At 39.3% G+C, this 102,773-nt stretch overlaps 1 protein-coding gene across 1 annotated transcript; it reads right to left on the reverse strand.

Moving 5' to 3' along the window:
* Positions 1–17,861: 17,861 nt before the first annotated feature.
* On the reverse strand, positions 17,862–80,663 carry LOC136884713 (zinc finger protein 431). The gene is made up of 4 exons (XM_067156996.2): positions 80,539–80,663; positions 78,498–78,624; positions 41,451–41,533; positions 17,862–20,777 (listed from the first exon to the last, which is right to left on the reverse strand). The coding sequence occupies exons 2-4, from the start codon at positions 78,561–78,563 to the stop codon at positions 19,649–19,651; spliced, it is 1,278 nt and encodes a 425-aa protein (XP_067013097.2). The 5' UTR covers positions 78,564–78,624; positions 80,539–80,663; the 3' UTR covers positions 17,862–19,648.
* Between the last annotated feature and the right edge of the window lie 22,110 nt (positions 80,664–102,773).

Below are 102,773 nucleotides of genomic sequence, written 5' to 3' on the forward strand. Positions count from 1 at the left end.
CGAGAAGTGTTTCAACTGTCCCGAGTTCATTGTGGCAGGAGAAATAAATGTAAAATGACCTCAACGTTAAACTAGGACTATTTGAATATTTTTGACTTAAATTAAGATCAAATGGGACAGTACTTTCGTGGATTCTATTATGTCAGAGTTCATTCCTCAATTATGCGACGTATGGTTGAATTTCGAATGCAATAGAGTCATCTGAAATATTATTGTGCAGTAGCTTCCGCATGTATGATCTTGCGCGGCCAGGGATGATAATAATAATAATAAAAATAAACTAACTTCATTATCGCGTAAAAGAATACCTAAGGTCATGAGCATAATATTATTTATTATAGAATATGGTTGATGTGCGCTCATTTATGTTAATTTAGGCCTGGGAAATGGCAGTATCTGACCGATACAATTTTTATATATTTGTTGTGCTGTGATAATTAGTTGACTGGTAGATGGATATTGAATTCAGCAGATGAGCTATGCATCCATTATTGAGTCAATTTAAGAAGAAAATATGTTACTTGACGTAATTTCTTCGTTGTGAGTGCAGATTAATCGAGAGCTACAATTATGGTGGAGAAGTAAAAATAAATATCGTAGCTCATGAACCGCGTGCGCGGAATGTTAATTCTGACCTGTGTTTGAGCATATTTTGTCGATGATTTTTGGATGACTTTTGTTCGTAAATTTTCTCTGAACATCGTCGTATAACTGAGTTCTTTAATAAAGTGATAATCATTGCTCTATCACATTTCAAGTTGATGAGAGGAGGTTGCCACGATAGTATCATCATGAGAATATTTTTCCTAACTTTGACTAAACATGAAAATTAATAATCAAGGGCTAGCGTTCGTGTAAATATGTATATAATATTTCCGTGTATCTTTGTGTGAGTGTAGTGTGTGTGATTTGTCTGTATTTTGCTTAATGTAATTTTTCAATCCATATTTGTGATGATGCTCTTCGTTGTTTCGTGGAATTTTTGGCCTATTTTATGCCAACTTTAGTGGTTCACCATTTGACTAAATTTAAACCTTTAGTGAATTTTATTCGTTTTTAAGGAAGAATAGGATCTTATCTAACGAATACACATAAATAAGTATAGGCCATGTCAGTGGATTGAACTCACAAAAATCAAAATTGTAAGAGTTACTTAATTATTTCAATTAATGGATAAATGTAGATTGACATGATGTCGAGTTCCAAGCTATTATGTGAAAATCAACTACTAAATAATTATAAAATAGAGTTTATTAATTAATTTAAAGGTCAAGGAAGACGATTTAACCATAATTTCATGGGAGAAAAATTTTATTTAATTTTCAAAGAGGAGTGAAAATGATCATTTTCAAACTTGGTTAAAGTTAAATCCTTGGAGGAAAGAAATTTATTTTCGAGTTATTTAATTATCAATGGGAGAGATCATCTCAAATTAATTATTATTAATTATTTAATTAATTTTCAACTAAAAATATAAATATTATATTTACAGATTCAGGCATTTGCTGTTCCGTTTATCGACGAAGTGTCTATGTGATTACGACATAAAAGAAGACAAATCATATAAAACAAAATCCCTAGATTTGTAAATTCTTGTAAAGTTTGAGAAGAGCAGTAGTTATAATAAATGTGTAAAACCTATTTAGCTTTCTCTCATTTGCCAGTAGTTCATCATCTATCCCTGCACTTTAAAATTTTCGCACAGCCGATAAGCGAACGATCTACCCCCTGGAGATCTTCGCTCACCAGCCGAGCTGAGCCCGGCATGACGGGTGCAATATGGAGAGCGAGTTTTGTTTAAAATTCAATTTATTCATTACTATGAATTGATGTGTAATGTTTCCTTTATTCCTACTCGAAATAACTGTATCGTGAGTAAATTATTAAAGCAAAATATTTCATGAGATGATTGTCATTCGTCTTAATGTTTAAAAACACTTCATCATAAATAACTGTAAATGAATATCTTTCGTTTAGAATTCGAAATTCAAAATCTAGTTATTTCCTACAATCTTTCTAAATAACTTTAACAAACAATATGATTTTCACTTCAAAATAAATATTTCTTCACTCACAAAATTTATGAAGATTTTTCCTACATTCTAAGTATTGATATTTAACACTTTCAAGATAACGCAAAATCAATCTGGTTTATGAAGTTAATCCCTACAGTCTTTCTAAATAATGAAATTTAACCTTTTCAATTTAACGCAAAATTAATCTGATTTCCAATAAGCATTATATTAACTGTGTGTAGAACTGCCAACGAAATCACCGACTTCATCATTCCACTCAAAAGAAAGTTAGTCTGGTGGAATTTTACGCACCTGTTCTGAAAAATGGTTTTAAATGCACATCATATCACCTGTATTCACTGGAACTCAGGACCGGAATGTAGATAGATGGTGGTCAGCGAGCACCAAGTTTATACCATTGGCAGCCGATGTCGTGAAGTCGTCCCCATGGCACCACGTTCCACTTCCCACGTTGAAACCACGTTCCATACCCCTCCTAGACACGCCCCACGTCGACTCGAGATAGCAGCAGGTAGATATGATGATTAAAATACTGCATATAGGCACTCATCAGGACTTCATGCGTCACCGTGTGGTATAGCAAACACGCGAAATTTTAACTGACTAGAATTGCTTAATAGTGTCCTATCAAGAATAACTTGTGTTTGCATATCATAAAATGGGCACGCTGTTTCGTTAAGTTTATTTGTTCACTTTTCTTAATACTGGCAGCAAAATTACGAAAGCTCATTTAATTGGAACCATTGTTCGTGTGGAAAACACAGTTCTAACATAATTACGGCTATTACACACGAAGATAAAGATTTATTCACTACAGAAAAGTGTTCTAAACCGTGAATGTTTATATGTTCCAATGCTTAGAATGTTATGGAACGTCTAATGCGACACTGTCTTACTCACTCGCGATGAGTGTTTTAATGTTATTTAAAGTTAAATAAACTTCAATTTGAATGCGTGCCTTCAAGCACTTTTATGGAGTTATATGTTTTAGTAAACTAAATATTTACGTAGTTCACTAGAAAATTGCGTTAATGTGCACACGCCTCACGAATGTTCCATGTTAAACTAACTCTGATATGAGTACAAGGTCTGACCATTCCCTTCCAATCGAGATGAAATTCAGATTATTATTTCACAATATACGTTAATGTCACACGTCCTCAAAATACTCTTAGAATTACGAGAAGACTAAGTTCGTATCTGAATGGTTGAAAAGTTTGTGTTCAAGAAGTAAGGTAAAAGGACCAGTAGATGACAGTGGACCAGTAGATGGCACTTGCAGATGTTAAACCAATTCTTAAGCTTGTAAGGGAAGTTATAATCGTTTTAAATCAATAGTTCCCTTCTATGATTCCAGAGTGCAGCATATGAAATAAAGTGAAATATATTAGTACCTTCTCCATATTTCCAAGGAGGTTTTATAAAGAGCCGTATGAGCATTAGATGTAAAAATGGCGTCTGCTTAAAGTTAGTGTTAACGAGGAAGTAACAATACAGATATGTTGCTGGGCAGGGTTTTGTTGTACCTTGGTCATTTGATTCATTTTTACCAAATACATTCTTTGGGGAGTGTAATATTAGCATATTCGGAAGTTATAACTACGACTGAAGAAATATATTGTTAGTGTCATCTATTGGTCCCTAATATAGCTAGTGGACTAGTAGTTGGCAGGGTATGCCATCTTCTCAACCCGTCCACAAGACCTCATGGGTCTAGTAGTTGACATGACAGCCTGAATGTGTATACTTCAATGTGATAGCAAATTCTGGTGAATACAGTAGTTCATATCAATCTCTAATTGGTAAATTATATTGTAGGAAGGAAAGGAAAACTTAAAGGTGATGGAATATTACATTAGTGATAAGTAGCAGTCTATGTACGTTATCAAATTTAGGTACATGTGTGTTTAAGTGCATTCCATATATACATTTCTGATAAAGTAATGTTATAGCTCAGTTGCTACAGTTTGTTGAAGGTATGTTCAATTTGCAGGTCATGCTCTGAGCTAAACATTGCTTTTGTTATTAATTTCAGAGTCCTGTATCTATCTTATCATGCCTGCCAGGGGGAAAGGATCACTTTTTAAATACTCCTTGGAGTCAATGCAAAATGCCATCGAAGCAGTTAAGGAGGACGCACCATATACCACTGCAGCTACTTGATTTTGTGTTGCACGTGTAACATTGATGAACATTTGCAAAAAAATGCAAGAGTGAACAAACGCCTTTCAGAAGAAAAATGGACCCACCAAGTGTTCTAAATGAAGAATGACTGGATAGTGAAAATGGGAAAAGCTGGTTTCCCAATAACAAAAAACCGAACGCTTAGTGAGCGTGCAACGATTAGTGCACGAATTAAAGCATGACAATCCATTTACTGATGGTAAACCTAGCAAATCCTGGTACACATCATTCATGAAGAGGCACCAGGAATTAAGCATACGCATCCAAAGCATCCAAACGCCATTGATTTTTCTAAGATTTCTTCCACTGAAGGGAAGGAAGAAGTCTGAGTGTTTCAGCAACCCAGCAGCATGTGGCATGAATACCAAGTAGCCATAGAAGTAATGGAAAAACAAATTGGTGGAAGTAAAATTGAATACTTCAAGCAGAAAAAACACTGTGGCAGCTGGATAGAAGTCATTAAAGAACAGGACAGAAACTTATTTTTATTGTGGAGGAAGTTGGTGGAAATTGTTGAAGTCCACTCATCTCCCATGATGAACAGCCCATTAGTAATCTATAAGGACATACCAGTGCTTGATCCCACACCTACTGTCATGAATCAAGTTACAATTCTGGCAGTTGCAAAGGAAAACACAGCACATATACCTCAAAATGAACTGTCATTGTCAGAGGTTTCTCCTTCCACAACTCAGTCACCAATTCAAGGATCATCATCAGATCTTCAGCCCATCCCCTCAACATCAACACAGAATCTATATCCAACTGAAAATATTTCAATCACTCCAACACTGCAACCTTCACTTGAGGACAATAGGTATCATCATACCAATGCTACTGGTGCAGAATGTTCCACAAGCAATGTCCCTTCTCCCTTCAAACGAGCGTTATTTTACCCTAAAGAACTACCTTCAACAACACCAAAAAGAAAGAAAGAAAAAATTCCAAGTGTTGTGGTATCAAAAGATTGGCAGTTATTCCATGAAAGGAAGCAAAAAGCAAAAGATGAAGCAGAGAGATTGAAAGGAGAAAGGGCAACTATAAAGAAAAAAATGTGCTGAATTAGAAATGAAAAAAGCCAAGCAGGGGCTTAAGTTGACTGAAATTCCAGAAAATGACAGTGAATCAGAAGAACGTGTTTTGACAAGTGCCCCAACGAATTTACGTAAGGGAGCTTACGTGATATGTGATTATGAGGGTGAATATTATTCTGGAATTATTTAGAAGTTAGATACAAATCGGGCATATATCAAAGTAATGGCCGTGGCAGGAATTAATGCATGGAAGTGGCCAAAATCTGACGATGTGTGTTGGTATGATAAGGAAGATATAAAGGAAGTGATTTCAAGCCCCACATTGTACACTAACAGAGGACACTATCGAATATCAGAAATTAATAAATATCGCACATTTTAAGATATCTGGTTCAATGATATAACCTTGTTTCAGTATTGCTTTGTATTCCCTTTATTTAAAGTTTTCTATATATGAATAATGAAAAGTTTGTGGGTTAGTAACTTTTTATAAACAAACTGTCAACAACTGGTGTCATGATGTGTCAACTACTGGCGCAATGGCTAAAGACAGATGCCATCTACTGGTGACTTGTCATACCTGTTTTTCTTGTTCGATTTTATAGTTGGGAAAGAATCCATTTATTACTTTCATTACATTTTTATGTAAAGGGATTACTGAAGTAAACAAATCAATAATAAATTTAATAGTTCACCCTACATGAAATTCAATATGAATATTTGTGTCTGAAATTTCCCTTAAAGTGTCATCTACTGGTCCCATTACCTTAACACTTTAAAATAAGTCTGTTGACGATAAATACGGTAGAGTTCCCGCTTACGAACTTCCTCGCGACGACTAAGTTCGATCCTCGGCGGAGACACTCACGTACGACAACATGTTCTCCCTTCTGTTGAGAGTTGTGAACTGTCTTTACTTGGCAAACCCTTGTCCTTTTATACTCATCAACATTAGTTTTTCTGTATAATTTATTGTCTTGTGTGACCCTCTTATTAAGCATTTTGGGTACTACATCCATTATTACAGCCTTATGGTCACCTATTCCTTCAATTACCTCAGTTTTACCAAAAATTTCTCATGGTTTAACGAAGAATACATCTAGCAAGTTGTTGAGACGAGTCGGTTCTTGTACTACTTGTGTAAATCCTCCCTCCCAAATTAACTTATTTGCCGGTTTCTGTTCATGGGCTTCACTTGCAGCTCCATTCCATTCAACTTCATGCAAGTTTAGATCTACCCCATCCGTGGTTTCCCATTTTCACACCAGGCAAATGCTGGGGCTGTACCTTAATTAAGGCCACGGCCGCTTCCTTCCAACTCCTAGGCCTTTCCTATCCCATCGTCGCCATAAGACCGATCTGTGTCGGTGCGACGTAAAGCCCGTAGCCAAAAAAAAAAAAAAAAGATCTACCCCAATTATTACCATATCCTTATTATTGTTTTTATGAGTATAATCTATTATTTTCTCGAATATTTCCATGTCTCTTTCCTCTCTTCCATTCCTATTTGTTCCTATAATTCCCACCTCCTTCATATTATCACAAACTAATTTTATCCCTAATATTTCATCCATTTCATCGGTAAACCATTCATGTGAACAATAAGTTTCCTTCACCAGAATAAACACCCTCCCACCCTTTTTATCTCCTCGGTCTCTACGATAGACTGTATACCCTTCTGGAAATACTTCTCTATTACCCACCCCTTCTCTCAACCATGATTCTACTCCTATTACCACATCAGCCTCATAAAATTCAGTACATTGATGAAATCCTATTTGTTTATTTACTACACTCTGACAGTTTACCAAGAGCAATCTCAGACCCCCTTCCTCCCTAAAACTTGACTGTTGTAATTGGGTAACATTTGACTCATGAGTTGAGAACGTCCCTGGAACCCAGATCTTTGCACATAGATCTTGATTTAAGGATCTGGTTTTTCTGGCATGTTTCCCTGTATATGCCAATTTGGTGGTATGGGTTTTCTTAAGTGCATATAAGTTTGCAAATCTCTGTTTATAATTGTAGCAATTTGTCTACAGAGAGTTGCTTTTCCATTATCATTCAGATGTAACCCATGCCTAGTGAACATTTGCCTGCCAAGACCTAAAGTATCTACTACATAGACATTTCTAAAACTCTTACTTAATCTCTTGATTTTTATATTTACATCATGTACAGCTTTGTTCACGCACGAGTCTTCTATAAGGTCATACCTGGGTGGCACATTAACTACAATTACTTTTGAGTCAGGTAGTTTCGAAATCTTACCTCTGAGGGTCGTAATTAGTTCCTCACCTTAATTTGCAGCGATGCCCTTTGTACCATTCACAATCACCACGTACCGGTAGTTGTCCTTTAACACAGGATCACAACTTGAAAGGACGTCTTCAGTTTTGGCACCTGGTTTTACTACTCGTAAAACCTCAGTCTCTGGATTATGCAGCTCATCCTTGATGCCTTCTGCCATACCCCGCCCTTGACTGTCTGCGTAGAGATGAATTTTTGGCGATCTTGACTTCCGGTTGGTTTTCTTCTTCTGTAGGTTACTTCCACTGGGTTCAAAATTATTCGGAAAACTTTATGTGTCTTCTTCTGGAACTTGTTGCAATGACTGAAATCTATTTTGGCACTGCAAAGGGTTTTTTCCCCGGTTTTAATTTGTACGTAGTTTCTCCCATATGTTTAACATTAGGCCTAAAATGGCTGCGCGTCACTTCCGTCCACGGTGACCTTTCTTCTCCACTGCCTTCTTTCTCTTCTAGTTTCTTTATTCTGTCCTTTAAGCTTTCATTTTCAAGTTTCAGAGCACATGTCTTCTTGTAGCACTCCTAAAATCTTAAGCATAGATTCGTAAGTCTCTCTTTCTTGTTGTTCTACCTCACTATCAGTTTTTTTTTTACACTCGGGACACAGCCACACACTTTCTTCAATATCAGACCTATTTACAATATTTGCACAACGAAAATGGTACCATTTATCACACTTACGACACAGAATCCCATTTTTAACTACTCTTCTGCATTTGCCACATTTTTCACTGCATCTTACACCACTATCCACCACGGATATCACAGACTCACACACAGTAGTCGCCATCTTGATCCTATTTTATAGTTGATCTTTAATCTTGCTCTTTCGCTTCTCCGTGCGGCGATTGCGTAGGCGTAAAATGTTGTACTCTTCTCCCAGTTGTATTTTTCGTCGGAAAACGTGCTCTTTCTTCTTCTCTGTTGCTGGATATCGCAAATTTTGGCTAATTCCACTTGTTAATTCGTTTCTAGATCCGTATTTTCTCTTCTTTCAGGTTTTATTATAAGATACTTTTATTGCCTGTGCTGAGTTAGGTGTGAACAGTTGGATTGCCGAAAAAAGTACTTGTTCGTTTTTTTTTGCCCGTCTTAACAATCACAAATGTTTTTATGTACTATGCCATCCTGCTAATCTGGATTTCTATGACCTTGCATGCTTATTTACTCTGTTTGATGCCACCGCCGGCCATTGTATTTAATGTGATCTGACTAATATTTATACTTCAGGGATAGCGCCATGGTACAGTACTTTACATGGAACAACTGCTGAAAGGTATAAAATGGCAAGGAGGAATTCAGTTAGGTGGAAGTATAGTAAGCAGTCTGGCCTATGCTGACGACTTGGTCTTAATGGCAGATTGTCCCGAAAGGTGTTATGAGTATGGTATGAAAATTAGCCTTTCGAAGATTAAATTGATGTAGGTAAGACATTCAACAGAATTAAATGTCAGATTGGTGATACAAAGCTAGAACAGGTCCATAATTTCAAGTATTTGGGTTGTGTGTTCTCCCAGGATGGTAATATATTAAGTGAGATTGAATCAAGGTGTAGTAAAGCTAATGCAGTGAGCTCGCAGTTGCGAACAACAGTATTTAGTAAGAAGGAAGTTAGCTCCCAGACGAAACTATCCTTACATCGGTCTGCTTTCAGAACAACTTTGCTTTACGGGAGCGAAAGCTGGGTGGACTCAGGATATCTTATTCATAAGTTAGAAGTAGCAGACACGAAAGTAGCAAGAATGAATGCTGATACAAACAGATGGGAACAATGGCAGGTGAGTACTCGGAATGAGGAGATAAAGGCTAAGTTAGGGATGAACTGGATGAATAAAGCTGTACGCATAATCCGGCTTCGGTGGTGGGGTCATGTGAGGCGGATGGAGGAGGATAGGTTACCTAGGAGAATAATGGACTCTGTTCTGGAGGGTAAGAGAAGTAGAGGAAGACCAAAACGACGATGGTTAGACTCAGTTTCAAACGATTTAAAGATAAGACGTATAGAACTAAATGAGGCCACAGCACTAGTTGCAAATAGAGGATTGTGCCGACTTGTAGTAAATTCACAGTAGCTTGCAGACTGAACGCTGAAAGGTATAACATTCTTTCATGATAATGTATGTAATGTACGTATGGTAATATTGTGCAATTTCTGGCCTGTTCTATATTTATCTGTTTCGCTTTCTTGACGAGCTTTTTGCTTTCTGATAATGACTGAGACGGCTATTATGGCCGCGTTTGACTTTAATTGTTAGCCCAAGAAGATCACATATGTCGCTTGTGTCGTCCTATGATGTTTAAACGTTGTTTCCAGAACTTTTCTGTCTGGCTTTTCCATGGCTCTTCTTGTAAGTTTTTATCTTGGTGAAGGGTTTCTTGAGGATTGTTTTTACAAGCGTTATTTTAAAGGATTTGAGATTTAATCACCATTGGTCTCAGACGTTTCTAAAGTGCTTTATTGCATTTATATCAATGTACTTATTAAAGTAATTAAGCTGCTATTTTAATTGTGGCTTTATATCATAGCGTGGCATTATTTATAATAGCTATCCCATCCTTGGTGTTACAACTGGGCACATTGGTCTGTGTCATACTATCACTGAGTGCCAGTATTGAGTGAATGAGCTCCGTTTCGCCTTGGAAGTGTGTTACGTCGACTTTATTATAAGGTTCATGTTGTTCAGATCTCTATCTTATTATTCATGAACCGATTTGCTGTCCGATGTCCCAGCTATTGTTGTGTATCGGAAAGCAAGTACGTGGTAGGCTGGTGTTGCGTTTGCATTTGAGTTGTATATGAGAGACGCATTGATGATGTGAATTGGGCCTCCGATCTTTGGTGGGTTTGGCCTCGCATACGCCCGTGAGACATTATTTATAAGAGTATAAGAGTATCAGCATAACGAATATAAGACCAAATGTGAGGACTCAGGCATTATAGTATGGTAGTTTGTGGTCCCGCCACTGCAGGCACTGCATGTGATTATATCCAACATGTGCTCCAGCAGATCCGACAAGCCGGGTGTAGAAAAGTACTATGCGTTACTATGCGAGATATTTCAGTGAATAAGTTGAATTTTCTTTTCTTACGGTTCCTAAACTCAGTTCGTTGTGTGTGGTGTGCTTCAAGTATGGATCTTATGTGACAATTGAGCAGCATGCCGTACTATTTTGTGCCTGGCTCTAAGTCATCTTATGTTAGTGTAGCTGATATGCGACTTTTTACAACCGAATTATAGAAATAAATTTGAAAAATGGCAGACTTTAAATGATGGAAATTGCGAACCTAAACGGGAGCTCTTATTGACCTCGTATGTTAGTCAGATGTGTATATTAGCTTAGAATATGGAAATGCATAATAGGACGGTGAAACAATCAGTGGAAACATCCATTCAGCAAACAACTGTGGTTCAAGATGCAGTAAATATGGAAGACTGGGAAAGCTCTCTGCCTGAATTTGATAGCGCAGTTCGAAACTCCTTGACTGAGAAGTATTTAGTGTACATTTTGCGGGGACGTTGTTAATCACCCTTCGAAATATATTAAGTGCTCACCCTGTGTCCATTCTCTACGCGAGAATAATGAAAGTAACTTTCGTTTCTCGCCGAAATGAAAGACTATGGTTAAAGCAACAATGAAGTGATTTAACACGTCATTCGAAAAGTGTATGTAATGTTCTTTTCCAGACCGAGAAAGTAATGCATGGGTAACTGAAGTCAAAATCTATGTAGGGGAAATATTTTTTGACTGTATCGATTCCATAGAAAAAATTAAGATGATCTTGTCTTCAAAATGTTACGGATATAATCCCCAGACTTGTTTATTATTATCTGAAGTGCCGATTTTTCTTCAGAACGAAGGAAATCTGGCGAGATTTACAAACTTTGTCTTAATACGCCGGGATTTATGTGGTGTTTATCTGTATATTTACACTCCCGTAACCTGTGTTTTCCGCAACATTTAATGAAGGCCGTAGCTTTTATTTCCATGCATGATTTTTTTCCATTGCACACTGCCATGGTATTTTAATGTAATCTCCCACCGTTTTTAACCCGCGGTTACTCGCATGGTGAGCGCGGCGCTCACCTTCGTACTAATTGCTTCTTGTTGGAATGTTACAAGACCTTCAACTTTGAAACTCCCTGTACCTTTCTAACAGAATGTTATGAAGGGGATGTGCCAGTCACTTTCATTATCTTTGAAAACAAACACCCGCAATTCATTATTAGGCACGGTAGTGTATGTTTGGTGAGCGGTGCGCTCAGTAGCGAGTAACTGTGCTACTTACATTTCGCGCTTCGTAATAATTCAGCGTTTGTTTCATGCTTGTGTTTAAGTGAAATCTTTATACTGTGACTGTTGTTAGACAATATATACAAGTTATAATGCCATCCACTAATCAGATACTTTCGTGGTTGGCCGAAACGGAGGAAAAAGTGTTCTTGAACAACGAAACTGAAAGTAATGAAACAGATGAGGTTTACGAAAATGATCATAACTGTGTTTCAGAGTGTCTGCAAGTTTTGTGAACGAGAGGAAATTTCGTTTATTGAATTCTGTGAGATCAGTTTAAATGGCTTGTTTTACGGCTAGATGCCCTTCCTGAAGCCAACCTTAGTTGAGGAGCTAATAAAGATGAAATAAATTATGGTGAATGAAGTTGGCTAAATAGGTGAAAAGAATCGGCTGTAGTTTATGAATAGAATCTGCCCCGGCAGAAAACTATTCTCAGGACAGCTAACGGTGGGGATCGAACTCGCGCGTCTCCCAAATGTAGAGCTTGCCTCCATAGCCATTCCACTCGGCCGTGTTCCTAAATAAATAACTATCTCAAATTGACATATTAAAAATACCTCCAACTTTATATGGGCATATTATAGCCTTTAAACGTAAAGGTGAGCCCTCCGCTCACTAGCGAGTAACGACGCACGTAAAGACCTAGCGAGTAGTGCCGGGTTAAAAGACAGTTCCGGAGTAATACGTTTCCCCTGGCATAATTCCTAAGGCCAGTCGGTCGCTACTGTGGAGCTTGTCCAATCTAGCGCTCCCAGGTTTTCCTCACGGGGCTCACTTGAACTCGAAGTGTCCTTGCACTTGTTCTTACATTCGTCACGATATCAGTGTAGCGGCGGCAATAGCGTGTCATGTAAACTAGACATTTTTACAGTTTGCTGTTAACATGAATACTGCATGTGGTTGCATTACACCAGCCTATGTTATTCTTCTCGCATGGCTACGGTAGTGTTAGGCACGAGAACAGAGGAATATAAAACCGGAAAACACAACACAAACACACGCAGAAACATATCGAAAAATAAAAACAAAAAACAGTGGAAGCTCAAATCAACCACAGGTAATTGGTCGATAAACAAATACTTACCTATCATAGTTTGCGCGAACCGGATCGAAAATCACCAGAAACGAAAGTCAAGAACTGAACTCGAGCCTATTAATTCAAAGGGGTAAAATTTAAAAATCTACCCCTCCTACTCGTACAATAACAACACCGAGGAGGAACCGGAGAGTCTATTACATAAACAATGGATCGAAATAATATCAATGGCCACACTAAAATCAGGAAAAATAGAATGAAAGAAAACCGGGCCTGATGGAATCAATACCCATAATATGATCCAGCCAACAGGTTCAACCTGCGTACATAAACATATACAACATGTAGGGAAAGAAATAGTTACCTTAGGAACAAAATAGCCGTGTTGCATAATGCAGACTTCTGCCCAAAGCAGATATATCATTTGATATACATATCAACAGGACGAGTATTTACAGATCGCGACACACTCGAAACAGTGGTTTCTAGCGAACTTCAACGCAAGACAAACATAAAATTGGCCGGACAAGCAATTAAAAGAAAGAGAGTGTCAAGCGCAAATATGGCGCCCGGGATCAGGGATACACAAGGCGTTGCTAAGGGAACACACACACACACACACACACACACACACACATGCAGGTGGCCAAGAAAATGCAAAGAAATGAACAAACAAACGTCTCAACTAGGAGACATGATATGCGTCCCACATATCTCATGTCCGAACTGTCACGCATCAGGAAAAAAGTGGTCCACGGAACACGGGAAAATTATGATGGTGATGCTTATTTAAAGAGGCTTAACATCGAGGTCATCGGCCCCTAATGGTACGAATTGAGACGAAATGGAAAGACAAAGTAAAAGCCCAAAATTCTCCACTGACCCAGAATTCAAAACATGACGAAGAATGCATGGATGGATATGAATTTAAAACAATTAGTGGATACCACCCGCAATACCTTACATTCATAGAAACTGGCGGAAAAACAATAGGATTACTGACCAAGGGACTGCTGCTAGAGCATTATACTGAATCGATGATGCTTGCAGTCTAAAGGGGGACCAAAATCCAAGTTATCGGCCCCTCATAACGGTAATTATCGCTAGGAAAGTAGAACCATGGTATTTGTTCTGTTGCGGTACTAATCGAAAGTAGCAGAGACTCGCGGCATTCCACACATTATGGTACTCACAGGTCATGAAAGTCGACATATAATACAGACCTATGGGTTTTCTCACATCGCGGCGCCATTTACAGGCAACGCAACCCTGTGGTGTTCGTCACGTAAGAGTACTAACCAAAGGGACCTTCCCCTATCCCGTGGTGTTCCTCATATAGTGGGTATTAATCATAGGCAAGGCAGAACCATGGTAGCTATCATCCCATGGTCCTGCTCATATGGTGGTACTAATCACAGGTACTGCAAAAGCCAACCACACGGTGCTCCTGTGTGCTACTAATCACAAACCTATTTCGTACCTAATATAGTGGTACTACACGCAAGTAAAAGCGACCCTTGGTGTTCTCCGCGTGGTGGTACTGATCACAAGAAGTTTCATAGTTCTAATACAATCATCCCTTGGTCGCCCCTTTTAGTCGCCTCTCACGACAGGCAGGGGATACCGTGGGTGTATTATTCGTCTGCCTCCCCCACCCACAGGGGGTAGTGTGTTTGGTCCGCGAGAGGTATTTTATTTCCCTCAAGTCCGCCGGCAAGCCGGTTAGACGGAAAAATGTACAAGTACGGTTCATAAATAACGTCTCACGTCGATGTACGGAGCTATGCTCACACAAGATCAGAGGCCCAATTCACATAATCAGTACTTACCCATATAGGACTCAAATATCAAAGAAGCACAAGCCTCCCATTTACTGGATTTTCTGACACACAACCACATAGCGGGAACATCGGAGAGCAGATTGGTACATGAGTAATAAGATAGAGACCTCCACAACATGAGCCGTAGCATAAAGTCCACGTAACACACATTTAAAGTACAACAGAGTTGTGATACCAAGAAAATCATAGCTAATAAAAATAATGTTACATGAGCAACAACAGAAACAGACAAGAAAAAAATTAAGAAACAGTAGCCAGCCACAATGCCACGTGGTGATATGAAACAAAAATGGTCCACGGGGCCATCTCCAAATAACAGGGAAAAGAAATAGAAACATCAAGAAATAGTAGTTAAATTACCTTAATCAGGCCATTAATATAAGTGCAATCAAGTACATTGGAAACCTCCGAGACCAAAGGTGTTCACATCTTAAAACGTTTGAAATAAAGCTTTTAAAACAAGCATCGAGATGCATTGTGTCGCTCGCCAGTACCCTTTACCAAGAAAAACAGCTTAGATTAAGAGCCATGGAAAAGCCAGATAAACAATATCGGGAACATGACGTCGCAAAATCACACGACGATAATATGACATCTGTCATCTCCTTAGGCTAAGATTGCGTGTACAATTAGAAATCAAAGTTGGTCGTGATACCCATGCCACTGAGTACACATATGTAACAGAAGGCTAGAAGTTCGTCAGAAAGGCAAACCAGATAAGGATAGACGTGGCCAGGTATGGCACACAGTACGGAATAAATAGCTAACTACATCATTGTACTAGCTGTGATTCGAAGCAAAAGAATGTTTTAATATACAGTACTTCGGCTAAATTTTAATTGTCACTGTATCTGTACATCTAAACATACAATGTAAATATTATTGCTGTGGACAAAACCCAATATGGGATACTTTTATCTGTACTATCATATCCTAAAACATCACCCAATCTGTTGCAATTAAATACTTTTTTAATATTTCAGAACTGGAAATTCTCCCCTTGTATAACAATGTTTATAATCTAAGAAACACCGGGCGAGTTGGCCGTGCGCGTAGAGGCGCGCGGCTGTGAGCTTGCATCCGGGAGATAGTAGGTTCGAATCCCACTATCGGCAGCCCTGAAGATGGTTTTCCGTGGTTTCCCATTTTCACACCAGGCAAATGCTGGGGCTGTACCTTAATTAAGGCCACGGCCGATTCCTTCCAACTCCTAGGCCTTTCCTATCCCATCGTCGCCATAAGACCTATCTGTGTCGGTGCGACGTAAAGCCGCTAGCAAAAAAAAAAAAATCTAAGAAACTTCAGTCCAAACCAAACGATGTCATCGCGAGAGTGAACAGCAAACATTTCAGATCATATTGAAATGCACTGCCATTCCTTCTCTTCAACTTCTTGATGAATAAATTGTTATTTCCTTTCAAAATGTTTACTATTTTGAAATATCCAGAACATTCGTCAATGATGGTTTCTCTTTTCTCTTGAACTTTAACGATACCTGACCCAGCAGTTGTTCTACACTTGAACAGCCCTTCTACAAGTTTTATGGTATCATGCATTTGAATAGCAACATTCTCTAAACTCACAAGTTATGCTGGATATCTCAGTGAAGTTGCTTGAAACAATACATTGAGGCCCTGTTTAACACAACTCTCTTGCCTGTCAAAAAGTTTATTATTTCCGTAAGTTCAGTGTCATCTTCAGCAAAATAAATATCTGCAGCTAGCCAGTTGCCGCCCTGCCGATTCAAGATGGACTTGCCGTAACGCTGTCCGCATCCTCATCTCGGCTATGCGAAGGAATCTATGAACCAGACATATCAAATTGAGCATGTTAGAACAGGAATTTTGAAGTGTCTGCAAAGAAGTACACAGTATATCCGTAGACTGTCTGACAATAACAGTGATCCTGTTTTGACCAGTTTTTATGCTTGTACGATTAACATTCGGAAGAACATCCGAATTAAAAACAAGCCTCTCACTAGAATTATCTGCTGAAATTAACTATAAAAAGATGTTCGCAATGTACCAACCAGCAACATTTTCAGCTTCTTCTAGAGAAACACAAAACTTATTTTCAGCTGCACATTGCCTCAGTTTTGATATAAGATCTTCATATTAATTTGTTGATTTAGATTGTAATAAATATCTCCTTTCAGGTATTGCTTGAAATGTGGTAATGTACTTACACACACCAGCATCTTACATAAATTTTGAAGGAACGTTTTGAGTAAGTCCGTGATGCCGAACTTGAACATCCTCATTACTTGCTAATGTAACACCTGCTTAATGCAACCTAGTACTGTGTTTTTATCATGACCATTTAGGCCCAGAAATACATTTCCACTTACATATAAATCAACTGTAAATTATGCTTCAAACGTGCCCGGAAGAGATGCATTCCACATTACGTTTCGTGCTATGGAACACTGTCAAAAGCATACCGCCCACCGCATCGCCACCGAACAATCGTACAGCTCTTAACTATTTGTCAATGTACGACATACAACCCAATAATTGGCTCGAGTCGCTGGGAACTTGTTATATTACTATGGCCCTGTTTCCCAGCACTAATTACCGCTGTCATGCGATATATCTAATATAGGCAATAAAACGCATTTCACAATTGCAACGACATATTTCAACGGAAAATAAAAAAGAACAATGATGAAATTTCAGATGTTTCATGAAGGAAATGAAGAGCACCTCATTAAGGCACGTCCTCAGCAGTGGTCTTGAACGCATCTGTAAATTTTGGCTTTCGTAATGCAGTTTTCCTAACGTCTGCTGAAAACCAAAACATCATAAAGGCGACTTGTCACATAGTTATCTGTGTAGCATTCCTTTAGCTGAAGTGAATGCAGAACCCAAAATCATTTTGAATGAATGGAAAACTGAATGACTGTTTTGAATAATTTGTAATAGGCCTTTGGCTGAGCTTGCTTGTAGGATTTCCGCATCTTACTTTGTCATGGCCTGTTGTAAATTCCTCTTTTATGGACTTACGCAAATATAACAGAAAAATGGAATTTCCCAAACGGGAATAAGATGAGTTGAATGAATGATATAAATGTACATGGAAACTTTTTCATTTTTGTGTGTATATTTTTATCATTGTACATACTGCATTTTAAAACTAAAAAAATAATAGCTTAACAATTTTTGAAATCCATGTGGCAATGGCAGAATCAATGGCAAAATCTCGTACAAGACCTAAATAATTTTCATGATTGTACAGCTCTCACCTGAATTGATTCGATAAATGAAAAGCGGCTAATGACTGCACAAGAAGCAAGTCAACTGCATCAAAATACACATCATTCTATAAAGTTTAGTCCACCTACCCAAGACTATTGTCTGTACATACATTACAATATGTTACCAAGGGTCTGATTTTGACACTATATGGGTCATCATCAGCCTAAGATACACTTATGGTTTTGCCGACATCCTGAGAAAGAATTACATTATGGAAATAAAATTTAGAAGAATGAACTATGTATGTGAAGTCATAATGTATATATAAAATGATGGATTGATGAACTGTTATAGATAAATTAATATTGTACTTACCAGTGACAAATAAAATTTTAGAATTTACGTCAATTACAATTAGACTTTACAAATAGTTATCATACAATTTTAACAACGATGATTAAAATATGCCCTTGTTAGTGAATATTCCAAAATTGCACTTTAAAAACGTAATATGCCAGTTGAATACAAAGTGCAGATGCTTCTATTGAGTTCTAAAATTCCGCGTGCATCTTCAGATAGAGAACTGAAAGTTGAACATTGGCGCAGAGGGGTCTGTCTTACTTGAGGTCCAATATTTCTGATACAGAAACCAAATGTAGATAAAACCATACAACATTCTTATAATTGATTCTTGCTGTAGTGTGCGGAAAACTCCCAATCCAAGTTGGAACCAATAGAACCTCCTCGCAGTGTGAACAACCTGACCGGTAGAGTGTAACAAAGGGAATTTATAACATTGAATGCATCAAAATACTTAGAACTATTGAAATAATTATTATGTAATGACAGATTTTTCAAAGATTTTGCATTAATTAATATCAATAAAATGTATTATCAAATGCTAGGAATGGACTGGAAGTAAATTGAGATCAAGAGAGCTATTACAGATAAACTGTTGAAGTTTTGAGTAATTTTGTTTTTGTATGCTTTAACGGCTAATTTAGAGATCAAATTCACCTGTGAATAACTAAAATTCAAATTCAAATTTTAACATTTCATTTAGAGTTAAAACGTCTGCAGCATTTATTCATAGCTCGAGTTATTTTAATGTTGGATATGTGGACTAGAATGGGTAACAAGTGTAACTTTGCTAAGACAGATTAATGCCCTAGACTGAAGAGCAATTTCTAATAAGGTTTCAATAGTTTTACAAAACTAAATACATCCAGGATTATATCAATTCAATTAAGTTTCTCACAACTGAATCCAACCTCATTTAAGAGTTCATATGTACCTACTGGGAGCATCACTGTCATCACAAGTTCTGCAGCGCACCTTGCATTACAAACTAATGTCCTATAAAATAAACCTTCTAACAGCACCTGGCGTCTGAAACAATCCAGTGTAACAAAATCCGAGTGGATAATTGAAGTGAAATATATGTCACACTCAAAAATTGCTGTATGTTTCACATACGGTACTTTAGATCACACACCAACGGAAAATATCGCTGCATGCATTATAGGATTCTTTTCCAGGCTAGTCCTGAATTATATACCTGTTCTTCATGAGATATGTGTTTTGAGGGTACAGCAAGATAAATTGTAATAGTACATAGGATGGAACAGCAGTATAAATCTCTGTAATATGTAGGATACGAGGTTATGTAGATGAAAAAAAAAAAGTAGTCTTGTGATCGGTTATCTGCATAGCATTCCTTAAGTGTGTGTTAATATATGTGCTTTGAGAAGAGTGCGACGAGCAAACTTCGAGTCACATACATCACAGGTGTAACGCTTAACACCACAATAAGTTGCCATGTGAACACGAAGACTATTTGCATGAGTAAAGTTACGGTTGCATTTGTGACAAAAGTAATTCCTCTCACCAGTGTGTATCTTGACATGTGAAATAAGAGCACCCCGCCTACTAAAAGTAGCTTTGCAATCGTCACAACACAAAGGCCTTTCTCCAGTGTGTATTAACATGTGGCCTCGCAGAGCACAACTCTGAGCGAATTTACGATCACAGTGTTTACATTGGTGGGGCTTTTCTCCCGTATGAGTATACACGTGCGTACGTAGTGAACTTCGATGGTTAAAGGAACAGCTGCATAGTTTACATTGGTATGGTCTATTCTGGGAATGTATTGCCATGTGTGTCCGCACATGAGACTTCTGTGTAAATAACTTCTTGCAATTATCACATTCGTAACGTCGTTCCCCACTGTGAGTTACCATGTGAGCTTTGAGATGACAATGCTGATTAAATGACCTCTTACATACGTCGCAGCAATAAGGCTTACGGCCAGTGTGCTGCAGCATATGAGTTAACAGCGTTTGTCGTAGGGCAAATGTACCCTTGCATTCATCACAGGAGTATGATCTTTCACCAGAATGGATTCTCATATGGATTTGAAGATTCCTTCGCAGTGCAAATGTGCTATTGCATTGCTTACAGGCAAATTTTCTCTCGTTAGAGTGAGTCACCATATGAGTTTGCAAATTACTTCGGTAAGCAAACCTCTTGCTGCATACTTTACAACAAAAGGGCCTCTTTCGGTTGTGAGTCATCACGTGGGCTTTCAAACTATTTGCATGCTTAAATGTTTTGTCACAATCCTCGCATTGATACGGCCTTTCTTCAGAATGACCAATCATGTGCGATTTTAAATGGTCTTTACGAGAGAATGTAGAACTGCAGATAGAACACTTGTACCACTTAACCAGAGAGTGAGTCAACATATGTTTTTTTATACTTGACTTCTCAGAGAACATCATACTGCACACTTCACACCGAAATTCACTTCCTCCAGTATCCATGGTTAATCCTCCAACATTTTCCACACTGAAATACACATAGAATTTATTATAATTACGGAGCAAGAAGATCAAGTTATCATGATCTAGCTTAATTTATCGATTCATTATGATCTAAACTACAAATACAATTTACCTCTTATTACTTAAAATAGAGGAATTAATCTTGTAATGTGCTTCATTTTATCTAGCCTGTTTCTTATCAGATTTAATCACTTATTTCGTTGCAAATTAATTGAGTAAGGATGGATGTAACTAGTGTGACTAGCTACTTATTAGCTAATATTAATTGTGCCTACATTGCCTTTCAAGTCATATGCACCTGCTCAATATATCATATCATCTTACCTTTGGCGAATTTTATTGTAAAACTCAAAATATTATTTAACTTATAATACCTTTGATTAATTACATTACAGATTCTGCTTATTCCTTTAATGTACGAGGAGTGGGGCAAAAGTCATGGCAACTACTTTTTTTGTAGATATGTGAATGGATCACAAACATATATGCAGTGTTCTCTCTAAGACCTTTCTAATGGGCGCACCGCCCTGCCATTTTTTGAGACGGCCCGGCTAATATAAACTAGATATGTGCTAATTTCATAATATTAATAGGTACATATTTGAGTCATTGTGTGCTCGAAATTGACAGGTAAATACTGTAAAACTGTAAATTTAAATTATAAATAATTACTATTAGCATAACTGCATGAATTGTATCGCAGATCAAATGTTTAGCTTGATCACTACGTAGTCGTAAACGGGCGTCTGGATTAGCGTGGATTAGCACGCGAGCCCTCTATTGCGCATGACGTCACAAACCCGTATGGCAGGCAACAGAAAACTAGAAGTTCAAAATACTCTGTTATGTCTTGTACGTGATAATAACACTAAAATAGTTCAATTTTGTAGTTAATGTTTACCTGCCTGATATTTTTGTTATTGCCCTGAGGGGAACGAAGTGAAATTCTTTTCATATTGAAGTTTTACGAAGTATTCCCCGCCCGGCCACCCATTTGTGCCACCCGGCTGACAAAAATTTATGGGGAGAACACTGGTATGTGTGTCGTGTGGAAGTTCTGCAGGCATAGTGTGTATGCAGAACAGGTCGCTCTGTGATAGCTGGTAGTAGCGCAGTGAGGTTTGTGAAATCAGTTTGTTGGTGAGTGTCGTGCGAGATGGAAGTAACCCGTGTACAGCAGCGCGCTCACATCAAAATAACCGTTTTCCGAGGGAGAAATACAATGGAATGTCACTGTGAATTAGCGGAAGCCCTTGCGAATAATGCCGTACCATACTGTACAGTAGCACGGTGTTTCGGATAGTTTCAGCAAGGACGTGTATCAACCAGTGAAGGGCAACGTTGACCGAACAGTACTACGGGGACTTCCTGGTGCAACAGGTACGACGTGGCGTTCGAGAGACACGCCCGGATCTTGTGGAAAATGCAAAAGCACATAAAGCAGAGTGTGTATGGCAGCTACTGCGACGTTGCGGATGGAAAGAATTGGAGCACCCACCGCACTCTCCCGACATTTCACCCTGAGACTTAGGTCTCATTCGAAAGATCAGGGAACCACTACGTGGTAGGCGGTTTGCAAAACGAGAGGACATTGCATAGGCTGCGCAGCAACAGGTGACCCGATTCACACATGGTGCGGCAAATGCTGTGGGAGATGGTATTCAGCGCCTCCCACATCATTGGCAGCGTGTGGTGTCAGTAGCATGGGACTACTTTGAGGGTCTTTAGGCCCAGGTTTGTCATGTCAACTTTATTCGTACTGTGTTGTCATTATTTTGCACCAGGAAGGCCATGTTCCCTGTACACTACCGTCATAAATTAGTTTGTTAAGAAATCTCAGTGCTATTCATTGTCCACACATGTAGGTAACACCTAGTCCTTTCGTCTGTATATGTCACATTTTCCAACCGGACTGGTATCTTCAAGAAAAATAGTTGCCATGACTTTTGCCCCAACCCTCGTATACATATGTTGCTATAAGGTAAGTACGAAAAATGCGATCGAAGTGTATTTACAGAATTAAAACACGTACATAGCAGCAGTGAAAATGTTAAGAACAGGAAACAATAGAGGACGATATTCTTTCGGTTAATACGAATTAAGACTACCAAGAAAAATACAGCAGTTTCTACCTTTCAAATACCTGTATCGTCAGCCGTGATAATAGAATTAACGGGGTTTCCTATTTTCACACCAGGCAAATACTCAGGACTCTACCTTAATTAAGAGTATTAGAGAAAATACTGAACCAACCCGGATGCAAGCTTAGAGTTGCGCGCTCACCCCAAACACACAGCCACACACAATGGCCATTTTAGGCCCAGTTTTACAAGTAGTAGCAGGCTGTAAACTGAAGTCATGTACTATCCGGACACTTGCATTGACGTAACGTGAGAATCTACTTCGCATATAGCTGATATGTCATTCGAACCTAATCTATTTCTTTTTCTTTAAAGTTTATATTACGTTAATAATATAAATCTGTAAATGCTTCTTTTTCCATTGGTGTATTCACTATGTTAATAATACGTAGTCGAATGCGTGTGCTATGTAACGTGTTTAATGTAATTACTAAAATGTGATTAAAGTGTGTGTGCAGGTGTAGAGAATTAAACACGTTTCGCTTCTCTAAATCTTGAGTGTACGGTGTGTTAGGGGAAAAAAGAGGCCAGCGCGCTGCCGCTAGAGCTACAGAGACACATGTCAATGAAAATTAAACTAAATCCTCCTATAACGTAACATTCTTTTTTTACAATATCCGCAGCCCGTTATTCAGGTTTGAGATTTATTTTATCTATGTCATTCAATATATAGGTGTTTTCTATGAAAGAAAGACTTAACGTCGTAACTATTATAGCGTCGAGGTTTTCGGGTTCTGAACACATAGTTATATTTACTAAGTAATGTGAAGATTACAGTAGACAATTAAAAGTCTGTAGTGTTCAAACATATAAGCTCAAAATGTTACAATAAAAAAATTCAGTGTTCTAATTATCTAAAACCTGTTGAAAGAAGCGACTAAAAGGATCCTGTCTGAGTAGCCGCCCGAGCTATTTAACGTAGCAGATTAATTTTTTGTGACTATGTTCCATTAATAGACAGGTCAGAATTTTTCATGGTATGCCTCTCCCTGTAGTAAGTAATGACAAAGGGGTAAAGTTATTTTACTTTTATCTGCAGTAGGGGAAATGACAACATTAAAAGTAATAAACGTACTGTCTCGTGTACACTTATCTGACTAGACTGCATAGCAACAACATACTATCAGTTAGCACATTAATTGGAATTACTAAATTTATGATTTCCTTTTTATTCAATAATTTTTGAACGACTACGTTCGATTCACAACCAGGTAAGAGATTATTTTATAGTATCCCCCTGCCTGTCGTAACTAGCGGTTAAAGGAGAGAAATCATATTATTTTTATAAACAAGGTAAATTAACAACTGACATTATATGAATAAATTTCCAGTCCCTCTCCCCTCCCTCTTGCCACACAGCTGGAAAGAGGATTGAACCAGTTTTTGGAAACAAGAACGTAAGCGTTGTCTGAGAAATTTAGGGTAACAGAGTAAGTATATACCATTCTGTGTGTGTCATGATCAAATATCAAAAAATCCTCTCCCCAGCGAGAGGACGCTGCTCATAGTTATATGTTTGTCGGACGGAAACGTAAAGCCTTAAGCAGATCTTATGAAAACACAGGTGCACAACTAAGTAGAGATACGTTTTAAGTACAGGAAGAGGAGGTGTGATCTTGTTATTTGTGCGTCGGATGGAGATGTAAAGCCTCCAAAATGGTGTCGGGAAGGGGAACAGAGAAGACGACGTCGGGAAGGGCATCTCTTCATAAAACTAGGGCACTTTGTGGTTAGGCTTCTCGAAGATGGTGTTAATGAGGAGAGGTCACGCGTCGAATTGTGACGTAAAGCCTTAGTGACGGTGTAGTTAGGCTTCCTCCAAAACAGTAGAGGGAGGGCCATCTAGCACAAGATAGATAGGAGGGCATCCGTTTGTAAAACTGTGTCAGATAAGCAGAGCGAGGGATAGACATTTAACTGTAAAACTGCGAGGAGGAGGGATTGAGCAGACCTCCGTGTCGTCACGCAATCGGATACAGAGCCTTCCACGGTTTTCCACTTTCACATCAGATAAATAAGATGACGTTCGGATGGGACAACAGGTAAAATGGCGTTGGGAAGGCCATCTCGTTAAACAACTATGCGCTGCAAGGTACACCCCTCCAAGACAACGCCGGGACGGGGAATATGGCCACCCTGTGAGGTTAAGCCCTCCAAAATGGTGTCGCAGAAGGGGGAAACGGCAAGATGTATCGAACAGGGCAGCCAGCCTTCAAACTAAGGTCCTCTGATGTTAGGGCCCTCCAAGATGGTGTCGGTAATGGGTATCCGGCAAGATGGCGTCGAGAAGGGCAGTTAGCTTTAAAACTAGAGACCTCTGAGATTAGGCCACTACAAGATAGTGTCGGGAAAGGAATCTAGCCTTAAAACTAGGACCCTGTGAGGTTACGCCCCTCTAAAATGGTGTCGAGAAGGGGCTCTGACAAGATGGCTTTGGGAAGGGCATCTAGCCTTAAAAGTGTGAGTTTCGGCCCCCAGGTGGATTTAGCAAGATGACGTTGGAAAGGGCATCTAGCCAAAAATGGTTCTGTGTAGTTTGGCCCCCAGTCGTTCTCTTTTCCAAAATTCCGCGCCTGCACGTGGCTAAGTCCCGTCAAGATGACCGCTGTTAGGTAAGGGGATCCTTCATAATTCCGCGCCCAACACGAGCACGTGGTTAGGACCTGTCAAGATGACAGCAGTCAGGTTACCCATGCACACTTTTTCAAAATCCGCGCCAAACAAGTGCACGTGGTTGGGACCCGTCATGATGAGAGCAGTGAGGTTATCCACGTTCACTTGTTCAAATTCCGCGTCCATATGGCCAAAACGTAAGGTTAGAACCTGTCAAGATGGCAGCGGTGAGGTTAGCCGCACCCACATGATCGAGAAGTGAGGTTAGGACCCGTCAATGTGACAGTTGTCAAAACACGAGCACGTACTCCTGTTTGTAACCAATAGCACGTGACCGTGACGTCGTGGGGTCAATGACCTCGTGAGAAAATGCTGAGGCAGCACCCATTGATTTAAAAACCGCCTTGACTTACGACTGTGATGCACGTCATGAAATTCTTCGACGTATTCCAAGAGAGGGGATCCTTCATACGACGGGAGCCCGCAGGTTCTTCAAGAGGAAAATTTGCTGGCGCGGACTCAGACCCTCCTGGTTGAAGGCGTGAGATCCCATTCGTAGGAGATGTGGAAGAACGCCTTGTACGGGCCTTGTAAGGGCGTTCTTTCCCGCCGTCGATTCTTGTTTAGCCCCCTGCGCCGGCTTAGGCGCGGCCTTCGCCGACCTCTTGTAGCAAGGGGACGTTGTCTTCTTCCCTGAAGTGTCGTCGTAGGCTTCTTAGCCGGCACATACTTGTTTGTGGTAAAAGGCTGGGATGAACCCGCTTTCGAGCTTTTTCTCTTTGCGGCATTGCTCACCGGAGCAACTGCCGCCTTGGGGGCAGCGATCTTTTGGGAAAGTGTTGCAGTTGTGAATGGCGAAACTGGGAGAGACTGTGCTATCATGATGAGGTCTAATGTCTTGGCCGGGGCATTCAGAGAACTGAACTTACGGCACCCTTCCTGGTAGAAGAGACCATCCTGGGTCATGATCTCCTGGATCATCTTTTCATTCGGGTATACTGGACAGATCCGATCCCGAGGAGAACGCAGACCAGGGCAGTTAGCGAGCCTATATGCAGTTGTGCACTCTTCCGCGCCATGAGTTCCTCTTCCTCACGTACCACACATAGATGGACTCTAACAACGAGATACCATATGTTGGAATCTGACATTGATAGCACCACATAGCAGGCGGGATGTACAGCCTCACAACGCAACGATAGGTTGGAACCTTGACTTTCTCTGGCAACAGTGACAATTTAAAGGAAACTATGAACGCACCCTTGGCAACATCTTCACCGTTGACTGTGGACGTGATGCGCAGGTGTGTCACGCACGGTGCTTCATATCTTCCGTCAATGTCCAATAACGGACCATTTATATTGGTATTATAATTCATCTTCAGTGTTCAGCAGGTGATCACGGTGGAAGATAACTCCACGAACAAGATTCAAGGTGTTGTGCCCTTCCACTTTGACGGGGATTTCGACGAAGTGGTCGCACTTAAGCAACCAATCTGTTTGCAGGGCAGACCTCGGCTTAAGAAGGAAACCACCACTGGGCATCCTCTTAAGATCCTCAAGTTCGCCAAAGACACCTTTGATGTGTCGATTGGAAAGGATCGATATTACCTGCTTGAAATCTTGTCTACAGGTTCAGGTAGCAAAAGAGGAATCTAGGGAAGCTGGAACCTATATAATTCGCTGCACTTGTTCTCAGGGGGTTGCGGCCCTTAGGGAATCAACTGTTAAAGACTTGGGTAGCGAACTATTCCTGGCAGGCGGAAGCTGTTTAGACGCCATGCCCGAAATCATTCTCCCGGAATGCCACCCACTCTAAACAGGGGGCCCCTAGCCGAAGGGCCTCTGTAGCCGAACCCAGCAGCTAAGGCAATACCCACCTGGCCATAGTCAAAATTGCACAGCATCCGATGTTAGATGATGCCTAATACAGAATGAATGAGGCAATGTGCACTAGTACTCCCTTACTCCAATCACCCACAATAGCATGTACCCCATAGTGTGTAGAGAGTAATAAATATAGAAAAATAATAAGAACAATTAATAACATATGCACTTCTGGCATTTGGCTGTGGGGACCTGTGTTTTCAGCCGGATACTATTGCAGGAGTACATGGCGCTGCCACCTGATGGCCTCTTGGGGTCATGATCGGGCTTTCCAATGTAATCGCACACATAAGACGCGCATCTTTGAGCAGCATGCACATCAAGAATTTTGACTGGATCTACATCTAAAGCTCAAAAATAAAGAGGAGACCAATAGCCACATGACCCTTTTAGATGCCTTTAAAGACAGGCAGGGATTACCTGAGAATGTATTCAGCCCCTCTCATCCACAGGGGTAAAACACGTGAAAGCAAGCCCCAATCAATGTCCGTACCAAGACTGACCCTTTCAGTCGCCTCACCAACAGGCAGGGGATACCGGGAGTGTATTCTATACCTGCGTCCCCCACCCATATGGGTTTTGTTAAGTGAAAACCGTCAATATAGAATGCTTTTAATATCTTGTAATGGAAATGCCATCCAGGCAGGCAAGAGAGCTAACATTTATAGCAATCTATAAATAAAGGGTGTTAAATTAGGGAAAGAGTTTTTTAAAAAAAATGCTTGATCAATAATTTAACCACCAAATTTTTAAAATTCACTAAGAAAACTCATAGGAACACAGCAAAATATCATCCAATTCAAATTAAAAGTGATAAAATTTGGATTAGAGACAAAATCAAATTCCTACATGAAAAGAAAGTTTCCTCCCTTCTTTGCTCCCTCAAATGGAAATCCTTTCAGTCACATGTCCCTAACAAACTTGATTCCATTTTTTCAAAGAAACAGATCACACTTGACAAAAAATGGAATGCGTCTTCAAAAACAACCCATAGAAAACTTAATATCCCAAACGGCATAAAACCAAATAATTTTCACCAACCTGTTGTGAACATAACTAAAATCAATCTCTATGTTGATGATCTCGAAGTGCTGAGCAAGGGACCTAAATATAACTGGGGTAATCCTTCTACCCGTAATTAAATTTCCACCATAGCTGAAGCAGAATTAGCCATTAATAAGCTACCCATAAACATACAAGAAGTAGTCCAAAATGAAGTCCAATGTAAACTATCTTTTATCCTTAACTCTTATACGCTCAGCGAGCCGATCTATCGGCTCGAGTGGTATTGCTTAAAACACTCAGCGTGCCGATCTATTGGCTTTGTGTTCCGATGGCTGTACAAGTACCTTAATGGACTCCCAGATGTCAGGAAAAGACATCAATAGTAGCTTTTGGATTTAGTTTACACTTTTCTCGAGAGATAGAGTCACTAAGCTCACCTGTTTGGAACAAATGAAGTTATCAAACCACGTATGTTCATCACCGCATGGCAAGTTGAAGTGTGTTGCTTGCGAGTACAGTCTCATTTAAGCTTCAAAATACGTGTTTTCCTTCATTTTATTGTTTCCATTTTAATAATAGACTATTCTTTATTATATTTTGATTATATTCTACATTTATCGGTGTTCTCAAGTGAATTTTGGTTTAACATTTCGTGTTATTAGATTTTCATGCCACGAGTAGGCCTATTTTTTTTTACATGGCTGGGCCAAGTACTAGGCTAAATAATTCCAATGTTTTGGATTATTTAGATGCTTTAGACGATTACAGTGACGTTATAGCCAATACTGATTCGTATTTCAGTCAGACTCATTGGCTGAATGATCAGCGTTGAGGCCTTCGGTTCAGAGGGCCAGGGTTTGATTCGCGGCCAGGTCGGGAATTTTAATCGCCACTGATTAATTCTTCTGACCGGGGGCCTCTGTGTTTGTGTTTGTCCCAACACCTTCATATTCAGACAACATACTACACTACAAACTACCACGGTAACACGTGATAGTGATTACCTCCCCACCATATAGGGTTGTGTCAACAAGGGCATCCGGCCATAAAACACGAGCCAAATCCACATATACAACACAGTTCGCACCCGCGACCCCACAGGTGTGGGAAAAGCTGTAGATAAAGGAGAAGAGTGATTCGGATTTTACAGGTACTGATGACAGAATGTTTTCCAAAACACAAATGCTGACTCCAGATGGTACGTGTACAGTTCTTTACGTCAGGTGCTATAACTCATGACTAAATAAGAATACAAAAAACAAAATTATATCATGTTATACAGAATTAAATGCTCTTATTTTCAGAATGACTGAACAACAATATCACTAAAGAACATATTACTTTTTTAGTATATGAAAACAGATTTTTATTTTTTGTAATATATTTTCAAATTTCAAAATTTATTTTGTAGTAAAATATGCCATGAACAATTTTGGGATATTTTTTTCCTAAAATTATATTAAATAATGTTCTACTGTGATTTTTTTTTTCAATTTTGTAACAGGGGATTTCTTTATAAGGCAATTTTTTACATTTTAACATGCATAATCATGAAAAATGGCCTGAGCGTTTTGGGCTTGACTGGTGAAAATAGCCTGAGAGCAAAAGGGTTAAACAACAACAAACGATTAAACCGAACACTGAACACATAGCTAACGCTGATAAACTAAAAACAAAACAAAAATAATTTAATAACAAAAACAAACAAAGGGAACGCTACCATAATCAGTGTTCTCCCTAGGATCTTTTTAACGGGCGTGAGCGTGTAAACAAACAATCGTTTCACAGTTGTGAAAGTTAAACGACAATCGTTGCGTGGATGTGAAAACGTTGATAGACGGGTTAAAGTAATAATGATCGATCAATCAATAATGATCTGCATTTAGGGTTCAGCTGTGTTTTTCGAGGATAGGAGGAGTGAAGGGAGTAGAGAAGGGTAGGTGCTGAGCTGGTGGAGATAGGGGGAGGGAGGAGCGATGTTGATTTGGAGAGATGGAGGTGGGGTTTGTTTTTATTATAGAATATCTGACAAGTGTATGGAATGAACATTTCAAGGAGAATGTTCTCTTTTTCCTTGATTTTATTTAAATTATAACAGGGTTTCCTGAACTGATCTATATCTCTGTGGATGCTCTTGAGAATATTGAGCAAGGTGCTTATTTGCTTATGCAAGATCTTAAGATCTTTATCAGTTGTTGTATACTCATGACTAGAAACTTTATGATGCTCACTCAGCTGAAAAACAATTATATTTGAAAGCACTACGATGTTCAGCATATCTTATTACAAAATGCGGCTGGTTTGACCGACATAGCTGGAGTTACAGGATTGGCATTCTAATTTGTAAACTCTGGAGTTCAAGTACCTATTATTGTTATTGTTGATTGTGTGAGGATTGAAAACAAGTCTGAAGTTGGTTTGCAACTTTCTAAACACTATTTTGAGGTTATGACATCAGAAATTTGGTAAATGCTATTACGATTGAACGTGAATGTAGAAAACTTCTCTTTAGGAGTGGAATCTTTTGCTATGGTAGTCTTAGGTCTGCTCTTATATCTATTGATGATTCCGTTGAAGAAGGTTCTACTGAAGCCGTTGTATTCTGCAATATTGTAAATAGTGTTTATTTCATTTTTGTAAATTTTGTGAGATAAGGGAATAGTCAATACTCTGAGTACCATACTATTGTAAGCAGCTTTCTTTTTTTTTGCTAGGGGCTTTACGTCGCACCGACACAGATAGGTCTTATGGCGACGACGGGATAGGAGAGGCCTAGGAGTTGGAAGGAAGCGGCCGTGGCCTTAATTAAGGTACAGCCCCAGCATTTGCCTGGTGTGAAAATGGGAAACCACGGAAAACCATCTTCAGGGCTGCCGATAGTGGGATTCGAACCTACTATCTCCCGGATGCAAGCTCACAGCCGCGCGCCTCTACGCGCACGGCCAACTCGCCCGGTAAGCAGCTTTCTTATATATGTCTGGGTTGTAATGGATTTTGAAGTGTTATGAGGTACAATTAGAAATAGGAAAGGATTTCCACCTATCAATACTTGTTTATTGCACTTATTATGCTACAGGACCGGTTTCAACCCTTTACATAAGGTCATCCTCAGCTGAACCACGCATACGTATCTATGTGATGAAGCTATGATTAAGATAGTATTGTCAAAGGAATGCCATACGATAATAAACTTTAGGTCTCATCCAAATGGGGCATGTCATAACGTGAACCGGCATATAAGTCACCATGTACAACAATGCATTGTATGTCTAAAATAGTATGTTTAACATCTTAAAATTAGTTGATAAAACATCTCTCACTTAAAACTAACATATATATATATGTATAAGATGAATACAATATATGGGAGCACTTCATGCACATGAACGTTCGTGTCTTGCTTGTTGGCCGACTCCCGTGTTCACGTCTTATTTACACAGTTGTACACTCAGCTGCTGTTCCTGGAGTTTAAATGATATGGTTTGCTTGTAAAATTGTATGAAAAATCCATTTTGTCTTCAAGTATGTACATAGAGTAAAACACTTTCCAATTTTAAAAAGGTGCCAGACTTATAGTTAAAATTAGGCTAAAATATGTTCACCTCTGCTGTGTGTGTTGCCTTATGTTAAAATCAAATCATGTTGTCCTGTGATGTCCATAAAATTTGAGTGAGATTGGGATCAAAGTAGTGGCTCCTTTCCCATTTGTAGCTGTGCAGTGATGTTATATTATTGCTGTTGGTGTGGCTAAGATGTGTTTGATATGCGAGTTTGTTGTGTACTGCTTCGTGTGCTCATACTAGCTGCTCTTGACTGGTTCGTGACGTGCGGACGGTTAGGATAGGATGTGGGCAAGACCATTGATCCGGAGCATAGCCAACAACAGTTACAAGCCAGAGTCATGTAAGCTCGCCCCTACAAAGAGGAATAATCTTGGACTTATGAATCTATCTTGATCACTGTTACAGTTGGTGAGGTTCACTTCATGCAAGGCTACAGCCAAGCTGGGGCAACATCTAAGGTATGCGGCCAAAGTATTTCCACTATCATGTGAACTTACAGTACTTGCAAGCGGCGACGTGAACATATCTGCGTTATCCTCTGACATGTAACAGTCAAGGATGAGTTTTGATTACTTAAATTTTAATGAAGTTTTTCCTTAATATATGAAAGTTTTCAGGCTTTCTTCCAATGGAGTGTAACCATACAAGAGGGTGTCTTGTTAAGCATTAAGGATGTATGGATGTTGGTCCTCGTTTCCCTTGATCACTTTCAGTTTTGGTGACTAAGCTTTTCCATATTGATCATTTTTTCCCTGCATTTGGGTCAATATTTTTCTGTTCCTGTCTTAGGCAAAAATGTAATATGGCTTACACTCTGTGTCATCAGGCCTTCTGATGCACTAGGTATAACTGAAAATCACATCACAGGAATGCTTGTGTGGGTTCTGCAACCCAGTCTACTTTTTAGCCCTTTCTATTTATGTCATTCCTTGACCATATTGTATGGGCTACTGTTCCTATTTCTTCTATATACCACGGATCTGTATGTTGCGTTGCTGCTTCGCTCTGAAATAAGGGCAACAAAATATGTGCTATGGGTCTATAATTACATAACTCTACAAATTTTATGGAACTGACTTCATATTGTCTGATTTATAGTCACTTGGCCATGCTGATTTCGAATATCTCATCCTTTTTCTTCCATCACCCTCAGTTCTTTTGTTAATGTCAAAAGCTTTTCCTAAATATTAGGGGTTACAAAATATATACTTTTTTTACTAAATTTGTATCATCGAAACAAAGTAACATACTCAGAAATAGTACTTAAAAATCCTGCTAAAATATCAGATTCCCATATTGCATATATTCTGAAATAACGGCTCATTAGTGAGGTAGATCTTAATTTTATTACATCACAGGTTTGGTTGGATGTATCTCACTGAATTCAAACAAAATTTGGAAATTTGAAGTTCTTATTCATTTATCATACAAAAATGTACATTACATTCAGAATTTACTAGCACATTATCTTTAGACTCCAGATCCTGAAGCAGTTCGGAAGCTTTTTCTATGAGATTTTCTTTTATGCGACGATGGATCATCCTGCTGAAGAAACCAACAACAGCCATTCGTCATGGAGGGATCCCATCTGCTTCGATATCTGTGTTCCATTTGTATTATATCTTGGTGAAAACATTCCCATTGCTCATCGCTAACTGCATCCAAATTCTCAGGCAAGACGTCTAAGTGTGAATGTAGAAAATACATTTTCAATGACAACCTACAACCTAAGTTTCTGCAGTTCTTTAAAATATATTGATAAGTGTAGCACTATTTTGTACATTTTTGTTACCTAGAAACCCATTGACCACATTTTTGAATGACAACCATTCAGTAAGTTCAACAGGATTCAGGTTAGCATTAAATTGTGAATTCATAAGGAATTGTCTAATCTGAGGACCAAAGAAAATTCCTTCTTTTATCTTGGCTGCACTTATAGTGGGAAACAGTTTTGTCAGGTATTTGAAACCTTCCCCTGTTTTGCCCATTCCCTTAACAAAGTTTTTCAGGAGCCCCAGTTTTATTTATAAAGGTGGAAGATAAACATTTAAAGGGTTCACCAATGGCTTGTGTTTTATATTCTGCCTCCCTGGTTTGAATTCTTCTCTCTTAGTCCACTCTTTGTCTGCGTAGTCCTGTTCAATAGCTCGACTATCCCACAGGCACAGGAAACAACATAATTTTGTGAGTACACTCTGTAATCCTAGGAGAAGTCCAATAACTTCTAAATCACCACAAAATATGCCAGTTACATTCCTTGTATTTAATGGCTTCTAGAATCAGTGACATACTTTCGTGTGTTTCTTTCACACCAACTACATCGGCAACAGGAACAGATGGCAGTTCTTTGTCATTGTGAAGTAGTACAGCCTTCAAACCAATTTTCGAAGAATCTATAAATCAATGCCAAACTTCAATACGTTACACAATGTTTAGCTTTGACATCAAGCCAGTCACATCACAACAAACACAGAGTGAACCATCTCATCTGAAATATGGTAATTGGTTTTGATTTCTATTTTGATAAAAGGAAACTTTCATTTCTTTCCCACTAAATTCCACTCCTGAAGTCTTGAAGCCAAGATTTCAGCACCTTGCTTTGACGGACGTATGTCAAGCACTAAGTCATTAAGTTTGCTTTGAGAAGGAAAATATGGATATCTTCATTCCATAGCACTGTAGGATGACTCCCTATTAGGGTTGGGCACTATGCCACTGTTTCGGCACACTGTGCCGGTGCACAGTTATGTTCCGCTGTTCCAGAACACCGAGTGTCAACTGTTCCGAAACATTCTCAAGCGAGCCGGAGACACTGACTCGCTGTCCCGTCAGAAGCGCCACTATGCACTGCCCTTTGCGTACTAGCTGAACTGTGCAGTAGGCGCACGGGACGCAGGACTGTAACTGCGCAGTGTAGAGAGAACTTCGAGAGGCAACATTACATGCTCCGCGCCAGTGGGTGGGAATGTGCCTGTACGGAACGTGCTGTGTGGTGTGTGCCTGTGTGTAGTTATGGCCATGGTCCAGCATAAAGCTGCAGGGAACATGAACAAACAGTCGGAACATTGAAATTCACGCCCAATAATTACGTTTAAAGGCTGCTTTTAAGTTAAGATTTTTCCGGTCAATATAAAATACAGTACACATAACACGGTTACAATGGCAGTGCAGGTGTTTAAAAGTAACCAATTCAAGAATTGAATGTATTGGCCTGTATTGTGAGTAATTAATATCTCGAAAATTTCCCTCAACAGTTTCTCGGGGATTGACGTTAAAAATTAATTTGGACTTTAAGGAAACTTTTAAGCCCAAGAAAAATATGGTCATTGCTTAGGAATTAAAGATATAACTGGATGAAAAATTGTTGACACTCCAGCACAGGGCGGCACACAGCCGGTATCGACAGGCAGACACAGTGAAGCCCAACTAATCTATCGAGTGCAGCCTTGGCACAGCACGTTCGGTTCAGGCACATTCCAGCTGAAGTGGAGCATGTCCTGTTGCCTCTCGAAGTTCTCTCTAGGATGCAGTTACAGTCCTGTGTCCCGTATCCTGGCACTCTGTACCGAAACACTGCCTCAAGCTCCTAATGTTGCGGAACAAGTGAATGTTCCGGTCTGCCCTACCCTATTCCGTATATCTGATGCTGTTACACCATTGTCTGTTTCACTGTCCTCCGTTTCTGAATGTTGTTGACAATTTAAAGAAGCTACTGGTATTGGTAAGTCATTCCTATGAGGTATTGGTCCGATGGCTGAACGGAACTGGGGATTTGAGATTTTCTGTTTATATTTTAACGAAAACCTTGTTATTTTGATTGTGCTGAAATAACAGTCATTATCGCCATATCATTGGAACTCCACGCAGCATATGCTGTTTCTCCCCGTTTACTCACTGAGTTAGTTTCACATAATATCGGATGCAACTTATATGTGGTGCGAAATGTTCATCTTGGTCAACAAGTGGACTGCCAAAATACAGGTGATATGCAGTTTTCAATAGTTTCGTAATTGGATTCCTTTCTCTGCTAGTTGTGAATTCTCTGCAGATAAACAAAAACAATCCAAGAATTGATACATACACTTCTCTGCTTTGCACTGTTTAAGCACAAGAACAACACAGCAAAGTTTAAAATTTCACACTGTATGAAAGATGTAGAATCTACCACCACATTTTTAACCCGGATACTGACAGAAATCTAAAATCACACTCCAGTAAGTTCTATAAATATAGCTCCAATTATACTTCACATAAAGTCAGCATTTCTAGTCAGATAAGCTTACGCAAGTACGTATGCATCCAGATTCAGATGGGGCGAGATTGCAATGCAGCGAAAAAAATAAACAGCTATAACTTTTTCCCTGATGTGATAGTAATGTTCTCTTTTTGGCAATGTAATCAACACCTTATTTGTAATAAAATCCAGTACTTCCCTTTCTAGTTCCCAAAATCTTGTTGAGTACTGTTACCTCTGTGAGAGGAACCACAAGCTTTGAAAATAGGACAAGCTCCAAAAAATGTTTAGAAATCAGGAAACTTGCTGTACTTAAGAATGAGATTGAACAAGACGTTTTAAAGCTTCACAACTTGCCTGATTTGCATATTAAAGAATGCCTACTGCACCAATACATTTTGTGTGTTTTAGTTTGTGAATAGTATTATTAATTTTTTTTGTAATACATGAATAATCAACAAATATGCAAGTGTAGACAATATTGCAGCCAGCAAATTATGGGTTGCCCATTCAGTAATTCCAGTGTCAACATTTGAAAGACGTCCTAATTTGTACAAAGACATAAAATAATCAAAAAATCTGTCTGAAATATTATTAGTGGGTTAACAGTTCCTTCCCAACATCAAGTACTGACAAAATGATCTATTTGTTGTCTTCTTGCTTCTAACAAAATTCAAAATGGTTTAAAATAGTATTCATGAGTTCCTGCATATGAGTGATATAGTTTTTTATGTTATGAATCTATCAATGTTTTACTTAATTTTCTTATAATTACACCAACAATGTCATGACGGTGTCTTGTTTAAATCTGTACCAGCACCAATACTAAGTTTGTTCAAAGAAACAACTTACTGCCGTGTGAATATTAATAAAATTAAGTTCGCCTCTAGTGAATGCCCTTTAACATTCCATACATAGTAGAAAAATCTGCTTCAAAAATTTAGGTATAAAGTGAAGAAGATATTTTTCTTCTGGCATGAACACTGGAGGGTCTTATTTCAATATGTAATGACAGATAAAGATCAATCTCCAGTAGAACTACATATTCTCTAACAGCAGAATTAAATTTGCAACATTAATAATTAATAAATCTAAACCCATTGAACTGTATTAACAATATTCTTCAAAGAATGCAAGTTTTGCAGCCATTCTATTAGTAAGATTAGACGTGAGACCCCTAAATGATGGATTATTACAACCATAAAATTATGCTACTGAGAATTTAACTAGCTAGAGAATTGAAAAAAATACAAAATGAATCCAAATTCAAATTTGGGGGGGGAACGTTAACACCGAATAATTAATAAACACTATTATGCAGTGCTTAACACAGACAGCTCCACAATTTCACCACCATTATCTCCCCACCCAGTCCCTCAGTCCTATACTCCCTGAATACACTATATTACAATAATTATTTTATTATTATTATTGATATATACAGTCGTATCAGCACACACGTTTTTAAAACATAACCGGTTTTCGGACACTAAGGTCCATCATCAGTGTTAATATTTAAATTTAATTTCACATAAGTGTGTCGTCAAAATGAGTTAAAAATGAGTTTAAATTTGTAGCCCTGTTGACATCAACTGTAAAATGAGAAAAAAGAAACCAAGTGTTAAAATTATGAAATCAATACATGTAAACTTACAATGTTGTTGTAAAAATTATGGACATACCATGTTAAGGCTGGCTTTCCTTCGTGCTCAGGCTGTTGGTTGAGTACTAACGAGCGTTCAGCTTTAACTACGGAACCGCACTGCAAGCACATGATGTTACGTCACCTCAAGGTTACGTAGTGAGCACCTGATGTTTACGTCAACTCAAGATTGTAAACAAGATGTTGCTTGCGGCTGTTTCATTTAAAATTTTATCTGGTTCCCTAGTCTGCGCTAAAAATATCTCAATGTTTTCACGTGTATTTAATTCAAATCCATAATTACCTTTAAAAATTAACTTCATGTCCTTTTCGATCCCTAAAAAGCTATGGTTATTGTTATGTGTTCCGCAAAAGCTGAATACTTGTTGTACTTTATTGCCTTAAAATGTTCTTGATATCTTTGATTTAAGGTTCGCCCGGTTCTACCTATATAAAACTTTTTACAGTCGTTACAAGTGAGCCTGTATACTCCCGAATTAGTATATATATCTTTTTTATTGACACTGTGTGCATTATATATATGTTCTGATATTTTATTTCTGGTTCGGAAAGCTGTTTTTAGTTGAAATTTCTTAAATATATTCGCGATTTTAAAAACTTGACTTCCAAAATATGTAAATGTCACAAATTTATTATGTTCATGGATTTTCTTTCTTTTCTCATGGTTTTTCTTTTTTTCTCCATTTTCTTTCTTACGTATAATATTGTCTATCAATTCTGGGTTGTAGCCATTTGCTTTAGCAATTTGTTTTATTATTCTAATTTCTTTCAGTTTGTTTTCATTACTCAAGGGAAGTTTTAGTAATCTACTAATGTAGCTGTTGTAAGCTGATTGTTTGTGGGTTCCTGGGTGGTTGGAATCTTTATTGATGGTAGTGATGGCCTGTGTGGGTTTCCTAAAAATATCGAAATCTATCCTATTGTTGGTTTTTGTTAATGTGAGGTCCAAGAAATTTAACTTTTTATCGATTTCTTTCTCCATAGTGAATTTAATGTTGCTGTCAAGCAAATTCAAACAACCCAGAAATGTTTCGGGAGTAATGAGGTCTCCATTTAAAAATACCACCGTGTCGTCAACAAAACGGACCCATAATTTTATTTCTTTCTGATATGTGTTCATCTTGTTTACAATCTTGAGTTGACGTAAACATCAGGTGCTCACTACGTAACCTTGAGGTGACGTAACATCATGTGCTTGCAGTGCGGTTCCGTAGTTAAAGCTGAACGCTCGTTAGTACTCGACCAACAGCCTGAGCACGAAGGAAAGCCAGCCTTAACATGGTATGTCCATAATTTTTACAACAACATTGTAAGTTTACATGTATTGATTTCATAATTTTAACACTTGGTTTCTTTTTTCTCATTTTACAGTTGATGTCAACAGGGCTACAAATTTAAACTCATTTTTAACTCATTTTGACGACACACTTATGTGAAATTAAATTTAAATATTAACACTGATGATGGACCTTAGTGTCCGAAAACCGGTTATGTTTTAAAAACGTGTGTGCTGATACGACTGTATATATCAATAATAATAATAAAATAATTATATCAGCACTGTCAAAATGGCTTTGATATTTTATAATGATTATAATTACAATAATTATCAAATAACAGTGTATCTTACACTGAACTATATAGCCATGTCTCAGTCAAAGTATCAAATCATATCCACTTCTGAAAACATTTAAGAAGAAATGATTTGCCTTAGTCTTTACACCCCACATATTATGTTGAACATGTAACCATGCTTGCAATCAATTTGATTACATTATTTAATCATCCATAGATATCATCCAGGTCCTTTTTCTGTAATTTGGTAACACCTGAATTACCTCATCGTGCCTGTTTGAAAACAAGACTTCTTAGAGGTGTCTGCTTATGATGAATGTAAATATTATTACTTGCTACATAACCTAGATACTTAGTATTTCAATCTTGTTTTGTCCTTCTTCTCTGAATAAATTTATCTATATGCAACATACTTTATCATCATACCAGCTCAACAATGTCAATGAAATTCTTTTTCTCATCCCATGGAAGATTTCAATGACCTGTTCATTCAGATTGATTGACCAGCATTAGCTGGTCCAATTTTCTTTACTACTTCATATGGGCCTTCATTGTGCAATTAAGGAGTTTGCCACATCTCCATAATATTTCTCCTGCTGTAAAGATGCATTTCACCTAGTTTTAGGTCTATGTCTTTCAGTTGTTCTTAACGAGATATTTTCACTTTTCATTTCTTCCATTTTGTTTTGGGAGGTTAGAAGTGCTTCATTTTTTTGCTTTATTAATTTGCTGTTTTCATCCAGCGTTTCAACCACTGAATCAACAGAGTTACACTTATATTTTTATTTCTCATCACTATTGCAGTTTATATTAAATATACCTTTCTTAATTCATACAAGTATTGCTGTTAGGATTTCTTCATTTGGAAATATCATATAGTGAATGTTCATTGCAACTCAAGATATTCCTACTTCTCATTACCACTTCTGAGACATTTCATTCTGTTGCTGGTACTACGAGGGTAATCACAAAAATAAGGTCTCTTATTTATTTATATATAGAGAACTCTGTTTATGTGGCTGTTGGTCACAATATTATGAAGAGTATTTCCCACGCTCGCATATAAACATGCGCACGCTGCGCTGAGGCACTCAGTCTTGGCTTGGATGTTTTTGCCAAATGCGAAGTGTACGTAGTTATTCAGTTTTTGAACGCAAAATGACTGAACCAATTGAAATCCATTGCCAACTGATGGTAGTGTATTGTGAGTCATACTTTGCAGCCGAAAAGGACAACCTTTTGGACTCAATTGTCACGGGCGACGAAACCTGAGCTTTCCACTTTACACCTGAGACCAAGCAACAATCCTGCCAGTGGTGGCATCCCTCTTTGCCAAAGATGGGGAAATTCAAGCAAACACAGTCAGAGGGTAAAGACATGACAACTGTGTTTTGGGATCGAAAAGGGGTATTGTTGGTCGACTTTATGAAAGCGAGCTGGTATGACATGGGCATACAAAAAATGTCACAGCATCTACAAAATTGCGTCGAAGGAAATGGTGATTATGTAGAAAAATAGCTAAATGTATGGGCTATAAAATGATGTAAGCCATTGTATAAATAAACAGGTCTATGTATTTATAACAAAATAGAAGACCTTATTTTTGAGATTACCTTCATACATTCAACTCCAGTAATATTCCTCTTATTGACAAGTTTGTTGCAAACTTCATATTTTGTATGTGTTCCATTTAATGTGATGAGCAAAACTTGACTGTGATGAACATTGTGAGATTGCAGCATCATAGCAAGACGTTGCTGTGGTAATAAGCAATAATTCATAGTAATAATATTTGATTAGTATATAATTATCATACACCACTCAATATCAGTAAAGTCAACAAACAATATACTCTTTATCATATAACTGAAGTGACTGGTTGCTATTCAAAATATGTATGACACCCTACCACTGGTCCATAGAGGGAGCTAGTTAACAGATAAACAACAAATTCAATGTTGTGTAGCCTTTGGGCTGTAAAACTAAACTGTACTTGCCTGTTTTCATCTTTGAAGTAGGGAACCAACTGAGCACTTGTACGTTCTTCTGTAAATATTTCATCCTTAATGTCTGCAGCGGACTATAAGTAAAATATAAGAAATTAAATTAAGATAAATGGCACAGCAAAAATAAACATATGTAAAAAAAGAAAAAGAACAGCTGATAAAATAAAAGCCATATTTACACAATAATCAAAATATAATTAATTTTATTGTAGCAACCAAAATATAATGCACCAATAATTAAGAATGGAAAATTGAAAGAAACAAAACTTGGTACACAGAGTGGTAGAAAAAATCCTCAGTACTGATGAGAAGAAAAAATGATGAAATATTATTAGATGACAGATCAGGGATGAATAAATTAAATTCCTGTATAATTAAGCTTGTTAAGTTGTCACAGTTAAAACTCGATCAAGAAACAAATATATTAAACTGATATATATGACCCAGTTTGATATATTTCTTCAACACAAAAATATATACAACCACATTGATTGCAATCCAAATATGCTTTCACAATTTTTTTTATCAATTTTAAAGAAGAATTCCTTAATAGTTTAAGACATTTTAACCTAGTAACTGATGAAGAGCTCAATGCAATGAAAATTAGAAACAGCGTGATCAGTTCGAAACATGGAAAAACTTACCTCACACTGCCAGAGGTGCATCTCATTCCACGGAGTAAGAGATCTAATAGTTGTACATCAATGCACTACCATCTTCTCAATGGACAAACATCCTAAAGATAGAACTACAATGTTGTCGCAGTTCAAAGTGTTCCTGGCCGAAGCCATTGATGTGAGTGCAACAAGAGAGAAACCATTCCTCATATTCTTGGTTTCTACAGAAAAGTGGAGCTCATCAGAAATATAAGACATCAGACTTCGTAGGAGGACACCCAATAACTTTAGAAATGTAAAACAGCTCAGAGTGTATGAGAACGTAATCTGGACATCAGCTGAAGGTTCAATTAAATGAATGGACATGGTAGCAATCTATAGGAAATCCAAATACGGCACCATTATTGATCCAACAGTCAGATTTAAGCTAGGTGCAAAGCAATACAGAGAGGTTTACAGAAAGAGTTCCTATGAGCCTTACTCTTGTAACTTGGGACACAAGTACAAAATTAGCAACTGGTTTGGTGCATGCTCAAGAATCACTAATTCCTCTGTGAAAACTTTCAAATGATTTTGACTCCCTATGAAAGTTTTGCAAGATACTCTATATCATCTGCAATATTAAGAGATCTCCTATGAAAAGTACAAAACCATCTGTATATCTGAAATTCCTAATGAAATAAACAGAACATTCTCTAAATTTCAATAAAAAGTAAGTACTTCACATGTAATTCCATTTCAATTGTCTTCATAGATTCATCAGTAGGCTGAACTTTTGCGGTTTCCTTAGTACTACAGCAGCTATCCAGAATGGATTTCTTCCCTCTAGTCAAAATATACTTATGGAAAAAACATACAAGTATCAAACCAAGTCATCATTATACAGAGAGGAACCAGAAAAGTGGGATCATCACAGGATAACAACAAACTCCACACCTTCACATAAGGCCAACCCTTGTCCTCTCTTCCTCTTCTTTCTTTTTCCTGCACAGTCCTGCCATTACCTTTATGCGATATATGTCTTGACCTGTCACTTGTGTGTTCCTTTCTATTACTTGAGTTGCTAAAGAGAAATTTGATCAGTGAGAAGACATACACTAGTCCTCATCCAACAAAGCTCCCTGGGTTGAAGACTCCCCTAACATAACCAAATTAATCCTAGAAATGGTCAGTTATTCCAAATGTTCTTCAATTCTTTAGAATGAGAAGTCTTTATCAACATCAACTTTAATAAAAATCTACAAAATTTTTACTCCCCTTCAAAAAGACCCTGTTCAGGTAATTTACTTTAAAACTACATTAGCAGTAGACCCAACAAATTTTATAATTTTCATTCACAATGACTTAGCTTTGTATGCATCTCTTGGGTTTATGAAAGATACAAATTGCAGTGAAGCTTTATGTTCTCTTCCTCAGAATTTCTTTTCTTTTACAATTAGTTGTAGTGCTGCACCAACACAATTTGGTTATCTTTTGCTATTTGCTTTACGTCGCACCAACAGAGATAGGTCTTATGGTGACGATGGGATAGTAAAGGCCTAGGAGTGGGAAAAAAGCGGCCATGGCCTTAATTACGGTACAGTCAAAGCATTTGCCTAGTGTTAAAATGGGAAACCACGGAAAACCATCTCCAGGGCTGCCAAAAGTGGGGTTTGAACCCACCATCTCCCAGACGCAATCTCACAGCGATGCGACCCTAAACGCACATCCAACTCGCAATGTACAATTAGGTTTAATGATGACGATGGGATAGGAAAGAGCTAGGACTGAGAAAAAAAGGGCTGTGGCCTCAATGAAACTTTGCTTGGTGTACAAGTGGGGAATCCTGAAGGAATTATGTTCAGGGCTGCTGACAGTTGGGTTCGAACTCGCCATCTCCCGAATGCAAGCTGATAACTACTTGTCTCAAACTGTGCAGCCAATTGCTTGGTTTCAACAGGTTTCCTGATTAACAGGTGCTGCCACATGTTAACAAAATTGTGTCCTTATGGAAGAAAATTGGTTGGATATGAGTGGGGCTGAGTGGAAGAACATGGCAACGAGCTGACTGCCTACTGACTGATGATCGGGTTCACCACAAACACCAGGAAGTTATGGAGGAAATCTCATCTCAGGAGGAGAAAAGGACAGAAAAATCTCTCCCTTCAAATGAGACTGGAGAGATGTGTACACTTTGGGAAACAGTGCAAACATTTTATGAAAAATATCACCCAAATAAATTTGTCCAAGGGATAACTCTGTTTATCGATGTAACATTGCATTTCACAAAATCCTCAAAAGCAGAACAAAGTAATATCCACTGGATAGGATTCTTGTTAAAATCACATGGAGAGAGAAAATTCCAGTGAACCAACATTCCGTTATTTGTTGTGAAAATGGGACTACAAAGTAAACCTTCTCATCTTGTAATCTCTCGTCTCCCTCACACCATTGCAAGAGACTATCCCCATTTTTCCGTATTGAAAGTCTATTAAAAAAGAAACAAAACTTTTTCCCTCACATCAATCAAAATTCAATTATAAAGTGCAAGTTAATTTGTTTTACTAAATGACATTTTAGTTTACATTTTGTATTAATAATTTTGATTTGGCTGTGGATCATACAACCTGTTTTAAATATTTGCTATGGGGAAATTCACTCTGGATTGCAAGTACATTTACAGAATATATTCCTCTTCTTGATGACCACCTCCTTCTTGTGTAACCCCCACCCTTACATCTGAATGGATGATGATTTTACATCTGGATAACCAGGAGCAAGCTATCATCAGTACGTCATTCAATCATAATTGTTATTACAAGGTCTTATTAGCCAATTATCCAGCATGCCAATGTGACATCGAAAGTCTGCAGCCCTCCTTTTCGATGAATAATTCATTAGCCAGGTTTCTCAACAGTCACCAGATATGGCTGTGCTGATGGCTTGGTTACATTTCATATAATATTCCCATTTACTACCTTCCTTCACATCCTTCTAATATAATAATATAATGGCACCAAAATATGTTGTTGAGGAATTGTTACAGTTTTGCAGGAGTTTTTAAGTGGCCTTATTTTTACCACATAACTGGAAGTGATTCCTGCATATCTGACCACATGGTTCACCAGACTATCTGGGTTGGGGTGGTGCCACCTCTTCCCTTTGTACAGCTTACCATGTAAATCCTGGACTGCCACTCATGTCACAGAGCAGTTTGTCAAGTTTCCATCAGTCATTGTGGCCTTGGCATAAAACTCTGTCTCTATCAATGTTCTATTTCTAGCCCTTATCTCCAGTTCATTCTTTACATTTGCTATGGCTGGCAGTAGTTTCCATCTTATGTCCTCTATGGGTAATATCTCCCAGGCTAGCTTGTACACCAATCTGTTGGGTGCATACTTCGACACTGAGAGAACTTTTCTTAAATATCTCCCTTTGACTCATTTTATGTCTACCAGCAGTAAGACATATGTACTGCATGGTTATACTTCAGGTTCAGAGAGTTTCACACTTGATTCTAGTAAAAGATTCCCCATATTCCAGATGTCATTTGTACTTCTTATGGCTGCAGTTATCCTATCAAGACAAATTTGAAACAATCTAGCATTGTCTGAAGTATTAATCATAGGAACAAGAAACAGATGTGCCTTTTCAGGTTTGTCATTTCAGGTTATCAAATGATGTGCCTTTCCAGAAGATAACCAGTTCAGTTGACTGCATGTTTATCTTTAGCTCATTGTCCTGTCCCTACTCTGTTAGTTTGCTCACTGGTGACTGCAGATTAACGTTGTTCTTGGCATTCTTGACACCACATCCTGGACAAAGGCAATGAGAAGGAGTGGACTTAATGGGCCACCTTGGAGGACACCAACCTGTTATTTCCAGGATGAAAATGCTCTTTGGAGAGTGTTATTTCTCAGTTTTGTCATTCATATCCATCCTGTAAGATCAAGTAAGTTTTCCATTAGCAGCCTTGGGTTTATGGTGTCGAATGCTTTACGATAGTCCGACAAGATAGTGTACCCCCCCCCCCACCTGCCCTAACAAACTAATCCGAGTTTTCACTGTTCCTTCATGTACATTCTTCAGTAGGCTCTCTATTGCAATTATTGTGGATCTACCCTTGCAAAAACAGAACATCCAACTTGTCACCCAATATCTCATTTAATTTCCATGTTAATATACTTATTATCTTAAAGGCTCTGGCCTGGTATTAAGATATTAAGATGCCAGGGAGGATTTCCATTTCCTGACAACTAGTGTGACACTAAGGCTGATTCTCCACGAGCAGGTAAAACGCCGCTGTTCGCCCGCCTGACCGCTCAAACTTTTTGCCTACTCTACATGAGCGGTTGAATTGACGCCAGCGACACGCAAAGCCATTCTCCACCAGTGATAAACCTGCCGTACTGTAACGATTGATGTCGTACAAATAGGTTGTGTTGTCGGAGCTGTTCAATTACAGTTATTAGTAAAGTTATTAGCAATATTTAAAAAGAAATCTTGTAAGAAAAAAACGTTGGTGGACTCAGCCTGGTTATCGAATCGGCTCACCACTGGAAAATTTCATTTAACGTTTTGCGAACACAGGAGCTATCCGGAATTTTTTTCCAATATAATACAATGTCAGTTGCTTCATTCGATGAGCTGTTTGAACTTATTAAGGTGCATATTACTAAACGAGTGAAATACTAGGGAAGTCCTGAAATTTAATTCTCAAAATATTATGTTAATAGTGGTCTTATCGATAAATATCACACAACTCAAGTTATATAGAATTAAATTTCCGATCATTTATGTCCCATACATGTTTACTGTACCGGCTATGACAGAGAAATTCATGAATTTGTATTTTTGTTGCTAAGTCCATATCAACGCGGAACCAGGATAAAATGGGTTGACAAAATATAATGAAAATCGGTACATGGAGTCGGGGAATAAGAAACTACAGTCTAAGCTATAAACAATGTTATTCACCCTGTATGAAAGTATAGTTTAGGGGAAAACGCCTAAAATTTAATTTTTAAATACCTATGTTATTAGTCCTATCGAAAAGTAACTTATTACATAACAAAAGTTATAGAGAATACAATTTCCGACCATTTCAGTTTTACCGTACCGACTATGATAAGAGTGGTATTTTAGAGTCTGAAGAAAACTAAAGGGGCCGATGACCTCGATGTTAGGCCCCTTTAAACAACAATCATCATCATCATCAAGAAAACTAAATGTGAGGACTTACAATATTGAAAGCGCACAACATTCATCAACAATAACATTATATTGACCATTGTTTGTTGTGATGTTCTTTGTCTCTTATGCTGCACCTCAACTCCGATAGATGGGATTACTGTTGCGTACGGAGTATAACAGCCTGACTGAATATTGGCGGGAAATATCTGGGGAGCCAGAAAACGTTCTTCTTTAGCATCCCATTCCTCTGGTTCATAGATTTCCTGATACTGCTAGTACGTAATACACTGGTTTTGAATGAGCAGTGTGCACGTTTAAGGCAGAGGCTCATTTAGTAGTAGTAGTAGTAGTAGTAGTAGTAGTAGTATGACCTGGTCTAGAATTACAATTTGCTGGGGCTGTACCTTAATTAAGGTCATGGCCACTTCCTTCCCACTCCTAGCCGTTTCCTGTCCCATCATCGCCATAAGACCTATCTGTGTTGGTGTGACGTACAGCAACTTGCAAAACAAAAGAAACAAAACAAAGAATTTCAATTTAGGCCTACTCCAAATTATAGCACCACAATTAACTAAATTCAAAATGAAACCCTGAAAAGAGCCGGTTCGTAAGAAAAGCTTCTTCCGCTTCACTTTTATTATATCTATATTCGTTTTATTCCAAATTAGCAGTGAAGAGGGGCTTTCTCCTCTGGCTTTGAGGAAGACTTTGCCTCCAAGTCAGACAGTTTTTCCGCCGCCAGTGTAGTGAATTGAGATTTTCCAATTCATTGTGTATTCCTTGGAAACAGACTAGTAAAAGGGCATAGTTTTTCCCTGGGACTCTCCACTATTCGACCCGCCCCCTCCCTGCCGAAAAAAAGACGAAGAGTGTTCACGGATCACGGCTTGGTCATTCCAGCTCTGAAAATTCGGATTGTTTGATCGGAAGCTTAGTACTGTTTGTCAAAAGTGAGAAAATGCATGATTTTTCATTTGATCGAGTATTTCATATGAACACATTGATGTTAATCGTGTCATTCCTACGGACATCATTGTAATGACCTATGTTCATTTCAGTCGAGAAATGACTAAGACAGTCTTTCTGAGGATGTAAAAAGGCAGGTGGAGATTGGTGACTGCCATTGTAATATAAACTCCCTAACCAGCTTGTGACCGATGGTAGGCAAGCGGGCCGACCGTTACAATGAATATTCCCTAACCCAGTCTTCATATGAGAAAAGACGTTTGGTGACTTCCCCGTCGCGTTTCTAAGGTAACGTTAGGAGCTATGGAATTTAATACAATCTTGCCCACAACCTATACACTACCCAACCTAGAATTCTGTATACAATGTAGAATTCCGTAGCGAAGCACTGGTACATCAGCTAGTAAAGAATATACTAAAATTCAGGCAGTTCCTATCGTGCGACAGAGGCGGGTGAACTGCTCACTGACGCCACATGGAGTATGGTTTGCTGTTCTACCGCTGGCGGGAATGACGTCTCTGCCGGCGTTAGACCCGCCTGCCCGCTCGTGGACGCGTCCACCCGCGGCGTGCAATCCGCCCATGTAGACAGCTCAACAGATACCCCATAGTTCTGTTCCCCAAGCGGGTTTGTAGCGGGCGAACAGCGGTGTTTTACCTGCTCGTGGAGAATCAGCCTAAGATGAGTGGGAATGTTTGTGTCCTGACAATACAATATTAATGAAATATTAAGATGTGAGACACATCAAAAAAGCACACTGTCAAATTCCAACCTATTTCTATTCAAGCCATGGACCTCTGTTCCAACTCCTTGGGCAAAAACAGGAAGCATATTATAGCTAAATACATAGAGCCTTAAAAACACCCCTCACACCTGAAGAACTCAACAAAGAATTACAGTATATAAGGAACACAGCCAAGTTTAAGGGACTTAATTTAGATATGGTCAATAGGTTCCAAAGATATATATGAGTGTCAAACTACCTAGTAGACAGCAGGATTGTCTATCTATTGTCAGAGAATCTCTCAGAAATTTGTGTCATTATTGAGCACCTGCAATTTCCTTCTTCATTAAAATGACAGACTAGTGAACTACATTAGCTGAATGCTATCACTGATCCTAATAGCGATAACTTGCATTGACTGCAAGGTTCGAACGTACATTGGCCCGCTACATAAAGGTGATTTTCAAACATTGCAGTATGCATGACCAGATGTCTGCCTGTTGATTCGAACTGAAGTTAAGATTTTCAGTTCCTTCTGATAGGTCATGGCTGTAACTAAGCTGCTGAAGATGAATGAGATGGACTTCACTCTTTTTCGGCAATATTACATTACCCCAGCCATTCCGGAGGTTGGATATTTCTTATTTTCTGCTCTTCAAAGGATAACTGCTCTTTTTAGTTTTACTATTCCTTCAAGGGCAGTTTCGGACTATGAAACTGTGTGTGTAATTGAATGCCACACACAAATTTCATGAAGTTGCTCGTTTCCATTTTTATAAATTATCATCATTGTTTTCTTCCTTTAATGTTTGGATTTTATGTTTATGGGTAACTTGTATTATCGAGGCAATCTTTTATTAACCTGGCACCGGGCACATGGTGAGGGAATCCCTCATTACTTGATCTCATTGTGTCCCACTGTGCAATGTTTCTGCACACATGTCTCCTCTCCTTGTAGGTATACCAGGACCATTATTTTCCACATCATTCTGCAACTGTTGCATGTTGCTCAAGGTTCATTAATTTTACTTGTGGTGCAATGCAGTCATCCTTGCAGATCAGACATATTTTCCCTCACCTTGCACCTTGTTCCAGCATTGTTGAATACTGTAAATGCATTGACCATATTTGTATATATTGAACATATGACAAGAATACACAGAATTTATTACAAAGGATAGATGAAGGGGAAAAGGAGATGAGGAAGAAGTAGCAGGTGATGATGTAGATCATATATAGACAGTTGCGATGAAAAACGTTGAACGAATTGAACAAAATAGCGAAAGTGAGATTTCTGGAATTGAAAGAACCCCTTGCTGCAAATTCTGATCAAGTGGTATGATATAGACCCCTATGCACAGTGAGAAAATGGAGAAGTGGGATGTACACTGCAGAAAGAGGACACCTATGACTACGCACAAGAATCTCATGAGACATCTACCAGGTGCCACAGGACAAGCACGAAATGTAAATTTGGCAATGGAAGCATGGGATCTATTTCTCCCTGAAGACACTATAAAGCAAATTGTCTACTGTACCAATCTCGCATTGGCAGAGACGTGTAAAAGAGTCACATATGAAGGAGATGTCCATGATACTGATTAAACAAGGTAGAATACATTTGTAAATTAAATATTGTAAAGCTATAATAAACATGAAAATAAATAAGGAAAGCTTTACTTTACCAATTAAATCTAAAACTGAACTACATAGATGACTTTCTTAATTTAACTAATGAAATTATATATTAAGCTAATAAATTCCATGTAAAGCTTCTCAGTTGTCCTGATTCCCGATGATTTTCATGTAGTCAGCTAATGCTTTTTTTTTTTATCATATCTGCCCTCCTTCTGTCTGGGGGCTGAACTTATAATGCACCTGTCTTGAAACTGTGATTGCACCCTATCTTCCTTGAGTTTATGAGGATGGTTCACCATTCATTTTTTCAGAAAGGATTGTTAATTGGGACTGATGTGTGTGTGTGTGATGTTGGGCAACAATTTATATCCTTAATTGTGGGAAATGTTGGAAGTTATTTCTGGATTTAGGTTTTGTGAAATTCCCTCATTGATATTAATCAACATATATACATAATCATTAGAGACCGTTATGCATTTCAGCATTCACTCCGCACGCCTCTATGAATGTATGAAACGTTACCACAATCCTTTATTTGCAACCAGTGCTGTGGCCTCATTTACTGTAGTAATATACCTCTTATCTTTAAATTGCTAGAAACTGAGTCTAACCATCATCGTCTTGGTCTACTTCTCTTACCCTCCATAACAGTCCATTATTCTCCTAGGTAACTTATCCTCCTCCATTCCCCGCACATGATTCCACAATGGAAGCCAGTTGTTTATGTGTACAGCTTCATCCATAGAGTTCTTTCCTAAATTAGCCTTTATCTCCTAACTGTAAGTACCCTCCTGCCATTGTTCCCACCTTTTGTATGAGCAAACATTTTGCTACTTTCAAGTCTGTTACTTGTAACTTATAAGATATCCCGATTCCACCCAGCTTTCGCCCCCATAAAGCAAAGTTGGTCTGAAAACAGACAGATGTAAAGAGTTTCGTCTGGGAGCTGACTTCCTTCATACATAATACTGTTGATCGCAACTGCAAGCTCACTGCATTAGCTTTACGAAACTTTGATTCAATCTCACTTACTAAATTAACAAACTGGGAGAACACACAACCTAAATACTTGAAATTATCGACCTGTTCTAGTTTTGTATCACCAACCTGACATTCATTTCTGTTGAATTTCTTATCCACTGACATCAATTTAGTCTTCAAAAGGCTAATTTTCATACCATACCCATTGCACCTATTTTCAAGTTCCAAGATATTAGACTGCAGGCTTTCGGCACAATCTGCCATTAAGACCAAGTCGTCACCATAGGCCAGACTGCTTCCTACATTTCCACCTAACTGAATCCCTCCCTGCCATTTTCTATCTTTCAGCAGATGATCCATGTAATCTACGAACAGCAAAGGTGAAATATTACAGCCTTGCCTAACACCTGTAAGTACCCTGAACCAAGAACTCATTCTGCCATCAATGCTCACTGAAACCCAATTGTCAACATAAATGCCTTTGATTGATTTTAATAATCTACCTTTGATTCCATAGTCCCCCAGTATGGCAAACGTCTTTTCCCTCCGTACCCTGTCATGTGCTTTCACTAGATCTACGAAACATAAACACAACTGCCTATTCCTCTCGTAGCATTTTTCAATTACCTGGCGTATACTGAAAATGTGATCCTGGCAGCCTCTCTGTGGTCTGTAACTACACTGCTTTTCATCCAACTTCCCCTCAACCACTGATCGCACCCTCCCTTCCAAGATGCCAGTGAATACTTTGTCTGGTACACTAATCAATGAGATACATCTATAGTTGTTGCAATCCTTCCTGTTCCCTTGCTTATAGATAGGTGCAATTACTGCTTTTGTCCAATCTGAAGGTACCTTACCAACACTCCATGCTGATCTTACTAATCTATGAAGCCATTTCATCCCTGCCTTCCCAGTATACTACACCACTTCAGGTCTAATTTCATCTATTCCCGCTCCTTTATGACAGTGGAGTTTATTTACCATCCCTTCCACTTCCTCAAGCGTAATTTCACCACAACATCATTTTCCTCCCCCCTATGAGCTTGGCTGTCGCAACACCACCAGGAAGATTTCCTTTTACGTTGAGAAGATGTTCAAAATATTCCCTCCACCTCTCCAGTGATTCCCTGGAATCTACTATGAGTTCACCTGAATTACTCAAAACACTGTTCATTTCCTTTTTCCCTCCCTTCCTAAGATTCTTTGTTACTGTCCAGAAAGGTTTCCCTGCTGCTTGGCCTAGCCTCTCCAGGTTATAACCAAAGTCCTCCCATGACTTTGTTTTGGATTCAACAACTATTTGCTTCGCTCTATTTCATCTACTGTCTGCCTTGGCCCCTTCTAGTAAATATCACAAATTTTTTATTTATATATTTATTTATTTATTTATTTATATGAGCCTTATCAAATCAATCAATCAATCAATCACTACTGACGTGCATTTATGGCAATCACCATGGTGGCAGATTCTGTATCTGTTTGAAAGAAACTGGAAATTTATTGAACATTTCCTTTAGTATGATATTACAATCCCTACCTCCCGTCCTATAAACACATTTTCCCCCATAAATTCCAACTTCATCTTCATATTGTGATCTTCCCTAATTTTAAAGGCACCACTCATTGTCTACTAATACCATTCCGTGTGATCTCTCCACAGCTTGGAACATACCACTTATTACAAGTTATAAACCTCATATTTGGGTCCATATTCAGCAACTTACATTTTTCACTTAAAACTTTCTTAAGAACAGTCCAGCTTTTCAATACAATATTTTGCCCAAATTTTTGGCATCATCGACTGTAGTTCCTGTACTCAATGATCAAAATATTCAGGATCCTAGGTATACATCCTTTCAAAATCTTAGAACAGACATGCTACCTTGGATGTTGTTTCAAAATGTTTTCTTCTAGATATATGATTTATGTAGACATCTGTCTATTTTATTATTCTATTAAATAGTAAGCTTTAATTAAAACAACATTGCTATATTTTATATCCTATTAAAAGAAATTGGTTGGTTTGATTGTGCAGTCCTTACTGTCCGAATTGCATATTATTCCCTGATTGATTGAAGACATAATCTTGAGGTCACAATTCCAGTGCTTCCATTGGAAATATTATCAAACATTGTTGTCACAATGAATAATACATACAATTATTCTGTTAAAATCTACATTTACAGTTGACGAACATTAAATAAAACCAAGTTTCTACATTTATATCTTACTAAAAGACATTGGCGGATTTAATTATGCAGTCATTAATGTCCTAATTAATTCCTAAGATAATTGAAAACGTAATCTTGAATGTCACAATTTTCGTGCTCCCATTTGAAATGTTGTTGAATCTGAATGTCACCTTATGACATTATCTTACTAAGCTTATGTGTGAAATACTATCAGGTCTATTGGAATGTTGCCTGTGTTGCTGAAATTGTGGATTAACTTGCCACTTGTCACTATAGAGGTTTGAATAGGGGACTCTTAAATTTGTTAACGACAATATGTTGGAATCTTGTAGCTTCAATTTGAAGATTGATGTTAGTTGATTGGGAGTTGGCAACAAGAAAAAATGTGTCTTAGTAATGTGTGTGTTAACTGAAGTGTGAATGGGGAATCGAGCTGGCCCTTACTTATCCCCTCGCCTCTTGTGGATGGCTTGCATTGGTGACACTATCGATTTAACTGGCTGCAGCTGACCCTGTGTGCTTTGTATTGTATCAGAGTGTGGTGCATGGAGGGGAATGGGTAGATAAGGGTGGGCGGACAATGTATTGGTTGTTCTAAGAGGAGCTTTTTCTGTGGGTGGAACTTTTGTGTGTGGTGGTTTGTTAAAGTTTTGAAAAGTATTTTCCTTTATTTTTAATATTTTAAATCATTAAGGTATTTAATTGTATAGAGGGTTTTTGTATCTACTGTGTCATTTAAACTGAGGTTTTTATTAAAATAGTGGTCTATAAGAATGTAGATGTTTTTGTATTTGTTCACAAATTTGCACTTTCTTATGATACTTAGAAATGTTAAATCTTGTTCTATGGTCATGTATGTGTGTCCTGTTTCCCTCATATGTACACTCATGGTTGAACATTTGTCATGTTTATTTGCATTATAGTGTTCTAAATATCTTGTTGAGAAACTTCATCCTGTTTTTCCAATGTACGATTCAAACATTAAGAACATGCGAGTTTGTAAATCCCAGAACCTGAGTATTGGTCTTTATTGGAGTTGACAGTTGTGGTTTAGGAACACACTTTGGTTTGTGTTTTGTGCTTTGAACGTGATTTTGAAATCATGTATTTTGAATAGGCTCGATACTTGATATATATTGGGATTATTGTAAATAAATGTTGCGAAAGTGGACATTTTTTGTGTGTGTGTTCTAATTGGGCCATGTAAACATGTGCGAAGACGCCTGAAACTGGATCTTCCATTGATAATCCTTTTTGACAAAATATTTTCTTATTGAACGTGAAGTGAAGAGTACGAAATTTAATATGTTGATAAATTCATCTATTTACATTAAGCTGTGATGATTGTGTTAGGTTAAATTGTCTTTAATGATGGTAACTGTTTCTTTTCTTTTTGCTATTGACTTTACATCACACCGACACAGATATATATCATGGCAACGATGGGATAAGAAAGGCCTAGGAGTTGGAAGGAAGCGGCCGTGGCCTTAAGGTACAGCCCCAGTATTTGCCTGGAGTGAAAATGGGAAACCACGGAAAACCACCTTCAGGGCTACCAACAGTAGGGTTCAAAGCCACTATCTCCTGATTACTGGATACTGGCCGCAGTTAAGTGACTGCAGCTATCGAACTCGGTACTGTACCTTTTGTTGGAATATTTGACTACATACTGGTAATATCGAACGAGTAAATGACGTGATTTAGTTGTACTTTAAATTCTGTAACTTCTTGCAAGAATCCACTGAATTTTTGCAGAGAATTATTATGAAATTTATCATGTTTTTCAAGAAAACTATGCATAAACTGTGATGTCTTGTATGAAGGATTAATTTTACTAATAAAGATTGGTCTTATAGGAATTTCTGTTTTGTGTATTTTTGGTAGTGCTCTAGCTGTAGGTATGTTTAGATTCATGTTTATTAATTTTTGTGATTCCCGTTCATTTAGTAAAATGGATGCATTTTTAAGCAAAGAGGTTGCATTGGACTCGGGCTATGGGATCTTTAACTATCACTGAAAACACTTTGTCAGTGAAAAAGGCTTCAGATTTATTATGTATTCGTGTTCCTTATTGCTGTGGTTCCTCCTTTGCCGGCCTTCACGATGATGACGTCATTCTGTTTTATTTTGTAAATGTTTATTTAGTTTCTGAATGTTAACTGTGGAATTTGTGTTTATTTCATTCACCAAATTGGTGAGTTTCTTCTTAATTTCGTACCTTGTATCATTTTGTTGTTAATTACGAAACTTGGGTATGCAAGATTATACCCAGCTATTCTCGTTATGGCTTTTTCTTTGTGGGAATTAGGCCAATTGAATCTGGGTCCCTTTTTGAGCAAATATAATTGATCCTATGGAGATTGTACATTGGATAGGTTTATGGTAAGTGGAATGTTATTTAATGGTGGTCTGTTTTATTATTTTTGGATTTGCTTTGTTGAAGTGTGAGAGTTTATTGACTGTTGTTTTTTGCTTATTGCTTAAAACGGTTTCTAATTCATTTGAGAAATGCATTGAAATGAGCCCCATTCTATGGGAGCCAGCTGCTGGGAGGTTCATTTTGTCTAAAATTTTTATTTCATTTTTATCCAAATTTTGTTTATTCTATTCTCGGTTTTATTGTGGTTGGATGATGTAATACATTATTTTACCTATTTGATCTTGAGATTAGGAAACTTGTTGGGAATTTTGTTAGCCTGGTCGGCTGTAGTATTACAAGTTATAAACCTCATTTTTTGGTCCGTATTGAGCAACTTATATTGTTCCCTTAAACCTTTATTTCTGAATAGTATATACCTTTTCAATACAATATTGTTTTTATTCAAATAAAAATATTTGCATTATTAATGTTTTCATGGGACATGTTTCGCTTACGTTTTGGGCATCATCAGCCGTAATTCCTATACTGAATGATCAAAAATATCCAGGATCCCAGGTATTTGTACCCTTATAAAATCTTGAAATCTAATATGCTGCATTGGATGTTGTTTAAAAAGTATGTTTTCATATAGTAATATGATTTATGTAGACATATTATACTTTTTTATTATTCTGGCTGGTGGAATATACATTAATAATGATAATAAGTACAATTATACTGTTAAAACATAAGCATTAATTAATACCAAATTACTAAGTTTTATATCTTTTGCTACATTTACTTACAATTATCCCAAAATACATCAAGTTTTGAACCACTTAAAAAACATGATTTCAAAATTGCATTCAAAACACAAAACGTTAATGAAAGTATGTTCCTAAAATAAAACAGGGTCAACTCCAATATACACCAATACTCAGGTTCCAGGATTTACAAACTCACATGTTCTCTAAACACAACCAATTTTCATCCATGAGTGTACATACATGAGAAACAGGACACATACAAAACTATAGAACAAGAATTTACAATTCTTAAATATATAAGAAAGGGCAAATTGATGAAGCTTACCTACAACGCATGTCAAACTGACTGGCCTGTAATTTTCAGCTTTATGTCTATCGCCATTACCTTTATACAAATGGCTACTATAGCAATTCTTTTTCATTTGGTATAGCTCCCTCAAGCAAATTATAATCAAACAAATACTTCAGATATGGTACTATATCCCAACCCACTGCCTTTAGTATATCCCCAGAAATGTTATAATTCCAGCCGCTTTTCTAATTTTCAAACTTTGTATCTTATAGTAAATGTCATTGTTATTGTACGTAAACTTTAATACTCCTTTAGTATTTGTTACCACCTCTGTCTGAACATTATCCTCTCAATCAGCAATCTTTACATACCACTGACTGAATACTTCTGCCTTTTGAAGATCCTTGCATACACACTTCCATTGTTCATCAATGATTACTGGAATGTCCTTCTTGGAACCTGTTTCTGCCCCTATACATACCCTTATGTCTTTCACTAAATGTGTATGACTGCCAATTATGCTTGCCATCCTGTTATCAACTGACTTCTTTGTTTGATTCAATTTCCTAGTAAGTTACTTCAATTTCTCCTTACTTTCACAGCCACTTCTATACATATTTCTTTCCTACCTGCACCTCCTTCTTGGTCTTTTTATTTTTCTGTTATATTAAAGTGGGTCTTTACTATTCCCTACCACCATAACAGTACAAACCTGATTTCACATTCCTCAACAATGCTTTAAACCCATCCCGCAGTCTGTCTGTATTTTTATTTACCCTTTTCCACCAATCAGAGTTACTTTTTAAAAACTCCCTTATGATTGCTTTATCAGCCATGTGGTACTCCCGAATAGTCCTACATTTAAGACCTTCCTTTCTGACATATTTATTTTTAAGTAATAATAATAATAATAACTTAATGTTTCCACCTTTTCAATACAATATATTCACAAAATTACAAAATTATACGGTACTAGTTTCGACCCATCTAGGGGTCATCATCAGCCGTATTGGAGCAAAGATCATTTGTGGCGAAATCCTAAGACATGGACATCCTCGTATTAGCAAACAAGGGCCCTTTACTGAACATAATGGAAAATTACTACATACACCTAGACCAATACTTTAATGCCAGTCACAATCTCAATGAAATCTCTGAGAAACCCAACATACTCTTCGATCTATTTATCACTTTCCTCAGAAACAATAATGCAGCCAACCTAAACTCAATCCTAAATTTAATCAAAAGTACTTTTCCAAGACAATTACACTTTCTCCCGCACCCTTCAGCCCCACCTTAAGCCCTCTTCCTAAGCCATATTTCATTTCAATACAAGAACTTACTGATTTCCATGATTATAATTTTTACAACACCCCATTTATACTTTATTCTTTGTTAAAAACCTCTGATTATGTATATTCCTTGTATTATTAACTATTACCATAACATCTCAATTCACTTGTTATTCTTTAAAATAATATTGTCTTAGGATTTCGCCACAAATGATCTTTGCTCCAATACGGCTGATGATGACCCCTAGATGGGTCGAAACTAGTACCGTATAATTTTGTAATTTTGTGAATATATTGTATTGAAAAGGTGGAAACATTAAGTTATTATTATTATTATTACTTATATATTGTTCAATACGGACCAAAAACATGAAATTCATAACCATCAATATTTATTTTTAAGTAAGACAAAAACAACATCGTAATCACTAATACCATCTATTACTTTGGTCTCTGTATAGAGCTCATCTGGCTTTACCAACACCACATCCAGAATATTCTTCCTTCTAATTGGTTCCATCACTTTCTGAATCAGCTGTCCTTTCCATATTACCTTATTTGCCACTTGTTGGTCATACTTCCTCTCATTCGCATTGTCTCCCTAATAGACATCTGGTAAGTTGAGATCTGCAGCTACAATCACATTCCATTCCGTATAGTTTCCCACACTGCTGATTATCCTATCAAATAATTGTGAATCAGTGTCAGCACTACCCTTACCTAGTCTGTGCACTCATAAGACTTCAAGCTGCCTATTATATTTAGAAATGAGCCTAGATTTTCATATTTGTTATCTTTAACATTTTTGTAGCTTACTAACTTTTTCTCCACCAGAATAAATACTCACCCTCGTACCATTCGTATCCTATTTCTATGATACACACACCACATTAGTCAGAAAATATCTGCATCCATTATATAATTTCTCAACCATTAATCAGCTTCTATTTCAATATCTTGTAAGTTGTTTTTTAACCATCAATTGTGAATTCTGTTGGTGCAGAACTTATTAAAATTAATTTTGTGTTCTTGTTCACACCCTTATTTATTGCTCTCCAGGCAATGAGCCTGTTTTCACCATCAGTTGGGGCAGTCCTGGAGTTTGGTTGCCTTTCAAAAGATAGTTCTGTTATATGATGTTCCTTATACTTGTGATTTTTCTTACTTTTTATGTTTGTCACATGGACATGAATTTCTTATATTTTGATGGGTTCTGTTTTGCTTGTACCATGACAAATAGAATACCAAGTGAGATCACTCAACGAGTTCAAGCGCTCTCCCACAGAGCAGCCTAAGACTAACATTACACGGTCAGCTGATTTAATGGAAATTACACTGATATGAAAATAATCAAATACAATACATGAATAACACTGTCAGAGAGTTATAAATAATATTATCAGTCTGCACAAAGAAATATCTTTGAACTTTAATGAAAGAACACACGAAATAAAATGAAACATTACAAAAAGCGAAAGCAATATTGTGCTTTATATACTTAAAGAATCCTTTTTAAACAGAGCAAATTAAACATACACCAGACTGTAAATAACACGGACACTTTCCTCGAATAAATTAAATGAAGTTAATTACTCACCAAAACTAGTTTGAGGCCACTTTCGATAGTTTACGAGAAGACTTAGCAGATTGTCAAGCTTGCATTTCCTGTGGATTTCTCCCGCTCTGAAGAAGAATCGGCACTAGAGTGGGAGATCAGTTTTGGAATAATGTCCAAAGTGTGTTCAGTACAACAGCCGACTCCTGATGGCCCAACCAAGATCGCCCCAATCTAGTCAAGACACTCGTAAAAAATATCGCCCCACATTAAATTGAATCTCTTCTCTTAGTTTAACCTCATCGAATATAACTATCCTGTACCGTTTATTCTCGTTCATTTCATCCTCAAAATAATCTGTAATAGCACTTAAGCAATGAGGATTTACACCATAGGGACATTTAAGTGTTTTGCCGAGTTTCCTCAAATGGCATTGTGAGGGAAAAGGTAACAAATTATGCCTATATCCTATCTTCTAATTGAAGTTATTCTAAGTAATATACTCTCTAAAAGAAAATCACTACTTTACCTCATACCATTGGTATATTTTACTTGACATTTCTTTAACACAGTGTAATAACGTTTTGCTACTTACTAAGAAATGTACAATCTATAAACTGAAATTCGGTGTTCTTAATCTGCCCCTGTAAGAAATTAATCCAAAGCTTTGGCTGAAGAAATACTGCATTTAGCTTGCATTAAATTATGAGCTGCATTCCTTAGTTGCTTTCCGAGAGATAATATCTTTTCGGCATCAGTAAGAGAACTAGACAGACCCTAAATTTGACTACAACTAAGCTGACCTTGAACTTCACCACCTACTGTTTTCATTGCTTCACTCCATGATTCTTATTCCTTAACCTCTTGATACTGTCCTCAATCCTTTTGCTACTGGGTGCCTTTCATGATTTTACCTTGGTGGATAGGTATTACGGTAAATTTGACAATATATGAGGCACTGCTCCTGGTTTCATTTTCCACCTCACATGAGGAAGTTCAACGTTTTCACCATTCACAATGAAACAGCCCGCCTTTATAATTAAATCTGCCGAAAAATGCAGGTCACATTCTGCTTTTGGCCGACAATTGCTTATCTTTCTGCGGAATAACTCCAGCCCACTTTGCAAACAGATTATTTCCCTTTGGTGGTGTAAAATATTGTCTTCCATCACACTTCCTTCCATAACCCAATTTACAACGAGGAACGAAACAGTACGACATTTTCTCGAAATAATAAAAAAACTAGTTGCTTGCACACACAAAGCACTGCACAGATACTAACACAGACTTTCAGAACATATTAAAACAAACTAACAGGCATTAAAATTATCACCACGACTTCATGCACGCTCGCTAGGCCTTTGCCAGTAATTGGGCACACATGTCGTTGCAGTTGAATCGTTGAGACTGCAGCGCCACACTCCAGCAGGACCATCAAATACAATGTTAAGAGAGCAGAGTGATCACACTTGGTATTCTATTCATCAAGCTTGTACTGTCTTAGGTGGCCTCTAAATATCCTATTCACACACAGAAGCAGTAAGTGGTAACATGGCTGTAAAGCTGGGGTGATTCAAAATAAGCCTTCAGCATAAGGGATGTGCACAACTAATAAATGAAGGAAGACCATGATAAATCAATTATAAATTCTTAACATGAATTAGAAGAAATTAACTACAGCTTTTTTCTTCCTTTACTGCCAAGAAAAAGTTTTGCTCCTAGGTGGTTGTTAGATACAAATATCTTGAGAAAATGTGTCAATGCAACAAAATTTTAAACAACGAAAAGATGTAGTAAATCTACTGACATGAGGCTGACGTACTTCAGCACCTTCAAACATCAGTGTACTGAGCCAGGATCGAACATGCCAAGTTGGGACCAGAAGGCCAGTGCCTCATCCATCTGAGTCACTCAGCCTGGCATGAACAACAGAGCACAAGAAAATTAATAGTAGGAAACTGAATTTCAGCTGCCCAGATGGAAACAGTTTTGTAAAACACAAGGTTTCCGATGTAATAAAGGCACTACACAACAAGTCTGCAGCAGGTTGTACTGATAACAGGATGAAATTCACAAGAAAATCCCAAACTTCTGGATAACGCTGTTGAAAAAAATCTTTACTTCTCGGTTGCTTCCCTATGTTCCTGATTTTTAACCAACTATGTTTTATCCTAATCTTATGATTCTTTCCCTTTTCTTGTATTTATCTGTCTTTCTTTCCCACATCAAGAGTGAAGAAACGTGCAGGTGGCCCCCCCCATTGAGTGTTGAAGCCTGCCCTCCTGTTAAAGCTGCAAAACCAGTTGGAGGCTGAAAAGAGAGCGATATAGAAGTGGGATTGGTGAGGAGAAAGCCTGTGGCAGTGTCCGAAGATGAGGAAATTGTCATCGTCCTTTTGCGTTTTCATGTTTCTCCTCGGCTCCTCTTTCTTCCCACACTAAACTGCGATTATGTTCGTCCTATTATGTGTTCATTTTCTCATGACATTTGTTTGTTCCTCTCTAATACCTATTGCACCTTTTGTGTTTGTCCCATGCTCGTAAGCTTTTTACCTCCTGTGTTTTATCTTTATCTTACATTTCTTCTCTATTTATCTTGCTTCATGCTTCAACAAAATGAACCCGTATGACGAGACATGCCTGCTTGTATGTACATGGCCTACAACTCTGATGACGATGAGGACCTGCGCACTGCCAATACTCTGATATCGGCTTGTAGTACATCCAGTTTGTAACAGATGGCTCATGGGTTAAGGTTTTCGTACACTAGAAGGTTGAGGTGAGGGTACGTCAACGTATCTCCTTGTTTCAACCTCACACCACGTGTAAAAGGTTACTCGAAGATATTTCAAATTCCTCTCAAGCCAGTAGTCAATATGGCAACTAGCAGCATGTGTATTTCTGAACATGAGGAGTCAATGAAGTTAATAGTGTTCTAGATAGTGATGCGGACGACAGGGTAAGCAAGAATATGCAGGAATTAGAAGATGATAACTTTCATGAAGAAGTGTTAAGTGTAAATAGTGTAAATTTGTCAGGAGATGTATATATCACTAACGACTCAGAGAGTGAAGATGAGCAAAATTTTCACACCAGGCCTCCACAACCAAAACGTGCAAAACAGGATGACTGGGTGTGGATAAGTGGAGAAAATAATCCTGTCATTCCCCACTTCCCTGCACAGAGTGGTATTTTAGATTTATTATTTCAGGAATATGCAGCCATACCTCAATCAGAGCTCTCTGTGTTTTTAGACTATATGGAGTATGGAAGTTGAAGGAGAAAAGCATACAAGAAGAATTTCAAAGGGAAATAATACCCTTGGTACCCAGGACAGAGGTGGGGAATGTGGAAGAGGAATGGAAAAGATTTAAGGAAGCACTGGTTGGATGTGCAGAAAAGGTGTGTGGTAGAACATCAGGAAATGTGAAAGACAAAGAAACACACTGCTGGAATGATAGGGTAAAGATTAAAGTGAAGGAAAAGAAAATGGCATGGAAAGCATGGAAAACATCTAAGACTGAAGAAAGTAGAAGAAAATATGTGGAGGCAAAGAATTTGGCCAAGAAAGTAGTGGAGGAAGAAAAGAGGAAAAGATGGGCATTGTTCACACAGAAATTGAGAGATGATATGCAGGGCAGCAAGAAATTACTGTATGGTATCTTAAGAAACAAAAAGAGAGATCAAGTAAACACCAGATTTGTGAAGGATGAAGGTGGCATAATTTTAACAAAGCCAGAAGAAATAAGAAATAGATGGAGAGAGTATTTTCAGAAGCTGCTGAACATAAGAACGGATGACAGTCATTCAATGGACGAGCAGGAAAGGCAATTAGTTGACGAAGAAATGGATAAAGAAATTACAATGAATGAAATTGAAATGGCAGTAAGAAAGATGTAGAATGGAAAAACTGCTGGAATAGATGAAATTTCAGTGGAGATGATAAAGGCAGCAGGAGCTGTAGGCCTGCAGTGGACATATCGGGTTCTCAGGAATGTCTGGGAGAATAAGGAGGTCCCTGAGGATTGGCAAAAAGGAATAATCATCCCAATTTTCAAGAAAGGTGATAAGTTTTGAAGAACTACAGGGGAATTACTCTAATATCCCATGTTGCTAAGATAATGGAAAGGATACTGGAAAGTAGAATAAGGTTGAGGGTTGAGAAGCAGATACAGGAAAATCAGTTTGGTTTCAGAAGTGGAAGGTCAACAATAGAGCCCATTTTCATTATGAGACAACTAATGGAAAAGCACTGGGAGTACGGGAATGATATGGTGATGACATTCATTGATATTGAAAAGGCATATGACAGTGTCCCTAGGACGAAAGTTTGGGACAGTCTGGTGCAAAAAGGAATTGGACAGGGATTAATAAAAATGATCATGGCATTGTATAAGGAATGTTGTAGTTGCGTGCAAACACAAGTTAGCAGGACAAGTTGGTTCAAAATAACTAAAGGGCTGAGACAGGGAAGTGTTCTATCACCAATCCTGTTTACAATATTAATGGATGACATCATGAGAACAGCAAAAACAGCATATGGAGGAAGAGAAATGAACATGTTATTTGCAGATGATATTGTGATTTGGGGAGAAGACGACAGGAAGGTTCAAGAACAGTTGAATGTGGTGAATGGGAAGATTGAAGAATGTGGATTGAAAATAAGTGTAGAAAAGAGTAAAACTCTTGTTATGACTAGAGGGGAGAAAGAAGGGAAAAATCAGATTAGACTTGCAGACAAGCCCCTGGAAGTAGTGGAAACGTTTAAATACCTGGGGAGTGAATTAATGGAGAATGCTCGACTGGATGCTGAGATTAGTAAAATGATTCAAGCTGGAAGTTGTTTCTATCATAGTGTAAGAAATATGTTATGGGACAAAGATGTGCCAATGGAAGCAAAGGATACTATGTACAAGATGTATTACGTACCCATAACTTACAGAGCAGAAACTTGGACAATGACAAAGAAGGATGAGAGTCGAATACAGGCAGACGAAATGAAATTCTTGAGTATGATACAGAAGAGTAGAAGAGACAAAATAAGGAATGAGAAAATCCGGGAAGAAATTGGAGTGGAAAAACTGAATGATAGAATAGAGAAGAGCCGACTAAGATGGTTTGGGCACATAAAGCGAATGAGCGACGAAAGAATGCCAAAAAAAGGTGATGGAAATGCAAATCCAAGGAAGGAGAGGCCGTGGACGACCACGATCGAGATGGAAGGATACCATCCAATGCAGCATTATAGAAAGAAACCTTGACTGGGACACAGTGTTGGAGGAGGAGTGGTGGAAAGACCGAAGAAAGTGGAGAGGAACCATATTTGGCCCTACCCGCCTACAGCTGGATAAAGGGAAACGATGATGATAATGGAGCTATTATTTTTTTGCAATTGCTACAGAGACAAATAATTGTTCTCAGAAGTACCTTACAGATGAGAACAGGAAAAAGTGAAAAAGTTGACAAATGGTTTAACACAATGCAGGACATACAAAGGCGTAGCTTGCTTTAGGTATTCTGATATCCCAGGTTTGAAAACAGGGCATCCACTTATACTGGAGTAAAGATAGGTATACTGAAACTCCTATCTTTTCAGAAACAATGAGCAGGGAAAGATTTCCCCTTATTTCTCATTTCTTACAGATCACGAATGCCTTTTCAACTGATGCTAGTGACAAACTGAGGAATATTATGCTTATAATTTTGCATTTCTTGGACACATTGTATTCATTGTTTGAAATGTCTTAGATGAATCTCCATTGAAATTTTGAGGTAGACTGCCATACGTGCAATGTAATCACCACAAGAGAGCCAGATCTGGCATACCGATATATAAAATATGCAATGCAAATACAGGCTACAGCAACACCTTTTGAATTTATGCACAGAATGATAAGACTGACTCTTCCTTACCTGGGAGCATTAATATTGTTATGAGCACACGTGAACACCTGTTCAACAAAGGTCGCACCCTGTACCTTGACAACTGATACATGTCTCCAGACCTTTGTATTAGGGTTGATGTAAAGCAAACAAAAATTGTAGCAACTGTCAGGCCAAACAGAAAAACATGCCACCTGGTATTTCATCTACAGTACTGCAAAGACGTGAATGTAAATCTAGGTCAACCAAAAATATTTTGTGTGTCAAATGGAAGGACAACAAAGGTGTTAATTTTCCTTCTTCAAAACACACAACAGCAGATATTATACCTATGGGAAATCTCAGGAGAAAGCACAAACAAGTGACAGAGGGAAAAGTAAGGAATCCAAAACTGGCCCTTGAGTACCAAGATTGGATACAGGGAGTAGGTTTAGAAGTCCAGGTCACTGCCTTTTCTCCCAAACATGAGACGAACACACAAAGGGGATAGAAAAACAGTATTTTTATCTTTTATCTTCTAGGCATTTGCCATTTCAATTCCATTGTAGTAAACTGTACTTTCTCACAGTCGGAGTACAGGAAACCCTACTATGCAGACTTCCGCGTGGCCATACCAACACAGTTACATGCGACCGTGCAGTGCCTGATTACAATGTTGGGGGACAACCTCAACCTAATACGTACTAGAAAATACAACAATCCCTCTAAGTGATGTTTTGTGTGCTCAAAACAGAAGAAAAGAAGCGAGACAACATGGCAGTGGAAAAAGTGTGAAATTCATCTACATCTCCCTCACTCCTTTGAAATATATCACACAAGAACAACATTTTAGGTGACTACATGTCACCTATTGACAAAATTTTAGGTTAATATCATGCATAGATCTCTATTTGCAATCTATTTTCCTTTGTGCTGCACACACAGCTCTCCACTGGGATTTAAATCTGAGTCAGTGTGAAACGCAGGGCTATTTCAATGAGAGCCCATTGGGTTAAGACTGAAAATATATCAAGATGGACCCCAAATGACAGTTTATGCCTGCTTTCCTGCTGAAACTGGGAATGAAAAACCTCTCCTATTCTGTGTTTATCTCTATCTTTATTTGACAATAGTGTTTCTTTCCAATGCTTATTCCTCCATTTTTTGATTGCTATAGATTAGATTCAAGACAAACCACCAATTGACCGCTCCCATTATCCATGTAAACTACCACGCAGCCTTAACTACCATCGCAAAGACACAGAATGCATCTGCCTGCTCTTACAATCAGAAATAAAACCATTCATGCAAACAACTTCAATCACATTCACTGGGTCAAAGGACAAGAGAGGCCTTGAGGGAATGAAAGAGCAGACCACATAGACAAAACTGCACCCAGCAATGTTACTGAATGTTACTGAAACAATGAAAATCCACAGACTGTTGCCAGTCATTCAACCGGGTCAGAAATGAAATGAATAAAGCCACAATCTAGCGGCGAGGGTAAGAATTGTGCCAACTGGCAAAGCCTGCTGCACTTCTTTATTGCAATTATTGACTGACAGATGAAATGAAATGATATTGGAGAGTTTTACTGGAATGAAAGACAGGGAAGACCAGAGTACCGAAAGATGAGCCTGTCCAGCCTCTGCTTTGTCCAGTAGCAATTTTACATGGATTTTTTTTTTTGCTACTTGCTTTACGTCGCACCGACACAGATAGGTCTTATGACGACGATGGGATAGGAAAGGGCTAGGAGTGGGAAGGAAGCGGCCGTGGCCTTAAGGTACAGCCCCAGCATTTGCCTGGTGTGAAAATGGGAAACCACGGAAAACCATTTTCAGGGCTGCCGACAGTGGGGTTCGAACCTACTATCTCCCGAATACTGGATACTGGCCGCACTTAAGCGACTGCAGCTATCGAGCTCAGTTTTTACATGGATTAACCAGGATTTGAACCACAGAACCCAGTAATGAGAGGCCAGCTTGCTGCTGCCTAAGCCATGGATGATTTTATTGAAACAATATTACACCAAAATCTGCACGGAAGAATATATCAACTTGCACAATGCTTCTCACACCGAACTATTCTTTCCAAGTATCTCTCATAGACTTTCTGTATAACTTGTGCCTAATTACATCCACATGCAGAGGTGCCAACCTTTGAAGTGAGTTATCAGTAATCCCATTTTTAACCACCACCACCCCCCCCCCCCCCCCCCCCGCCAAAAACTTTTATGAGTTAAATCCAAAGCACCCCGTTTGCCCTGCAGCAATCTATTCTAAAGTATATCATATAACACAATAACATTTGCTCATTACCTGTTAGCTCTGCGATAAAAAATTATTTGTAGCTTTTTTCGCACCCAGCAGCTGCTTTTCGGTGTAGGTTTTCTTGTAACATACTTCCCCCTGAGATGACATTTTTGTCTTCAGAACCATAAGCGATTCCAGTGTAGATGTACTTAGTGAAGGCCTGAATTCTGTCTGATTTTTCCTAACAACACTGAAAACTCTTTCTGTGGGAGAGTTACTATGAGGTACACTTAGTACTGCAAATACAACATTACTTAAGGTTTTATACTTAATCTGTCCACTTTCATTTTTAAGCTCTGCAATCTTGCCCCAATTCACATCAATGTTAGGTCCATGTACAATATATTCCGGGAAAGTATCACACTGGTAAACTGCAAATTCCTCTTCAAGTTTGTCATGTTCACTTTCTTTGACCAAAGTTGGGAATCGTCGAACAAAGTATTCAAGAGATGAATAGGAAACCTTCGTTCTGAGAGAGATGTCTACAACTTTGGTATGATGAAGAAATTCATCATCAAGGGGAAATTTCCTGGTAATGTAACTGCAAGCTGCCATATAAAACTCTCTTACAGAATTATAAAACATCTCTTCATCACAGTCATTATCTTTCAAGTATGCCCTAGCTTTTGCTCCAATTACCAAGTCCTCATTGGCTTTCTGGTATTTCCTCCTCTTGAATTCAACACTCAAAAGGGAGGTAGATTCTGACTGAAGAGAACATGGCTGAACAAATCTGACCAATAGGTCAGTTAAAAGACCAGTAAGTTTCCTCCTAAGAAGATGTATGGCTGGAGCATCTTGTTGCAGAAATATATTCACAGAGTTAAAAACAGGAAGTGTACTCTGAAGAAAGTAGCAAAACAGTTTTGTGTGTGGGTCTTGTATGAAAGATTTCACAGTTTCAAATTGCTTGGTGGTCTCACTTTTATGGTGGGTCTCACTACAAAACATGAGTGTCAAAGCTTCCCACTGCTCAAGAACTCTATCAATAGACTGAAGAAGCGAGAGCCAACGGGTACTAACATATTTCAAAATTTTGTGACCCTCTGTGCCACAAACAGCCTGATAAACTTTGAACGTGTTTTGTCTTTTAGAACTCTTGTCAAGATAGTAATATAACTGAACCAAAAAGTTCTCTACATTGACTGGCAATTGGGCTGATGCCTTTTGCGCACAGATGTGTATGAGATGACATGAACAACCCGGGACATAAACAGAAGAATGCCTGTCCTTCACAAATTTGGCAACACCTTTATTTGCTCCTATCATTGTGTATGCATTGTCAGATGAAAAAGAAATGCAATTTTCCCATGGAATGGCTAAAGAAGACAATTAACTAGTAATTACAGAGAAAATTCCCTCACCAGTATTGTCACTACTGTCTAACAATGACAATAGAAGAGTTGATATTTGACCTCTCTGAGCATTAAAGAGACAACTATAGGATAAAGTTTAACTGCATTTGAATCCGTACTACCATCAGTAGCCAAGGAAAAAGGCGTTATTTGCAAAAGTTCACTTAATTCCTGTTTTGCCTCTGATGCAGTGTATTGAACTAAAGCAGAGGTTTTAGTTCTTGCACAACCATATTTCTGAGATATTTTTGAGTCGGGAAACATTGATCTAAACAAATTTCCAGCGTGGTCTGAAACTGATAGCGGAATATTATGCTCCAAAAGAAATGATGTGGACAATAATTCGGCATTTGTCACCGCAGTTTCATTACTTTTTACGAAGAACGATGAAACAGACTGGTTTCGTAATTTTGATTCACCGTATGTGTGATGTTTCTTGGATTCTATGCGTCTTCTGCAATCATCTCGTCCACCGTGAGCCACAGAGAAATCACACGAACACACACTACAGAACACGTGGTTTTCACTAACACGTGAGGCAAGCAAGCATGGCCATTCCTTTGTGTAACCGTCTCGATATTTCTGTAACACTGCTGTCTTCTTAGAAGAAGATGCAATTTGACAATTGCTCCGCTTCATTTCACAAAACCAATCACTACTTTTCGAATCAACGTCTAGGATACTTAGAATTGACATGCGCTAAATATACGAGTATACCATTCTTTCTACGAACACAACAGAGAGCCGAATGTGCGAACTGGAGAACAGCAAAGCAAGGAGTAATGAGTTGGCAAGGAGTAGGGCCTACCTCACGGCCGACTTGATACGCCACGTCTTTCCCGCGTCATTCTAGCTAAGAGAGCAGCGTATATCTATGTAGCTGGCCGTGATTTCACAACGCTCGCGGGAAACAAAAGGAAGTGACGACCAAATAACTGCCAAATATGTTTGGTAGCCAACGTACAAGCATTGAAACGAGGCGGGTTGACCAGTAATGCTCTAAGAGATTGAACATTTTTTACTTCTTTCCTTTTTTTCGCAGAAATTAATTTTTATCGTGACAAGGTTGCTTTTCCATAATAATTTCCCTTCGACCGTAATGCCGTAATCGCAAAGTGAAATCCGTAATCATTACGGACAATCCGTAATAGTTGGCACCTCTGCACATGTAATTCTTTATAAACCAAGGCTGCTTTAAATCACCCCTCCACAGAATGAACATAATTACTTCACGACTGTGTGACAACCCAAGAGAACAAAACAAATGACTTACCACATCATGAAAGAATGCACCATCTTATGCCATAAGACCTACCTGTGTCACTGGGACATAAAACAAATTGTAACAATGTACCCTCTTTGCAGGGGAATATCCTATTGTACCATAGATACTTCCCCTATTTCAAGAGCGAACATCACATCAGAACTGTCAGCATTTAAAGCTTCACCATATCAATCTCAAGTGAGATTCAAGAATAACATGACTGCATTGTACAGCACTACTCCGTTAACACCCATGGTATATCAACATGTGGTATCCTCTTCATCTGCTAAATTAAGTATTTTTAAAAACGACATAAGTGATGTTTTCCTTCCCCTGACAATATTGAATTATTACAATATTAAACATTTAGCAATATCACATCATTTCTGGAAAAAAAATTCACTGTCAAGTTGTCATTATTTATTCTATGTTGTGGAAGCACTGAGATGACAGAGATTGTTCCCGCAATAGGCTGATGTGTTTGAGCACCTTAAATACCATCAGAGTGATAAAGGATTTAATATGCCAACTAGAAACCAGATGGAAAGCAATCCACTACCTGAGCTACTCAGACTGCCATTTTTCCTGACAAGACCTACAGAATTAAAAGCCAGATACTCACAAAATGTGACTATGCTGAACATGGTAACAAAGCAAAGAGAGATAAAAAGAAACCCACTTCTTACCAAACCAATGAATTCAGCTTTCAGACATCTATGCAAAATAAAAGATGCAAACTTATAATTACATAATTACATGAACAATTTTTAGGCAATTTGTGATTATTATACAAATATATATATATATATACACATGTGCCTTAAAAATAGACAGCAAGATATTCATACATTTCCTGAACAAGAAATATGATGATTGTGATCATGCTTGTTGTTCAAAAGGGCCCAACATCTAGGTCATCAGCCCCTAATGGTACAAGATGGAACAAAATCACATGATAACAGAAATTCCAAAATGCATCCACTGACAAAAATTCAAAACAAATGGTGATGAACGACTGCGAGACCAAAACAATCAGTGGATCCAACTTGCAATGCCCCACACCTCAATAAAATTATAGAAAATACGGGTGACAATGGAACAAGGTCCCACCTGGAAGCACAGAAACATACATAATTCAAGCTAGAAGCCAAAATAACGCATTAAACCACATAAATATGAACAGAAACAGAGTCAATGGGACAAAAGCGCAGGCAACAGAAACACACAAATACAAAGGACACTACTACACACGAGTAAAAAGACCACCATCCCTCACAAAATGGACGACGAGGTCTGCCGACCGACCGCTACCCCGCAGGATGAGGGAGATGGAACTCAGCAGTTTCAGACCACACCGCAGATCGACCAGGTCCACACACTCCAGAAGGACACGCACCATGGCAAGAAAACTGCCCCAAGCACACACCAGAAGGGGCTGCCCCCTCAGCAAACAGGAGCGCACCACCACACTGTGGCCTAGCCAAAAACGACAACACCACTGTCTCCCTCCAAGAAGCCCAAAGGGAAGTCCTCCACACCATCACTACACCCCCGTTGCTCAGAGCTCGTTTGGAAGTGGCGCGGCCCGCCACTCCATCCCCAATGGGAGACGACCAAACGTCTTAGCCGAGAGCGAGGATCACCCACCTGAACCCTGCAGGGTAATGGGGGCAACACAACCGCCTCCTCGGCAGCCCCTTCAGCTAACCCGCCCCTCTCACACCCATGCGGCCCAGGAGCCACACAAACGTGATTCCGGCACCAGTACCCAAACAAAGGACCTGCTGCACCAGAGGGTGCCGAGGAAAACAGGCATCAACAGACTGTAGCAAGCTCAAGGAGTCAGCACACAGCAGAAATCATCAACGCCCACCGGAGAGTGCACACTACAGAGACCCAGCACACACACACACACCAGGCGTCCAGGAGAGCACAATGAAACTCATCATTGCCGACAACGAATGCACAGCCCATTGCGCTCCCGAACCACCCGCGCAAACGACGACCGAACCCGGACACTGGCCAACAACGGACAGGAAGAGCCCCCAACAAATTGAAGGGCCCACGCCCTCCCTCATGCCAGAGTGCAGACCCAGGATTACCTCATGTTGTCGCACTATCCATGAAGGCACCCCACCCGACCGACCAACAAGGCAGGGAACTGAAGGCACATCAAACAATCCATGAGCACCACCCAAGTGTACTCCAACTGGTCTCACCGCCCAAGGATAAGCAACGAACAGCCGACGGCCTCCGCCGCCCAACACAAGGACAGCCCGGGGGAAGTGGCACCCGTAGTAAAATCTGCAGCACACGACTGGAGCACCTGTTAACACCCCAAGTGCAAAGGCGGCACACCCCACTCAGTGTGCAGGCCAACAATGGGACTCTCATGAATAGTTCCGCCGCCAACCCAACCACACCACGGTGGACGCCACTCAGTCTCGCCTTGACTTATCGATCTACATGCCGCACTGGTGCAGCCCAACCAGACAAAACATTTGCCCCACAAAATCGCAGGAGCACCGAGCGGTCAGCCAGCCAACAGCACCGCCAAGAAACTTCAAGACATCCAAATTCCTAGCGAATTGCACCCTCAACCACCACAAACGTGTATCCCATGACAATCTGCCATTAAAGAGGAACCCAAGAAACCTGCAATCACCAAACACGAGAACAGTGACACTTCCCAAACAAAGTCCAGAATGCGTGTGAAGAGTGTGCTGCCAGCAATAGTGCACAACAGAGTTCCCCTCGGGTGAAAGCCAAAAGCCATGCTCCAAGGACCACCGCTCCACTCTCCCAACAGCCCTCTGCAACTGTCGCTCTGTGACAGCCATATTATGCGAGCCACAATGCAGAGCAAAATCGTCCACATGCAGTGACAGTACCACCGCTGAACCAGCAGTAGCGACAACACCGCTCATGGCAACTGCGAACAGAGCAACACCAAGCAATGATCCATGCAGCACTCCTATCGCCTGAACATGGCACTGTGAACATGCCCTCAACCTGGACACAGAATAGACGGAGGGACTAAAAACTCAACACCGGCAAGCCACATCGCAATCCCCACTGATACAGGACCGAAAGGATACCACACAGCCACATGGCGCCACAGCTCCCACCCCAAGCCGAAGAAAACAACCACCAAATGCTGCTTGCAGAGAAACGCATCCTTGATAATGTGGCCAGTGGCCCAGCAGGTGGCCAGAAAACGACACTGATACCCAGACAAAGTCCTTGTCTCTCCAGACTTGCAGAAAAGTCAGTGACCCACCACCCTCTCAAACAGCCCAATCAAACAGCAAGACAGGTCTGCAACCTCCTGCATACCCGGGACCCCTGCTAGGCCTGAGAACAGGAATGACCATGCCCCCTCCGCCACTGAGACAGAAACCCAAACCCCACCCAAAACCAGCTGTACACACGAAGGAGACATTACAGACATAACTCACTCATTAAGGAATTTCAACATCTGGTCATGGACACCGTCCAGTCCAGGAGATGTGCCCCCGCAAAGTGCCAAGGCACTGCAGAGCCCCCACTCTGCAAAGGGCATGCCACAGTCCTCCAAACCCCGAGGGGCAAAACTAAGGTGACGATGCTCCGCCCCCGGCTCAGATCAAGAAAGCCACGATGGCAACCCCCCGAGCAACACACACCCGCAAAACAATGGTCCTGATGGCTAGCAATCGAGAGCGGTTCAGTGATGACACCACCTGCAATGGAAATTCATGGCACAGAAGATGATCCCCTGGATACCCGGAACACATCAAAGCCCAGTCGACACCTGAGATGATGGAGCACGTGACTTCACAGATGACAAATATCTCTCCCACGAAGCCCCTGCACTCTGGTGAATAAGAATTCGTACCCCAGCGCAGAGCTCTCCAAATGCCACCAAGCCAGCCACAGCAGGCCGCCAACGACTGCGCCCGTGAGCGTGACAGCGCTCCCCAATAGCCGTTGCAATTCCTTCATTCCACAAGGAACGTGCCACAAAAAGGAGGGAAAGACCCCTCAGCAGCAGCAAGAGAGACATGTGCTATGCAACTCACTTCGCCGTCCATACTCCACTCGGTTACGCCACTAAAGACAGCAAGTTTCGTGAACCCCGGCCAATCAACATGCCCAAGAATCCATCGAGGAGGAGCCTTAATGGATCCCTGCTAAACAAAGAATAACGGGAAAATGGCCATTGCCACAGAGCCCACAGTGTGCACCCCACCAAAACAGTGGAACCAACGCTTGGCCAGATAGACCTGCGTCTATGCAAGAGCATGAGCCGCAACATACATTCAAACGAGTTGGCCCACCTGTGCTCAAAATACACAAATCCAGCCCTGTTACCAATGAATCCAACACCCCTCCCTGGGGCAAGGCGCCCCAAAGCCCCATATGAGGTGGTGGGTGCCAAAAACGTCCAAGAGAAAGGAAGACTGAAGCTGATACACAAGATCTGTGACATCACCCACGTTTAGAGGCCAGCCAAGCTGTAAACAAAACACCCCATGCTGCCGCCACGACAGGCTGCGGCACCTGCACCGCAACCGCCCCCAGCGGGGCTCACAGAGGAACCCCCTAACCACGAGTATCAGAACAAACGAAAACAACCCATGCTACTAGACACAACATAGCTCCATCGAGCACGGTATGAAACCTCCCGAGACAGCACGACGACCACGTCCGGCGTTTGTCTCAAAAACAGAGACCACACTCACTGCAAACCCACCAACGAGCTGACGTAGCCCAGCAAGATCAACCACAACCGCCACAATGCCACTGCAACAGTGCCACAGCGTTAAAGAGAAGAGAGTGTGTCCAGGCTACGAGCAACAAGTGCTCCCAAACACAAACACCATCAACACCAACATCCACATCTGTAGATGCAGACGACAGCCAGACGTCCACCCTGTCATCGACAGACAGCGGGACACACATCCAGAACCTTGATGCTTTTAAGGAGCGGGATGTCTTCCATGAGGGAGTGCACAGGCCCTGGAGAAGGCGCTCCCACCGGCGAAGACTCACACCCTCCAGATGGAGGACACGATGCTCCCCCCCCCCCCCCCTCGCAAGATAAACATGGGAGCGCCCAATATGGGCGCTCCACTCAGCCCCACTCGTGCCCAGATGTGCACAGGAGACAACACCCCAGCCCCGGTCAACGATGCCGTCCCCGTCGACCTCCCGAGGGAGGGAGACACCCCCCCGCTGTGCTGGCCAAGGGGTCCTAGAAGGCAGAGACCTGTCCATGGCCGAAGGTGGGGTGGTCCTTCCCTTCGAGCCCCACTCCTTGCAGACCTGCTCATGGGAGCAACAGCCGCCTTACGCAATGACGCGGTGAATGACGAACCCGGGAGGCTCCGAGCCACCACGCTGCAGCCCAGTGCAGCAACAGGCATATTCACGGAACCAAACCTACAGCATGCCGCCGGCAGGAAAAACCATCCAGGGTTCCAACCTCCCAGATCCCCTCACCCACAAACGCCGGAAATCCCCAATCTTGAGGAGAATGAAGACCAGGTCAGCCAGCGCACCCGCACAGAGCCGCACACTACCTTCACCACGAGCCGCCTCCGCCACGCACACCACACACAGACCGACTCGAAAAATGACACACCACACGTCCAAATCTCCAGCACCGATAGCACTGCACAGGAAGCGGGATACACGGCCCCACATGGTAAGGACAAGCTGCCACCCTGACACTGTCTGGCAACACCGACAACTCAAAGGAGACAATGAGGGCACCAGTGGCAACGTCTCCACTGCCGACCCAGCGCGCAATGCGTTGGACGTGTGTCACGCCACTGTGCTTCGTGTCTTCCATGAACTCATCTTCAGTGTTCAAAATAAGCTTGCAGTGGAAGATTACTCTACAAACAGATTCAAGGATTTGTGCTCCTCTACTTTTAAGGGGATTTCGCCAAAGTGGTGCACTTAAGCAACTTGTTGGCTTGCAGTGCTGTGCAAGTCTTCAAAAGCAGACTACTGTTGTGCATTTTCTTGAGATTGTCAAGTTCGCTGTAGCAACCAGAAACCTAGAGAAGTTGTATTCAATTCTTTTTTTGTTTTTTTGCTAGTTGCTTAACGTCGTACCGACACAGATAGGTCTTATGGCGACAACGGGACAGAACAGGGCTAGGAGTGGGAAGGAAGCGGCCGTGGCCTTAATTCAGGTACAGCCCCAGCATTTGCATGGTGTGAAAATGGGAAACCACGGATTCCATTCTCTGACGCTGCACATGTTCCCAGTGGGTTGAACCCCTCAAGGAATCAAAAGTTAAAGGCTTCGATGGGGGACCACCTTGGGCAGGTCAAAGATTTTTTGAAACCATGCCCTAAATCATCCTCCATGAATGCCACCCACTCCGATCAGGGGCCTCCCTAGACGAACCAAGCAGCCAAGGCAATGCCCACCAGGTCATAGCCAGTATTGCCCGTGGTCCAATGTTGGATGATGCCTAATACGGAATGACTGAGGCAATGAGCACTAGGACTACATTTCTCCAGTCACCTGCAACAGCATTGCCCCATATGTCGAGAGTACTAAGTATATAGAGGAAAAACTTAAAAAAAAAACAATAATATGTCATTCTGGCATTCGGCTGTGCAGGGACCTGCGATGTCACATGTATACTACTGCACGGGTACATGACACTCCCACCCACAAGATCCCTGGGTGGTCACAGTCGGGCTTTTGGGCGTAATCGCACGCGTAAGATGCCCACCTCCGAGCAGCATGCATATAAAGAATTTTGAATCGGTCTACACCTAATCCTCAAATAACAATAAAATTAAAGAGGGACATGACCCTTTTGCTATTTTGATTAACATCGCACCGACACAGATATGTCTTATGGTGACGATGGGATAGGGATGGTCTAGGAAGTGGAAGGAAGCGGCCGTGGCCTTAATTCAGGTACAGCCCCAGCATTTGCCTGGTGTGAAAATGGGAAACCACGGAAAACCATCTTCAGGGCTGCCGACAGTGGGGCTCGAACCCATTATCTCCCGATTACTGGATAATGGCCGCACTTAAGTGAGTGCAGCTATTGAGCTTGGTACATGACCCTTTTAGACACCTTCTACAAGAGGCAGGGATTACCTGTGAATGTATTCATTCCCATCCACAGGGAGTCCAACAGATTATACCAAACCCCAATCCATGTCCGTGCCTAGATCACCCCTTTAAGTCGCCTCTTATGACAGGGATACCGTTGGTTTATTCTTCGTCTGCATCCCCCACCCAGAGGGGGTGAATAAGAGATACAAATACAGTTATGTAACCAGTCAAACTGAGAAGACTAATAGATTAATTGTAATCAATATATGAAGATAGATAGATAGAGAGAGAGATAGATAGATAGATGGATGGATAGATAGACATCCTTATTGGCATAGTAAAGGTTTACACTCAACCAATTAGTATACATTAGAGTCAAAATTAATACTACCATAATTAATAGTAGATAAAACACAATTTACACATAATCAAAATATAACTGAAATAAAATTCCACCACAGTGCTACATACAACAGCAATAATAATAATAATAATAATAATAATAATAATAATAATAATAATAATTAGTAATGATACTGTAGTAGCATGATCAAAGAAAGATCTGAAATGCACTGTTTATTCGTATCGTGCTGTATGTGGATTGATACTTACACATAAAGTATTTGATGTTTCCTCACAGCAGATTGGTTCCTCTTTGATCTTTACTTCCAAGTCCATTTTAAATAGTGTGTGAAGGTTTAGGTGCTTTTGAGATGAGATTACTTCCACAGACCTTGCACTGAAAAAATGAGAAACACTGTTATTGTTGTTCTGTTGTCAAGCCTGTAGCTTTAGGTGCCTCTTCATATTTTTCTCATAGCCACAGGACCTCCAGTTTTACCTGGAAACTGAACCACAGGGATAAACATATTCACAGAAAGAACATCCCACATCCACAAATTGGATTAATTTGCACAGATCTTGTGAAAAGCCTGTGACTATGCCCACTACACTGCGAGTCTAATGACTGGTTTGATGTAGCTCTCAATACAACCCTATCCTGTGCTATGCTGTAGATGTACTATTAACCTCTTCATTACATTCTATCCAATGTAGCCCAACTTTTTTAATTTTTTTTATTTACTTCACACGGACAGCAGAGAGGTCGTATGGTGTTATGGCTAGGAGTGGGAAGGAAGTGACTGTGGCTTTAAGTAAGGTACTGTCCCAAAATTTGCCTGGTGTGAAAATGGGAAAGCATGGAAAAATGTTTTTAGGGCTGCAATGGACACCTCCTTCCTACTCCTAGCCCTTTCCTATCCCATCATTACCATAAGTCCTATCTGAGTCAGTGCGACAAAGCCAATTGTAAATAAGAAAAAATTCTAGAACCAAACCTTTTAAAAATTCATAACTTGCTCAAATTGCAGCACAAATTATCTGTTTTTAACCACTGTGAAGACATAAAATCACCACCCCGATCCTCCGCTACCTCCACGGGCTATGTACAGTCTGTACTGTCGAATATACACCTCACTGTCTTTACACCAGAGTCCAACAATGATTTAATTATATATTTGAAAGTCACTATTAGGACTGTTCTGATATAGCTCATTCAGTTTTGTTTTCAATCCACAAATATTCAGATAGTAAATGGAGAGCCTAATCTTTTTCACCACACTTACAAATAAAGTAATTCATCCTGAATGTTACTGACAATTGTGTCTAAGCTCTGTGTCTTACGTATGTTAATCCAGTTTCTTACACCGATATAGACATAGTTCTCCTCTCAATACATAGTTCTCACCTGGGCTAGCAGCCCTTTTAAGAGCTGCCATAAAATATGTTGAAATCAGTAGCAATTTAGTCAGATTCATTATTGGTCAAACAAATTGTTTGATAGAGGATAGCCAGGTACACATTGGCAACTTAATCCAAAAAGGTACGATCATTACTAATTATGTTACATTATTTACTGTATGTCTGTTACAACAAACAGTTCAGAACTGAATGTGAACTCATCTGTTACAACGAACAGTTCCAAACTGCTTACGAGCTCCTTCGTTACAACAAACAGTTCCAAATTGGCTATGAACTACTTTGTTACAACAAAGAATTCTGACATGGCTATGTACTCCTTCGTTACAATGAGTTGCGAAGTGGTTATGAACTCGTTCAAAATTAATTAATATTGAGCATACACGAATCAGTATGCTTCCAGAACTGATTTTTAATAATGGTTTGTTGGAATTAGTAAACGGCAATTGTGAACTGTATCATCGCCATCTACGAATTGTTACAAAATGTTTAACAGATGATGAAAGACCTCACTATTCCAATGAGAAATAGGCCTACTGTATGCAGTGGCAACACTTACTGGTCGAATTAAATGTGCACATACAGAACACACAGTACCAGTATTGAATGAGAACTGCTGGCATTGGCTCTGAAATGGTTCTGAATGCAGTCAGAACAGCATGAATTCAGAACTCTCAGTTCAGAATCCGTTGTGAATTTCTGTTGTAACAGCATGTACACGACTGCGCACAAGCAGGCTATTCATAACCTATTCAGTACTGGTACCATGTTGGATCAAACTTGCATGTATTGTCAGGGGTGATATTTAATGCAGATAGCCTACAGTCGGCTGAAAAACAGAATTATATGCCGCTGTTCTTATGTGCTTAAATACGAACTAAACAATAAAGCTTACCTTCTTTCCTATCACGTAACGTACGATATTAAGTTTCTCATGGAGATGTAGAAGACTGAGACTCCAACAGTATTAGCAATACAGTTGAAAGCTCTGGACACAGTGTAAAACGTAAGAAACTGCAATTAACTGATCATGAAAATCTTAAGAGAAAGAGGACAATCCACATGACAAAACCCTTACAAGCTGTTGCAAAATGTCTGAGATTCTGAATACAAATCAAAATTAATACGGTCATTAAATAACAACAATCCAACCAGTTCGAAAGAAACGGAAATAGCGAATACGGCTTCTCACAAATTTAAAACCAGTGCGTTGTTCCTCGACTATATACATACACACCTGGTATAATTCACTTATCTCCAGCTAACTACTGTACATGGCTAGAAGTCGTAAGTCATCTGAGACAACCATGACCATATTACACTCAGACCACAGAATAGGAAATAAATTGCATGCGTACCTGCCGGGAGACGAGAGACTTCTTCTTCTTCTTGGTTAGTTTTTGGACATCGTCGTAAGACGCTACGTCCAGTCACTGGTTTGCGGGATCATTAATATCTGGGAGAGGTACCAACATTAGTAGAAATTAGTACACTACAAGATAGTAGGGTTAGCTATGTAATGAAGCGAATGACAGCCGGTAATAATGAAACTGAGGAAAATACCAATAATATTGAGACTAAACTATCTAGGAGAACACAAAAACACTGGGACACAGGGTTCTAATGCTTCACGTCTGTGTGGTCTACCACGACGTCTTACTACAAACAAACTCGACCGGACCACAAATAAGGGATGGGATACGAAAGTTCGTACCTATAGGGAAGGAAAAGGTTATAATTGGATGTTACAAGTAACTAAAAAATTGAGTATTAAGTCTACAACGCGAAAAGTCGGTGGAAACACTAAACACGAAACATTTAACGGCAGTTGGTAACCCGCATGAGGAAGCTTAGCTATGAAGTCGTGACGGTGATGTTCATATGTCTGACACTGAAAAAAAAATATGAATGACAGTACCCACTGCCCGATCACATGGACAAAAACTTTCGATAAGATTAAGGCGATAGAGATGAGCAGGCGTACACACATGATTTAAGCGGAAACGTATGATTGTAGGAATATGACGCCGAGTGTAGTAACCAACGGCGAACCACGGTTTAGTAAGAATATCAGGCAGAATCGTGAAGAAATGCTTACCTTTCAACGGAGAAGTTCGGCGCCAGTGCCCACCACTGATCGTGGATGACGTGACGACAGTGTTCCCATAAGGCTGTGTGTAAATCTGCGTTATAGTAGACCAATCCAGAACCCTGGGCGGCCTCGTGAGCTAGGATATCCGCTGTGACGTTGCCGTGTTTTCCAGAATGGCCCGGAAGCCATGCGAATAATACTTGAAAATGACGGAGGGACAAGTCTGAACGTAATATACGGAAATGTTGAATGTACCAAATATTGGAATGTTCGGGATTGTCTAAAGCCATCAAGGTGCTTTAGTAATTAGTACAAATGAGAGCTGGGAATATTCCAGAATAGTGTAGGATGTTGCTTATGTAATATGTACCTATAATTCCATTACAGTAAGACGAGAGACAAATGGGCAGGGATCATGTAAAAGATACAGACCCGTCATTCCTGTATGATGAGAGAAAATTAGTCATGGATACTATAAAAGGTATACTGTTCTCTGCCAACATAAGGAAATAAATACCACGATAGTACCTCGTAATAAACTGGATAATGGCAATTATTACTATGTTAAATGTTTAATTACAATAGAAAGAATGATTCTGTTTCGATAGGAAAGCAGCTTAATATGTTACTCCTGTGTCTTTTATTTGAAAAATATGCATTTCAATTATTTGTATGTTGGCATTCCCTTTATTACACTAGCCTGCATCGTCGTTTCAGCAATCGCATTATAATTTAAATTTACATGTGTTGAATAAGGTCACTGATTACTGAAAATGTTAATGCAATTCATGTAAGAGACTAAAACGCTCATACGTACCTAATTCACTACCTAGGTAACCTCACTCTCTCGTTCAGCCCCTCCCACCACTTTTATATCTGAGAATGGAAAGTGGAAAGAAAGTAGTAAAACCGTTGCCTACGTTATAATACAACTAAGGCTCTATAAGATGGGTATGCTTAGCCTCCATTTTGGTTCATACATGCGCAATGGGCAATGTGATCAAACTCTAGTTTCTCCTACAAGCGCTCGCTTCGTCACATTGAATGTATCGCTTCAATCACCGCGTGCATGGGCAGAATAGTGCTGTATTTGTATGGATATTTATTACAAAATGGTGGGTTGTTCTGCACCTAATTGTACTACCTACTGCGGGATACAGGTTGTTTAGATTCCCTTCTGATCTGCGTTATTGGTATGCCTCCACTGCCTCTGCTACACTGCTACACCTTCTACTTCAACTGCTGACTTAATCCTGCATCCATCTCCCACTGACGTTACTACTGAGTATTCTAAGTTCCCTGACTACACCCCTTACACTGATTATTCAATATTCAGTTCTGCCCCCAAAGTCCGGCAACAGATGTTCAACATCCAAACACGACAGTTACAATATTTGTCAAAACTAACTTCATATGACAGAAATAATTTGTTTAACATTGGTGGTAGTACAACAAATGCATTATTGCAAACCAAGATCTGTGGTAGGTCTATATGCAAACAGGTTTTAAATCATGAGCTTTCTAACTCAAGCTTTGAAACATTGATACTTTTTTTCTAAATTTGGGTGGTTTAAAGAAACCAAATAATGAAGTTATGAAAATAATTTGCAAGTGTGAGGTCTTCTTTAGGAACTATAAGCATTACATAATGCAAATTTGATAATGGAGAAAATTTTGAATGATAAATGTACAAGTAGTACATGTTCTTCAACGTGCTGTAATTTAAAAGAAAAAATTGTTAGACACTTCTTCAGAATTCGATCCTATTCTGTTGTGGACTTTAACAAGAATGTACGGAAACGAGGTAAAATATATGGGAGTGCTTCGGAAAAGAAGAGAAAAATATAAACAAGGAATGCTATTGTTTTGTAAATACTGTAATAAAAGGAGACAGTAAATTTGTAAAATATTCCTTAAATATCATATATTTTTTTAAATGTGCTGCCTCAGCAAGTTAACCAATGTTACAACCCTTTGAAGTTTAATAAGGTGAGTTGTGTTGAGAAATCATACTACTTCTTAAACCAGAGGAATATCTGTAAAAAAAAAAAGTACCGTTAACTTTGCCAAAGTCAAATATTTTCAATATTCTCCACAGCTCGTGGGTCACTCGCATTACAAGTCACTGGTAACTGATTGTCAGTGCAATACTTCAGGTTGGGAGAGAAGATTTATATATAGAAGTACCGGTAGTTACTCTATTCCTATTTTCTTCCTGAATGCAATTTATAATAACATAACATTTGTTTTATGAATGTTCGTTTGAATAAACTAAAATCTTCTGTTCATTACAATTTCATAAGCTGATGACTTGATGAGATTCATAACACTCACCAAAATTTAAGTTTACTTTGGACATAGAACGCATTTTTTAAAATACTGGTAAACAAGAAAAGGGACTACATTTTAGAATAAATAAATAAACTTAAAGAATCCCAGTTACCTGGGTGACTTCGTCTTCGTACATCATATTTCAGCGTTATTTTTGTTCGAAGAAAATGTTCTTATTACTTTCACAACTCTGAAAATAGCGCTGAATCAGTTTTACGCAAGTATGAAATACCGATCATCCTCTTTGGTGTAGTGGTTAGTGTGATTAGCTGCCACCTCCGGAGGCCCGGGTTCGATTCCTGGCTCTGCCACGAAATTTGAAAACTGGCACGAGGGCTGGAACGGGGTCCACTCAGCCTCGGGAGGTCAACTGAGTAGAGGTGGGTTCGATTCCCACCTCAGCCATCCTAGAAGTGGTTTTCCGTGGTTTCCCACTTCTCATCCAGGCAAATGCCGGAATGGTACCTAACTTAAGGCCACGGTCGCTTCCTTCCCTCTTCCTTGTCTATCCCTTCCAATCTTCCCATCCCCCCGCAAGGTCCCTGTTCAGCATAGCAGGTGAGGCCGCCTCGGCGAGGTACTGGTCATACTCACCGGTTGTATCCCCGACCCAATGTCTTACGCTCCAGGACACTGCCCTTTAGGCGGTAGAGGTGGGATCCCTCGCTGAGACCGAGGGAAAAACCAACCCTGGAGGGTAAGCAGATTAAGAAAAAAAGAAAGATGAAATACCGACTGAGATCAAATGGTACCAAAATCTTCTATCACAATTTATATATCTTCGACACTGACCGATTTCCACGTCAAATTCCACGATTTAAGAAAGACAGTAGCCTACATCAATACCACGATGACCAGTTATTTCATTTGACGGTACCGCGGCGCATAGCTTACGAACAACCTATTCTACTTATCAGTAATATAATAATAATAAGCCGATTTATTAGAAGGCCTAAGCTCTTTTTTCTGAAATTTTTCCAGTGAGAGTAGATGCCTAGTTCGTTTGTTTGTTAAAAGGCAAACTATCAACGACCTTGCTTTTACAATCACCGTCTCGAGTGAAAATTACACAATAATGTACGAAATATACTAATGTTTATGTTGAGTAACCGTTTGAGTAATACTGAGAATGAGTATTTTTACAGTATGTTAGTTTAGCATTATTTTGTAGCGTGGAGAACAGTAAACAAAGAGGGATGTACAAGGCTGGGGCGGTCAACTGCCCACCAACGTAGCGCTGGAATGAACCATAATGGCGGGCGAGCATACCTAGTCTTTAGAGAGCCCTAATACAAGGTCTTGAAATAAGAGCCCGTAAGACGCTATCAAAGTGGTCACACTGAAGTTCAATGCCGGGCCGCTAGGATTGCTTTCTGCACCCCCCCCCCCCCCGCGTCTAACAGGTTCGGGCCTTTAAACGTGTTTATTGAGTTGGTTGTGAATGTATGTATTTGTCTGATGTTAAGGATTCGCACTTCCAGTCATGATTTATTCACGAGAAATCAAAGGTAGTGGAATTTCGTTTCACAATGTTCAAAACATTATGCCCAGGAAATATTACGCATGAGATATGACTTCCAGCTGATGAAATTATTCCTCTGTTCCTAAGTTTTGATCCGAGTTAGGGCCTACTTCATAAGAATCATGCGATCCCAAAAATTGTCACTGGACTTTTTGTAAACAATGCTACCATGACCGGCAATCATTTGAGAGGCCTCTTCAAACTCAGAAATCTTAAATTAGACAACCAACTAGAAAAATAATTTGCCCAACAAATTTAGAGAAAATGAATGTAGCAAGAGCTAAAGATATTGTATTTCCCCCTGAAACAATCTCTGGTTTGAAAAGTATGGACGTAGTTTGTCCTGAGAGCATTAAATACAGTTTAAAATAAACCATCTGTTTTATGGGGCACTTTGTGAAATTGTTCGATGCACATGACGTCTGCAACCCTCACATGGGACATATTCCAGGAATGAGAACAAACGAGCATCTTTTAGTACCGGTACCGAAGATAAACGCCTCAGTGGGTTAATTCATGATTTTCTGTCATATATTAAGAAAATTCAAATGCATTCAGAGAAAGCAAAAAGACTCGTGAGGGAAATGTATCTGGCATAGACCTTGACTACCCAATCCACTGTGGCCTGCGTAGAATACCTCATAAGTATACATATTCATTATGCACTGACGAGGAACCTAACAAGTGATGACATCGAGCTCTTCTTCAGCTACCTAAGACGCCATGCGGAATACAGTGATGTTATGGTTCGTGTGGCTGAAGAACAAACAGACTGTAAAGGCTGTTTAGAACATACCTCTTCTCCAGCTACACAAAGTCCAACATTGTGTCTTATTCGTTTTCAAGATCGAGGAGCCCGCAGGTACCGGAAATCATCGTCTGTGGCACTTCTGCAGTGAACGGCGGAATTTGTCACCTCTGCTGTGCAGTACTTGCACCGAAGAGAGTTACTGAAAGGAGTACTTTTCTTTTTTCGAAAGACATGTTCATCAGTGAAATTAAGTGTAGAAAGTGTAAAGACGATAAACCACCTCTTTTTATACTATGAAAATTTTTGAGACCTCTATTAGACAACATTGCTTCGAGCCACTCAAGTAGAAGAGAGAAAGTTTTGAAACTTGATAAGAACCGGAACCCCTCAAAAGGAAAGTTTTGAAACTTCAGTGACATATCCAAGACAATGAACCACCGCTCTATAAATAAAGTACTGTCAATACTCGCAAAAGCATTCAGTTCTTTTTATTTAGGATATAATTTACTAATTGACATATACGACCATGCGAATAAAAGGGGGGCAAGAACGCGATCCTAGTGGCTGAATGGTGAACTAGAATGCTACCAGTTTCCTTGAGTGCATTTCAAGGCCTTGTAGTATAGCGTAGGCAACGAGTAAAACCACTGCCTGCTCGATCTGCATCCGATGGCTGCTTATACTGCCTGCTCATTACAACATTTTAACATGGCACTAAATGAAACACGCCGTTTACAAATACCCACAGCAGGTGGCAGCACCAACTGGCTCCTGAACTGTCGGAATGAAACAACGGGAAATAGGGTAGTACTGTATTTGTTTACAGTGGAAATGGTGTACTGCTGCGTGCCTTTCTACAAATCAAAGAAAGGGAAACCAGAATGCCGTGGTTTTTAACTCCATGACACGGGCTTTTTCAGGAGATCCAGTTAAAGCCATGTTTAGTTCTATAAGAATGGCAGAAGGGTGCAATGACATGACTGCTCCCGGGCTACTCAGAACTCCATAAAGAGAATTCTGGAATCCGGTATTTTAATGTCCACCGATGGTGCTAACGTTATCCACAAGCAAAATTCAAAATGTTTTGCCTCAGTATCCTCTCCCGGACTTGACGAAACAGAACCAATGATGCCCGCTGAGTATCCTACTTGATTTACAGGAAGATGTTCGTGAGCCCCCTGAGTCAGTGTGTGCCACTTTCGAAACTGCTTCCCATGCATTAGTGTGTGGTTATTTAGTGCGTGTAATCGAAGAAAACACAATGCACCACGTGCTTGAGTAACGTTTCCACCTCAGTTAATGCATCCCCATTGATGAACTTAATCAGACAGTCTGATAGAGGAGACCTGCGCTATCCCCAGCAACGATTTATTGGCCTAATTATGGGGCTACAGACATTTGTTGAGGCAGCTCTACCGTACTGCAAGAAATCTGCAAGTCTGCTCCAGACTATAAAAAACTATGTTCTACCCTCTTTGCGCCACTGTAAGATTTTAAAGTGTTTTAGTAACAATAAGCATCAGAAACTGTGGTGGCCAAATTCGTGAAACCTCTACTTAGTAATGTAGGGAAGTACCATACAGACAAAGTTTGCATGTTTTCTTGTTCGTCGAAATCTCTTTCTCGAAAAGTCCTGAAGCTATCACTCTCTAGAGCACAACTTTATGCGAACAATTCTTTAATTTTTCTGTTACGTTCAGATTTCAAATTTTACTTGTATGCTTATCTAGCTGTATTTACGCGATAACTGGGTACGTCCGGTGCTGCGATCTAGCGGCAGACTGTTTGTAAGTCGTGTTACACATTTGAATATGGAATGAGCAGGCAGTATAAGCAGCCATCGGATGCAGATCGAGCAGGCAGTGAGTAAAACACACCACAATATAGTGATGGTTGCGACTGGAATCGCGAAAAGTCGATTCCATATGCCAAGGAACCACTAGCACCATCTGTGATGCAGATACGTAAACACGTGCAGCACGAATGTGTTCTGCAATGTAAATTCGTGTTGGTTTATAACCAGGTTACGTTACAAGCCATGCCTGCTCCATTCTACAGCCCTGGAACAATACACTCTAATGCGACTGTAATTTGATCAGAACATATGATTCTCTGTTTGAAACTAATCAAATTGTATGGATTGTAAACAAATGAAAACTTGTACGGGGATTATGACATTATATAACACTACTCTTTGAACGAAATACAATTGTATTAAAGAGTCAACCTTAACTAATGTTAAGCTGTGATGAAAACAAAAATAGTAATTCTGACAGTTTCTCATGATAATATTTAGCAGTAGTATGAAAGTTCTTCTTCTTCCGATTCTTCGTTTTCTACCACTTTTCCCACATCTGTGGGGTCGCGGGTGCGAACTGTATCGCACATGTTGATTTGGCCCGGTTTTGCAACCGGATGCCCTTCCTGGCGACAACCCTGTATGGAGGGATGTAATCATTGTTGCGTGCTCCTGGGTTGGTTGGTAGTGTAGTGTGTTGTCTGAATATGATAAGGAAAATATCGGGACAAACATAAACACCCAGTCCTCGGGCTAAAAGAACTAATCAGTGACGATTAAAATCCTGCACCCGGAATGGGAAACGAACTCGGGACCCTTTGAACCGAAGGCCTCAACGCTGACCATCCAGCCAATGAGCCGGACAGTAGCACGAAATGTCCATTGCAAATTAAATGTAACGGAAGACAGGTATGCTACGAAACAAGTTGTGTACTTATTAAAAATGTTACTTATTTCCACAGATTAATACGTGTATATTAGCGATATTTGAGAACCACGTTAGAAAAATACAGTATAAGCATAAATAACAATGTCCATTGCTACACACAGTGTCGAAATGTATAATCTGATTTCCAGACTACCAGGATAAATTGTTATTTAATTATTATGTGGCATAATTCATTCGTGACAACCAATAAGACATTTCACTGTATACAAAAGAAATAGTAAATATTGCACGTTCGAATTTGCCCCACTTATATACGGAAGACTCACGCTAGTGGGTGCGCCCAGCACACTCTGATGAAGTCATCGGGAACCGATTCCTCGCATACGACATTAAGTGCGACCGCGGAGTCATAGGAATCGATTCTCGCGATTCCAGGCGTCATTCGCGCAAATCACTACCATAATGTACATAGCTTATATTTTGATTTGTGTTACATTTATTCATTCAAAACAACAGGTAAAACACACGTAAATACTAGTTCAATAAGGGAGAAGTTTATGATCATAATACTATTGCTTTATATTAAGAATGCGTATAATTCTGATTTCACTTCATACTCTCAAAAAACTGAAAACTGCAATGAAAGAAGCTTATCTTGCACAACCATCACGTAGGCTACTCAGATCACGCCATAAAATCACAAAATCCAGTCATTCGTAATTTATGCAAAATATATAATAAAATAGCACCAAGACCAAATGCTTGCACTCTACCAACTAGAATGTCGGCCTACACAAACGGGATCAATGTAATCATACTTCGAAACTGAAAATATTTAGTACCGGTACCTAACATCAAATAACTGATCGCACACTAATATCTGGTTTTTTTTGAGAATATTATATGGCATTTTAATTACTGTGTGAAATTATGTAAAGAGGGTGGTTCAATTAATTCCTAAACATCATGTCAATCTCCACTGTGCCATGTAGGCCTAGAGGAGTTACCACTAGAGACCAGATGATTGTTGTCATAAGGTTGTACACAACAGATATAATTTTATTTCTATTTCAACATATTATGCCTATAAATGCCTACTTGCCCCCCTTTTAACAAAATTAATATCGCACTGAAAACAACTATTGGCTTCTTCTAGTTTGCAAAATTATGCAACACACTCTCACTGCTAAAAGGAGACCACACTCTTTTTGAAGGGTCAGTTGCATCCTTGCATCGTTACTTTTTGGAGCAGTCATGCCAAGCTCATAAGCTGACTGATAACTCTGCATGCACAAGAAACAGCTATTACGTGCGCAAGCTCAGGACGTTATCAGAGAGTGCAAGCCAGGAGGGCTGTAGAGTCAGTATGCACTGAAGTAATCAGTACATCTTTGGACTCCTCTTGCACACAACCAAAGCAAACGTTTTCTCCTGAGAAGACCGTCTCCTTCCACATTGCTGTCGTGAGAAATTCTGGAGCTCACCCTCACATTCCAGGTGGCATTGACTCCTCCATGTCCTCAATATTTTTTCTTTCTTATCATCTCCTGAAGACCCTTGCAATTATCTCTCAACTTATTGACCTTCAGCGCCATTCTCCTGGCCTTTCAAAATACTCCTCTGCAGTCTTCGAAATAGCTTCCTTTCAGGGAGTATCTATGTCTGCATAGTCAAGGCCTGACTTCTGTAGCACTGGCAAGACCTACATCCATCTCTTTACTTTATCATATCCAATGGAAACCAAGGAGTAAGAATTGATGTTCAGTGTACCAACTAAAAGAAAGACAGGCCTTTAAAAAAAGATGTTTATATTCACTCTGTAGTCATGATGCGAGGCTAGAAACGTTAGTATATGGATCATCCTTTGGTTATTCCTTTAAGAAATTTTTGACGATGTAACTTCTATCTGACCTGAAGTGTACTAAACATCTCTAGACCTAGGATAGTGATATCATAAAGAAAGAGAAATCCATTTCGACATGAATAAGCGTACAGAATCTCCCAGTAGAGAAAATTAAACGGAAGGAAATGGATTATAATTAGTGAAAAGTTCCAACTATACACTGCAAGAAGGTTCAGGGTCATTATAGCCGGCAATATGTTCATTGGAATTTTGGAAGGGATGGTGCAATCAATGGTTGAGAATACGTTGGATAAACTGGGTTTGGTGGTGGGTCATGCAAGGAGAATTGAAGAGGATAGGTTACACAGGAGAATAATGGACTCGGTCACAGAGGATGAGAGAAGTAGTGGAAGATCAATACGATTAGGATTACACTCGGTTTGTAATGATATCAAGATAAGTTGAATGGAAGTAAACAAGGCCACAGAGAAAATTACAAATGTAGGATAGTGTAAAATATTTAAAATTAACTGAGCCTGGCAGACTGAACACAGAAAGGCACAACAGTCTATAATGAAGACAAACGTATGTATGAAATATGCTTCCCTCATTGTTGGCCTACTTCCTTCATGACAACTGTTCTTGAACCTTTAAAAACTCTACTAGAGTCCAAGCACACAAAGTATTATGTTGAAAAGATCACCACTGACACCACATGCCTCTACTCTATGAATAATGAACTGAGTCTTGGAATTCAAGTAGGTTTATATGAATGTCCGCACCCATCCTCAAGAAAAATTTCACTGCAATTATATATCTATTTCAAGTTTTCTCTTGCAGACCACTGGTTAGAATGTTCTCAGCTAATGAAGTAAATCCAAGTAACTATTTGCCTTGTTTTCAGAAACAAGCTGATTACTAATCTGAAAACTGACTGAGAAAATAAATCAGGCATTGTTGTAGCAGTCTTTAATGTGCAGCATAAAGGGAAATACTAAAAATTATGATATTATTTGGAAATGTAAAATTATAACAGAGAAATAATTAACTTTGTTCATTCAGAACAATTTATTTTCTCTAAAGTCAGTATTGGACTGAAATATATATACACGACCTGTGACAATGAAGTTCGGGGAATTAAGTCAGAACGGTCGATCCGGCAACACTGGCGACACATAACGCTGCACCTGCGTAGCAGCTGGTTCTGACCACCTGCTCCCAACGTTGTTCAGTTGAGCATCGTATGTGTGCCGTGTAGACCTATCTGACACAGTGCGTGCTTAGTGCGTTTGTTCTGAACTGCGAACGGGAAGACGAACGACCAATATATCAATGTAAAGTTTTGTTTTCAGTTTAGCAAGACACCGAAAGAAACTCATGCGATACTGATACGTGTTTATGATTATTAAGCACCGTCCTTGAAGTGTGTGTAGAGTGGTTCATCCGTTTTCGAGGAGGCCGGGAAAGTGTTTCTGACAACCCCTGTAGTGGAAGACCGGCGAACGCCGTCAGTGACAAAAACATTGAGAATGTAAGGATATTTATCACAAACGATCCGCGATTAACTGTGCGCATGATAGCAGATGAACTGCAGGTTAACGTGAATCCATGCGACAAATTGTTACCCAGAAGTTAGGGATGTGGAAAACGTGTTCTCGTCTTGTGCCACATCACTTGACTGACGATCAGAAGCAGGCACGTTTAGAGGCTTCACAGAATTTTGTCGAAACGGTGGGTGCGAAACCAAATTTCTTGAACTCTATCATCACTGAAGATGAAACCTGGTATCTCAGGTACGACCCTGCAACGAAACGGCAAAGCATGGAATGGCGTTCTCCGAGCTCCTCTCGTCGGGAGAAGGTCAGAGCCGGAAAGTCACGCATCAAAACGATGCTCATAACTTTTATCGATAGTCAAGGCATTATCCACAAGGAATTTCTACCTGAGGGAACGACGGTCAATGCTGCATGATACGTTGAAATTTTGACCCGTTCCATGAAACGTCTACGCAGTGTAAGACCCCAGTATGCACAAAAAGGTTCATGGTTTTTGTCCATGACAACGCTCGCCCACACACAGTCAATATCTTCAAACATTTCATGCCAAAAAGGGGGTGGTGCAACTTGAACATCCCCCATACTCGCCAGATCTCAATCCTCCAGACTTATTCACATTCCCAAGTCTCAAACTCGCTTCGAAAGGAAAGAGATTTGACGAAATTCCTGACATCAAACGAAACATGACGAGGCTTTTGAACACTATTCCAAAGAAAGTCTTCTTGCAAAGTTTCCAGGATATGTATCACCGATCTCAGCAGTGCATAGTTATGGGAGGGTTTTTTTTCGAAGGACCGTGAGGTCACTGGCGTGCATTGTTCATCTATGTTGATAGTACAGGACTATTTACGAAACGTTATTGTCACATGTTGTATAAAACTCCACGGCTCAATGGGATTTTTCTACTTCTAACACATGAAAATAAAGAAAATTAACCCTGATAATTTGTGGAGTATGTAGGCCTAATTAAAGAGCAGGGTACTGTTATAACAACACTGATGTCATGCTATATTCCCACTCGGCTGTTCTCTACCCAAGGCACTAACTGACAATGGTTTAACATTGTAGGAAGAATGGCGCATGCTAAATTATATTAGGTTATACAAGTAAATATACAGTACTTCTTGGGGTTGGCAGGTGGGTCCCTGACTGTCACTGTGATCACCTGTCTGCTCTACATGGTGTTTCACATAATATTAGGGCCATTTCAAATCCATTATAATATTATAAACTTAGTCTGCCGGTACATAGCCTACTCCTGTCGAAGGAGCCTGCAGAAGGCTTAACGCCCCCATCCGACAGATGAATCACCATCAACATCTTGTACCCGCAATCATTGTCGCTACTTCAGGAGATAGCGGGTTCGAGCCCCTACTGTCGGCAGCTCGGAAGATAGCAAATGCTAGGCGGGGTAGCTAGCCCTTTCCTGCGCAAATCGTCAGTCTTCCTGACAACGTGTATACGGATCTGGTCGGATGCCCTTCCTGAAGGCATAAGTTACCACGATTTGAATTGCGGTATCCATCAGTGTGTCTGACTTGCGTGTATGCAACGACAAGGTCACGCGTATTTTTTGCTGAGATGACATGCCCCTTCTGTTCGCCAGCCATAGCAGAAACTCACAGTACTGCGTCCATTTCGCCTTACAACTTGGAGGAGATAGCATGCGTACGAATAATTTATGATATTTTATCCCCCCATTTTTTAAACATGTAAGCATGGCGAATAGAAGAACCAAGTGTGATGACTCAACCGTTATAGCGTGGTAGTTTGTGGACCCGTCACTGGGAGCACTGCAAACGACGGTGTCCAACACGTGCTTCAGTAGACCGACATGTGTAGGAAAGTGCGGGAGATGTTATTGTGCGAGATATTTCAAGTCTATAAGTTGAATTTTCTTAGCTTTCATTTCCTAAACTCAGTTCATTGTGTGTTGTGCACTTAAAACACGTGTGTTATGTGGCTTGATTAAATTAATAGTTCAACATGCGGTACTGTTTTGTGCCTGGCTGTAAGTCAGGCTATGGTAGAGTAGTTAATGGTATTAAGATTCTTTTCACCACCGAAAGATATAAATAAATTTGAAAAATGGCCAGAGCTATTCCACTGAAGGATACTGTGTTAACGCGTAATAGTAGAATTTCTCTGATGATTTGATAGCATCAGCGAATGGAGAATTAAAAGATCAGTCTAATGTTGATCAAAATTTGGGTTATTATTCTAGTGTGCTTTCTAATGCCGAAAAGACCTTTCCATCACCATTCGTTTTAGATTCTAGTCGATACATTTTGAAGTTGTAATTTTAATTTGCATTTCATTGCACCTAGTACCATTAAGGGCTGATGACCTAGCTGTTAGGCCCCTTTAAACAACAATCATCATCTTTCTAATAGCTATATCAGTGTTCGAAGTGAGTAAATTTCTTTTCGTGAGAAAGCTCTTCCTTGCTCGTGCTAGTCTGCATGTTATTTTGTCCTTCTGCCATCGCTAGTTATTATTTTACTACCGAAGTAACAATATCCCACTACTTCTTTCTAAGTTTATTTAAATGTTCGCTGTGTGCCCATTCTCTACGTTACAATAATCAAAGTACATTTTCAATTCTCTCCGAAATAACAGACTCCGGTTCAAGCAATAATGAAGTGTTTTAATACGCCCTTCGAAAAGTATATGTGACATTCTTTTCTAGGCCGAGAAAGTAATTCGTGAAAACTGAACTCAAAATCGATGTGAGGCGAAATATGTTTGATTGTATCGATTCTATAGACAAAATTTCAGTTGATCCTTCAGGAGCTGGCTGTTGTCTTCAACATGTTATGGATGTAATCCCCAGACTTGTTTATCATTACCTGAAGTGCCGATTTTTCTTCAGAATTAAAGAAATCCGGCGAGATTTACAGTCTCGAACATCCGCCAAATCTTCACGCAAGCTTTCGAAAGTCCAGTAACGGACAAACTGAGTTGGTGTTTGTTTTAATATGCTGAGAGTTATGTGTTATTTATGTATATGTACACTCTAATAACTTGTGCTTTTCGCAACATGTGATGAAGGTCGTAGCTCTTATTTCCCTGTATGATATTTTTTCATTGTTCTCTGCCGTGGTATTTTAATTGTACTCTCTCTTTTTTTATAAAAGACAGTGTATATATTTATCAGTTACGGAATAATACGTTTCCTGTGTCACCATTCCTAAGGCTAACTGATCGGTATTGTGGACCTATCATACTCTAGCGCTGCCTGGCGGGGCGCGCCTGAAATCGATGAGTCATCACACTTGGTTCTTCTATTCGTCATGATGTAAGTATATAGTATCTCGCAACATTCTTATCCGTGTGTGTGTTTCGAAAAAAAGTAACGTATATCAGTGTTCTAGTCGTGTTGTGATGTATTTGCAGTGTGACCGAGCGATTGGCTACGCAGTGTCCTTTCTTGATTTTAGCACGACATATATATCAGTGTATTTGCAATTACTAAGCGTCTTAACAGTGCGATGAGCGAGTTAGCTACGCAGTATGGTTTTTTGATTTGTATATCGTTTACTGAGCGAGTTAGCTACGCAGTATGGTTTTTGATTTTCGTACTAGACAAATCATTGAAGTGTTGCTATATCGTTTACTGAGCGAGTTAGCTACGCAGTATGGTTTCTTATTTTCGTACTAGGCAAATTATTGAAGTGTTGCTATATCGTTTACTGAGCGAGTTAGCTGCACAGTGTGTGCACAGTGTGTTTTTGATTTTCGCACTAGCCAAATCATTGAAGTGTTGCTATATCGTTTACTGAACGAGTTACCTACGCGATATGTGCACAGTGTGTTTTTGATTTTCGTACTATGCAAATCATTGAAGTGTTGCTATATCGTTTACTGAGCGAGTTAGCTACGCAGTGTGTTTTTTATTTTCGTACTAGGCAAGTTATTGAAGTGTTGTTATATCATTTACTGAGCGAGTAGGCTACGCAGTATGGTTTCTTATGTTCGTACTAGGCAAATTATTAAAGTGTTGCTATATCGTTTACTGAGCGAGTTAGCTACACAGTATGTACACAGTGTGTCTTTGATTTTCGCGCTAGCCAAATCATTGAAGTGTTGCTATATCGTTTACTGAACGAGTTAGCTACGCAGTATGGTTTTTTATTTTCGTAATACGCAAATCATTGAAGTGTTGCTATATCGTTTACTGAGCGAGTTAGCTACGCGATATGTGCACAGTATGTTTATGATTTTCGTAGGCAAATCATTGAATTGTTGCTATATCGTTTACTGAGCGAGTTAGCTACGCAGTATGGTTTTTTATTTTCGTACTAGGCAAATTATTGAAGTGTTGCTATATCATTTACTGAGCGAGTTAGCTACACAGTATGTGTACAGTGTGTTTTTGATTTTCGCATTAGGCAAATTATTGAAGTGTTGCTATATCGTTTACTGAGCGAGTTAGCAACGCAGTATGGTTCTTTATTTCCGTATTTGGCAAATTATTGAGTGTTGCTGTATCGTTTACTGAGCGAGTTAGCTACGCGATATGTGCACAGTGTGTTTTTGATTTTCGTACTAGGCAAATCATTGAGTTTTGCTATGTCGTTTACTGAGCGAGTTAGCTACCCAGTATGGTTTTATTTATTCTCGTACTAGGCAAATTATTGAAGTGTTGCTATATCGTTTACTGAGCGAGTTAGCTACACAGTATGTGCACTGTGTGTTTTTGGTTTTTTGCACTAGGCAAATCATTGAAGTGTTGCTATATCGTTTACTGAACGAGTTAGCTACGCAGTATGGTTTTTATTTTCGTACTACGCAAATCATCGAACTGTTGATATATCGTTTACTGAGCGAGTTAGCTACGCGATATGTGCACAGTGTATTTTTGATTTTCGTACTAGGCAAATCATTGAAGTGTTGCTATATCGTTTACTGAGCGAGTTAGCTACGTGATATGCATAAGATCGCGTTGTATGTTCGATAAAGCTATGCCTTGACAGAGCAGGAAGAGGAAAAGGAGGTTACAATCAATCGCTATCTTACGCAAGCTGTTCAGAATTCTAGTCTTATTATTTTTTCTCGTAGAACGAAAGTATACCCCAGACATGATGTGAACATATCAATCGATGTTCTGATCATATGTTGTATCGAGTACAGTGTTCGATTCTATTCTTAATCACTTCTTTTGTAATCTGATCTTCTTAGAACAAAGATATCCTCTGACATGTTCTAAACACATGTTGTACAGTGTTCGATTCTAGTCTTGATCACTTATTTAGTGTTTTGAACACATCAAATAATGTTGTGACCACATGTTGAGGTTAACAACATCGAGTGCAGTGTTCGATTCTAGTCATGTTATGTTTCAATCTGACTTAACGTTCTAATCACACGTTGAAGTTAACAATATCGATTCTAATCTTCATACATCAATCAATGTTCTAATCACATGTTGAAGTTAACGGCATCGATTCTAGTATTGTTATGTTTTACTCTGATTTTCATAGGACAAAGGTATCCGCTGACATGTTCTAAACACATGTTGTATCGAATACCGTGTTCGAATCTAGTCTTGATCACTTATTTATTGATCTGAACACATCAATCAATGTTCTGATCACATGTTAAGGTAAACAGCATCGATTTTATTCTTGTTATGTTCCAATCTAATCTTCTTATAACAAAGGTATCCCCTGACATGTTCTAAACACATGTTGTACAGTGTTCGGTTCTAGGCTAGATCACTTGTTTAGTGATCTGAACAAATCAATCAATGTTCTAATCACATGTTGCAGTTATCAACATCGATTTAATCTTGTTATGTTTCCTTTGTAATCCGCAAGTCTAAACATGCACAATAATAGTATCGCTGCACACTCTTGCCTTCGCGACGCGTGTTCGATAAAGCTATGCCTTGACAGAGATGGAGGAGGCGGAGGAGGAGGTGGAGTAGGTGTCGTATAGTCTCCTTCAAGATAGTAGATGAGAGGTTAGGTTCGCGAATGCATTTATGTTTAATGATGATAGCTAACGGATTTTTTTACATTATCCGCCACCACAATTCTAAGGTATGTAGCCAAAGATAGCTGCACGGTGCTCAGTAGATTAAAGATGGCATCGGGATAGAATTTCAAATTGCCGCCACCACGTGTTAAATGTATGTAGCTAAAGATAGCAGCACGATGCTTCGTTGATTAAAGATGACGGATGACAGCAGACGGAATTACCCGCAAGGTAGCAGCACGGTGCTTTCATGATTAAAGATGGCGGATGACAGCTATCAAAGAGCATGTAGATTTTAAATTTCGCACCACCACAACGATAAGTTTAGTACCGTAAAGATAGCAGCACTGAGGTAAGCGATGCAAGATGGCGGACAAAAGCTGACGGAATGTTTCAAATTATCCTCCTTACTTACTTACTTACTTATCCGGCGCTACAGCCCTGTGTGAGCATTGGCCTCTTCTACGATAGTCCGCCATCTACTTCGATCCTGAGCGGCTGGTCTCCATGGGCGGATGTTCATTGCCCTCAAGTCAGCTTCAACTTCATCACTCCATCTATTACGGGGCCTTCCTTGTCGCCGTCTTTTGTCTACTCGGGATTTAACTACTTTTCTTGGCATTCGATCTTCCTCCATTCTTTCCACATGGCCAAGCCATCGCAGTCTCTGTGCCTCAATAAATCTTACTATATCCTCCTGGTCTAATATGTTTTGTATTTCAGCATTCGTCCTTATCCTCCAAACATTCTGGTCTTCAATTGGGCCATATATTCGTCTAATAATCTTTCTTTCAAATATCTTTAATTTATTTGCGTCATCAACTAAAAGGTTCCAGGCTTCTGAGCCATATCTCACTACAGGTCTAATAAGGGTCTTATATAGTTTGAATTTTGTAAGTTTAGACAATAGACGAGATTTAAATAATGTAAGATTAGCATAATATGCCCGGTTTCCAGCTATTATTCTACGATGTATCTCCTCACTTATTCTATTATTATTTGTCAACATGGTTCCCAAATACTCAAAACTTCAACATTCTCAAAATTATGGCCGTTTATTGTCGGATTATCTTGACTTCTTCTGCCCTCTATAACAGTCACATGCATATACTTAGATTTACTGTCATTCACCTCCAATCCATCCGTTTTCCTGCTTCCTCCATTTCAAGAAACATTTCCTTCAAATATCTATCATTCCTGGCCATTAACACTACATCATCTGCATATGCACAAATTTGTTTAGATTTATATACAATATTCCCTGTATCCATTATTTTTTCAAGGACTTGGTTAATTGCCAGATTAAACAAAGTAGCTGAGAGTGCGTCACCTTGTCTGACTCCTGTATTAAGAGCAAACTCATTTCCAATTCTTCCATCCACCATCACCTTTGCCCTTACTTCTCCTAAAGTGATTCTGAACATCCTAATCAGTTTCTTGGTATTCCTATTGTCTTCGTGTATTCATATAGCTTATCCTTGTATATACTGTCAAATGCTTGTCTAAAATCTACAAACAACATAGGTAGATCTATATTATGCTCATAGCATTTTTCCATCGTTTGACGTACCACAAATATTTGATCTACTGTGCTCCTATTTCGCCTGAAGCCACACTGTACTTCATCCAATCTTTCTTCAGCATATGGAGTCAGATATTGTAATAGGATATTTGAAAACACTTTATAGATGATATTCAGTAGTGTGATTCCCCTATAATTAGTGCATTCATACTTATTTCCCTTCTTATATATTGGGAAAATTATTCCTGTATTCCACTCATCAGGTATCCGCTCTTCCTCCCAAATCTTAATAATCAGTTCATGGATCTCTCGTAGCATTTCTTTGCTACCATTTTTAATCAGTTCACTTGTTATTCCGTCTTCTCCTGCTGCTTTATGGTTATTTAATTTTGCAATAGCATTTTCTACATCTTTCAATGTGGGGGCATTTATCCATTGTTCTGATCCATTCTGCTCCATATGCCGTTCACTGTCTTCCACATCTTCTCTTTCCATGTTAAGGAGCTCTCGGAAATATTCGGTCCATCTTTCACTTATTTCCTCTTCATTCTGTGATAGCTTACCTTCTTTATTCTTACAGCCATTCAATCTTGGCTTATACCCTTTCCTGAAATAATTAATTTCATTATAGAATTCCTTTGTCCTCTTCTGTAAACTTTGTGTCTCTATACTCTCTAGTTTCTTCTTAATCATCTCTCTTTTCTTCTTCTTACAGATGTTATTAGCTTCACGTCTGCATTTCTCATAATTTTCCCTATTTGACCTTGTATCTCTCTGTAACATTTTTCCTCTTGCTGCATTCTTCTTTCCAATCGCTTCCTCACACTCCATATCGAACCAAATATTTCTTCTCTTTTTGGCTATACCCAGTGTTTCCTGTGCCGCATTTTGTATGCACTTTTGAACTTTTGCCCACCTTTCCTCTATTCCAAAAACTTGTCCAATCGTCTGTAAAGTATTATTCATTTTTGACTGAAATTCTTGTTTTCCTTCTGGTTGTTGTAGTTTTTCCAAATTCCATTTCTTTCTTTCCGTAGGTTGTCTCCTCTGTCCTATTGCCAATTTTTGCCTTACTATTGCTATTATTAAATAATGATCAGAATCACAGTTTGGCCCTCTGCATGTCCTTACGTCAATAATTGATGCTGGGAGTGTGGGTTGGCGACCACGGGGCCCTTAACTGAGTCCTGGCATTTCTTCCACTTTCTTGTGTCAGGCTTCTCACTTTCGTCTCTCCTACCCGTCCTCCCTTGGTGAAGTCTTGTTCTTTTTTGATCCCGACGATATTAGAGGATTCAAGGTATAGGGAGTCTTTCAATTTCACGCCCTCCGTGGCCCTTGTCTATCTTTGGCCGATTCCTTCATTTTTCGAATTCTCGGGTCCCTTCCATTCGTTCTCTCTTGTTAGTGTTATATAGAGGATGATAGCCTAGTTGTACTTTCTCTTAAAACAATAATCAACACCACTCCCCTTTCCTGGGACTACAACGGAGATATAAGGATTTAATATTGCATCATTACAATACACCTTATGAATGCACTTCTAGTTTAATTGTTATTTAAGTAACCGACTTACTTTGACCATTTAACATTATTTCATTAAATATTAATGTTTAAGAGGAAAATGGAGCCACCTTTCAACCAACACAGTCTATTTCCGCATGACCATAAACGAATGAAATATTCATATTGGCTAAACACTGTCATCACACAACTTCAACGGTATCTTTAATACATATATTTAAAAAAAAATTTATCATAATTAAGGCAAGTTTTATTTCATGAAACATAATGAATAAAGAATTTTAATGTGTACGTCCATACAAGTACAGCCAATCTGCCGTGACAACTGTCGTTTGTTTTGCCTTTAAGTGTCATGGCTGCCAGCAGTTCAAATAGATTCAAAGATGGTCGGCAGGTAGCAGTCTATATCTTTCATGTCGTTGGTATTAGTTTATAACCAGGTTACTTTACAAGTCATGCTTGCTCCCATTGTACTGCCCTGGACTTATACACCCTAAAGCGACTGTAATTTGATCAGAAAATATGATTCTCTGTTTGAAACTAATCAAATTGTATGGATTGTATACAAATCAAAACTTGTATGGGGATTATGACATAATATAACACTACTGTTTCAACAAAATACAATTGTATTAAAGAGAGAACCTTAACTAATAGTAATTCTGACAGTTTCTCATAATAGTATTTAGCAGTAGTATGATAGTTCATCTTCTTCTTCCTCTCCTCTTCTTCGTTTTCTACCATTTTTCCCACATCTGTGGGGCCGCGGGTGCGAACTATATCGCACATGTTTATTTGGCCGGGTTTTACAACTGGATGCCCTTCCTGACGCCAACCCTGTATGGAGGGATGTACGCACCGTTGCGTGTTCCTGGGTTGGTTGGTAGTGTAGTGTGTTGTCTGAATATGAAGAGAAAAATGTTGGGACAAACACAAACACCCAGTCCTCGGGCTAAAAGAACTAATCAGAGGCGATTAAAATCCTGCACCGGCCGGGAAACGAACTAGGGACCCTTTGAACCTTAGGCTTCAACGCTGACCATCCAGCTAATGAGTCGGACAGTAGCACGAAATGTTCATTGCAAATTAAATGTAACGGAAGACAGGTATGCTACGAAACAAGTTGTGTACTTATTAAAAATGTGACTTATTTCCACAGATTCATACGTTTATATTAGCGATATTTGAAAACCACATTAGAAAAATAAGTATAAGCGCAAATGGGGTGAATAGAAACAATTTTAACATTTGAAATTTTCTGGACAACGCTTTACGAAAGATACATGAATTATGTTTGTGGCAATGTATGGGTGTAGGCTAAAT

Source organism: Anabrus simplex, chromosome 13, assembly GCF_040414725.1.
Source record: "Anabrus simplex isolate iqAnaSimp1 chromosome 13, ASM4041472v1, whole genome shotgun sequence".
NCBI lineage: Eukaryota > Metazoa > Arthropoda > Insecta > Orthoptera > Tettigoniidae > Anabrus > Anabrus simplex.

What these genes read in the sequence shown, in the direction of transcription:
- LOC136884713 (XM_067156996.2), bottom strand. Translation starts at nt 78,563, where the DNA reads ATGGACTTGGAAGTAAAGATCAAAGAGGAACCAATCTGCTGTGAGGAA. An exon ending in AAACATCAAATACTTTATGT is followed by an intron (nt 41,534 to 78,497) that starts GTAAGTATCAAT and finishes TTTTACTTATAG; the next exon opens with TCCGCTGCAGACATTAAGGA. An exon ending in TACTTCAAAGATGAAAACAG is followed by an intron (nt 20,778 to 41,450) that starts GCAAGTACAGTT and finishes TGTGTATTTCAG; the next exon opens with TGTGGAAAATGTTGGAGGAT.